Source organism: Colias philodice, chromosome 8, assembly GCF_061535455.1.
Source record: "Colias philodice isolate Cphi_HAF_F1 chromosome 8, ilColPhil1 Martin Lab GWU primary, whole genome shotgun sequence".
Lineage (NCBI taxonomy): Eukaryota > Metazoa > Arthropoda > Insecta > Lepidoptera > Pieridae > Colias > Colias philodice.
Window position 1 is genome coordinate 8,031,201 of NC_143093.1, and position 144,179 is coordinate 8,175,379.

Genomic DNA, 144,179 nt, shown 5'->3' on the forward strand with positions numbered 1-144,179 from the left:
GGTTTATAATAACGAGTACACGCGCACCAAACGTTCGTCCGACCGTGTGAAACAGGTATTATCTCGCTTGCGTACTGATCACTTAAATAATGAGGAACGTTTAAATTTAGAGTCATTATGTTCAGAATATGCGGATGTATTTTATATAGAAGGCGAAAACTTAACATTTACGAATAAAATTAAGCATTCTATTAGAACTAAGGATGAAATACCGGTTTATACGAAAAGTTATCGCTATCCATTTATTCATAGGCAGGAAGTACAGAATCAGATAAGTAAAATGTTAGAACAGGGTATTATTAGACCATCAGATTCAGCATGGAGCTCTCCTATTTGGGTGGTACCTAAAAAGGCAGATGCATCCGGCAAAGTTAAATGGCGTTTAGTTGTTGATTTTAGAAAGTTAAATGAGAAAACTTTGGATGAAAAATATCCGATTCCTAATATTACAGATGTCTTACGTAAATTGGGTAACTGTCAATACTTCACAACGTTAGATTTAGCAAGTGGGTTTTATCAAGTGGAAATGAACCCGGCTGACATTCCAAAAACTGCTTTTAGTGTAGAACATGGTCATTTTGAATTCTTAAGAATGCCCATGGGTCTAAAGAACAGTCCGTCTACTTTTCAAAGAGTTATGGATAATGTACTGAGAGAATTGCAAAATTCTATTTGTGTAGTCTACCTGGATGAAATAATAGTGTTTAGCACTTCTTTACAGGAGCATATCGTTAATCTTGGGAAAGTGTTTCAGAGATTGCGCGAATCCAACTTTAAAATACAGATGGATAAATCGGAATTTCTTAAACTCGAAACCGCGTATCTAGGTCACATTATTAGCAAAGATGGGATAAAGCCTAACCCAGATAAGATATCTGCCATCCAAAAGTATCCTCTTCCGAAAACTCCAACCGACATTAAACGATTTCTAGGTCTATTAGGTTATTATAGGAAATTCATACCAGATTTCGCTAGAATCACGAAACCCATGACACAATGCTTAAAAAAGGGTTCAAAGATAACATTTTCTAAAGATTATATAGAATGTTTCAATAGGTGTAAAACATTATTAATGAATGATCCAATTCTTCAGTATCCTGATTTCAATAAAGAATTTATTCTTACGACTGACGCGTCGAATTTAGCTATCGGTGCTGTACTCTCTCAAGGCCCCGTTGGTTCCGATAAACCAATTGCGTACGCTTCACGTACACTTAATAGTAGCGAAATTAATTATAGCACGATTGAGAAGGAGCTATTAGCAATTGTCTGGGCAACGAAGTATTTCCGCCCTTACCTTTTTGGCCGTAAGTTTAAAATTATAACTGATCATAGACCCCTTCAATGGGTCATGAATTTAAAGGAACCTAATTCCCGTCTCACACGTTGGAGGCTCAAACTTAGCGAATACGATTACACCGTAATTTATAAGCAGGGAAAACAAAATTGTAACGCCGATGCTTTATCGCGAATTCAAATTAATAATGAGGAAACAGATTCTTTAGCGGTTAATCCAACAGAGACAACACCTTCATTAATAAAAAGAAGTTCAGATACAATTACTGGTCATTCCAATTCAATTAAGATTACTGCACATTCGAAATCAGATACTCTTAAAGCAAATTCCGACACCGTCACAGTTCATACTGACGCGGAGAACCCAATTCTAGATATCCCTATAACAGATGTACCGGCTGATTTACCTATTCATATCTATACTAAGAAGAAATATGGCGCTGTTGCTAAATTTAGGTTTAAGAGGGTACCTAAATTGTTACAGAATCCTTCCTCTGATCCTGTGCCTGATTCAAGCGGAGGATCCCACCCTGAGTAGCTTGGATGATGGACCCGGTATACTACCATTTAATATTGGAACTGCAAGAATTGTCACTCATTATCATTCATTTTTGCAAATTATTAATTTAAAAGATATTCGCGATAGTATAACCATAGTAAAGGATCAATTAAATTCATTAACACCTAATTTGCACGATAGATTATTTTCGCTATATAATTCACATATCGAACACTTGCATTATAAGATTATTAAATTATCAAATCAGTTAGAAACTTTTGAACCCAATCGCAAAAAGAGAGGTCTCATAGATGGTTTAGGTTCAGTAATAAAAAGTATTTCTGGTAACCTAGACTATACGGATGCAATTAAATATGATACCGCAATTAAATTATTGCAAAATAATGAAAATAGATTGGTCACAGAAATGAATAATCATATAAGCCTCAGTAAAGATTGGATAAACCAACAATCTGATATTTTAAACAACTTAATTAAAAATCAGGAAAAAATTGAAATAGCTATAAATGATTTAAAGGCCAATAATTTAAACATTACTATATACATCGATTTAATTCAACGCGTAGCAATTTTATCAGATAACATTGATGATATATCTGAGGAATTACATAGATTAGAAAATTTATTAGGTTTTATTCGTGCGAAAAGTACGCATCATCTTATGTTCAATTCAAATTCACTAAAAGAAATGTTAAATAAGTTAAACAAATTTTATGGCAAAGATCAAATCCCTCAAGTTAATTATAGAGAATATTTTGATTTAGTTAAACTAGGCTATTATTATAGTAATAGAAATATAGTTATAGTTTTTATGTTCCCGGTTGTCCTTCCTGCTACCTTTGAATTATTTAAATTATCCATAGTTCCTAATAAAGATAGTAAAGTCCTAATTCCACCCTATCCTTTTGTGGCAATTCACGACGAGGATTTTATGTACATGGAGGCAGAATGCCCGAAGTCTGGCCTAGGGTATCTATGTGAGGACAAGCTGAACCATCATCGATCCAAAAATGACTGCGTGTATCACCTTATTACCACGCAATGAGTCGTCGCATCTTGTCTCTTCACGCCTGTGGAGCTCGGAGCACCCGCACTAGAAAAATTAGACGACGCCCACTACGTCATCAGTTTCCCCAAGCCATCAAAAATTCACCTATCATGCTCGCAAGATCAATATGACGTCATTAAAGGAAGCTACTTAGCCACAATACCCAAAAACTGCATTCTTCAAACGGAGGCTTTCAAGATAGTCAATAGAGAAGACCATATCAAAGGACAGATAATGAAAATTGCAAACCTGCCAGATTCCAGCCAATATAATACAGATGAAGAAGTTCTGAAGTTGAATTCGATAAATTTGGATAAATTACACGCTAGTAACAGAGCTATATCAGTGGAAATGCCTATCAGTACTAACAACGGATACGAGATTCTCTATATGCAGCCTTCCATCATACCGATATATGTTATATTAATAACGAGTGCAGTTGCCCTAGTGACATGGTACGTCGTACGGAGAGTGCGTACATCAAAACCTAAAACTACGAGTGTTCATGGTAATCAAAGAGAAGAAATAGAACATCAATCGGCGGAGTGTGAAATTTCAGCGATATTAACGAGCCTTGCCCGCCAATAATCGCTGAACTTCAGGAGGGAGGTGTTATGTACTGTGTATACACGCCTTAACTATTAGAGGATGCATGGGGCCACCCAAGAAGGACTTGCACCTGTTAGCAATTGCGACATCGCGCACACCTGCGATTCCAGAGAGTGTTGCGGCAATCATCGCCACCGCGACGCTGTAGCTGCTCCGCCGTGGACGACGAGCACTCTTGGTTCCAACATTGAACCGGGAGGGACGTAGTTTAAGTTAGGAATAATTTATAATGTAATTTTTTTACAATAAATTATGAATAAGTAAATTTCGGTTTTTTTTGCGCCTTCGCGGGTCGGTCGATATAATTAGTGCATTTAAAAGAAAAATAAAAGCAGATAAAAACAAAAACAAAACAAAGAAAAAAAAATATTAATAACAGTGAAGATTAGCAGCTTTGCAAATAATGATCCTTTACCAATTTTTTAAAAGACTCCAGCGTTTGTGCTTTCCGAATACTAGTGGGTAAAGCATTCCAAAGTTGAACAGCTTTTACACTGAAAGAGGCGTTGTAAAATTTGGAAGAGTGAATTGGAATAGTTAGCATTAGGTTCTCATTAGATCGCAGGTTCAAACTCCTAGCAGATAAAAATTCAAAGTTATTTTTTAAGTAGCAAGGGATACGGGGATCAAATAGTATCGAGTACAGGAGCGAAAGGACATGGGCATTACGGCGATGGCGGATGGGTAACCATTTTAACTGCGACCGAAACGCTGTAACATGGTCATACTTCCTCAACCCAAAGACAAAACGTACAGCAAGGTTCTGCAAGCGCTCCATTTTATCGAGTTGCTCTTGGGTGAGGTTAGAAAAACACACGTCAGCATAATCCAGTATGGGCAGCATTAAGGACTGAGCCAGCATAATCTTGGTGGGAATAGGCAAAAAGTTGCGCAACCTTCTCAGACTAGATGCAGTCCAAAATATTTTTTTGCTGATATTTTTTAGGTGGACAGTCCATGACAGAGTCTCATCTATATGTAAACCTAAGTTCTTAACAGATTTCATGTAAGGCACAACAGTGCCATCAATATGGATAGGTGGTAAGGTAGTCCAGTTGATTCTGGCCACCAGACTCTGACTACCAATAATGATGGCTTGTGATTTTAATGGATTAAGCTTGAGACCATAACGTCCACTCCAATCAGATACCTTACTAAGATTATCATTGATATCATTAATTGCAATATTAATATCAATTAAAGGCGACTGTGTATATATTTGAAGGTCATCTGCGTAAAGATGATACAGGGAAGTTAGATGGGGAGTTAAAAAGTTAATAAATATAGCAAACAAAATTGGAGAGAGCACGCCTCCTTGTGGGACGCCAGCGGATATATTGCGCCATGTCGAAAAAGAATTGTCAACAAGAACACGTTGCTGACGATCAGCCAAGTAGCTCTGAAACCATCCAAGAACATCGGGAGATAAGTTTATTGACCGAAGCATGCCTAATAGTAAGTCAAAATCCACAGTATTGAAGGCATTACTAAAGTCTAAGAGCACAAGAACTGTGAGCAACTTGTGGTCCATACCCCAGCGTATATCGTCTGTTATTTTAAGAAGGGCAGTAGTCGTACTATGACCGGGGCGGAAACCAGACTGAAAAGGATTTAAGAGGGAATTTTTATTTAGGAAGGAACTTAGCTGTTGTTGGATGAGGCGCTCTAGGATTTTGGACAGAAAGGGTAGGATAGAAATAGGCCGATAGTCCGATAAGGATTTAGGAGTATTAATTTTAGGAATAGGGATAACATTAGCCTTCTTCCACATTTGAGGAAAAACACTAGATGAGATAGAGGAGTTAAAGATATGAGTTATGACAGGAGTGACGATGTCAAGGATAGGAACGATCATATTACGACTAATGCCATCCACACCAACAGAGTTTGAGGTAATGGACAATATTGCTTTCTCAACTTCACTATTAGATAAAGAACGAAAATGAAATGATGGGAAATTAGAAGAGGTTAAAGAAGATAAATAGTTTAAGGTTTTACATTTAATATTTTTATCCAAAGAGGAGGCTGGGGTAAAGTGCTGATTTAATGAGTCTAATGAAATGTCCTTAGATAAGTGACAGCTACTATCCTTACCCACCCCCAATGTTTTCAGAAACTTCCAGAGCCTGGCAGGATCACCATTTTCGACAGAGGTGTGTATGTGACGTCTCTGTGCATCTCTACAAGCTGTATTACATTTATTACGGATAATTTTATATTTATCTCGATTGCTATCTGATGGATTGATCTTATAACGAGCTTTGGACGTATTCTTTTTATGGAGAAGAGCTTTTAATTCGTCAGTGAGCCAGGGAGCAGGAAGGTGTTTAATTTTAACAGGTCTTATAGGAGCGTGAACGTCATACAGATTGACTATACAATTATTAAATATTGCAATTTTATCTTCAACAGATTCAGCCTTCAATAATATATCCCAGTCGATTTTTGAAGCATCATTTCGGAGACACTCTATGTCCATTCCACCAAAACTACGCTGCATCAGAATTTTGTGCTTTAATTTAGGAAGACGGAGTCGAAAGGATAGGTAAAGAAGGTCATGGTTCGAAAAAGCATCCGCAGCACATTGGCCATGCTTAAAAACATAAGTAGGGGAAGAGGTAAGGATGAGGTCAAGTAAGGAAGGTATACAATTTGGGATGGTATGCGTAGCATTAAGAGGGAGAAGGTGGAGGTTGCACGCATCAACCAAAGTTTGTAGTCTTTTGGACCGAGAATCGTTTTTGAGCATGCAAGTATTGAAATCCCCCATACAGATTATGTGCTTGTAAATAGAAGATACATTTTCTAGGATAGTTTCTAAAGACGAGAAATAATTTACATTGAGAGAAGGACTGTAGAATACTCCGAGTAGTAGTTTGGTTGAGTTGATGCATATTTCTATAATGAGGTGCTCAGCGGCATCCGCAGGCGGGGGTTGGGCCGAGACGCTAACAATAGAGAAGGGAATACAGTTAGAAAGATATATGGCGACACCTCCCCCACCACGGCCCACTCTATCATTGCGGATTAAATTATAACCAGGTAAGGAATATGAGGATGATGATAGGCAGGGTTTTAGCCACGATTCCGAAACAAGAATTGCACTAATAACTTTTGAGTCAAAAGATGAAAGGAGGTCAGGGTAATGTGCTGGGATACTTTGAGCATTAATATGCACAATATTTAAGTTTTTAAGACAATCATGGAAATTAGAATACAAGATTTTTTCAAGGGAGGGAAAGGAAGTGCTACAAAAACTATTTTCATTGCTACTACTGCTAGAAGATGCCGAATAAAAGATATCACTATTTGCACTGCAGTTAGACATACAAAAGTAACTATTTACAGTTACTTAAAAATACAAAATAAGCTATAAAAGTAATACCAATAATACCAGCAATATAATATAAAAAACAAGTACAGCAAATTAAGACTAAACAATAAATAAATTTTACATTTACATTACATACAAGCCACCAAAAAAAAAAAAAAAAATAATAAGTTTTAAAACAATAAAAACAATAATAATAATGCCTAAATTATCAAGAACATTGAGTTTTAATTACCATAATAACAGAATTTAGGAATAATAAACCCAAATGCCAGGGAGCTAGGTCGAATAATGTACGTCAAATGTCAAAGGGACATAAATGACAGCAGTCGACAGCTGTCTATCTAGTAGTTTATTAAAATTGTTTACATTTACAAGTTACATTATGAAAGTTGTGTCAATACTTTGAATCTTTAAAATACACACAATGCATAACATTTACAAAACGACGGTACTCACATTAGGCATTGACTTTTATTATATTAATTGTGGGTGATTACTAAGTATGTTAACCAATAACCACAGAATGATTAATATGAGTATTTTTATAACTATATACAAACATACATTAGGCACCAGAAGCAGCAAAAAAAAAAAAAAAGAATGAAAGTGTTTGATTTAAAAACCAGTGAACTTTTATATACAAATAGGTAGCAGAAAGCATGAGTTAATAACACACAGAACACAAAACACAGACGGAGAACATAAAGTTTATAAAAAGAGAAATACATACAAACATTTACCGCCTATGGTTTCTTAGTGTATCGTTTGGGCCTGACATTACTCTGCATAGCATGGGCTTCTTTGACACCACCACCTGCTTGTGTCATCTCAGACTCCAACCCCGAAGCACTTTGAGAGATAGCATTCAGATCAGCCATACAGGTTACTTGCCGCTTCACACCTTTGGAATCCAACACAATCACAAGGCCATCTCTGGTCCAACATTTGTTAATGCCAAACTGTTTATGAGCAGCAAGGAATGCTTCATGCCGCTGCTTGGTGAGGAACTCTGAGATTGTAATTCCAGTAGATTTTAAAACAGTTTTACCATACCATAGTTTATTTTTAATAGATAAATCACTTAACTTTACAAGAATAGGCCTTGGTTTGTCCAAACCAGTGCGCCCAATGCGATGGCATCTGTTTATGTTCATTGTGCTGAAGTCAGGAATTTTGAGATTTGAACGAACAAACCGCACCAGTAACTCAGATGTATCCTCTTGATTGTCTTCAGGCAACCCATGTATTAAGAGTATTTTCTTTCTACTTCTGGTTTCCTGATGATCATATAATTTGAAGAGGAGGTTGACTTGAGCGTGAAGTTGCTTTAAGGTAGACAGAACAAAACTCCGAAATTCGGAAAATTCTGATTCCAAGCTGGAGTTTGTGTTGCAAGCTGGTGCTGTTTTGTTTCCCTTCAAGGTATTTTCAAATTCAGCCATCCTTGAAGTGAACATAGTTGTCATACTGTCCAATGACTGTTGAATTGAATCCATAGTGGTGATTTATATTGAAAACGCTGATATTTCAGGGAGTGAATGTTGTAGATATATTGCTGGTATGAACTTAACACTAGTTAATCATTTGAATCAAACTTTACTTCTTTAAAATAAATTTAAATAGATTAAAATTTTAGAGAGCGTAATTTTTACGTGTTGACGTGTACACATCTACCCGCGAATACAACTGGGTCTTCTAGAGTTAAAGTACTTATTGAGATAGAATCAGTTTTCCTTATCATGTTTCCAAGAATAAGCAACTTAACCTAATCACGTAGCGGGAGTTCCTTTTGGAATTCTACTAATTCGTTCATAAATCTTGTAAGAACATTTCTCAAACCACCATAAGAATACGTAAAACCTCCCAATACTTTAGTGGAAACAATGTTAATTTTTCCAACAAAATGCACTCGCTCACTTTCATTCCTTAAACCACTGACGTCTTTATTGTACACACGTTGTTACCGTGAAACTAACCAGACTCGTTTTTCATAATTTATACGCTAGTTAGCCGCAGCTATAGTTACTGTATACCTATTTTCTTAGTGTATTTCTGTTAGCTTTTTGTTTGAACTAAAATCGCAAAGTACACAATTGTTATGTCTGGCTTGTTTAGTCATCACTGATATTGTACATTAGTGTAATTACAATATCGTCGTCGACGACGACGATATTGTACATTAGTGTAATTAATACAGTTATTAATTTTATTTAAATAAATAATATTACTACGTTTTACTGACTTCATTCTTTACGAGGATCAGTGCCTCACATATTCTTTTTATATTCTTAGTAGCAATAATCATCTATATGGGTATAGTATACAAAATATACACAAAATGCCTTATAAAAGTCAGATTTGCGGAAATTCATCACGTGATCTGATAACTAATTCAGTTGGGCAATTCAATGGTTTGCATACGATTAATGTCTGACGGCCTGATGCGACAGCCTTTTGATGTTCTTCGTGACTGATTACCATGTCAAAGGTTGATTTGAAATGTACTGACTCTGTTATGTTTGTGTTTCAGAAATGGATGAATTTTACCTTTTTGCAGCTTTTCAATGCCTCTACTTTGTGTTTAAATTGTCGAAAATATTTTATGTTTTAGAGTTTCGGAATAAAGAGTAAAGAGTATGTGCATGTTTGAGTTTGAATATAGTATTAATTTTCACAACTAAATCGTTAAATCATTGTTAAGTTTCATTATTATTGCGTTGAATATAAAATAAAAAGCGATCATCATCAGGTTTAGTAATTAAAGTATTAATTAAGATGTATGTAAAAAAAATATTAAACTATCTTTGATTACCTAACCTTACCTACAATCATACCTACTTGAGAAAAACGGAGCTTTTCTTTATATATTTTCAAAGTAGCACATTTATTCACCACCACCAATCTAACAAACTAAACTTCACCAAATTTTCCGGATTAAAAAACAGTTTCAAATCTTATAAACAACAACATAAACAATAGGCATCATATATTAAAAAGGATATGGATTAGTGATGAGTTTGAGGCACCAACTCCGTGGCCGCGTATCTTGCGTCAAATAGCGGAGAGCCACGGGGGTGAAGCCCGGGAAAGGCAAGTCCTGACCCACCGTGCTCTCTGTACTCAAGCCCCCCTCCGAGTCCGAGTCTCCCCCCTCCGATTCCGAACACCCCCCACTCGAGTCTGACCCCCCTCGATACCCGTAGTAAGGCATCTTCACTCATTCACTTAACTTATAAGCTCATTGTATCACTTTGTTAACACACTACACTACTATTTCACCATATTTGCTGGTTCAACTGTACACATAGGTGTCCGTTAGTATCGGTGGTGCGCGCTTTGAATGCTCCGTGCCGAGGTCGTAAACTTGCTCCATGCTTGCTTTTGTATTTATCTGGAACAAACAGAAACCTTCATTAGTTTTATTTGACTTTAGTATTATTTCGCAGAAATCAATGTTGATATGTAAGATTAGATGAAATGGGTCAGTTTCATTAATTGTTTCATTAATCAATCTCGTTATTCATATTAATATTATAATCTGAGTGAATACGGTACCTACTTACACAAAACATAATAAATAATAAGAAGGATAGGTAACGAAACACATAAAAGATACACATATATTATGTTACTAGCTGTTGCCCGCGACTTCGTCCGCTATTCGGTCGTTTTTCGTCATTCGTCGTTTAAAAAAAATACGTGACACTTTATTTTTGAATGTTCTTAATTGTCTCTTATAAAATTTAACTACATTAAAATTGAATACTCTGATAAGAAAATCTTAAAATCATCGAAAATCATAGACATCGAATATCTGAGGAAAACATGAATGAATGTGATTTAAATTCTACATTTCTTAGTAATTAAAATAATAATCTAAATTAAATGTAGATTAACAGTTTGAGCGCACCATTATAGAATATGTACCTAAGTAATAAATTACGTTAGTTTACATAGTAACTTTACTAAAAACACGATGACTTTCTTTCGCGCTCGGTACCACAAACTAAACATGTTTGTGGTACGTGGCCCGCGTCACTTTACCCCCCACGAGTTCCCCTCCGTTGCTATGCGAAAATACATTCGTCGCCCTACTGTAGGAAAAATTGTAATACTGCGGCCTGGGCGTTATAACACGCTCAGGGAATTCCTGAGTGCTGATAGAATTCCGTCTATCGGCATTTATACCAATTTTATATTAATATCACCATCTTGAGGAAAAGCTTCTAATGTCGATTTAAAACGCATATATACGGATTAACCTGATGAATTAACATGTTCTAAAATTGTGAAATGAGTTCAGTTTTAAATTCGAGAAATATTGATTTCTTGTATTCGATTATTCGTCGTAGTCGAATACAAAATATATTTAAAGAAACTTAGGTTGGCCTTCAGGCAAAAGGGATCCTATCAAATGATAAACTTGACCTTGTATCTTAAAAGTAAGAATGAAAGGAGCATCTAATAATTGTTGAGCACCAAAGGATCATTTAAAACGCAATACTATAAGAGCTAATATTGTCTAAGAACTGTTTAGATTGCACATGTTCCTCTAAAACTTAAAAGTAGTGATTTCAAAGGTTCCGGCGTATCTTCAAACGAAAGCCTACTCCTTACTCCACTTTAAAGCATTACAAAAAGAACATACTACGTTAATATCGCCTATACAGAAGATGATCTGTAATCAATTGTGAGGTTATAAGCAAACCCACTTTTATATTATTTTGTCGGACCACACCACCGAATTTGTAGATTGATCTTCTATGTTTACCTCTAAGTCATTAAGACTATGTCGAAATCTGTCTGCAATAAGACGGGTCTCTCGCTATTCGTCCGTTTAAAGAGACCAATAGTTTCAATTCTTAATCTTTCATTAAACAAACTTATTAATCGTTCTTGTCTCAAATAATGGTAATATTCGCGTCCCTACTCTAGTCATTGCTTATGTTCATCTTCGAGAGATCGAATAATATTATGGTGCACCCTATTATTTGTCAAACGGTCTTCATATTGAGTAAAAGTTTCAGAATTCTCGAGATAAAATATGACGATCGTGATCAGCTGTGAGACGTAATTCCCTCTCAGTGAGGGTTTCGGTCTCACGGGATAGTACAATATGCCATTTGCGATCAGCTGTGAGACGTTATATATACCCTCAGTGAAGGATTCGGTCTCACAGGATAGTACATGCCGTTCGCGGTCAGCTGTGAGCCGCAATTCTCGTTGTGAAGCGGTTTCAGGTTCGGCATAACACATGTTGTTTTCGGTCTTCGGTCTATCTCTAACGATCCTTGAGAACTCTTATTTCTCATTTTCTTAACTTTGCTCGAATTTCGATATATAAAGATTTTTTAGGTGGCACTGATGCGGGTGAATAAAAATTAAAACGGACTAAGAGTGTTATAATCTCAATCATCATCATCAATACATATAATAAAATTGTGGAAAAGTGATGTCACTTCCCGAACTCCGATTGACCGTAATTTATTTTTCCTTACATTTTTATCATAATATCCTTTTCTAATGGGTTTCATCCTACTGCGATTTTTTTTTGTTTCAAAAATTATCTACCCTGGTGTATAGGTAAATTTTCCACATAAAATGTCCTTTAAATTATGTCGTATTATATTTTTAACCCCCGACGCAAAAAGACTGGTGTTATGTGTTTGACCGCTATGTATTTCTGTGTGTGTGTGTGTGTCTGTCTATGGCACCGTAGCTGGCTAACAGGTAAACCGAATTAGATGCGGTTTTTTTTGTTAGGCAGAATATTTTCCGACGCTGGTTCTTAGATAAAGTGTATCAAAATTGGTTCATCCACTTATTATACCTACATAGGGGTAAAAGTGGGAATGAAAAAAATGAAAGTTATAATTTATTTTTAAAGATCGTCGGGAAGTTTATGAAATTATTTATTCCTTTTTCTATACACTTTTCTTCGTCTAAACGGTTTAGTAACGTGCTCTCTCTCTCTTCAGCCTTTAGTTACGTGCGTGAGACAGGAAAGATCTAATTTGGATTTGTTTCTGGATTTCATAAAAACTGAGTATCGATTAAGCTGATCAGTGGCTACTGGCTACACCATAGATTATTAAAAACATCCGTTTAAGAAAGGAAGGAAATAGAATTTGCTCCATAATTTAAAAGAAATTTTACGTAGAATTAGTTAGGCATTTCTTTTTTGATTTTCGATATTATATACTAATCATAATTTTTAATTACAATATGTAGTAACTATTTGGTATAGGTTAGGCATTTCATTTCTTGATTTTCTTTAATAAGTTGGTACGTAAGTTTTTTAGCTCAGTTTAGTAAGAAATTTTAATAACAATTCTTTTAATTATTTATGGTAGTACAACAGTACAGTATGGTTGTACGTATTTACTCAATAATTGTATGTTAAATAGTAATTCAGCATGGGCGTAGCCACGGTGGGGCTAGGTGGGGCGCTTACCCTGGCTTTGATCTGGTAGGTACTAATTGTGAAGGGGAGTGGGCGTGGGCGTGGGATTGGGACTGAACGTGGCATATGGCGTGGGAGTGCGAGTGGGCGCGGGAGTGGGAGCATGAAAATAAAAATGATTTTTTATTGTTGCCCCACCCTGAGCCCATGGTCATAGGTCCCATAGTCACTATTCCACGCGAACGAAGTCGCGGGGACAGCTAGTAGACAAATATAATCAGAAAGCTAAGCTCAACCATAAAAGATAGACATTTATGATGTCGGGAGATATTTTTAATATAATATGGAGAACATTTCTTTCATACTTGATTTCTGTGTAGCTTTAACCATTAAGATACACGCATTAAGAACGCACACGCGACGAAAGCTTAAAAATGGAATTGCTGCTCTGCTCACGAATATGAAAAATAATTGTACCAAGTTTCGTTTAAATCCGTCGAGTAGTTTTTGTTTCTATAACGGTTATACAGACAGACAGACGGACAAATATTTTTGACGTCGATGTCGATCTCTAATCACCTCGTGATAGTTATTTAGGAAATATATTTCATGTGCAGAATTGACCTCTACAGATTTAATATAAGTAGGTATACATATATTTAGATTCCAATTTCCATGTAACGTTAAATTCGACTATATAATAACTAACAGACAACGCAGGTTACTCTCGTTTCCGTAAGTTGAGGCGGCTACATATTCGGTCCTAATATGACTTTTTGTGAACGAAACGACAGCGCGGTTTAATTCGATGGCAACACCATCAGAAAAAAGGAAATATTTTTAACTTTGAAAAAATATTATGATTTACACTATTCATACTATTTTAACATTAACACAAAATATAAGACTATGAGTGTGTAAAAATAAATCCAGCTAGTTTCACATCACACTTATGTTTATAATTAGGTATACGACATGAAAATATATTAATTACCAAGCAATAATCATACAGATAAATACTGAACAAAAGTATTAACAGTCAAAGCATATTTTTACTAACAACATGTAAATGATGAAGGAATAATAATTATCAACGAACTAACCTTTTTATATTAGAGTTCCGCCTCGTGATCGAATTATTAAAACACGAAGATTTTTAAAAATGTAACCAATGAACACAATCAATATTAGATTAACTGTAATGGTGTCTAGTTTGACTTAAAATAATATACATCTACCCTCACTTTTAAAAATGTAGTATATTCACACGAATTATATAAGCGCACCTTATAGGGAAGGGAAGATTTATTATGGGTTAAAGAGTTAAATAAATAAATAACATAATTATATTTAAATTATTAATTTTTAACATTGTGTTCAGTAGTGTTAGCATGTAAATTGATTTGATTTTTACGAAATCTCATAGATGGCGCTGAATCAAATTTGTCTTTATAGTACTAAGATTCATTAAACAGTTTCTCTGCCCAAATTACGTAAATGACGTAGTTTTTATAGTGTAAAGCTAGATAATAGCATGGCTTACTCAAAAACAACATTTAAACATGAGTCTTTAGATTGTACGCTGTCGTAGTTCACGGAATACGTAAGAAAAGTAAAGGTTCACAGCTCCTCCCCCGGAGGTGATAGCATGATAATATGTTTAAAAAAACCTCACACGACCTGTTTGTAATATTCATGCAAAATTTGAAGTCAATCTATGCAGTACTTTTCGAGATTAGCTCGGACAAACATACAGACAAACAGACAAACAGACAAACAGACAAAAATTCTAAAAACTATATTTTTGGCTTCTATATCGATTATAGATCATGGATTATGTATTCTTTTAAAAAAATATTCAATGTACAGTTTTGACTTTCCTACGATTTTATTATATGTATAGATAGATAGATATAAACTTGTGAAAAATGAAAATACTACCACATTATTATAAGAAAAATTCAATCTTGTAAAGTATTATATTTCTTTTCCTATAAATCAAATATTTCGAGGAAGCGTTCACTTAATATAGTAGAGATGTGAACAGCCAAGCATGACGGGTACTTATACAATATTAATATGACATTTTCCCGTAAGCCCAAGAGAGCGCTTATGTCGTACATCTTAACAAAATTATGAAATATGCAGCGGTAATAGTGATTTCTCTGACCCTTTGAATAATTTAATTTAAGTCGGGAAGCACGTGAATCACAAGAATTATAAAATTAATATGTGAATGTGCTTTATATCTATCGATTTTTTTGTATTTTTGGTAAATATCAGACAGACTTTCGATCTGAGTCTCGCCTGAAGATATTTAGCTTGGAGAAGCATTATTAAATTTATTTGGGCGTTAAAGAAACATTATGTTTTCGATGAAGACCAGTTTGTATAGAATTCTATTCGAGATAGGTATCATATAAATTCCATATATAGACAGTTTAATAACATCCAATATTTTTTCTAAAACGTGTGTGCGCAAGCATAAATTTTGATATTTATGAGTCGTACTCTCGCATTCAGAACATAAATCAATAGATATGCGAAAACTTTGATGAAATAAATTCGTTATGTCAATTTATGAAGCTTTCCAGTTTTTACGAGTGATTTTCGACGATTTTTAAATGTAAAAAGTAAAGGATGGTTTTTTTGGCTTTGTCAAATACAAAAATATTTTACACGATTATAATTATTGTTATGCAAACAAAATATATTCAACTAAAATATAGGTAATTTTCAAATATAGGTAAGTACTTAGAACGACGTGACCCGAAAGTTTTAAAACAATTAAATATGAAATTGGGGCTTATACCTACTTGAAAAAGCTCGAAATGAAAGGTTTAAAAATTCTTTATGGCATGGCGGCTGCACAGTTCATTTTACGAGAGAAAATTGTATGCAATATTTATAGAGTGATTTTGAAGTAAAATTAAATAAAGCAAAATATTGATTAAACATAATATGAGTAGAGGAAATAATCAGGAATTGTCTTTGCATAATATTTTTCGTAATTAGTACAATTTTTTATACCTAATTTTATAATTCATCAATCGTAAAACCTGTCTTAATCATTCCTTACCAACCAGATTTAAGGGGTGCAACATATAGTTACATAAATAGAACGAAAACACGCAACTACACGAGAATTTGCTATTTTCCGCGGCACCATGTCCTCAGGCTTCAAAGCACACAATTGCTTCACAAAATAGAGATTGCTTTACGCAACGATACTCCGTTTATCCTTTTATCTATCCGTCGACGATAATGTTTGTCATTCAAACTTCAAAGCTCCCTTCAAATATAAGATTTTCGTCTTATACAGGGCTTATGTATCAATTATTCAAATTAAAGTTCCAAGGAAATCTCTCTTTCTATGGGATTTATTTATACTTAGCGAAACCGAACGGAGGGTAAAAGGCAGATAATGGTAAGAAAACATTTGAAGAAGGTAACAAGGTTGATTTACGGCTTAGAACAAATGGAGAAGGTCCTAAGCTTGCTCGGTCGCGACGACGTTATACAGAATTTAATGGTATAAAAGAAGAAGCGAATTTTATATACTTCACTGTTTAGATTTTCATGCTTATCAAATCAGGACGAGATTGCTACGGCTTTTCAAAAAATTTCGTTAAATATTTTGGAGAAAGAAGCTTCGAAGACGTAAATTTAAAATATCTTGATGACGATGTCATCTATATGTTAGTCAAAGACATAAAAAACTTACTTCATTAAAATTAGAAACCTATTTCACGTGTACGTCTAACATCATTATATTTAAATCATAATCCCGCTTCACACATAAAGTACAGCAACGTAAATTTAGCTTTGCAAGTCAATATTCGAGACTGAACATAACACAAACTAAACCGCTCCATCTTCATTAAAACGATGTCGAGAGCTTAATAACCAACGTTTATATCTATTTAATACGCGTTTAAAATGCGGTCGCGTCTGTATAACCCCGTACCATTTCATTGGGCAATTACGTAAATATCGTTTTTATTTGATTACGACTGACCAGTTGATGCTTCAATTCGTATATTGATGGAATGCGGTTAAGGTAATGATCGATCTGTTAGCAATGAAACAGATGTATGTGTCATGCTTCGTTTTAAATGCAATTTTTGTTATAGCTGAACGCTAGATAGCCTACAAATTTAATTCTTCAAAGTATGGAATATGGTATAACTGCTAATTTGAAATATAACTTGCTCAAGCTCAAACAGTAAATCACCTTTTTCATGTTCCTCTTAATATTAACACGTAACGCAAACATATAGTGAAGCAACAATATTCGCATCTATAGCATACTCCCAATTTGTTGTGAAAATGAAAAGCAAAATTTCCAACATTACAGGTACATTTTTCATTTATGCATCGTTTGGATGGCTTGACCTGACACATATATGGAATAGCCGTCATATTTCCTCGGCATTCGATTACATCGGAGATACATAAAACGTCATGAAGATTCGAAATGCAATAAAATGAAGCCGTAACTGTGGAGCTGTTTTTATGCATCTAATACTGAGAACATCATTACTGAATAAATTATTTATTAGACATGTGTTGGAAGTGTAGTTTTCATTTAATAAATAGAAATCGGAATCTAAATCGAATTTAGTTATCGAAAGATTTGCATTCCAATAAAATGAAGTCGTAAATCTATGCTGGTTTATTTTTATTAGCAAGAGCATAATTAATTAACTGAATAAGTTATTATACTCATACTCTTTGTGGAAATGAATGAATAGTTATAAATCTTAATTCAATGTACGTATAGTTCAGTTCTTGGTATATTGTTGGAGTTAGCTAATAGATTTGATCGATCTGAAAACCACAAAAGCCTTTGTCTGGCCAAGAGATGACCATGTTAGTGCCAGTCAATAAAGGAAATTGGATCTATAAATCTAGAAACACCTATCTCAAACCTATAAGAGACGTATACTACTATTTAATTTGTATTATAGATACTAGAAATTCTAGAGGGAAAATTTCCTGAAAAATACAAAGGGCCTTTGTATAACGTTGAGCGGTTTTCAAAGTTTACCTTGCTTGTAATTGTGTGTGTAAAAAAGGTTGTGAAGCGGGTTTAAAAATTTCTCAACTATATTAGAAAACTTTTGGTCAGCTTAGAAGTTAGGGCTTGTGATAAAACTGTGATGTGATTGAACGTACCCAAAAATTTTGTCACAAATTATAAAATTTATGAAATCGTTTCATGCAAAATTCATGAGCATTTTAGCATATGAAGGTAATTAAGAGTTTTTTTGCACAATTCTAATTGTAGAGTATCAATATAATATATGGTTATTATTTCTATCATTTGGTCTAATATGCATTGAGTTACGTGATAATAATATGCTTCAGTTTAAGTTTTGATCAGAGTTCTTCAGTACTTCTTAAAAAACAACACTATATCACAAGTCACATCACACACAATATCCTAGATTATAAAATTAATAGTAAAATGAAATGGCCTGTTATTTTAATTTCACCAGTAAACAACTATACAGCAAACGAAGCCAAAGTACACCAATCAAAGTGCTTGAGCGCATCGATCGATACATTTTTGATGAGACTGAAGCTTTGTTGATAGTCCCGTAGTTCCCCTGCATTCCACCGAACCGTGTTCTTATGTAATGGTTTTCAACATAATATTCAATGTTATGTTCGGAATTTTTACAAAGTGCTATCTGTTGTAAAAATTCCTTGACCGAAATGGCTGGAAAATTTAATTCAATATGTGGGTTGAATAAAACATCGCCGCGTTCGTATGGCTTGATGTTGGCGTGCTTTTAGACATAATTGAATAATATTATAACTAACTACTACTAAATCTGTGTATTGGACTGACTCTTCGGTAATGTAGTTTTTTTTTAATAATTGATTGTCAAGATTTTAACCGTGCTTGATGATAGCAGTATACATATATTACTTGCCTTTCACTTACTTGTCTTAAAATTACACGGATCAGCGAGAAAATACGAAAAGCGTCGTGTTCCCTCCTCTAAAAGGTAAAACACAATATTATCGTATTTACATTATGAAAAATTCTAAATGAACAACACAATATCATGTGGTGAGAATTTCTGATAGTATAGGTACCTAATATTTGAATTTATTTGTATATTTCAATAGATATCTACTTTTGCTATGCCGCATATAAAATATTTAACAATTCACTTCATTCGGAAACACTAAAAGCTTGGATATTTTAACACTTAGAATAAAATAAATAAATAAAACAAAGCTTTTAAAGGTTACTGCAAAACACGACAAATTTATATATAAAAGCGTATCCCCATTAAAAATCCATCCGAATTGAACCTGACATAGATTTCAATGCAACTATACCCAGAAGTAATAAAGTACGTTTTTTATGAAAGCACTCGAACATTTTAATGTTTCGAACGTAAACAATGTTCGTCTTCGGTGTTTACTCAGCGAACGAATGTATGACATAACTCCTTTAAGCATGCATAAAGATTTCTTGTATATCACTTTTATGTTGTCTGTACATGGTCGTGAAATATAGAGCCATTATATCGTGTACTTGGAGATAAACGGCGTAAAGCCATATTTATTACAATGTTATCTTTTTCCGCACTCTTTTACACCAATTTTTGAAGGGGTGCCATCAATTTTTCTATTGATATTCCATTTTCCCTCGATCCTTGTGTTATTTAACAGATTTTGCAAGGAAACGCATTTAGTATCAATATATGCAGAGTAAACGACATCAAATGGCGATAAAAATATTTTACACTAGTAAATTAGCCCTCATTATTATAAGCATTAAACCAAATATTTGTTATAGCATAATCAGTGTTAAATACCCTCCTTTATCATGTACTATAAACCAAATTTATATATTACTAGCTGTTGCCCGCAGCTTCGCCTGCGTGGAAAAGAAAAATTTTCATGGTAATAATTTTCATCCCCTATTTTATCCCCTTAGGGGTAGAATTGATCAAAATCCTTTCTTAGGGGACGCCTACAGCTACGTTATGACATCTACCTGCATGCCAAATTTCAGCCCGATACGTCCAGTGGTTTGGGCTGTGCGTTGATAGATCACTATATCAGTCATCTTTGAGTTTTATATATATATAGATTTCTATTCATACATTAATCGTACATAGAAATTGCTCCATATTCAATAAGTCTTCCTAAAATAATTCAACACAATTTCCCTAGAATAGCGTAGTTAGAACAGCTGCATCTGATTATTCAACTTCAGATCAAGTTTAAGCTGTATCAGATGTTCGAAGTATCGATTTCCTAAACTCACTTTACACAACCCTTCCCTGCGAGTAATTCAATTAACATCAATAACGTAATTATAAACTTTACGACAAGTTTACTAAGTTAACACGTATGGTACATACAGGTGACTATTATTTAACTATTACTTCAACGTTTAGTAGACAATGCTATTTAATTTCAATAATTGTAGTGTAACAAGTGAAGTGATTAAACTATTGATGAGAGATTAAACGATTGTTTCTTATATTCTCATATTTTTGGTGTTTATTCTTACAATCGATTCAGATTAGAATATCCGGGATAAATGGAGGTCGGAAGATTGTACTACTCCTGGAGTATAAGAAAAGAAGTGAAACAAAAAGTAGAATCACAGCAAGAGTCTTAATATAGTATCTAAATATTATGTGAAAATATAAACAGTAATGAGCGACATTCCTGTAGGATTTATTTAATAGGTAATACCAGGGTAATACTTATTATTAATCGTCAATGACATTAAAGATAAACGTTTAGGTTACAGAATTTTGTAATTAATTGTAAGAGAGATAGTGAAAGCGGATTCATTAGGGAAATAGTTTGCCCGTCTCTAATATTTCAAATATGCTTCCATTTGAATGCCGATCTTTTGTGTGGGTGTTGACTGTAGATTGTATGAGCGACCGAGATTTGAGTCGAAATATTTCTGACATAAAAAACTGTAAGTGATTGCGTAATTTATATCTGTGTATCCGAGTTGTTCTACGAGTAGACTGTATGTCAATCCATTGACAGCTTTCTCAGTTCATTCCGTCCAATTTATTTCACATACAATATGTCAAATAAAGGTCTGCCTACCCTTTGTATCAGATAATAGTCGTATCCAGTTCCTATCGCACACAAAACAAGTTGAGAGCAATAGGCACTTCATTCGTCCCGACAAATCGATTGCGCCGCAAATATTAACTCCATAGAACGTGATAGAACCAAACCTTTTGTTGTTTCCAGGGATGACACATTTCGAAGTTACTGATATACATACATAACGTCATTTTAAGGTGACATTATCACGTCATAAGGTTAAATTGGCTTATAAATTTAACACTTTCAAGATCCATTTGTGTTGCTCGAGTAATGACGGTTTAAAATATGTTATAAAACGTTCAAATGTTACAAAGTAAGACTTGTTAAATGTTTTATGCTTTTGTTACGAACGATGTGTTGAATATTGCGTTACTCAAAAAGATGATAGTATGAACTTGAAGCTTTCAAAATGTGTTTCGAAATGTAGTCTTTATTGCTTTTGCTTTGTCTTGGCTCGCCACTAAGCATTTTAAAATCAATATCGTGTCATGTTTGAGCGTTCTAAATAGCATATAGAATTTAATGTAAAAAAATGTGCAAAACTAGGGACTCTACCAAATTGAACTTATAATTTTTCCAGAAGAAGACGACAATACGGACTTAGGTAGATACTACCTTGAAAATTTTATGTAAACATACAATTGTTAAAAAAAATCAATGTTTTGCGTGATGAAATTAGCAGTATGTACACAGGCAGCATCTCATTAAACGAAGTGCTTTTGGCAAACGCCGTAAAGGTATGCCAATTAACATTACTGAGGCAATGCTCCACGCGAGTTTATGGAAGGGAACACGTTCAGCGGAATTAGAGTCATAAAGCCGTGGTATGACTGAATGGCGCTCAAATGGTTTCTATATGTTTTCAAGTGAATTGGGCATATTAGTTTTAAATGCTCCGTTGTTAGTTGCGTGTCGGTATTTAGTTCTCATTTGCGATTCTAAGAAGTTTTAAAACGAATATGAATAATGATAGTGATGAAATTTGGCACGGTGAATTATCGTCGTGTTAATGGAAAATTTGTGTATAATTTATGATTTTACTCTAGTTAAATGCCAATATGTAGGAGATGATGTGTAAAACATGAATACCTATGATGTGAATGTAACATTTTCGAGATTTATTAATTGCAGAGTGACAGAGATGTTTTGATGTATCCAAACCCACAAAATGTTAAGAAACATCCGACAAATTTGTTTACGAGATAATACAGTCATCACATTTGCGGATAAGATAAAAGATCAAAGAATCGCAAAGTTATTTATCATGCAAGGAGTCATGTAAATAGACTGGAGCGTGTAATATTAATCATTTGTTTGTCAAACTAACAACTCTATTCGTATCGAGTCGCTCGGTTACATGTCGAAGTAATAAATCAAATGCAAAATGCGCTAACAAACTTTGCAACTATAAGTATATTTCATTCCATTGTTAGTTTGCTATCAAACTTATTGTATAATGCTATTAAACATTATGAAAGGATATGGCGGAAATCATGCGAAAATGGTATTTATTTAGGTGTAGAAAAGGACTAAAATAACAAAAGGAATTAGTACGTCATTAGATACGTAGTATATTATTATTAGTCTGTGTTATTACTAACTGCGTTCCTGTAGCGGCTTATATTAGGTAGGTACCTAGTGTATTGATCGTTTTCATACGAAAAATGAATTGTCGGAAAACTTGCGAGATTGTGTGAATATTTGATTGCAAGATCTCATTACAAAATAATATACATAATACAACCTATACTTAAACCGTAGTAAGTATATTATTTCTAGTCACATTTAATTATAAGTATATAAATTATAAATAAACTAGCGACCCGCCCCGGCTTCGCACGGGTGCAATGCTGATACTAAATACACTACAGAAAAAAAACATAGCGGCCCGCTCCGGCTTCGCACGGGTATAAAACGCTACGTACGCGGCGTACGTAGCGTAGCGTTTGCGGCGACGCCGCAAACGCTACGTTCCGCAATTTTTAAATCTGTAATATCTTCGAAAATATTCACTTAAATCATACGGTGTAAAGGGCCATATAGATCTATATTAAATGAAAAATGTATTCGAGGTATTTAATTGGTTAAGGATTAATGCTGTATTGGTTAAAATCGCATCGAAAATTAGCCATTATTTGTCGTAAAAAGTAAATGACAAAAAAAGTTATTGTGGGTTATCCATAAGAGATAGACATATACCATCGCGGACTTTTCTGTAGACCTTTTCAATGTGTATAATACTTAGTACATTATTTTGATAAAACTCGTAGGGTTCAGCCTGCGTTTGCAATGTAAGCGGAAAAAATGTAATTTTTTACGACATCACATTAGAAACCTCAAAAATAACAGTACTTCTCCACTATTTAATGGATGTTATTATACATATAAACCTTCCTCTTGAATCACTCTATCTATTAAAAAAAACCGCATCAAAATCCGTTGCGTAGTTTCACAGATTTAAGCGTACAAAGGGACATAGGGACATAAGGACATAGGGACAGGGAAAGCGACTTTGTTTTATACTATGTAGTGATATTAAAGGACAATATTACACAAATCGACCTAGTCCCACAGTAATCTCAATTAAGGCTTTTGTTGTGGGTACTATAGTCTGTCCACTATAAGAATTGCTTTTTGACAGCTCGACGGGTGATATAGGTAAACCAGAATCTGATGGCAATTAGGGAAATCAAAATTTTGAGTGTGCAACCCTAGGGAAAATGGACTGAACGATCTTGATACTGCGTATTTTTTATTTTGTCCTCAATATCATTAGTTATATTACACAAGTGGATAATACTGTATTTAATAATGAGATATCCACGTAATATTATGTAGGTACTTATTACATGTATAATATACATATTACTTTTCTAAAGGTAATACATAATATTATGTATTACACACCTATATTTGAATATAATATATAATTATGGCATGTGAAAATATGGATGTAATGATAATGCAGATCAAAACTTATTTACTATATTTAACGATTGTTTATAATTTTTTATAAAATAAAACAATAATAAAATAAAATCATGTTTATTTTCGTAAGATTTAACACATTATAAAATTGACTTGTACACCTTGGACTTGACAAATAGCCGAATTGGAAACTCCAGTTATAAGTTTTCATCAAATTATATTTTAATCAACAAACAATATTATATACCTATTTATAACATTTTTAATTTAAAGTATCAAAACGGGTAAGTCCAACTTAGCAATAAAATCTTTCACGCGCTTTAAAATTGAAAATTGTGATGAGTTTGACCCTTCTTCATCGAATATTTTTCTATACACATTGTAAACAACACCTCTTGCTTGTGATCGCAGCGGTTTTATCGACATTTAGAAGATTTTGAAGACAAAATCCTAAAAATTTATCATCAAAACAAATAATTTGACAACCAATTTGATAGTTGTCAAATTAAGTTGCCACATGAAAATCTTTAATTTTTTAAATATAAATATGCCATCAGATTCTGGTAGACCTATACCAGAAGTGATCATGTGATGTTCAAAAGATTATCGATTGTGATACCATTTCAATTATAAATTAAAAATATTATCATAAATCGAATCAGGTACGTAAATAATAATTACAACGTAAACGTACTAATAAGATATGTAATAATAAGACCACATATCTATGCATTGTATGTTAAAACTAAACTAAACTAATATTTTATTATTTATTGGTTTCTATCTTACAATTTGGTTGTCTTAACGTTTAAATTATATAACATAATAGAAGAGTTATTCTGCATCGGATATATTTTACAGAGTATTTCTATCGATTATTATAACCTATCGACCCATCATTGAATAATTCTGTGTAGACATCACTAAGTGGGCGGGACCTGTCCATGAAGAACGATAATTATTTGTATGACATTTTAACATAGACAATACAATCCTTCATAGGCGTGAAGCTGTCAAAAAGCAAATAATATAATGGACAGAGTATAGACGATGATAAATAAAAAATAATAATAAAATCTTTATTTACCAAAAAAAAAAAAATTTAAACATTTCATCATTACAGGAGACCCAAACTAGGCTGTTGCCTGTATCTTGGGTATCAAAACGGTGTACAGGTTTCTAGATATGTCGAGTTATAGGTACCTTAACTATAATAAAATTTAAAATATAAAAGATAAGTAAATTTAGCGATATGTGTCTAAGTGGATTACTATGTGTGTGTGTGTGTGTAAATGTATTATGTATGCGAGTGAGTAAGTTTGGGTGTGAGAGTATTTGTGATTCTGTGTGGATACGTGTGAGTGATGTGATTCTGTGCGGATACGTGAGTGTTATGTAAGCGGGTGAGTAAGTTTGTGTGAGAAAGTATTTGTGATTCTGGGCGGATACGTGAGTGAGATCAATAAGTTAATTGTACATTTTAGACCAGATCTTCGGTGTCGCTGTACGTCAGTTCATGGAGCCAGGTTTTAATTATTTTCTTACATTTATGCGTGGTGTAATTCTTCAGTGATTTTGCCTTACAGACATTGTTGTAGGTGTGAATGAGTGAATATGATGGGCTTCGTCTGGCTATTTTTGAATTGTATGCAGGGAGTGGGATTCGGAAAGTTCTTTTTCTTGTTAGTTCTTTGTAATCGGGGCGCGAAGCTACAGATTTATGGGTTAGGCAGACTGCTGATAATATGTATAATTGACGAACACGTAGTACATTAAACTCCCGATATAGTTCGTTAGTAGGGAATCTATAAGGTTTTTTTAACGTCACTTTGATCAGTGCACGTTGCGCTCTCTCCAACTGCAGAATGTGAGATTTGGCGGCACATCCCCAGACCGAGATGCTGTAGTTTAATACAGATTGACACAGAGATGTGTATACTTGTCTTAAAATATTAAGAGGGGTACAGTTACGAAGTTTCTTCATTATGAAGATGAGTTTTCTAGTTTTTAATGATACCTCTGCTATATGTTGTTTATAGTTTAAATTACTGTCTAAAGTCACTCCTAAATACTTGATAGAGGTAGTGGCCTCAATATGATTACAATTGCATGTTGGATAGATGATTTTGTCGCTAGTGCAAGAGTGAATTTTGATAGACTGATTTGGCGAAAGTTTGGTGTGTGCAGATTTTTTAAAGCACAAGTATTTAGTTTTTTGGAGATTTAGAGTGAGTAGGTTTTTATTGAGAGCTTCTAAAATAGTTAATAATCCAGATTCTGCGATCTTGTGTGTGTTTTCCCAATCTGTACCATGAAAGATAATGGCAGTGTCGTCAGCGTAAGCTATTAAGTGGGAGTTTTTTATTGACAGTAATATAATTTAATATTTTATAAATACATATATAGATAACACCCAGACCCAAAAACAAATAATCAAGTTCATCACACAAATATTTGCCCTGACCGGGGATCGAACCCGGGACCGTCAGCTCAGTAGGCAGTTACTTTACCTCTGCGCCAACCGCGTCGTTAAGAATATCAAGAAATCATCATAATGATAATAAATCGAAACTAAAGTTAAATACCTACCTACGTCATCTTGTTTTATTTTCTAAATAATCCTATCAGATTACCTTTATATGAAGTATGAACCAAAAAGTTTTGAGATTTAAACCGTAGAAAAGGTTTTGAATGATCCTTTGCGTTTTTTTTCTTTATGCGCCTAAAATTAAATATTTCGACATCGATTCCCATTAGAATGAAGTATTTTCCCGTTATAAAAAGTAGCCTATGTTCATCAGGTAGGTATAATTTTTGCTTCGAATGGTGAAATAATTTTTCAAATCAATCCAGTAGTTTCGGATCCTATCCAATACAAACAAACAAACAATCAAATCATTTCTGTTTTGTAGATAAATACGAAAGTTACTCCGTCATAGTAGGACAAAATAGAAAATAGTGGGACCACGAGAAAATAGGTATTCCCGCACGCGTCTGAACCGATTTTGACGGAAATTTCGATATACATACACGGTACATACCTACGTTGAAAAAGGACATCTCAATTTTGTTGCATAAATATTAGTTGGATTCAAGGTGTAGGAACAGGGATTGAATAAGGCACACGGTTGAAGCCGTAGAATGAAAGTTGGTAATTTATAAGATTAATTTATTGTAAAATAAACTACTTCATTTTACTTAAACATATTCAATTTATCATTCATTGACTTATCATAAACTTTTGAGTCTAGTTAGGTACTAGTACCTATTATGTGAAAATTTTGAAAAAAATGTTTTCTTTAGGAAATTATTAGCATTAATTACCTTGTCTTGTCATTAATTTATTTACCTACTTGGTAATAATCGGTCGAACACTTGTTTAAAGTTTATTTTCCTTGTCTTTTCCAGGTAATCTAAATTATTTAATTTTTGCAGTAGGTAATTAATTCATTTCGGCTTGAACAGACAAGGCCATTAGGTGAAGCGAGATTGCCAAATATGGGTGATCTGTAGATTGCCGTCCTGCTGTCGAGCGTTCGCGGTACGGACGCCGCGCTGTTGCCGCACCGTGCATTTTGTATGAAAACAAATGACCGGCCGTGCGCACTGCGCCGTACGACAAACGCACAGCTTCGGCACTGTAGCGACTAGCGGTCCGATACGAAACGCATAAATTGAAAGTGTTTTATATTACATTTCTAAATTCTAAATATTAGAATTTAGAAATGTAATATAAAACGCAACTCTGTGGCAATCATCATCTGTGTTTATATTCTGACAGATATTATTAACTTTAAATATATTCGCTAAACTTTTTTTAAAATAAAGTTTATCTAAAACATTTAAAAGAAGATAATAAAAAAAAGAACGTGTGTGCCGAAAAAACGAGTCAGATTCATAGATACCAAAATCGCCGCCTTGCCTCTGAATATATTATCTTTAAATTAAGATATTACTTTGTTCTCACGTTTAATTGCTTTGAGTTAAAATGGTACCGTAAAATGGTAAAATAGCGTTTTTTGTTAAAAATCGGTAATAGCACCCTTAAATAAATGAAAATTTGATTTGATTGAATATAAGTTGATTTAAGAAATGTTAATTAGTAAGATAATATGAACATATTATTATTATTTTACGGTAAGACTGTTACCCGATTGTCTCAATAAGTGCTATAATAAAAAAAATAACAACGTGTTTTATTACAGAAATCATTTACTTTATATACATTTCCTAATACGATATTGGAATTATATATAATTCCAAGGAAGATTATACATTTACTAGGATATGTATGCATTAAATAGTTTATTAAACAATATTTTATACATTTCCTAAGTGGCATCGGCATTGTACACATTTCCTATTAGTTTGAGACCCATTCGTTAAAAAGTCTTCAAATAACGTTTGTTTTATTATCTCGAAACTGCAATTAATAAAAAAATGAAAATAATTTTTTTTTAATAATTAATAAAAAATATCCTGTCCAGGATTTTTCCAGTCAAACCATTTTTAATACACTTAATTTATTATAAAATTGGTCTCATTCTATTATCACGCCGTTGCATTTCGACTTATATTCGGATCTTAGACCACTAGGATTTGTATACAATTCCTTGATTTCATACATTTCCGGTAACATATACATAATTTAATTTTATTTATTTACATTTAGTATATACATAATTACATACTGATATTATATCTACCTATACATAATATGTATATCATGTTTTAACTGATGTATTTATTTATTAGTATTTATCATATTACTTAATAGAAATATATCTTTCACATAATATACTCATTTTAAATTATCATTATATACAATTCTAGACTGAAACTCCAATAGTCACTTGGGGTCACTGAAAATCAGTGGTGGTGAGGTATTAATCACCTTGCCATCATATACTGAGTTGGCTCCATTTGTCAGGTCACTCACTGCCACATTACAGTTCTTAGGAATAAGATTATTTTTATTTAATTATTTTTCTTTTTATTTCTTTTTGTTTTTCCTTCGTTTATAAATGTATCTCGTGTTGTGATCTTGACAATAAATGTGTTTTATTTATTTATTTATTTAATGTCCCTTACTGCATGCTTTTCATGCAGTTGTCCGCACCATATGTATTGTGGTCTTTGTCCATACACACTTTCTCCAAAGCCCTGCTTTGGTCTTGTTTGATGTATAAGCTCCTGTATATTAGTAAAAGTTAATCAAATATTTAATTCTTATTTCTTGAAATTTGGTATAGCATTCTTTGTGTGATACAAATCAAAACCAACAGTCAGGTTAGGTAGACTACAATTTACAAAACTGGCAGGGTTGCCATGCAATGGTTGGTGGTTAATGAAACACTTGACTCGACTGTAAGCTTGTATTGAACTGCTTAAACTGTAGAACAACAGGACTATATATTCTAGACGCACACATACAATAGATTACACACTACACTGTAAACTGTAGAATTAATATTAAAGACATAGTTCACTATATATTTTGTAGTCTTTGATTATTTATACAACAGACTAGAAATAAATACTATGTATGCGATTATACCTATTCTAGCCATCCATTTTAGTGTTCCTTAAAATTAAGTACATCTTAGTCAAAGGACAACTTATTGTGTGTTTGCCCGTAATGCACTCATAATAATTTTAAGTTGAATGTTTGTCATTCTTTATGTACCAAACACAGTCACGGCCACGGCGCTCATTCCATTTTACTGGTATTAAAACAGATGAAATCCTTCATGATCCCATATCCTTCTTAGTAGCAAATGTAGAAATCCCTTTCTTGTGTCTACAATGTTTTTGTGGAGAATCGTATTTACATTTGGGATGGATTAATTCTTCTCCTCTCTTGAACAAATTTGTTATTGCGAACGTAAGCAATAAGTCTGTAATAAAACAATCTTATATTGGGTTACAACTCCATAAACCAATCATTAAAAATCATGTTTGTAAAAATTTATGTTCAGAGAAAATATCAGTTTACCATATAAAGCTTATTTTCTGCCGTTTTTCTGCCTGTAGATTCTACATAACCTCACAGTCCATCAATCATATTTAGCACTTATTTTTCAACAATTAAAAACGAAAACAAACAAAGCTTCTCGTTTTGGTTTTGACAGAATCTCGTAAATAAACTGAACTAAATACCAGTCATAATAATGTAGGTACCTACTCTGTGAGTCCGCTTTGTCTAATTAAAATCCGAGTAGGTACTAGGTACAAAATATTATGTTGACAGTTGACAGTTGACACTTGACGCCAAAGACTTGAAAATAAAAGGTACGTGTACATATATTTACATTAGTGCCATCTAGTGGCTCTGGAAGGAAAAGAACATCAAGTCTGTGTTTAACGTGCCATCTAGTGTGTTAAAAGCAAAAGACTAAGAGATATAATCGAACATGTAGTACGTTATTTCCCCACTGGCGCTTTAATTGCGTAAATTCATAGTGCAACTTTTTTTGTATGGAGTGCACCGTCTGTTGTATACGTAGTATATTATTATTAGTCTGTGTCATTAGTAAAAGTAGTTTTGCGATATAAATTCTATTGCATGTTAGAGATACGTATTAATAACTGCATTTTATTGGTCCTTAAGTTTCTTACATAAAAAGCTGTAGAGTGGAAGGAACAAGAACTTTTACTCTCTAAGTCTTATTAAAATACAATAGCGTACCTACTATCACAGATTTCTAAATAGTTACTATAGTACCCTTATTTTACGTTCAAACGTTCTTTGAAAATATTTGTATACATTTCAATCTAAAGCTTAAAAAATGGAGCTTTTTCTAAAAACTAAGCTTACATTATTGATGAAAATTTACATTTAACATACAATATATTTATTAATAAATATTTTTTTGACCTTGCCGTTTTCCTATGGACCTATAGCTATCTTTGAAGATTTTTTTTATCTTCTAGTTTACAGAGATATGGTATTCGTTGAACTCAATTAGAGTGAAATTTTTTTTTTTTTTTTTTTTTTTTTTTATATGAAAGAAGGCAAACGAGCATGTGGGTCGCCTGATGGTAAGCAATTCCACAGCCCATAGGCATCTACAGACGTGTCCGAGGATGTGTTGCCGACTTTTAATGAGCAAGTTGGTAACATTTCAATTGAAGTTGGTACTGGCTTCTATTTTCTTATGTAGTTCACGTTCGTTTTTTATAGGTTTCAGTGTAATTTCCCTTTAGAAAAAGTTTCAATACCAAACATGAAAGAAAATTCACAAGGATTTATTTTGTATACCTAGTTAATTTGATAAAACTTTAATATATGAATAGATTTTTTTATTAAATGGAAAAACGTCAATCTTCTTAAGAGATTATTTTTTAAGTTTTTATTAGATCGTTACTTTCATCTTATGTGAAAAAATTATTATGATGTACAGCATCTTATCTTTAATTTCCTTGGGGAAATAATGAAACCTGAGCTTTGGGAAATAATGTTCAATTTATACCATAATTAATATTTCCCGTATTAGATTTTATAGGTTTTCTTTAATCGTATTTTAGTATTTTTATATAAAGCACATTAAAAGATGGTCCATTGACTTTCCATATTGTTATAAAAAATAACTACTCATGTACCTATACAAAAAAATATATGAAAAATTCTAAATCTTTTTATAACATAGTCGATTATGCTAGCACAAAGAATAAATAAACAACGAAAATTTCCCTTTGTTAGTGGGTTTGGAGAATATTCGACGGTAATTAGGTCACGTTTGCAGCAGAAAGGTTGCAAGAGCTTGTAGCGTCATAGAACTTAAAATAGTGGCATATTTAACTCTTCCATTATATTGTGTACTTTTGGTACGCGTCAACTTCACTGAACGCGACTATATTTTAACTTTAGAAAGTAAATACTTTTTTAAGTTTTTAGCTTCTCTTTTCAATATTATAGTGAAAATAGTTAACATTTTGTGGATTGATTTGTTTTCATGACTATTAGGCTATAATATTAAAAGGTCGATCGTAAAAAAATTAATTTGTGATGGTCAGAGGTCATATATAGTAGTATCTGGGTGTTCTTATACAAATTTCTAAAATTATATTGAATGAAAAGTCTAAAAATAAAAGCTGTCACATATCGTTTTATCAAAAAGTTATATAAAAAGTACTTTTTATTTCCAAGTAAAGAATAGAGAAGATACTCTCAGGGATACTTAGGTATACTCGCACTCCTGAGGGAATAATTTTATAACCCATCATCACACCTAGAACGTGATCGGATTCCCACATCCTGTTCAAAATTCATTTAAACCTAGTTCCTATATTACAGACTTTATACACAATGGTCTAATCTGGGCATACTCCTCATTGCTCGATGCTCGTCAATCAGTGAGAGCATTCCCGTTAAAGGTCGACCGTAACACATTGCTTCAAGATATTTCAATACCTGTGTATAGGTACTGAAACTGTGTATCGGTTGTTGAACTATATTCGCTTATACTGTATTTTATATATTGAAGAGCAGATGTAGTTCATGTCGTAGTCTATTTGAATGAGTTGAGAGTTTAGGTAATGTTTAATTAACATTATTATGTTTAAACAACATACTATGATTCTGAAATGCTTTAAATACGTACACTAATTGGTTTATTGACCTAATTTAATAGTTAATCGCAGCATTAAAATCGAATGAAAAATGGAAATGAGCTCATAAGTTCAGCTAACTAGTCGAAACTTATGAGCTCAAGTTGCTGAATCACATCACGTGAGCTCTATGTAAAGAAATAAAATGGCTAGAATGCTGTTTCCTTTCTGCATCATATGCTTTGCATTGCCGATCCGATCCGAATCGTCCGAAAATAGGGATATTTTGATAGATGCAATCCATTATGTTTATACTATCTTTGTATTAGAAAATATCGTAACATTTTTAAGCGTTTAGCAGTTAAAAAAGATTTATATAACATTATGTAGGTATAAATTTTATCGCAGGGGCCAGGTTGATAGCAGCTATAGTACTTGAAAACTCGAAACTTTAAGGCGTCGTTTATTAAAAAGGTTCTGCGAGAACATTTCCTTTCACCGAGTTTTGCCGAAGGTGTGTTATCTATTAAAACCAAAGCTTCTTTATCAAAATGTATTGTACTGCCTTCATCATAAATACAAATTATTTCAGATTTATTTTGAAAGTTAGTTTTATAGCATTAATATTTGATAGTATGTTTAATTTCAATTCAATATAAAAATGCTGAGATTTTTCTCCTACCAAGAATTCTAAAACAAATTTTAAGGGATAAAAACGAATGTATCCTCGTTGTTTAGTGTAGGAAAATGCCACATAGTCCAACCCTTACATTTATAAAGAAGTTTAACGGGTACTAAAGATGGGACGGCCCAATAAGGAGGGTCCAATGGGCCTATCGTTGAAATGGGATATTGTGTTTACTCTTTACTTCCTAGTTCCTCATTTGGTGCTTTTTATGCATAGTATGTTAGAGCAGTTTGCTGATGTAACATCTTACATTGTGGTATAAATTGAACATGTATTTTTTGTAGGAATTAATTTTTGAAAGTCTAGATGTTTACATACATATAACAAATGTATTAGCGCACGATCACCAAATTTTAGTTGGGATATAAAATCCACGCATCGTAGTACTTCCTACTAACCAATTTATGCCTTTCATTCTAAAATAATCGAAATGTTTCGATTATTCAGTCCATAGAAACAGAGCTCAAGTTACAAAAATAGTTGACAAATCAACGCCCAAACGCGTTTTGAATGGGCGCTCACGTGCCAACCATCAAAGCGCATACTGCATACTATGAAGACAAATACAACAATAGGTTATAGATATTTCTGTACGTCTACGATCCAGACGCCGTTCGATGACTCCTGTTAAAGTATTGATTAATTGAATATGTTAATGGCTCAGGCGGCGCCTAAACGATACGGTTTTGGACAAAAAATTCCAGTTTCGTGTAAAGGCTTTTTAATTATCGACGATTTTCTTATCTGTCTATCACAATAATTCGATACGTATTTTTATACAAATAAAACTTTAAAACGTACTAGAATAGGTTTTTGTTTTTTTTTAACATTAGTTTATAGGCTTATAGTAGATAGGTGACTTTTTAAATGCGATAAGATATGTACTGTAAATGTCCATAGTAAAGCTTTCTCGTGCATTTCCTGAAAACGTATGGATTTTAAAGTGATTAAGCTTTCTCATGAATTTTAATACCTAAATACTTCTTTAAATAATTCCATCTCTATATTTTTTATCCACACAATTATCCGACGAATTACGTGACAATTTTTCGATATGATAAAAACAGTATTTATATTTCACAACTTTTATCTCCATATGTTAATGGAGATAATAATATTATATTTTAATTTATAAGTAAAATATTCAATAATTGTAAAGTTGTTTTGGTTATAATTATAGTATTATATTATCTGTGGTTATACCATTGCATGTGTATATATGTGTGTATACACGTGCCCATCACTACCATAGCGCCACTAATGAAACTCGACATTTGCTTTTTTTAAAGGAACTTGGCAAATGTCCCACTCATCACTTCATCCGTATTCCTTTGGATAAATAATTGTTTATTTCAGGTTTAATCACCTAGGGTGATTTATAATCTATGAGTTTTTTAACACGAGCTTTTGTAATAATCTTTTGGACAGATTTTAATACTTACTTTAGACGTGATATAAGGTGGATATTAATGTTAGTAGAAATATTTTTTTAATAGAATAAAATATAATACATTGTAGAAATTTAGGTATTCAAATAATTGACTTCAGATGTAATGTCGACGGTTATACCTTATTGTACTAAGTAGCTCTAATTTTCTTAGTATTCATTCCTATACTCATAATTATCACATTACAAAACACAATCTATCTAAAAATATGAAACATGATACAATGCTTCAGTGAATCATTTTAATTGCCAATTACATTTCATTTCGTGTTAAAGTCAACATATTTAAACAATGACAAGATAAAAAGTAAAACAACTAAAACCCAACTACGACAAAAACGACGCTGAAAAAGTATTATAAAACAAAAGTTAAATTGATGAACTAATAAAGAAGCTATGAACGAAAAGATGTGAATTATATGCAATCAGCCCATGAATACAGGTAAAGTCACAAGCAAATGCTAGTAATATATATATATTCAAAATGTGCAAGTAAAAAGCTTTCAAATGATACCAAACACGGCATATTTATCTTAACTTTATTTTTTTACTCTGTATGTTTTGTCCGCTAGAGGGCGCCACATTAGATTTTGTGAAACCCCATATAGCCTATAACCAGCGGACAATTAAGACGCTTCTAATGATATGTCATTTGTCGAATTCTGATAAGTAGTTTAGAAGTTACGAGGGAACAGATGAACATACATACATACATACATACATACATACATACATACATACATACATACATACATACATACATACATACATACATACATACACCACTCGGCAGAGGTGTACTGCTACGTGGCGCGTCCCCAGGTTGCGGATAGGGGAATGCCCGAGGCTCGCATTATGCGACACAGGGTAGGGGTGAAATAAAATAGCCCCCGCGGACAAAACACAACCCGATGTCAGTGGTCTAGCGTGCCCAGGACTGGAAGGCGACAGGGTATTGTCGTCGCTAGCGCTCCCCCCTGAGGGTACCAGGTCCCACCTCAGGCGTAATTAAGTGGCCTTACTCCGGCAACCGGGGCTCTGCCGGAGCGGACTGTTTATTCCCTAGGTTCTCGTGGGAACAAGATGGAGTCAATTTCAAAAAAAAATAAAAATATAACGATGGAAGAGGAGGAATTAAAGAAGGCATTAGAGCGACATGAACAAACAATCGTTGCTCTAGCAGAATTTATAAAAGGGAAAATGAATGTCCACGGTGAAATCCGTAAATATGTAGCCACACTAGGTAGCTCTTTCAAGAGGGTGGTTGAAAAATTGGAAGTGCAACAACCGCCAACTTCTGTCATAGAAGTTCAAACCTCGCCATCGCTCTTCAGAACATATTCTGAAACAACAGCGAAGGATACCGAAGTGGAAGAGATCAGCAAAGCGACAACTCCCCAAAGTAGGAGAGTGCGCAAAGCGAAGAGAAAGGAGCGAACTTCACCAGAGGAGACGACTAGACAACAGAAGAAAATTAGAAGAAAGGAGACATCTCTGTTACTTGTGGACCAAAAACCGGAATCCGAAACAGAATGGACAGAGGTAAAGAAGAAAAAGTGTAAAATGAAAAAACCAATGAAGCGAGAAAGACCTAATGCGCTCATTATTCGCCCAAAGGAGAAGGAACAATATGCCGATATCTTGAAACGAGTAAAGCGGGATCCATCAGCGAACCAAATGAGTGAGTGCGTCGATAAGATCCGCAGGACCACCTCTGGGGATATGCTCCTTATCTTGAGCAGAAAGGACACAGATAAAGCTCCACAACTGAAAAAGGCCATTTCTGAGCTCCTCGGACAAGACGCGACAGTTATAAGCAAAGTCCCGGAAGAAGATGTGGAAATCAGAGATCTCGAGGAGTCAACAACGAAACAGGAGATCTTGGAAGCACTACTAAAAGTTGTGGGTCAAGCCGATGTCAATAATATCACACTCGATAACATTAAAAACATGCGTAAAGCTTACGGAGGCACTATTACGGCATCGGTAAGACTACATTCAAGGGTGGCCAAACAAATACTAGAAAATGGCAAAATAAAAATAGGATGGGTTAACTGTCGGATCAGAAGCACCAAAAAACCTATTAAGTGCTACCGGTGCTGGAATTATGGACACCTCGCACACAATTGCAACAGCAAGGTAGACAAATCGAAGAGCTGCATAAAGTGTGGAGAGATTGGTCACAAAATTGCCGAGTGCACCAGGGATGCCAAATGCGCACTGTGCCTAGAGCACGGGTCAACAGAGAACATTGCGCATATTGCCGGTTCAAGCAAATGTCCCGTCCTCAGGAAAGCACTTCAGACGGTTAGAAAGGCGGAGCCATGCTTAAGATAATACAAATCAATCTTAACCACTGTGAGGCTGCACACGACCTTCTTATGCAGACAACACGTGAGCTTAAACTGGACGTGGTAATCATCTCCGAGCCTTATAAGCACATGAGTAGTGGGTCCTGGCTCACTGACAAAGATGGAAAAGTTGCCTTATGGTCCTGTGGTAAGAGCCCCGTAGAAAGTATCAACAATAAGATCACTACTGGCTTTGTGAAGGCAAGGATCGGAGGAATATACTTTTACAGTTGTTACGCCGCACCCAGCCTATCAATAGAAGAATTTAACGATCTCCTAGACAACCTTGTAGATGACGTGCAAAATAACTTCCCAGTGGCGATAGCGGGTGATTTTAACGCCTGGGCAATTGACTGGGGCAGCAAAAGCACAAATGCTAGGGGAAAGGCGTTAATCGAGGCAATGTCTGCAATAGATGTGGTCCTACTGAACAAAGGCAACGAACCTACATTTAGTAGAGGCGAAGCAAGCTCGATTGTTGATGTCACATTTGTTAGTAGCGTTCTTGCAAAGGAAAATACCTCTTGGCATGTCTCTGAGGTTTATACTGCGAGCGATCATCGAGCATTATATTGGGAGGTATCGAGCGGGCAACTAAAATCCAGACCAGTGAGGCAAAAATCAAATATAAATGGCTGGAAGGTCAGTATTTTCGACCCCGAACTCTTCCATGTTACCATGGACGATCGACCAACTCAAGCACGCTATGCGTCAGACAAAGCTCGGGAGATTATCAGGAGGATAACAACTGCTTGTGATGCAACCATGCCTCGAAGACGAACAGGGAACCATCTGCCACCGGTTTACTGGTGGAATGAAAACATTGCCGAGCTAAGGAGAAAATGCATCCGTGCGCGACGACTCTCCCAGAGATGCAGAAAAACACCTCACTTTGAGCAACTCTACAAGAACTATAAGGAAGCTCGCTTAGTGTTAAACAAAGCAATCAAAGAGAGCAAAAGAAACTCTTGGACAAAAATGTTGGAAGAGGTAGAAAGTGATCCCTGGGGTAGACCGTACAAAGTGGTCATGAAACAACTAAAATATAACCGGACTACACCACCTGCAAATCCAACCTTCTTGAGGAAAATAGTCACCGTGCTATTCCCTCAGCAAGCTAAGCTAAAACATAAAATAGTCCATAATAAGAACGCTGTAATACCCCCTGTCACACACAAGGAACTGATGGACGCCTGTAACAGAATTGGAAACACCAAAGCTCCCGGATTAGATGGAATTCCTAACGTAGCCCTGAAACAGGCAGTTAAATCTGTACCGGGTATCTTTTTGGAAACCTTTGACGCCTGTCTCAAAGAAGGAATCTTTCCCACAATCTGGAAAAGGCAAAGATTAGTACTGCTCCCTAAAGGTAATAAGCCCCTCGATGAACCGTCATCCTACCGTCCTCTTTGTATGATTGACACGGCTGGAAAAATATTTGAGAGAATAATACATAACAGAATTGAAGAAGTAGTCGAACCCCTACTGTCGAACTTCCAATATGGCTTCCGGAAGGGTAGATCCACCCTAGATGCTATCGGACTTGTGATTGACACCGCTAAACAAGCTATTTCCGGGACTAGATGGAGGGGAGGTTCCAAGAAGTACTGCCTTGTTGCTACCTTAGACATAAAGAATGCTTTCAACTCAGCAAGATGGGATGTGATAATGGCAGCGCTTTCAAACCTGAAAGTTCCAGATTATCTTCAGGATATAGTAGCCAGCTATTTTAATGACAGGGTCCTCATATATGACACTGAAGGTGGACCTAAGGAATACAGAGTTACCGGAGGAGTACCGCAAGGTTCAGTACTGGGCCCCCTTCTATGGAATATTATGTACGATGGACTGCTCAAATGTAAGGTACCAAGTGAAACACAACTCGTTGCGTTCGCCGATGATCTGGCAGTGGTGGTAGTAGCCAAATACTTGGAGGAAGTAAATTGGGTTTTTGATAGGACCTTTCAAGTAATTCAAGAGTGGATGAACTCTGCTGGATTGGAGCTAGCAAAACACAAAACCGAGGCCGTACTTATTACCAGTAGGAAACTGACAGAAACAATGTCACTCAAAGTCGGCAACCATGAGGTTACAACGCAGCCATACGTGCGCTACCTTGGGATAATGCTTGATTCACGGCTAAGCTTCAAACATCATGCCGAACACATAGCAACCAAGGCAGCGGTGGTAGCAACAACGTTAGCCCGACTCATGCCCAATATTGGAGGTCCCAAACAACATAGAAGAAGACTATTATCATCTGTGTCAACGTCGGTACTCCTGTACGGTGCTCCACTCTGGTCCGACGTGCTGAAAAAACAACAACCAAAACGACAGGTCGCGTCGACGTACAGGGTCAGCGCATTACGTATTGCTAGCGCATTCCGCACCGTGTCCGTGGAGGCATCATGCGTGATCTCAGGGTTACTTCCAATTGAAGTCCTAACAGAAGAACGGAAGAACCTGTACAACCGAAAGAAAACCGACACTACACTCACAATGGCCGAGTTGAAAACGGATGAAAGACGAAGGAGTATCGAAAGGTGGCAACATATATGGGATACCTCAACTAAAGGAAGATGGACCCATCGCCTCATTCCACAAATTAAACCATGGGTCAACCGTAAACATGGCGAAGTTAATTACTACCTGACCCAGATGCTTTCTGGGCACGGTTGTTACCGAGAATACCTGCACCGGTTCAAACACGAAGACTCTCCAGACTGCACAACATGCAGCGGACAGAACGAAAACGCTGAGCATGTATTCTTCGCATGTCCAGATTACCAGGAAGCTCGGCAGACCTGGAAAAACATCATTGGAGCAGACGTTCGTCCTGAAACGCTAGTAGCAGCGATGCTCTCATCTAAGCAAACATGGGAAGCAACAAGCAACTTCGCAACAGAGGTATTAAAAGACCTAAGAAGCAAGGAGCGGATGCGAAAAGCTGTGGCGTAATACCTAAATAAGAGGAAGAGCAGCAATGCTATACGTCCCCCCGTGAAGTAAAGCCTAACGGCCATCCCACGGGGATACGGACTGGAGAAAGAGGGTTGTTTTAGTCGGTATGGACCATGAGACCATGATCGAGACCGACATACCAGGTCACAGATCTAGACCTGAGATACTCAACGGTATTTTTTCCCTCTATAATAAAAAAAAAAAAAAAAAAAAAAAAAAAAAAAAAAAAAAAAAAAAAAAAAACATACATACATACATACATACATACATACATACATAGCCTGTCAAAATCATAACCCTCCTTTTGCTTTGCCGTAGTCGGGTAAAAACACAAGATGTTCCTTTGTTTATACAACGTAATGATGTATCATAATTTACGAAATAAATATTTAAGTTAAACATCAAACAAATGTGAAGCTTTACCAAAATATTACTCAACGGATAAGAAGAGTGTGTCGCAAGAATTATAATACCCACTTCATCAAAACTCATACATATGTAAGGAGCCATATGACAAAACATTATGTGAGATTACGTTTCGTCCTGACGTTTACATGTTAGCTAAATGGAGGGTAATGAGTAATTGTACATCTGTTGATATTTTCCTTGACATATCATATAATGGATTCGATAAAAACATAAATATAAATGTAAATAAATAGATATTTCGATAATTTAAAAGAGGAATGTAAGGCTCCCCTATTTAACGAAACGTCATTAAAATTCTTGTCTAGCTCTTAGTCTCTATCGCTTAAAAATTCTAATGATATGTACTTCTAAATATATATTTGAAATTAAATACGATTAAGAAATGTTAACTTTATTATAACAAGGTATCGACTTGAAAGCTTTGTAAACGTTGTTGAAAAGACCATATTTTCTAACCCCCTCCTTGTAAAACTTTTCAACTTTTTTGTTATTGTTTGCCAGCACTTTAAAAAGATTGATGCTTAAAGTGAATCGATTGTCTACGTACTTCATTAATTGACATATTTAATGGAGTACGTAGATAATCACATAAGGCTTTGGGATAAAACTTACCACAATTAATTATATCCATTAATTTTTGTAGCAATAATAATAAAGATTCACTTTATGCATCAATCTTTTTAAAGTGCTGGCAAACAATAACAAAAACGTTGAAAAGTTCTCACAAACGAGGTTACAACTTACAGTAGATAATATATTCAACATCTCTCATTTAAAAATATTATAAGCGCATGGCATATACAGGTTTTAACCTGATTAAAAATATAATGGAAGTGTATTGTTTTAATACATTTTATGCCACAATATGTCCATGTTTAAAATATCTATACATCACATATCTATACACTTTAGAGACTGAACATTTTTGACGATTATATACTGCGGTTTATATATGGATTAATTTTAGAATTATAGAATACCTTATAGCGAACGAAAATACCAGACTGACATGTAACAATACGTCTCAAATTTAAAGTTGGCACGCTGGTTATTTTTCTGGATGTTGGCAGTATTGGTTAGTAGTAATTTCTTGTGTTATCAGCTTGTTTTCAACGTATTTGGACGTGGCTGTTTTAAAACGGTAAAATTGTATTTTCTATCTTAAACATAATCTGAAGCTAAGTATTATATAAATATTCGGATTTTTAAATAGGCAGTTCAATATCTTTTTAATAAAACCTAGTACAGTGCTAGTTAATCAACTTAGTATAAATATTGGTTTTCCAACTAACATTCAACAGCATTAGCGTATTCATAATCAACATTTTGGTTGGTACAGTATCGGTTTGCGAATCCCATTCGTGACGTTAGATAGTGACAAATACAATTTAATTATTGGATTTAATCCGCGCAATATAATTGCACTGTTTCCTCTCTAATATTGACTCGGTATTGTCAATAGCAATCGTGACGAGTTGATTGTTTGATGTTAAGTGATATATTATTAATTAAATACCGTGAATTGTATTGCGGAATGTGATTTGCTACGTAATACCTATATGGGTCGTCAAATTTCGATTCTATGTTTATAATAATTTAGTTGAAATGACGGTCAATTATAAAATTAAATTCGATTATGCGTAAAAACAACTTAATAAATATTCGATGGATTTTTTTTTTTTCATCTTTTATTTACTTACATCGGGAGTAAGATACTTCTATAAGACAGTAACAATCATATCGGTGTACCTCTGGGTACACCTAAATATCAAATATAAAAACACAACCCAAAAAAATAATTACGCTTTAAAAAACAACAATCTTATTAAATAACAAAGGTTTATTCTATCCATCGTTTATTTATAAAGTCATCTTTAAATTTAGCTGTCGACGAAAAAGCAGTTTCATTAAATAATAAACTGGTAAATTCAAAGGATAGCAACCCCAGAGGGTCGCTGCCGGTCATTAAGATCAACGAAACTCCTTTGAGGGAAGGAAATTTCCGAAGCAATATGGATATCGCCGATTTTTAACTTGAGATTAGAATAAACGAGAAAATAACGAGTTCTACGGGATTGTTTGGAAAATATTCTATCAAGGTCGGGTCTTGCGATTATATAATATATCGAGGTTTATCTAAATACCTAGTTTCTGGATTTTAGGAACGAAACTTTAAATTACTTTCAATGTAAAAAAATAAAAAATAGAGTGTTATTATGAGAAAAAAAATTGTGTGATGAAATCATTTTATTCCGAAACAATAGATCATTTTCATAACCATAAAATTATAAAACGATTTTATATGTAGGTATAACTACCTATATAACTATGATATAACTACTAACTAACGAACTATGATATACATATAACTATGATATTGTGAATTACGAAAGAAAATTATCTTTATATATAATCCTGACAGATATTGGTACTTACGAGATTCCTCACGCGAAACATAACAATAAATAATTCTCAGCCACAAAAAGCTCTAGGTATCTTATAAAAGAATAAACATTCGATTGACACATCAGAATATTATATTCCATACATTCAAGCTCACACGAGGCAATATAAAGGGATAAACCGATAGGAAAAATACATTAAAGATTCATCTTTAGTTGAGTGGTTTTGGAACAAAAATATTTTTCGTGACCAAAACTATTTCGGTTTTGAATATTTAAATTGCCATTTTTGATATCACTGTTAGGCGAGTGTGGATATATTTTATTAATGAAGTATAAATCTGCCCCCCTATGCAAGTGGCTTTCTGTTAGCGTAGCGTTCAATAGAATAGACTAGACTAGAATAGAATAGAGATTGACGTAAGCTGTATATAAACGTTATCTACAGCTTACGTCAATCTCATACATTCGTAGTCTATTCTATTGAACGCTACGCTAACAGAAAGCCACTTGCATAGGGGGGCTGAGCCGTTTTATTCATGTGTAACATACCTAACGACGTACTTTTGGGAAAGATATCGAAACAATATCATTTAAAATATGCTTAGTCATCAATCATACATTAAAGTCGTATTTTTCTATGATTTTCTATGTTGTAAAAGGTCAATTATTGTTCTTTTAGATAAATCTCTACCCCGACTACAGCCTAAAGAATATTTAACTTAAACAATTTCGTTAATCAAGTATTCAGAGAAACCATTCGATTTCATTTAAGTTTAAATGAAATCCACAGTATTCAGTAGATGACATCACCTGAATTTCAATCGGAATGTTACAGATTGATAGGCCAAGGTTTATAAGCATCAGGTAATATAAAGCTTTTCATAGCTTTTATAGCGGCATCAGCTGCTGAAGTTACTTTACGAGATGCTAGTCTGACCTAGACGTGGGTTGTACACAGAATTTTGTTCACTCGGTTCCATTTTTCAGGGCTACAAAACCCACATGTATTCATAAACATGCGGCAATTTCGTGGAATATTCTAGAAGTACGAACATTTGTTTGGAGATCCTCTCGGAATGAGATGTTAAGTCCTTAAATTTAGCACTACGAACAGTCTCATTACGTTTAATATGTGGGTATATTGCACGTGGTTAAGTAAAGAAAATATGTTAGGCTAACGTTATGTACTCGTACTTTGCTGTTTAAATTATTTTTATTTACTTTTCTACGTAGTAAACAAAAATTTAAATGTAACTTTACGTTAAATATTAAAGTTTGTGAATAGTGACAGATATAAAATTTAAACAGTGCTATTCCATTTTCCGCAAGCAGAACCGACACAGGTGAAAATTTAAATTTTATGACATGGCAATTTCTAGACTACGTGGTTCGCTTGAGCATGAATACTTCACGGTGTAAAATTATATGGTCCGAATTAATTGCATTTCACGTAGTCCATGCATGCGATTTTCGCAATTGAAAACATTTCGTTGCAAAGCAATGTAGCGACAGTTTTACGTTACATAATTAACAAATATGAAAAGCAAATGACTATATCATGTTATAGTAAAATATGAACATGTTGTTTCTGAAACACATATGTAATAAGTATAATAATATGTTTGGCAGGTATATTTTTAATTACGTTTTAGTACAAAAAATTAACGAACAAAAAACGCATTGTTGATATTACATGACAAATAAAATCGGAAAAGTAACAAAATCTAGAATATTGATTTAAAGTTAAAATTCTACGTTACGTACGTACGTACCTATTTAGTGATCTGTGCTATCGGTTTCAGATGGACTTTATTCGTACCTACATATTAATTTTATACGTATACACTTGAAGCAATAAAATTAAGCTGTTCTTTAATATCTTTCTATACCGACACGATGTTATTGTTTTTAAAAGCTTTTCTAGATAAAAGCGGAAAAACAATTTTAATTTCATATAAAATTCAACGCAATTTGCCTCGCGCCATTTTCTTTGCACAGATATTAAGGAAACAAAACGTCAAGTCTAATATTATTAAGCTGTTTCATAGTAAAAATTTGTTATAAAAATGTTTTAGGTAATGCAATTTAAATCTTTTATAAGAATAGATTTGAGAGAAAGCTATTAAACATTCGGTTTACAAACTTCTCCGCAGATCATAATTTCGCGCCAATTCCTTCCCACAGATTATACCGACCATAGAACGTAGAGCATTATAAAGCCACAACACACAAGACGGTCAAGTTTGGGCCTCGTTGTTTTATCGGATACAGCTCGAGCGTTTTGTCCGCAATTGTTTACTTTATGTTCTATTTTCGCTGTCCATCATCTGGCCATTGTTAGCGCGTGTTTACGGCGAGTGCTCGGGTATCGAGAATGCTTGCGGTCTTACGTGTCTTTTGTAAGTGTTCATATGAAACTGGCATGTTCGTTTTTTGAGGTATGATATACTGAGATTGCGTGTTATTGTAGAAATTAGAAAAAAAATTTACACAAGATTTTGCGCTTCTATAAAAGTCTGTATTGGACGGTAATACTTATACAATCTATATCTACTAATGATTACATTATTAAATAAATACTAACAAAAAACATTCGATTATTCATTCAATAGAATAAATGTAATCGTATCTAGTAATTTCATGCGTTACAATATTATGAATGAATTATAAATAGGATGTGACTAAAACAAACACAAGAGTATTCTTGGAATTTCAAAACAAAATAAATACTTACCTTTTGTATCATATATTCGTGAACCGAATCAAGTACTACGATGGAAATAGAATATTCGTATAGCACTGTTTTAAAATTCTTCGCAATATATTCAGTAGAACTAGCAAATCATTTTACATGTTGAAAGATTTATAGAAACTGTTAGATGTCTAAATTATTAAGGACTTTGATAGGTACCTGGCATCATAACTTTGTTTAATAAATAAAATTATACGATAGTCGTACGTGAAGATGAAAGAAAAATCTAGGTGACAATTTTTAAACATTTTCTATCTTAATTTAAAAAACAAAAAGGGATATTTATAAGGAAACTCAAAAGTAGATTATTGGATAAGCGTTTAGTAAATGAATTAAGTGTTGAAATATCTTGAACTAAATCTAGTATTTATGACCTTATTAATAGAAATTCAAACGGTAAGCTAAATCTTTATTAGAAAAATTATATCCCAACTATTAAAGTCGTTTCCAAATTTAGAATAAAATAAATAAATGTCTAAGGGTATTTAGTGGATAAAAAAAAATGTATACTTTATAGTTTTTACGAAATATATTCGCAAAATAGCGTGTTCTATCTGACTAAGTATACCTATTCAATATGTATGCAGAGTTTCAAAGCTTAAAGAAAACAGTATTCATTCGAGTTTTACACTAGTTTTAATACTTCAGAACGGACTCCATAATCCGGTCTATTCATAAGCTTTCCTATTAGCCATACAAACGTTTACTTGCGGAAAATGTTCTTAAGTTATTTGCAGAGTAACAAAAACCTGTTAGTTCTCTACAGCACTTCTAGGAAGTTGAGGGATAAATCCCTTTGTCTCGCTTAGTTAGTTCCTGAAGAGGTCTATACTCTTAAATGCTTATACCAGTGTGACAAAGACGTGTAACAGATAAGTGAACATGTTTGTGGTAGATATTGAGTAGGTATTTAAAATACTACTGCTTTAAATATTTTCTAGGAGCTCACGTTGAATACACGCGTCTGTTCTCTTTTCCGTCATGGGTAATTATGATGATGATAAATGTTCAAGACCGAAATATAATTATTGTTCATTGCCACGGGATGGAATCCAGAGCTTTATTTCATCTATAGCCGCTTTACCAAAAACTAAGTCAAATCAAAAGTTTTAATCTATTCTAGATAGCAGTAATAGAATGTGTTCATTAGAGCCTACACTTACTTAAAATGTTTATTCAATGTATAAACAAACTAGCCTAGCATTGTTTCGTTAACCAACAGAATTTACTGTTTTTGTTCCCATCACAAAATAAATAATAAAACTTCATAAAAGGAAAAAGAGTTCGTCGTAACACAAATGTCAGCGCATATTTCAAATAGATCCCACTATCCTACGGATGTTTTGTATCATCACAACCGAAATCATTGTTTGTTTTGCGTTTTGATTCTTTCGTTATATCTGCTGGCTTTGATAGATCATTCTGATTGTTTGTTTGAAAGGCAGCTGAACTAAAATGTATTTACTCTGGGACCAAGTCGGGGAACTATTGACACTAATAGTGAAGCTGGGTTCATAGATATTTATTGGAATATTTTAACACTGAATTACACGAATAGAATATCAACACGTATTGGGAGTGATATATTCAGTATAAATAATTAAATAAAACTAGTGATGAAAATATTAGCCAAATAATTTTTTTATTGCTAAATTACTGAACTAGATACGTGAGGAAAGAGAATGATGACGATTATGAGACGATATGAGACGATGGGTAATTTTGAAGATATCCTTTATTACAAATAACATTAACCCTTAGTCTCAGGGATCTAGCGCACTATACACGCTCCGTCGAGTTTATTTCTATTTGGCGTCTGAACTACAAAAATACGAGCTCTAGCAAATGGTTGCAGCATCTTGATAGTGTTTATAAATAACTTATAACAAAGAGAATAGCAATAAATTTGGCGCTTTCAAGGGCTTTATCCGAACTTGGCGATTAAATTTTCAAGTTTCAGAAAATTTGGCAATGTGCCTGCGCAGCGTCTTGACTCTTGACTAATGGAATGATCGAACTGGAGCAGTTATTTGCAATTGTTTCGTATAAATACGTTTCTTATGTCATGGTAATATCAATGCATTAAAAGGTACCTATAATTCTAATTGATAAGGGTGGAACTTTGTTACAATTGAATGTCATTTCTTCCTCAAGATTGGCAAAGAGAGATAATTTGAAATATGTTATGTATTATTATGCTAATCACAAATTCTCGTTGAAATGTTTTCTTTCAGTGCAAAAAATAAATAATCTGTCATTATATTTAATTAATTAATATAAAAAGAAAAGATAATATACTTGAGTTACCGTTAGAATAAAATAAGAAAATAAGAGCTTTTTCGGTTCGAAGAAAAAGTTTAGACTCCCAAGAACGATTAACAGTGGCTGGTACGTTTTTGCTGTGACATAAACATGAAACACGTGAACACGAAATAATGAAAACCTAAGTTTTGTAAAAATACATGATTACTGCGAAACATTTGGATCGGATTAATTATATGTTGTATTTAACTTAATATTTATAAATGATAAGAATAGGTAGAAAAGTCAGGATAAAGTATTTCTATAATTATTATCCTGTGTTTGTATTATCAATTTGGTAAATAATATATTATGTGCGCAATTATCCTGGATAATAGAATTAGAAATTGAATGACAAACGCGGTCTATTTTAGTAAATTTATGACAACAATATTTAATAGCTTTACAGACCGTTAATTATCCACATGGTTAGCATAGACATGGTCTATTTTTAAAGTCTATTTCTATGAAAGTTAATCGAGCATTGCTCTGTCAATTTAATACTATGAAAGCTGTCTATTGAGATGAAAGTCTGCAGTTTGAAATTATGCCCAGATACCAACATGCATCTACTACAAGATATAAAATGTGAAATGTAAGTTTATAATATATGAACTTCTGGAGATTGTCAATCTTATTGGTTATGTTTTAAAATATTGTTATACCTAAATAATATCCTATTACAATTTTATATGACTAAGTACTATGGATATAATATAGATGCATCTTGGCCTCGTAAAATCAACATAAGACGAAAACTACCTTAGCATGCAAACGTGTAGCGCGATAGAATTTTCAATATTGTTCAAATATTGAAACTCCCCGATCCACAAAATCACTTCGGCACCATTGTAATGCCTACACTTGTAGAATAGAAATGTGTTATGTAAAATAAATGGTAGCAATGCAAGTTATTACTAGAACAAGTAGGTATGAGGAAATGGAAATTTGAAGCAACAATTTTGAAATTCGATTATTGATGCACGGAAGACGAACGAAGTTTGAGAATCGATAGGCCATTATTGAAATTGTGTAAGTTAACATGTAATTTATTTGTTCGTTTCGTTCGTTTTTCTAGCAAAATAATGAGAGAATAAGATTCAGGTAAAAGGTATAATGTAAGGTTTCCTTAGAACACGTTATTTCTATTACGAGTAGGTACATATTAGTTCATAGAAAGGGGACGAAAGACTCAATTTAGTAATCTGAAATAACAATTCATATTATAAAATCGACTTAGGTATCATAAGAATTTAACATATCTGTTTAAATTTAATTTATTATAGGTAATGCCAAACTTTGAATGTTCTAAAAATAATATCACTTCATTGAAGTGAATTCCAAAGGCAGATTTTTACAAAATAAAACTACGCAGATAAGGATCATAAAAAATGAATACCACGCTTGCTGTACGCGTTAAGAATATTCTTCGAAGGCGTGAAAACTTTTAATGGTGACACTCGTGAACGCCCAACTGATTCGGCTTCATTTCAGCAGATTTCAATTATACTTTTTTTACAGCGCAGTTTCACTTCAAATTTGCGGATGTACGAACAATGTTCAAGTGCCCTCGACGGCAAAGCCGACCTGATTTTCACATTTAGTATTTACCTATTTCAAAGCAACACAATGACTCGGGAAGGCATCCTCATAAAAGATGCTCGGTTAAGGACTGTGGCCTTATTCCTCAACTGGAACATGCTACATTTATTTAAAAGTGTTATTCTCCCGCGTTGTCTGTCGTATTGTGGCATGGAAAATGCGCTCACAAACGTTTTATGGAATTTTAAAAATGTTAATTCCGTCCCTGAATATATTTCAAGGGATACGGCTCTTCTACGCATTAACACGTGTGATATTTTTTAGGGTTGAAATTGAATATGGGATTAAAGTATTATCTCGTATACTTAACTGTGCTAACAATTACATTTGTTAAATTATAAAATACAAAATTGGATAGATTCATTTTCCAAAGATATTCGAATGCGAATTCAGTTCTAATAAATTAAATAACCATTGAAATTCTTGGCATTTGGATCCTTTATTAATCAGACGTATAATTTAGTTACAATATTAAATTCTGTTACAGAATTAGAAATCCGAGTTACCTATCTGGATACTGGATAGTTAGAAACGGGAACGCCGAGATAATCTATTTATCGTTTCAGGAAGGTGAAATGGCGCGAAGCTCCATTTCTAACTCCGCTTGTTTATAGAAAAAATATACAAGAAATTAACTGATACATTGTAGTCTCTATTTGTAATTTGCTATTTATACAATTTCTGTATGATACACATTTCAAAGCTGAAGTAAATTGCGATTTTGTGATCGCGTGATTGCTGTGAGCTACGATAATCACGTGAACATTGATTTTATAACCATTTAGAGCAATTTATGTCAATAATCGATAAAGTAGTCGGTTTTATTATGCACGATACGACACAAAAAATAAATGCTGGTATAAACTAGTACAATATTCTTTGTAATTTTAACGCGAGCTTATGGGAGATGGAATTTGAAAGAAACCTTATTGTAAATTGGTTGCATAAACCTTAATTTGAACGTTAACTAATGTAAAAATATCGGAAAATATTATTAGGTATATATTTTAACAGTCACATTTTTTGTTACTGAAATAGAGTAAAAGTCCATTTACGCCCACATTTAATTAAAAATGTTGTAGGTAACACAATATTGTTGGTGTTTGCAAACAACTATTGAAAACAAGCGATGAATATGTTCATAAAAAAGTATGAGATTCGACGTCAACATTTACTTAACATATTACTGTATATACAAAGTACACTTGTTGAAGCGAACAAAAGCTTAGTTCTTAAGTCCAAAAACAAAGTTAGGCAACAACAAAATTGTTAAAATTGGATTCAGGGCTTATGTGTTTCAATACAACTTTTAAGTTGAGGCTAAAAGTAAATTTGAATACGACATTGTAATATGTGTTGAGTTTAATTATGTTCGAACTTCGGTTAATTATATTTTTTCAGTGTGATAACTAAATCGTTTGATGGGTCAGTAGTAGTGGCTGGACGTGTCATTAACTGCGTCCCTTATCGGAATTTAAAACTACTATCTTCTAAGAAATATTGATGAAATTATGAATCATCTAAAATAATAATTAATAAAAAATGGTTTTGTGAATCAAAATTCAAATCGAATATCCAGAAATGTTTGATCTAACCATAAAAAGGATAAGAGCTTTGCGCTTTAAAATTGCATCTAAACTAAACCACTTCTTTAAACGACTATACCTTGAATTCATCTTCAGTATTTATTTTCAGCAACACGTGTTTGTTGCACTTAAAAGGAATTAGGATAAGAAAAGCACGGAAATTCTTGATATCGTATATTGCTTACTCATACCTTATTGACTAATATAGAAGCAGGATGATTTGGCCTGAACGATTCAATAGGTACATGCGTAGAATAAGACTACCTAATAAATCCCAGAACCATCCCAGAATTTGCTATAGCGTGGCTGGAATATAAATTGTAGGAATAATATGGTCACAAAGGCTTCTGAGTGCCTAATAACCTCTATGGCACATCAGAGGCTGGACGATCTATAAATTTCAGACTCACTTTTCTCTTCAGCTATATTTGCTTTTTGTTACGTTGTGTAATAAATCATTACAGATTAGATATTATTACTATTTTTTTTTATTAAATATACTCATGATTTTCATTGTTATTGAAGTTTTCAGTAACGGCAAGTATAGTAAGTTTGAGCGTTACAGTTAAAACATAGTTAAACCTTATGTTTGTTCTGTTTACTGATCACCTAATATCCTGTAAACATAATTTGTCTATTACATGCATCCCCCGTAGATGATATTATCAAAAACATAATATTTATTAATACTTATAAAAATATTTGAAATATATCTTTTATCAATTATTATCACTAAAGATTCTTCAAATAAAAGCACAAATATAGACAAGACATAACCCAGCGTCTGTCAATTTTGCACCAATATGTACAAAATCTAATCAATACCTCTACAAGGTGTTAGAAAAATACGTTTATTATAAACTGTTTCAACTCCCTAAGCTTCCCGCTGTGGCTCCAACCTTGATAATTAAAATAAACCAATAGCAGTGTATCGACAGGAAATTTATAGACATAAACTCATATTTCAAACGAAGTACTAAATTAATACACGTTTCGCGTTATAGGATATGCTCGCATGTGTATGTTTCGAATCCAGTATGTATTCATAGATCTTGTGACCTTGACAGCTGAGCCGAAGGTCGAATACCATCGGTCAATAATATTTTAATACTGGTTAATAAAACGCTTTAGTGCAGATGAACTTGTTTTCTTACCGCTTGTTCAAACGGAAAGCTCGCTGCACGATATTTTATAATGAACGGTCGTGTTCCAATATTTATTATGCATACGAGACGTTGTCTTTGGTAATAAACATGCGTTAGACGATATTACTATCTGCAGTAGTTGTTTAGAAGTGAATAATAAAACGACATGGTACACGAATGAAACTGGGCAATTTCTCTTACTTAGGCGAATGAAAAGAAAACCGATTCGAAGACTGGAGGAAAATTGGATTATAATGCTATTCAGAAGATGACGTTGGTTGTTTCAGGTTACAAAGGTTTCAAAATTCTTTCGGCGTTAGATAGCCCATTTATTGAGGAAGGTTATAGGCTATGGTGATGGAGCGGAGCAATGCGGGTGAAACCGCGGGGCAATGCTAGTAAAGTATAAATGTTGTTTATATTGTGCTAGCTAAATGATCTCCGCATCCAAAAAAATACCTAGCTTTAACCTATACTAAAATATAGTTTATTATTATTAGCTTATTTGTCCTCTTCTAATAAAAAAATAAATCACACGATCATAAAGTTATTATCATTTTATGATGTGTTTACTTAGATTTCTACATAAACTATGAATCTCAAGAAAAACAAAACAATAAAGTACGAATAATATTAACGAAATAATATTTCTACGTCTCTATGTCTACATTAAAATGGGTATAAATTATAACATTTAAAATTAAAACCAAGGCAAAACTTTATACTAGTGAACTTATTCATAACACAATATGTGGAACATAATATTATAATGTTCAGATTATCTTTGATTGGATATTTGAAACTTCGGAACGTTCTCATGATCATTGTTGAACTTGGCGAAAGTTAATTGAAAATGTTACGATATTCCAATTATCCAGTCTCGGTGTTGCCACAGGTTCAATTAAAAATTTCATACAAGAATATGTGCCAGCTTGTTTTCAATTAAGAGCGCATATTCTATTTAACGCAAGTCAAAAACTCCGCGATCTATTACGATAGATCGCGGCTTGCGCTATCCTTTTACTATGAACAGCATAGGTCCGCAGGAGAGCGCCGAGCAACATGTCCTCTCTCTGGAAAGGCTCGCTGCCGACTGATTTTGATCGGGTCGCGCGCAGTGTTTTATAGTACTTTAAAAAAAATTGTAGAAAAATAATAGAGGTACCTTAGTTGATTTTTTAAATTTTATCTTATAAGTAAGACATTCTTTTATTGCAATATGTATAAATTATATTCAATAAAGTCAAATATCTTGGTGAAAATAATAATTTTGTCGACTATAATTTCTAAAAAAATTCACATTGTTCGGATTTTAATTTCGTAAGTTAGGAGTCCAAAATAAAAAAATCTTTTAACTAACTATTTTAATAAGGATTTTTGCAGTTAGTTAAAAATAATTGTGTGTTAGATCTGTCAGCAATTTCAGATATTTTTAGCTTCGAAATTGACACTAAAAGTGAAATCAAGTAATCATCGGATCAGTTATCTTGATGGTATTCAGAAATACTGTATTAATTGAAAAAAACTCTTAACTAACTACATAGACAATAAAATTTCCTAAAATTATTAGTAATTCATATGTTTGTAAGATAAGTGGTTGATGGACAATCTGGTTTGAAAAATCACATATTTGAGCCAAACAGCGCACGGACCGCGTACACAGGCCACAGCCTTAAGCAAGCTAAAACATTTCTCACACAACAGAAATATAGTCATTTAAATGATAATAAAGATGATTGGTGATTTGTGTACATTAGACAATTTCGTAAAAGGCGTAATTTTTATCCGTGGTAAAAAAATTACGCCTTTTACGAAAAGTAGCAGTTAGTTACGAATTTTAGTAAATAACAATTAGTCAGAAACAATGAACTGATGAAACAGAGGTACAAAAAGTAAAAATCAGTTGGTCTGAAAACACAAACTACGCTCAAATACAATACAAACTTTAGCGAGCTAAAGATCATTAACTTGTCAGGTTTCAGTGTGGAGAACGAGTAGAAAACATAAATTAATAGTTGTCTAGTTGTCTAGATAAATGCTTTGTATTTTCTGCACATCTGAGACAACTATTTGTATCAACGCTTGGCTTATCCAGAGTTCTAAAGCCGGCGGGACTACATTGTAGGCACCTCTTTTCAGTGACAACCAGCGTTTAGGTAACATTTACGTGTATTCTCATTAGGGATTTAAATGTTATTGTTGTTTCTTGTTTGTTATAGTGGATGAATTGTTGCGAGGCTCTGTCTTCCTAACAACTTTGTAAGTTGTTGAATAAATTAAGTGTCCATTTTGGAACAGAATTTTTGAATTTTTTAGTTGGGTATCTTTAAAATATAAATTAATATTCACATTATAATTACATATTAGCATTACATAAACGATAATGTGTTTTGTTTACACACATATTATAACTATATATTAATATTTAATTTGTTAAGTATATGATAACGAGTGTATGAGTGTATTCATTTATTACTATGTTGAAGTTCATCAATAATGAATATAGCCAAGATGGCGAAATTTTTGGGGCGGAATAATCTTACGAAGCATAACATTTCAAATGGACAAAAGCTTTCTTTGATGTCACAAACAGAAAATGGTGTATAACTAGAAATTTTAAGTCATTGAGGAATCGAGAACAAATTCCGATCCAATGATATTATTCTATTTCACGGAGGCTCCTTTGGCTTTCAACAAATTTATCTTTGACTATTCAATAAACGCTGTAAAGACACTTGAATGGTTCAAATTTCTCATAAAATCTCATTACAACAATATTCTATTTAGGAAAGCCGACGACAATATTGCCTACCGACAATTACTTTGGACCTGATTTTCGACTCTAGGAGTTTACTTTTCAATAGCGATTTAATTAAAATCGTTGGCTGAATTAAAAATCTAAGTGTACCTATTTGAAGAATAGGAAAGTAGAATACAGTATTAATTCTGTTTTTTTACAAAAGTATATTTTTTATAATTTCACTTCATCCTTTGTCAATGTAATCATTTTTCATACTAAAATAATAATACATACATACTAGACTTAATTATTACCTGCCTGAGTCTATGTGACGGTATTTTTTTAGAAATCTTAAAAATTAATAGGACTCTCGAGATAGAAAATAAATTCATATTTTTTCAATAGATCACAAAAATTACAGGACATCTTTTAATATTTGTCCTAGAAAACTGGATTTTAAAGTTGGATTGCGATCAATCGATGCATGCATGTCATGTTCAAACGGTGTTTGCTAGTCTTGGCTAGCTAAATCGACGCAATGGTAATAAACATGTTAAATTATTGTTAGATTTCATTGATTGTATGATGACAATTTCAAATTTTATCGTAAAATCCTCTTTTTTTGTGAGGAATTCTTGAGGATTCTTACCGACTAAAACCCCACTTTATTCCGTTTTAATGGTTCGAATTCTTCTGCGACCATCTTAAAAACCCCTGCAAATTCGTGCACCTTCGTATGGGAAAACGGAGAAATACGGCTATCTTTGTATTAAAATAAAATAAGAGACATATAAAAGGAATTGACAAAACAGTTTGGTTGGACGGAACTGAAAGGAGACTTCATGCTCGTACGTGATTTTTAGTGAAAGGATTTATTCAGCAAATATAGGGTTTGAGCTTTATGCTATTGGAAGTTAGTATTGCAAATAATCAGCCATCAATTTAAATATCACTTTCAACGACAACTTTCATGTAAACTTGTAATTATATTATTACGCATACATCAATAAAAATGCCACGTGTACCTAGTCTGTGTGCTCTATGTTGTTATAGAGTCGATTAGGTACTGTATTATAAAGACATTATAATAATATAAAATTTTCCCTGAAACTCATGAATTTTTAGTTCATAATTTAAATATATGAAATCAATAATCTTCTAGTAGTTGAACTCAAAAGTATGAACCACGTGTAAAATGCGCAAGTATAGTCGCGCCGCTGTCAAGTTAAGTTTACTCGGTTCGCTAAATCTCAGCAAACACTTCAGTATTATAGCTTATAACAGGTCTATTTAAACAAGTGTACCAGTCGGCTGAACACACAAACATTATTATGTACGCTACGTGTGTTTGGCGTCTTATTTAGTGGTGATTTATACCTATCTTCAATCAGCACAACAACGGTAAGCGTACTAGCGTCATACATAAGTAGGTAATTCTCGTATTAGAATCTATTGTGTTAGGGAATTTATAAATCATATAACTATGTTAAGCTATCGTGATATGTACCTACTATCAGAAAAGAAGTATGTTTATATGAATAGCGCTTATTATATATCATTTTGGTAGACCTCAATTATTAGAAAAAGCACGCATGAATTTATTTCTTGCATGAAATATATTATTTAGACATAGCTTTATTTTGATGTAAAACAGAAAGGGAGCCTTTAAAGGAAGTTCTTCCTAAAAGGGTTCCGTTATCAAATATATTATTTAAGATACATTTCATAAATTATTCACGAAATACGAACCACTTGAAAATCACGATTCCATTTACAATAGAAATACCTCCGGCAGTTATTAAGAAATATTTTTAATTATCAAACAAAGCCGGTGCCAAATTAGTATCGTGTTTCATTTCTCCATCCATCGTTTCTTTTCATTCCCGAGGGTAAAAATTTATACAATACATTTACTTTGCTTGCTTTTAAAATCATTTTTTATACTAATTTGAATAATAAATCAAGCGGTGGAAATTGAAAATGTCGTAACATTTTCGTACAATTGAATTAGATATAATATATATTAGTAATATTTGGAAATAAATATTTCCAAAATGTTTCTATGGGCAATGATTGATACGGTAGCAAAACAATATATTTTTTCAGTTAAAAGAAGCTCTATAAAGAGCTAAGCGAGATATTCTTTCCTTAAAAACATTTTCTTATGAATTTTAAATAATTACAATGTTATGTAACCACGAAAAAATAATTACAAAGATATAGGTAAGTACCCACTGAATATATTTACAAAAAATGATCAACCCTTTCCGAGTAAAACCCGCATCGTTGTCCAAAGTACAAACAGAGATTTTCTGGCGCTGTTAAATCGTAGCATTTAATTTTGTTTACTGAACCATTAAATGTTATTCGTTAATAAAATTTCATTTATTATGATAATTTGCGATAACTTTGTTTTTCCGCTGAGAGCAATCTACAAAGAAGTTGACAAATTCACCTCTTTTTATGAGAAGAGCTATAAAAAATTATTATAAAATGTGTACATGTATTATGCCTAATACCTTTTTATACAGTGGTCTGATTAGATAACAGTAGATATTACAGGATATGGTGCCCCATAGACCCAAAATAAGATGTGTCCATAGAGTTTGACACAATTCAGTTCCGAACTATAATTAAAAGCTACGAACAAGAAATATCACAATGAATCTCTGAAATAAGCTCTGAAACTTCAATTTCAAACATAAAAGTTTCAATAAAGCTGTTGAAAGTCCATATTTTACACTTATTTGTATAAAGTATCCTAGAAAATCGGAAAACGCTTCCGCATGTTTCTGTCAGGTCATTTTTCAAGATTGAATCAACAGAGCCATCCTAAAGCAAATCTTGAAGAAGGAACACTAAGAAATTTTGATCGATGATGCAATAGCCAACTTTGTTGTATGGAGATAGTCTGCGTTTGAAAGAATTCATATATCAAGTTTTTATAATCTCCGTATGAAGTCGGTAAACGGTAAAATTCAGCATGTTGGTTTTGGTTTAAGACAAATTTTCGTTATAGATATTATTGTTTTTAACAAAATATATACTTACTGTCATATACTTACTATCGTTAAAACCGTAATTAAACTTTTGCATGAAGTGAAATTCTTTCGTCAATTCCTTAATTTACTTGAATAAGAAATATAAGTTAGTAACATGCTGCATACACAAAAATAATACGTATTATCTTTACCGTCGTACATTTATTTCATTTATACCCTTGCATACAGTTAAGCAAAAAATTGTTATTTTTAATTAAGCCTTGGAAGTTAGGAATAACAACTACGATTCAATTGTCAATGCATGGCAACATTCCAAAATTGCTTACATAATGCCAGGATTACTGTCTCCGGACCACTGGGTTGCCATATATGACGTGAATCAATGAAAATAACTTGAAAATAAAAATCTTTTCATTTCACGTAAGTACCTACATTTAGATATTAAAAAGTTGGTTCATTACCACGCTCATTGTAAAGCTTTGAAAGCGTCGAGTTAAATAATACAATGAACAAATTGCTTTTAAAATCCCTTATAAAGGCTTTACCTTCGGAATATTTAATTTTAGATATTCTTGTGTATTCAGTGTACTTGATTCCGAGAACGATTTATAATTTGTGATACTATTAATTTGTATATTGTGAATGGTGTTGGAATTCTGTTACAATTTATAATTATTAATTTGTAATAAAATGAAAACGTTGTCCATCTTTACACCAAAATTATTTATTAGAGAACAAGCTTAAAATCTCACAGTATAATGGCATTTATTACCGTTCTTCAATATACAACCAATTTCGTTGGATAAAGATTAAAAATCCAATTATTATCTATATTTGGAACTTGTGTAAAATCAAAGTAAATTTTAACGTAAAACGATTCCGATATGGTAAAAATTGGTAGAGTAAGAAGCATTTGTCTATTATTATATATGTTTTGATCGATTTCCTTTTATGAACTAAATACTTTATAGGAGTTAACGACCATTATTACATATGGAATAAAGGTATATTTTTATGTATTGATGAAAGCATACCTGTGACAGTATGTTATACAAAAAAATGCTTTTTATCAAGGTGTAAATATAAGTCGTAACAGCTGAACAATGTGCCACTTCAAAACCTTTATTCACGTCAAAAACCAATTGCTTATTGACGTCGTTTGGTGACGTTAATTGGTGGCTTTGGGTCGATTTAATTGGAGTATTTTCTGTTTCAACTTCTAAGATTTAGCTTTATAAAATAAGAATCTACTAAAAAAGAAGGGACTACAAAGCAGTTCCATTAGACATTATATTTCATAATATTTATTCGTAAAAAACGTCTAGATAATCATAGCTGTTGGAAAATTTGTTATTTTAATATTATATTTAGTAGGTACAGTATTGCATTTAATAAAATATTACCAAGTATCAAACTATAACCCGTGGCTCTCTCGTTGATGCGGCTTGAGGGAACACAGTGGGGTTTTGGTCGGTAGGAATCCGACATAACCCACGGCCCCTTCCCTGGAGGCCGTGGGTATCTATGCAAGATTTCCCCACTAAAAAAAAAAAGGTATCAAACTGTAGAAAAGCAAAAAACAACAAGAAGCATTTAATGTAATGATTTTTGGGAGACATTACTTAGTTAAAGATGAGTTTATTGTGATCGTAACTTTATAGTTAAAGAGTTAATTGTTCCAACTATCATGGAATGCTAAATGAGATAACAATCAAGTAATAAATCTCATAGCTTAGTAGAGTTGTTCTAGATTAAAATTACTTCACGTTTAACTACGGTTAAGGAATAAAACTTGTTACATAATTTTAATATCACTTAGCTTGTACATGTATGCTAATATTACATCAATGAGGGTATTTTTGTATTGCTGTTTAATCCTATTGTACCGAAAGTGAATATAAATCTAGGTTCAATGCTGAAAATGTAATGACAAGCACCTTTTCGTAAAACAGATACAAGATAAATTCGGGAATAAAATCATACATATGCTATTACTGTATTCACCTGATATCCATCAGAATATTCGACGAATAAACGTACTTCTCCATATATCTCTAGGGAATAAGACTCCTTTGTTTGTGTAATTCAACTTCCAATTTCCCGCTATCTACAGCTTTTATATTGCTTCAAAATCTTTTCCCGATCCAATACAAGATCAAATACGAAGCCAAAGCATGAAGATTAGTCCACGCGTGCGATTGAGCAGAAATGTAGCTTCTAGATTTTATCTAAGCCCTGCTTCACTGAAGTGAAAATCCGAATGAAATGCTTTAACAAGTAATATGGGAGCGGTGATAGACTAAAAGTAATAGTGAAAACGTATTTTTTGGTAGTAGCTATTCCAAAATATGTGTTTAGGTATTTTTTAAAACAATTTATTCAATATCATCTGCTTTGGGTTCATAATAGTATTCATTGGTATACAATATCTCGGATAAATCATAATATCTGAATACCATTTATAGACATTCACAAGTAAATTCATTCAATATTAAGTGCTTAGACAAGAAATATAAAAAACTTTATAATATTTCAGTTTCTTTTCAAGAAAAGCCAGCTAAAGAAGATTAAGAAATCCCAAATTAGAGATTGGTTACATAAAATCAAGATACCTATTACAGCGGTGTTGTTTGCCTCCGTGAGCCGATTTCGCAACGTTCGTATTCTAAGAAAATAGTCTATAAAAGTAATGTAAAGCTGATCTATGATATTAATCTTACAAAATGATTGTTAGATTCGGGTTAGAAACTTGGTAAAGTTATCAGAATCTTGTTTACTTAAAACTAAAAAATCTTGTATACTTAAATCTTAAAAAAGTTAAAAAATATAATCATCAAAATAATTAAATTGAATGACTCAATGCCAAGAGCATTATTAATATAATATATAAGTACTCCATATAATTTATTTTTATATTGATGAAGATTAATAACGCATTTTAGTCAATAGAGACCTTACACATAATAGTCAAAACAAGTTTGAAAGCGAAACAATTCTATACATATTCCAGTAATGTAATTTATGAATACATAAGAACCTATTATAATGTAGGAAGTTTTTGCAAAATTAAACAAAATATTTTCGTATTCAAGAGAATGTTTTTCGGTGACATCTTCCTGTCAGGGCGGCCGCCTAGCAATTCAACTACATTTTTACAAATGGGAGCCATTTCTTTGCATGCGAAGTGAAATGGCCCTAAGTTTGACACAGTGAAATGTTTATAACGCCTTCCTTTGTTTACATCGCGTAAATATGTATTATAAAAAGCTGAGCCTATGTAAACGTTAATATACGAAATTGTTGTAATGGTGTTTGTAAAATAAAATAAAACTAGGAAACCGGTCGTAGTTTTTTGTAATATAAATCTAAATGAAGTGGAACTAGTGAATTATGGGTTTCTTTACTATAAAATGCATTTCCATCAAGGAGTAACAATACCTACTAAGTATAAACATGGACCAATATAATCTCAAGTATATTGGTCCATGGTATAAATTAAAAAATAATATATGTAACAAATGATATTTACACAATCGTTATTATAAATCATCAGCCATGCTGTTTTAAATGGTCTCTTAACATTGCCAATAAAACCGCCCCAGTTTGCGAACCGAAAAACAGTTCGTAAAATTTCACGCATGACTTTTGAACTTCATCAATATTGATTGAAACAGTACTCGAATTAAATCGTAAACAAACACGAGGCAGAATGTCATAACAATGTTAACGTTAAGCCTTTATTTATACAAACTGTTTTGATTTCATAATTCACAGCGAACATCTGCTAACTGTGCATTCATTTAGCGAAGAAAGATTCACAACTCAAGCAGTTAAGTAGGCCAGTGTTGTTATCGCGGTTTTATCACGTCCCGATTATAAGTTGACAATGCTTTTGTGTTGCATTACACGCTTGAATTTCATATAGATAAAAGATTAAATGTGCTTTGCAAATAGATGCGTTTATACCATATTTTGCGGTTCATTTTTAAACTAGCATTGTACATTATATGCTTATGATTTACATATTTAAAGGAATTCGTATAAGTATAAAAAGGAGGACAAATTTCACCTGCCTTAATGTGTTTTAAGTAGCAGCTAATAATTACTTCGTACGGGGAAAATTATAAAAGGTGCACGAATATCTGAATATCTGACCATAAATTTTATAAGTGATGTAGATATCTAAGTGTATAGTGACGTTAGAATTTATAAGTGTCACCCGAAGGTGTCACCTACGAAGCGTCGCACGCAAACCTCTTCACATAAAATATGATTCGTCGGGAATTCAGTTCACGCATGAACCATTAAGGCTTTTACATGCGCTAATAACCTTGACCATACTTGACGGATCTCAAACCTCTCCCGCTGCACCTTCTTTTTTCCTCGCATTTTGTATTTAAAAAGATACTAATCAGTGAAACAAAATATCCTCGTCAGGGACTGTTGTGCAACTGATAATTTATTAAACATAAAATTTTCAGAGCTCTAAGTCAGCAGGTTACGAAGTTTATAGAGTATTTGCGGAAAAATCGATGACCACGGCACATTTTTTTTCTAGAAATCTATTAACTTTGGAAAAAAGTCCTCGCGAGCAATTAAAGATCAAAGACCATCCTATTTTATATATTTTTTTCGGTATTGTGCTTTATGTTGTACCAGACTTTATAGAAGTTGAACATAGTCGAAATTGCCGGGTAACGCCTTAAAATATTAAGCCAATACAGACTTCTAAATTCAACAATATTTCGTTGAATGAAACATTCTACAGCAGAAATTTTCAATATAAAATATAATATGTATAGCAATACACTTACCACAACTAAATATAACTGAGCGTGAAGTCTTGCAGAAAAATAAACACTCCACTAAATATCCACGATCCTGTTAGTTTCGTTTCGTTGGAACACGACACAAATCTGTAACAAAAATATTGGTATAAAACGGTTTCTTTCTTTATAAATATTCTAATATACGTAGACTATAAAATAATTGTATAAAATAATTGTATTTTAGCTGAAATTCAAACTTTACTTATTCGGACTTCTCTTAGAGGCACTGTTGAATCGTCATAACATATTATTATATTGATATTTACATTTACCACTGATATAATGATATTTTTGTGATTTGTGGTGAGTTTTACTAAATGTGTGAAATACCTTTTATTATTATTAACTTTTCCCTTATTTACAGTGATAATGACGGTTGAGACGAAGAAAGAAAAATACCTCGGTCTGGCAGGACACAGAAGAGGTGATCACCTAGGTTCCCTTAAGAAAATCGATCAGTGAAACAGATATATGCATAATGAAGATGCACCTCACTTGGGAACTCAGGATTTTATTTTATTTACAAATTACAGTGGCATTAAAAAGCGATGTGTACTGCTTTAAATCACTGATTAGGACCCCATAGAGCTCGCTCTATCAAGAAATAGAAGACACATCACGATATAAATAATGAAAATCTATAATGAAATGGATACAAAATCGTATTCCATACACAACATAGGACGCCAAATTTATAAATATTACGGTTTCAGTGATATTACTTTAAGGGCGCTTGTGCACTACAAGGAATTTTACTGTCCGGCATTCCGATTTTTTACGGTCCGGTGTGGCATGAAAAAACCGATGAATTGCTTGTGCACCTGTCCGTCTTTACTCGGATCAGTGCGGTACAGTTCAAGGAAGTTTGGCGGTATAATGCTATCATAAATGATTGTTTTTGCATTTTACAAGAAACGAGTAAAAATATAGAAGGTGAAATATTATATTATTTCGTTATAATAAAAAGTAAAGTTCCGTAAGAGATTTAAAATGCGTGTTTCACTTATTTATTTTAATCGGTGACGAGGAGCTAAAGCTATTCCCACTTGAACTTTAACTTACCAACACTTACTTAGATAATAATTATAGGTCAATGCTTGGTCAATGTATATAAAATAACAATACCGACTTCTCAAATCTCATTGCCAACTAAAAGAAAGTAAAACAAGAGCTTGCTTTCAATTGGCATATGCAGTAAAATCCAAGCAAGTGGGCATTCGAAAACAATTATACCTACAGCGACTCGTAGACACAAAAAACCATCCGGAATAGGGAAAAGTAAAATGTCGGACAGTAAAATTACGTATAGTGCACAAGCTAGTATATAGATTAATGGCGTGCTATACCGGACCGTAAAAAATCGGAATGCCGGACCGTAAAATTCCTTGTAGTGGACAAACGCCCTAACCCCATTTTAGCTTCACGTAACCAATGTCAATATGTTATATTTTATATTGACCTGTACGATCGTTGAGTGAGCATTTTTTATGTTATGTTTGTTTTATGTTTATTGATTTCATATATAAAATTTGATAGGTAGCTACATTAATTTAATGAAATTATTAGTAACTTTGATTGTCAATTGAAATACTAATGTCATAATATGAAAGATACTTGAAGCAGAAAAGAATCTTTCTCTCTAGCCGTCCGCGTCGATATAAATCTATAGGTAAGTACATACTATTATTGACCACATAATATAATATCTATTTAAGACAAGCTTTAAATAAATCAATACAAAATGAATTATTGAGATAATCTTTTTTTTGTCATACTCAAGAATATTCGCTTCAAATAAAATGATAAACTTACGTTAATCCGAATCCGGCTTAATAATATTTAATCCAAAAACTAATGCAACCTAAGCTTCGCAACCACAATAATTGACAACGTAATGTTATCTCAAAAACCTAAATCCCATGTCGGGTAAAATTCTCTTTGAGGTCGTAATTGTTCGCGCCATAATGAGAAAATCAATTATTCACGAAAAACCACCGCACTGTAATTTTCTTGACACAAACTTAATCCAAATAGAAATCAGAAACACGCAAGCTACAAATTTGGGTTCTCAAATACACTGTTGAGTGCTTTATGTTTTCACACGTATTTAATAAGTACCTTTGTGTAAGCTGTCAATTAACCTTTAATTAATTGATTAAAATAGTAAAATAATGACAACTATGATCCTAAGTGTAAATATTGTGTGTAATTTGGTGATAAGAATCGTTTTTCCGGATAACGAATCATTATTATAAGAGCGGGGTATACTTTAGCCATATAATAATCAACACATTTATTCTACACTGTGGTACCTACTTCAACTTTTTGTCCAGATTCTCTGTACACATAACATACTTAAACATAAGTAACTCTTTTCGTTAATGATTTAAAAACATTCTGTTTCAATTTAAAATGCAGCTCATTAGCGCTTGCCTGAATACATCAAACATTCATCCTCACAAACTCGTTTATAATTTCAGTAGGAAAGACGTTTTATTTCCTATTCAATACGTCGATTCATTAAACACATTTGTAATAAACATAGCTCAATAGTGAAGTACGCTTTAAACATTATGCTTTAAATGAATCCATTTGGGATGTATTATTTTCAATAATCATAATTTTGAAATTATAGTTCTGTGTGTAATGTGTATAAATAATCATATGAATGGCGAGTCTAACGAACAATAAATTTTAGCTTCTTTTTGAACTTTTTTAATACAAACTCGAACACATGTTTATTGTTATAATTTATCAATCTGCCGATTAATCAAGGAATGCTTTGGATTAGACAGTTGTGTATTTGTAGTACGCCCTTACTTTGTTTATTTTATGAATGATAGATCAGTACATTTGTATCTCGACTTTGTTTACCTCTATGTATACCTAACGAAAACTCAGAATATTTATGTAGTACTAAGAGTTACAATCTGAATAAGTTTACTTATAACTAAAGTAATAATCTTTAGGGTTAGATACCTACAAATAAAACTAAGATTACAATTTAACATTAAAAAAAATCGATCAGTCTGCTTTTTAACGAATAACATTTTCATTTTCTAACAAAAATTAGCTAACTAAAAGCATAAATGAAAACAATATGTAACCTAGATTCTAATAACTGAACCATAACCATAAGGGAAATCTTGTAAGCGATCCATTATTGCTAACATAAAATACCAACAAGACATGTTAAATTACAAATTACGATATTGGCATTTAGTACCACAATACATTATTAATTATAACCTTTTTCTGTATAATGGCTAAGTTTAATACGTAATGGACATAGAGCTTTCATAACTCTATGGAGAACTTTTCGTTTAAATCCATACTAATATTATAAATGCGAAAGTAACTCTGTCTGTCTGTCTGTCTGTTACTCAATCACGCCTAAACTACTGAACCAATTTGCATGAAATTTGGTATGGAGATATTTTGATACCCGAGAAAGGACATAGGCTACCTTTTATTGCGAAATATGTACCACGGGCGAAGCCGGGGCGGACCACTTGTATTTAATAATTTAGTGATGGGTAAGTAGTACTTTTCGAAGTATAAAAGTAAAAAAGTGAAATTATGAAATGCCTTGTTAAGTAAAGGTCAATTTTTATTTGTAGGTATATTTTTCTTTTTGCATCATATCTACATATTGCACGTACGTAGAAATTTGAACATCTGTTAGCCGATTTAAAGATTTTAATTGACAGGAATTAAAATTACCAATACAAATCAATAGAAAATTCTCACGTATTCTATATTTAGCTTCAATATCATTACAATACCTTAGTATTACAAACAGTATCATTTATACGTTCGATCCGTACTCAAATGATTCCAAATCAAGGCCTCACGACTTATGTAGTGACGTACACAAGCTTTTAGTTATCAAGCATTATACCACTCGTATTTAGTTTATCCGAACATGTTATATATGTGTTCGTAGATTTATCATTGCATTTTCAGAGAGCTTGCTTCGTTGGATTATGAACGTAGCACGTAATCATTTCAATTCGCAGATAGAATCAATATTAAGAGAACGTCCAATTCGATTAGGTTGTTTGGCCTTTAAATTGAAGGGGCAGTGGACAATGAAAGCTGTGTAAATTCAATAATGTCTTCATCTTACCATCATACCTGCGTACGACTGTTAATACGATCAATGATTGGTTATTACGTATGTTTTACATAGGTAAATCTCAAATTTCAAACAATTAGTGAGAGGTTCTAATTAATTCGCCACTAACCGATTATAATTGGTAGAGATTTCGAAGAATAATTTGAGACTTTTATAAATCGAATAAATTAAAATTTACAAAGATAAGCATTCAATGGGCATGTATTAAATGAATTTAAGTTGGGACGAAACCAGGCTAAAACAACAAATAAGAATACGACTCTGGGTTTCTGCAAATGAAATGAGGCTTCCCGAAATGCAAACGAGTAAAGTAATTTATAAGTTGTGTCTGTCTGTTTATGAATAAAATGTTTCTCTTTCTTTCTTCTAATAAAGATGATTACAAGTATTCAACATCGCTAGATATTAATTTTTAATGCAAATTTAATAAAAGTTATGAAGAAACTAACTGAACTTGATGTTGAATCTATCTAGAATATATAATGCTATATTTTCTTTTAGTATTAAAAAAAATCCAATATTGTTTTGCGCGATTACTTATTTATATACTTACTAGCTTTCCGCCCGCGGCTTCGCCCGCATTTTCAAAGAAAAACCTGTTCCCGTAGGATTTCCGGGATAAAACCTATCCTATGTCCTTTCTCGGGTATCAAAATATCTCTATACCAAATTTCATGCAAATTGGTTCAGTAGTTAAGGCGTGATTGAGTAACAGACAGACAGACAGAGTTACTTTCGCATTTATAATATTAGTATGGATTTAATGATTTAAAATATTTGAGTAAATATAATTATTCTCACAGGAATAGTTCACTTTAGATTACATTTAAAAGCGTTTCACTATGTTGCCTTGTAAGACGGGGTCCGTACGGGCTAGTCAATTACTCAAGCAAAAGCGAAATTATAATGCGACCTAAACCCATTAGGGTAATTTAATCTAATGCTTCTAGATGGAAATAATTATTATATTATGTATTTTGGTAGGATTATATTATTGAGAAAAGTCGTGCTGTTGAAGATAGTGTTAGACGTCGAAGCATTTTAATGTCGAATAGAGATTGAATTTTAAATGTATTGTTGTTTAGTTAAGGGGATATGAACGAAATTAAAAAGTATGAAATTGTCTCCTTTAATAAACTTGTATCATAATTTATACCAAATAATGTAAGATACACTGATCATAAATCAAAGGTTTTTCTAAGTTTCCCAAGAAAGTGTAAATACAGTTAGGGGAGATTTCCGAATCATTACCCCAGACGCGATACGGCATCACACGATGACGGATATAAGGAACGACTCACGACACGATAAGGGTGCTTTTCTACCAAAGATGTGCTAAGCTACGTTGTTGTGGATGCATTTGATATCCACCAATTATATTCATTGATTCTTATAGCTGAAACTAAGTTACGTCTTTTATATGGAAGGATGCGTGCTATGGATTGGTACTATGCATGTGTACTATGGATGTGTGCTATGGATTCATGTTGTGGATGGTCACGAGTGATGTAGCTATGTGTAGAGTAGAGCCTACTATCGATACATCGCATAGCTCGAGCTGCGTCATCTTCGTATAACATCTTCATATCACATCTTTCTTTCTATTTGCACTGCTAGATAGCTTAGCATCAGTGGAAACGTTCACATAGTTTCGCAGCGTAGCTATATATACGTATATTATATTTTCGCAGCATAGCTGCATAGCATTCTGGTGGAAGAGTACCCTAAAGTCACGATAAATTCACGTCTCACGATATTCCCGTGATAAAATAATAGCGAGATAAAAGCGTTATAAATAACCATGCAATTTCACACAACGATTGACCGTTAACACATTGCAATAAAATACTTCTAAATCAATTATCGGCGAACTAAAAGAAATGTTTTAAATAAATGTGAAGATATTTTTATTTTATCGCTTTAAACTATTGAACATATTTCAGAAAGGCAAAGATCACGTAAGAAAATGATTAATAGAGAAAATTGTATTTGTTAAAAATGTGTTCAATATTTAAGGTGATGAATTAATTTTTCTAACATTTACGGCCCTTTTCAAACCTTCGTAATTTTTATATTATTAAAGTTGTCGTGATGAAAATTCTTGACAAGAAAGTTCAATAGTAACACAATACGTCTACCGTTTTAGAAACATGATTCCATGATATTTTCTCGATAGAAAAAAAATACAAAGTTCTCATTGTTATTTTTTTATAATCTCTGGCATCTTCAAAATAACAAACGTAAAGTTACGACTTTTTGGATATTAACTATAAAATATACAACTTATACGTCTACCGATTTAGAATTTTGAAATATGCGATGGTTTTGAAATAAACAAGAAATACTTGAAATTAGCGAGCGACCAGCCAATATAGCGAGAGCCGCCCTGTACCTTCCTACCCCGATCGCTGCACGAGTCATTCCCGCTACGGCCGTCACACGGGGAACTTGTGTCGCTCGCGCAATCGTAAAAAAGGGTGACAACACGATAAGACAAAATGAGACAAATGGGGACAATAAAGAAAATAAGAAGAAGAAACATAAAGGTTGGAGAAAAAAGAATGCTTACAATTGGAACAAATTAATGAAGAAGTTGGTTTTATTTTAAATTTGATGATAATTGTATTATAGACGATGTTTGATATGTACCCCTGTTTTAAGTACATAACGAATGTGTAAGATTTTTTTCATTTATAGCATAGATAATCTTTTCAGAAATCCGGAATCCAGAAGGAAAATAAACCCACTGATTGTTCACAATGTGAACCCACTCCTTCGTAAGTACCTTTATTCAGTCAAAAATGTATGTTATCAACGTTCTACTGGTTTTATCGCATGATTCCATTTTTAGCAAAAAGCAACAAAGTGCAAAGAAATAAAAAATCATGGTGAACTTAGTGGAAGTATGGCGGACGTGATATGGAACAGGAGCTCATTGGAGTAGTATTATATTTAAAAAAAATACGAAAAAATTTCAAGAATTACATTTCTTAGTAGGTGGTAGATAAGTATGTTGTATAAAGAATTTGATGTTGATATTTATTTCATTTATACTTACTACACCTGTGCGGGAAATTGCTTAGTACTAAAACAGGTTTATATTCATATTTACATAGTAATGTGAGTTTTAATTTCAAACACAATTGGGCCCGGAAGATGGCGCTGCAGTCACTCCTCCTAATCACATGAACCGATTTGGATGAATATTTGTGTGCACATTTCATTGTTGTGGGATGATTGGTTGATTCGTTTTCACATTAGCTAATATTATGTATTTTTGTTGTAAACTTAATTTAATGTTTATAATACATTATTATTGGTATAAATAAGCCAGTGTTCGTCTCACATTGCTGTACCTGCCTACCTACCCTACCAGGGCCTAACTTTGTTCCGGCTATTTTATTTTGATTATTTGTAATGAATAATTACAATAATTATAATAGAGTGCAAAAAATAAATACATGCGTCAATATATTTTTTGTTTTTTTTAAAACAATTTTTCTATTTAAAAAAATATCATTCCGACCGCGGCTTTGCCCGCTTGGAATTAGGTTATATCGTGAATCCTGTTTTATCCCACAGAAGTGTTCAGTTCGGATAAAAAGTATCCTATGTGTAAATACAGGCAATTAGCTATATTTTATCAAAATTGGTAATGTAGTCTTGACGTGATTAAGTAACAACTAACAAAAAAATATACAAATTAACATCCAAAGTTTCGCATCAGTTTTACTGTATTAGTGATATCTTCCACTCTTGACTTTGACTGAGAAGAATTAGGGTTTATAACTTCTTTCAGAAATAGTACCTTTCATTTCTGGGCATGATGTAATATCTACGTCAGCATCAAATTCTATCTAAATCAATTCAGTAGTCCGCGTTATTGATTACCATTTCATTTTTTCAGAGTAACAATATTTTTTGTTATTTTAAAGATTATTTATAACCTGTATTATTTTGTAATAAAGTAAACATTACGAAATAATAATAACTATTAATAATGTCTAAGTAGTTGTTGGAAAGAAGATTATTTGTTTATAAGCAAGAAAATAAAACCAATAAATCAACAATTGAATAAATGTATAACAATATTATAACTGTATGACGACTCCATACATGTTTGTCCCGAGTCGGCCAGCGGCAGCGCGGCGAGTTTGCAAGAATGACTTCGCGCACACCCGCGTTCGCGATAGCGAGCTATTAGACTCCGCCCGCCAAGCAGTGGATTTTTTTTTGTGTATCGTCTTAAATGTCACCTACATTAAAATACAAGGCGCTATTTTAGGACTTGTTAAGGTGTGAATGAAGAAGTACAAATACTTTATAAAATGTACTTTACCTTCTTTCCACTTCATAGCCAGACAAAAGTAAATACATGTAACATTATTGGAGCCAATGCAACAAGTTACATAGCTCTTGTGACTCCACAAAGGGAATTGCAAATGCAACGACACTGCTATTTGAATTCGTTACGTGTTTTATATTTTTCATCAAATACACAGCTTGTTTTCATTGTACTTTAAGTTTTGGCTAGTAGTATCTCAATTGAAAGGCAAAAATATGCAAATACTTTTCTCATAATTGATTTTTAACAGGATTTTTAACAGAATAGGTACAGTGATAATTCAGTTTTATAGCACATATCTAAATATGTAGAGTTTTATTTATTTACCAAACAAGAGAAATAACTCTAACAAAAGTTTAACATCCGTAAATCCTTTAAACCCGAAACATCTTAAACACAAACCAACTTTCCCATTAAAAGCATGAGAAGGGAAATCAAAGCATGAAAGGGATACATTACCGCGGGAATTAGAAACAACACCAGCAGTTGTTAGTTTGCAATTATTTGTGCTTCACAAGATATTTACACCGTAATTATACCAGAGGTTACTAACTTGCTCATTAACGAACCTATTCGTTAATATAAATTCATTTACTTAATTAATACGCTTCGTGTTATAAGTAATTAAATATATTTTAATTTATAATTGTCAGTTTTCAATGTTCTTTTTGAGAAAAGCTTTGGCTGTAATAATTACTATTCGTTGGCACTATCCACTTTTCTTAACAACAATTTTTCATAAGAAAATACCGCCCAGATTGAATCAAAAGAAAGCTCTGCCGGAGGAATGGGAAGTGCACAATTATTGTTCTTAATCTTGGCAAAAAATTAATCTAAGAAACAGTGCAGTTTAGTATTTTTATTTGTATAACCTTTGTGGAAAATGAAATTACAGAGTACCTACGTTGAGAGTAATTAGACCTGTTCTTGCCCACAATATACCTACTTACAAATTAGTGTTACTGGGACAACAGTTTGCGTCTGTGGTTTGCGTAGTTTCTTTTAATAACTAAGGTTTGTTACATATACAAACATATTAGAGATAATACTAACTGGGCACTCTATACTAAATTGAAGACATTAGGGAAAAAAGACTCAATTAAACGCGAATATATTGTAATTAATTCAATTCGATCTTTGGAAAGCATACTATGAATATAACTTATACGATTTTATCTTATCTCACTTCGGTCTAACAGGTAAGTAAAAGCCCTTAAGCCAAAAAAAGCCCTTAAGAGTTAAGACGTCATAATGATGACAATGTAATAAATGTGTATTCATACTAACGCAACGTAATGATAAGCACAAAGGGAATAACAGCTGAAATAAGAAAAAAGACATCGGATGTAGTATTCACTTATAATACCACAAGAGCTTCAAAATTATCGGGTATTTTCCGATAGGTTCGTTGTAAACAAATGAAGGAGTCAAGTTTTTAGTCAAGGTTAAAAAATCAAGAGCGCGAAGCGCGAGTGATTTTTCCTGAAAAACTTGACGACTTTATTTGTTTGCAGGGAACCTTGAGAGAAATGCCAGATAATTTTGAAGCTCGTGTGGTATTCGGGGGATTATTTTTCCGTCCCAAATGTCGGCCAATAATTTCACAATTGAATTCAACCTGTCAGTTTGACGTCAACTACCAGAGAAAATTTTCAAAAAATTATCAGTATAATACCATGTAGGTTGTACCACGTGACGTCGAATGGTGCAATTCTATTGGTCGATATTTGGGTCGGAAAAATAATCACAGTATTTAATAATTAATTAATTGCTACGAGCTTTTTCCTCAATGCGGTGTAAGTCTTAAGTAATCGTAAGTAATACTTGTATACGTAGTATATTATTATTAGTCTGTGGTAATACTGTAATTAACAGAGGACTATATGTATAAATTTATATAAAAAAGAAAACTCGAAAACGATGTTTTAGAGCAGGCTCCAAGGAGATGTTCGTTTGCAAAAATAGCGGACCTAAATCTGACTTCTGATATATATTGTATAGGTCCCAGACATCCTATAGACAGATGTTGCCAACCAGTTTTGTGGTCCCCCTGCCCGCACCCCGGTAATTAAATATGGCATACAAAGAAAAAAATAAAAATTTCCAAAACATGCCGTGTGGGGTATCAAATGAAAGAGCTTATTGAGTAGATCACGAATATATAGCATACTATATACATTTCTTACACTTTCTCTAAGATTTTTTAGAAAATTTACGAAAATGGTCCATTTTTGAGTTAACTTTAAACCACTATAGATTGAAAACTCATGAATATATTTTTTAAATTATTATTTTAAATAATTAGCAATAGTCCATTGTTTATGATTCAATAGTTCATAATATAATATAAGTGAGCTATGTGGTGGATTTGATGAAAATAACTATATACTATATGAACTTGAAAATATACTCGCCATCTTTGAATGCTCCCCCCACTCCCCCATGCAACTATTTCACTGTACGAAATATTGAATCGTAAACAATGGACTATTGTTAATTATTTAAAATAATAATTTAAAAAATATATTCATGAGTTTTCAATCTATAGTGGTTTAAAGTTAACTCAAAAATGGACCATTTTCGTAAATTCTCTAAAAAATCTTAGAGAAAGTGTAAGAAATGTATATAGTATGCTATATATTCGTGATCTACTCAATAAGCTCTTTCATTTGATACCCCACACGGCATGTTTTGGAAATTTTTATTTTTTTCTTTGTATGCCATATTTAATTACCGGGGTGCGGGCAGGGGGACCACAAAACTGGTTGGCAACATCTGTCTATAGGATGTCTGGGATCTATACAATATATATCAGAAGTCAGATTTAGGTCCGCGATTTTTGCAAACGAAACTCCACTGAGAGTCCGGTCTATTTATAACGTTGAACGTATAAAGAATTCAATTGAATATCGATACATGTAATTTTGGAAAAAATCCCTTCCTCTTGAAAACCCTTTTTAAAACTTTGTAACATTTGTCTGAATATCATGCAAAACTATTGGATTTTGTTAAAGCCCTCAGTTATTTCGGTTTTAGAAATAGAATATTTTTTAACTTTGATGAATAGGTACAAACCAACCAAATTGGTTTCCATGACGTACCTATGCATTGAAATTGAACAGACATGTTAAGCTTACGTTATTTTTTCCCTTTGTGACATCGTGAAGGGCTATTCGTTAGGAAATGAATGTAGTACATAGTAGGGTAGTAAAAACAGTGCAATTTTCATCATACGTTCCCTTGTTAGCTCGTTATAATTTTGCATGACTTCATATTCAATTTACTCTGTTTATTTCCAAATAATAAACATTTGTGCAATGCGTTTAGTGTTATCTATTAATAAGGAAATGTATGTTCTGGACACAATCCAAAGAGGTACTACACTTGATTTATGTGTCCATTTATCCTAAAGAAAAAGGGGAAAGGATTTGTATTTAACCAAAATAACTTAATATTTAAATAGTTTTCTCTGCAAACTTCACGCATACTGTTTTTGATTTGATAAATCATAGTTAAATGTATTTAAACGGAAGAACAGAACTCTATTGGTTAATTAATAATTTTATTCTTTAAGTGTTCATTTATATGCTTAATTTATATCGTAATATATATCGTATCACTTCTTTACAACAAAAGGAAAAACTTAGAGCGGGGGCACACGATGCGTTGCGGCGGCGGTGCGGCGCCGGAGCGGTGTCGCTGCGTCGTCTTACATAGAAATATCTGTGGCATGTCACACGATGCGCTCCGGCGCCGCACCGGACTTGTAACCACCAAGACGAGGCGGGGAGGGGTGAATGCGGTGCGACGTCGGAACAGCACCGCTCAGTTGTTTTGCATCACAAGGAAGGACACGCTGTGCAACGCTGCTACGACGCCGCTGCGACAGAACAACGTTACGGCGCCGCACCACTCGTGTGCCCACTGACACGGTGAAATCTTTGCGGTGCGGCGCCGCAACGCATCGTGTGCCCGCGCCCTTATTCTTATAGAGAATTTTCATAAAATATCGTTTGTTTTCAAAAAATGTCGAAATTCAAACACATTTCACAGCATGTTTCCTGTGGTCTGGTTTACCACATTAAAATATATCCACCAAAAACCAATTTTCAGTTAAACCACCAGAATAAACAGGCAAATGTACCTATGTCGATTTAAATTAAATTGCCTAAAATAATAAATTGTATCTAAAGAATCCGTTCATTTTTATGACGTTAAACCTCCGTGGAGTGATGGATGGAGTCAACCCTCGATCTGCGGACCAACTGTATTAATTAAGGATCGTAACCACGACACAAATTGATACAACATTCGTTATATGATTGTTTTCTTATTTTTGTTAGTGTTGCTATTTTCGTGTTCGAATGTTTGGGAAGTTTTTTGTACGCTAAAAGGTTGGTTGCAGTTAAAATTGAGGCAATTTTCTGTACTTTGGTACTACTTATGTGTACGGTGTGGGTGTTCTATTATACATTTTCAAGTAGGTACATAATTCGTTAAAAAAGTAACGTTAAAATAGAAAAATTCAGACATTATGTCTTTGTACAATATCTTCTTAGAATTCCATACAATTCGAGAACTGATAATATAATGAATAACAAGAGGAAAAATGCAACAATGGCACATTTTCCCCAAAAATAGGGAAGTAGGTCATTAGATGTTTACCGTTGTTTTGCGGTTTATAAAGGCGTTGTTTGAATTTTTATCATTTAACTAAAAATATTATCATTTTTAACTGAACGCATTAGGCTCAAGAATTTTTGTTTAAACAGGGAGTCTAATTTGATGAAACTAAAGACTAATAATAAATTTCGAATCATTTCGAATTTAAGTATGGTTAATGGTCCGATTTCATTATATTTGCATACTAAAGACATGTTTCAGACTTCAGTCCTACATACCTTATCCACCCCAAAATGAATTCACAAAGCGACAAAATCAATAATGATCTACGAAAGGAAGCGTAAACGAGTGCTCTAGGCCATTTTTCTAAGCGTGACTGCGTCGAGAGGCGAAATTGGAAAAATATATTCACTTATACCAAACCCTCGGGTGCGGGATGGCTCTATAGATCAGCCTGATGGTTCCTGAATACCGTGTCGACGACAAATGACGCAGAAATCGGCGAACCCATCTCGGAGGGTTTGTATTTTATTATGGTTTGCCTTCGATTCGGAAGTGAACGATAGGGGTTGATATTTCGGGAGTTTATGTTGTGCCTTGCTGACAATATGGGTGATATGCCCGTTGGTTTATTGTGTACAGATTTGTGTAGTTTTATTATATTTCTATAGTATTTGTAACACTTCGTTTTATGATGGTTTTTATCATCACGTGGGTGTAGTAGGGCCGTAAACGTAAACTACGCAAATTGCGTTTTTCGTATTAAAACTTTGCTATATTTTTTTCTCTTTCCAACCTGGAACAGAATAATATACTCACATAATTATGTTTTTAAAAATGGTGACAATGAAACTACAGTAAGAACACAGAATTTGCCTCTATAAGTTGACTTCAAATTTAAATCTAGAGTAGGTAAATAAAATAGGAACTGGTTTAACTAACAAGTTGTTAAAGTCCACTGTTCCCACATTAATGAGTACTTTTCTTCGCAAACATGTCTGTAATAGTCTCCGATAAGAAGTTTCAGCGGTTGACGTAATTCACAATTATTGGATGTTTCATACCACTTTTATATTATGTATTATGGTCGCCATTCCTATTACTGTTACGTGAAACTATTTGCTATTATTCGTTCGATAAGTATGTTGGTTATATTGAACTTTAATCATCATGCAGTCTATACTTCTGCAGCCTGCAGGGATATCATAGGGCTCCTATGATGCTGATCATCCACTACGCTAGTCGAATAAGGTTTTCCTTCCCATATTTAAGCATTTAATTAACCTTGATTTGAAATGCTTAATTAACGTAACAATAACTTAAATTCCCCTATGACGGAACTTTTTTTCTCTAAAAATAAGGAAGTCATTAAAAAATTTCGATAAAATGTTATATTAAACACGCTATTCTTTAATTAAGATAACTATTAACTTCACTTTATAACACTTATTAGAAGGCGCGATAAATATTAAAAAAATAATTGGGTTGTGCATGAAATAGAGCGTGGTGAATGCGTATAAAAATACGGATAATTAGGATTACCTTTTTCATCTTGATAAGTATAAGGAAATGAAAAAATAAAGCATTATCAAAATATTAAACATTCTTGCATGCAAGAATTGTTACGTAGAAAATCGGCTACATATAATTATATTATTCAAAGCATTTCATAATAATATAATAAATAATATAATCTATCGAAACAATTGGAAATTTTCATTCATTAAATAATTTTGGCTGTTTGATTTTTGATTAGTCCTTTTTGATGTACTTAATTTAAACTATTAATGATCGTGGATAATGTTATAATGTTAAGCATATACAATATGTAAGCTACTTTTATTGTCAAAAATTCACCAAAATATTGTCTTTTTTTTTAATTTCTTTACTAGAAATAAAAAAAAAAAACTTATAATATGATTCAACAAATATTATAAATTACCAAATAACTAGAAATCAACACTCAATTCTAATTCTGTATTAATTGCTTTCAAAACATTTCTATTCAACCAAATAGAAAATCGGTAAAAGCTAGTTTAAAAATCTAATATATATACCTACAAGCATGGACGTATAAAAAAAGACGGACGCCGTATTACGAACAAACAACGTGAAGCCACCATAGTAAGCTAGCGATCGTGTAAAGACAATAAACACGCACACACTCTCACCATAGTAAGCTAGTCGGCCGCCATTACGTCGTGAACTACCGACTGATTAACTGCGTCACTGTTTCACAAAAAATATTTAAAATGCCGTCTTGCGTGGTTAAATAGTATCGCAACAGTACAATTTTAAATAACAAAAAACAAGGGATTACATTCCACAGGGAAGCAAGTTATTTCTTTTAAGTTTTAATGACAAAATTAGTACGGCAAAATTTATAGAAAAAAATACAGCTGCCATTGTCATCAGGACAGCTGTTGCCATGGCAACATGGCACACACACATGGATGTTTCGCTGCCATTACTAGGCTTCACTCAATGTTTAGGCGATATACCGTCCGTCTTTTTTTATACGTCCATGCCTACAAGTTACATTGATATCGATGCGTCTATTTTCCCTTTATCAAAGGCCTAAATTTAATTGCGTTTTATATATTTACCCATCAAAGGAATGATTTTTCAATGTTTGGTTAAAATTATATAGTTAAAATATATCGTAACAACCATTTCAAAAAGAGTTTATTACCCGTTTCTGACAATATGGTATAGTATGCAAAATAATGTAAAATATCACCTATGAAATATTATTGGGCAATGAATCAAGTATAGAAAAATCTCTTAAAGCTTCGGAGATTTGACCACAGTACTCCAGAGTCTGTGGTTGTTCATGGGCGGCGCCAATCATCTCAGCTTTCTGTGCGATGACGCGCAAGCTCGTTTGCCGGCCTATACATAAAAAAAGAAGATTTGACGAAGCATATTCTTATCAATAAATAAGTAAGGTGAGGGCGTGTCCCAACGGTCTAAAGTCCAAATCGAAGCAAGCTTGGATGCATAATTTGTACAGCCTATAGCTTATTTATTATTAAATGGCTAAAAGATTAGCTCGGCTACATAATACTCGAGTATGTTGGAAAGCCATTACTGTATTTTGCTAGTTATTATCAATAGATACGTTATGTATTGCAACTAATGTGAAATTTAATACTCATTGCAGTAGAGTTGGTCATAACATGCTATATTATTAATTATCGTTTTGTTTTATTCACTGAATACAATTTTCGAAGGTTACAAAAAAGTTTATCAGGCTTTTACTGAAGATATAGCTATAATTAATTATTATTCCGATCAAAACTATCGAAGTTTATTGTTCTAGTAATATATTATCTGTGCTTCTAGTGAAAATACTGTTTGGTTAGGAAATGAAAAAAGCAAAACTAATATTAACTGATTGTAGAAAGACAGGAGAAAATGAAATGTCTAAGTTTCGTTCAGGGCTTTCTTAAATAAGTACATGTAGAGACTAGAGTAGAAGCAATTTCATTGTCTCAAAAAATACATAAATAAAACATTATTAATATAGATGTTAGATCATTTCGAAAAATATGTGCATGTACATTGTACATCATGTTAATTGCCTATTTTCCCTTTCAACATGATAATATAATATTATGGCGTCACATATTAATAACAGTCCCCATTAAGAGTGCTATCTCAATATTTTTCATGCTTTTACACCAATGACGTACCACATTATATAGCCTAATATTATTCAAAAGGGTTTTTACGTTATATCCATTATAATAATTAAACCAAACACTGAAGCGTAATTTCATTATTAAGCGTTCTTTGTAACAAATATAAAAAAACTGAGTAACTAAAATATAAGATAAAGTCAATTAAAATTTGGAATTAAGAGCCAATTAAAATGTTATAAGTCAGAAAACAACCATTACTTTTCGATTACGTGAATTGTTGATATTTTTAATGTTTAAGTAATTAATTATTATTGATCCAATGGCTGGCAGATTGTTATATTATTTTTACTGAAACAATGACAACAATATAGTACCTACCATGTACACGTAACTACGTACATTAATTCAGTGTTAAATATACATATAGATACATTTTTTGTTTAGATAATTAATCTTATGTAGAGCAGTTTCATAGAGTTTTGTAATACTAAAACTATTGTTTATTTATTCATACTAAATTTTGAACTCGTCGATCATATTGTAGTAAGTTCTTTATTCCTGTAAATATTAATTTTCAAATAAAACTTGTTTAATATGTTTAAAGGATTTTTCAAGAGATAGAGGGTAGGTAGTATAGTATATATACTATATCGTCGTTGGCTCATTTAATCTGTAATAGCATAGCAACATGCAGTTACATTTCAATTTCATATTATACTATATAAACATTAAACATCGTATATGTACTATATAGGGATATGAAATATATCTCTTATATATAAAATTCTCGTGTCACAATGTTAGTCTGCATACTCCTCCGAAACGGGTGGACCGATTCTCATGAAATTTTCTGTGCATATCGGGTAAGTCTGAGAATCGGCCAACATCTATTTTTCATATGTACCACGGGCGAAGCCGGGGCGGACCGCTAGTAGGGATATATTTTTTACTCTGAAACTTGTTTATTTGCCCCTATTTACCCCCATTTACTTGATTGATTGATTTGAAATAACTTCAAGAAAAAAGACTTATAAACGGTAGGTCATTCACAGCTTCTCAATCACCATTCCTTTATTTCTACGATGACAGTAACACTAATTTCATAGACAAATAGATAACAGAGAGTTTTGACCTATTGCTATATCTAATCTATATAATCTTCAAATAGTTTTGATACTGAGCCAAGTCGGATTTGTCTCTGTACTTCCTTTGTTGAAGTTACAATACTCTGCCTGAATAAGTTTATACAGACGTTAGCGAAACGGAAAATTAATGGTTAAATTAATATTGATGACTAGTTTTGATTGAGTTAACTATTCATTGGAATATAATATAGCTGGCGCATTGACTTTGTTTTAGAGTCAAATGTGGAATACTATGTGACTAAAAAATAGGACCTTTTGTTCAAGTGAAACCTGTTTAGGTTGAGAGTTAAATTTTATGTGTCTAAGTCCTATAAGTCGCGTCAAAGAAGTTTCATTTCTGACACATGTGCTCGGCACATTAAACTATATCATTATTTAACATACACTTCATATTGAGGGGTACGAAATCATCTACACATTTGTAATATTCAACATATTATGTATAGGCCATATTAAATCGGACATTTGTGCTCAATTTATTTGACACGTTTTAATTTTTTATTAAAACGTGTCAAATATACCCACTTTATTAATTCTTTCTTCTCATTAAGGACGAAATACTTTCTACCTCATCATTAAGGATTCAAAAGTAAAAGGAAGATCTCTTTCACCGTTTACAAAGCTCGCTAGTAAATTATTTAAAATCAGGGCGCGAAAAAATGTTTGTTTACGAATCTAGATGACTTGGCCTCTCTTTGTTTGTGAACAATGGTCACTCAACAATAAAGTATTCAGGATCCTTTTATGCATGAAATTAATAGGCGACTTTAAGTATTCTTTGGCGTCATGGTAATTTATTGCATTTTATATTTTCTCGAATATCGCTTTCCTCGATGCGTTGTAAACGTTTATTATCGCTTAAGGGTAGATATCTTTTCTGTTTTAGTTGTTGTTCTCACAACTATTTGGGAGTCTTTTAGATTATGTAAAAACGCGATTAAATACATTGGTCGCACACCCTTCAAAAGTTTCTCTATGTGACTTTCAATAATAATTGAGTTATTTAATTTGAAGAAATTTCGAATTGTATTCATGATCCCGAAATAGCGTCGGTTTTCAGTAGGTATATATGAAAAATTTTCAACAGTTTTGTATATAATTATTCAAATTAAAAAATATAACATTTCTGTGTATATTTTATGCGGCACAATAAATAAACAAATTTAATTTGTTGAATTTTATCAAGAGCTTGCCTGCAAAATTTTCACAACGGAATTTACGGTGGAATTCATTTTATTAAAATAACGTTCAAAAACTATTCATTATACAAAGTATAACGTTACAATGCTCATTTCATACAATTCGACTTGTATAAATTGTAAGGAAAACGTCTCGTTGGACAAAACCTACAATGCTATAGAATTCCGAGATTAAGTTAAGATTCAATACATATTATTCTAAGTCCCATTTCACCCTTGACCTAATTCTGGCGCCAAACAATAGTGAACACACATTTCTATAAGTTTGAAGGGTAAGTATCATGCATGCATGTAGCCTTGTACTTTTTATTGCTCAATTGGTCAATAAAATGGACGATCAGTTCAAAGGGTGCACAACGTAAGGAAAGCGTGCATACATTTTTATGATCCTTCAATTAGCTTGTTTGATGTTGGCGCAATAAAGTGGTTTCTAAGAATGTTTGACAATAACTGTACATTTTAATATGCTTGTCTTAAATATATAGTCTTCGCTTCCTAACGAAACATAATATGGCTATAACAAAAGAAACTCTAATCAGGTTCAATAAGTATAAAAAAAGATCAAATAAATTTGCTTGGCAATGAAAAATACTTGACTTATTTGAACATGATACGTACGTTATATCTTCAAACAAAGAATTTTAATTACGCTGTTGCAGTTGATATGCATAAGATCAGAGACAAGTTGTGGTTTTAAGGAATTAATAAAATTCTCTAAATCATTAAAAGTTTGCTGTTGCTTTACTATGTAAATATAAATTTATCAAAGATAAATTCTATTACATTCAATTCAAAGCTGAATCTCAAATGAGAGCGATAAAACGCAGTTTAATATCCACATATTGAGGCTTCTTTCCAAACATCTACGACTAAGAGATGCATTTAGGGCAAGGTTGTTATAATTCAATAGTCAAGATGTCATTTCACTACTTCATATAAAATAATATCTACATGCAGCACTCTCAAAATCAACACATATTACGGTGTAAAATTATATCAAACGAACATAGAGCTAGAGCTAGAGCAAGAGCATTATTTTGTAATCTTTAAGCGTAAACGAATAAGAATCTTTTTGAACGCACTAAGAACAACGAAATAATGCTCTACGCCTATTTACGCTATATGAATTTTATATATATTGGGGTTAGAATGAGCATTTGCTTATTTGATGTAAATGCACCGTTAGAGAAACAAAAATAATATGTGTGTGTGTGTGTGTGTCAAACTAGAATCGTAACTATGATCGTAACATAAACATTTGCAGAATTAAATTAACCATGACATTGTGTGCTGACCTCGAGTATTTTCATCTCTATAAAAATATAAAAGAATGCTTTATGCTCCAGCCTTATATGGCCGAATGCTTCTTCCCCATTTGAGAGTATGATGTTCAAAATCCGTAGTTTGGCGCAACCTCAATACAATTGATCATAAAAGACTGTAGAAATATGAATTGCAAATAAATTGCAACATTGAAAACGTTTTGCTTTACGGCTTTATGACCGCGTTTCCGCGTTGCAAATAAGATTTTAATTGACTCTCTTTTACTCTTAAAAAGCAAACGTCTCTACGTTTGCTCTATTTACTTGTACATAATTTGTTGGAAATCAATTACGAACAACATTATTTTTGTGCAATGTTTAAATGTTGTAGTTCTCATAGAATTAATATTGCAAGCTTCTTCTTATATAAAATAAAGTGAGAGTTAGATAAAACTTGTGTTGTTATCGTTTATATTTATTGCTAGTTTTGCTCCCGGCCGTCGATACACGAGCTTTTATGATAACGTCTTATGAAGACATCGTTATTAATATTATAGAGATAGTAAAACTGTGATTATTACCCTACTAGATTATTTTTATCAATAACACAATAATATTATATTATCTGTAATAATGCTATCTAATAAACAATTTATATTTCTGAAGTTTTTGATAACTTGGAATTTCGAAACATCTATACTCTATACCTACCTACTAATATTATAAAGAGGAAAAGTTTGTAATTATGTAATAATGTATGTATTGTTTTCACGCATAAACCACGATTTAAGCTTTACGAGCTTTTTATACATATAGAAATACCTAGCCGGGGCGGACCCTAGCGGTCCGCCCCGGCTTTGCCCGTGGTTTTTCTATATGTATAAAAAGCTCGTATGTATAAAAAGCTGGTATTTCTATATGTATAAAAAGCTCGTAAAGCTTAAATCTTTATATCTACAGATTAGTACATATTTCTTCTGTACCTTGGTTGTTAATTAACATATTCGTCCTGAACCGATTTTAATGAATTTTTTAGAATAATAGATTTTTTTATTTTTGATTTACAATTCCAATACGAGAGTAAACGCGGGAAAAAGCTAGTTATAATTTTATTAATGGACCAAAAATATAAAATGTCGCAATTTCTAATAATTAAAAAATTTTTCTTCTTCGATACTATACAAAAATTACACCAAGTAATAACCACAACGAAATCTTCAATTTCCAAATGAAAATTTTAATACATAAAATTCATCTTAATTTTTTTCACGTATGTTATTTACTTAGTGCTCTTAGATTTATGATATAGAGAGAGTTGTAATCTATTGTGTGGAAGCTTTTACAAATTGAGAAGGCGTTTAAGCGCTAGGCTTTTCGATCTTTCATTATAACGAATCAAAATAATTTCGTCAGCTTTAATCAACCATTATTAATTAACAGTTTGAAGCAGAAAGCCTCAACAGGTAGGCATTAAAACCAAATGTTACGTTTTTGTTAATAGGTCTGAGAGCAACAAGTAACTCAACGAGCTTTGTTCGCTCTATATTTATTGAAAATAAAACCGATATTCGACGGAGTTTCAACAGCAAGCGACAGTAAATTACCATCCTACATAATCTTAATTATAAACACCGGTTAACAGTTTACATCGAAAATAGCGAAGTAATTCAAGAGAACAAACAAACTGTACTTAAAAAAATATATACTTAATTAATTTTAATTTATTATAAATTGTTTGCATACCTCACGCAAATCCTTAAAAGCTCGGTGCACAAAACAAACACAGTATGGTAACACAAATATATTTGTTCACTAGTTCGTTAGGCGCGGGGACGGAGCGCGCGCACGACCTTCTCCTGGAAGAGCTGCGTTTGCACTGTTCCCTTGGCCCGCCCGCCCCTCATCAGATCCCATACCTGTAGCAGGTATCCAGAAGCTATTGATGGACAAATCGAATCGAGCCCCGTACGATTAACTCGCGGTATTGTCATCGAGTGGGTAATCTCCTTATTATATTTTATTGGACGACGACGCTCGGTGGGCGGAAAGTCAAAATGATGTGGACTCTTCAATTATAGAGCCTTCAAAATGTTTTTAGTTGGAAATTTTTATAAATGTTTTCGTATCAAACAAAAAAATGCAATTTAATATTGTTAACATTTTGTGATAACAAAACTACACAGGAAGATTTTTTCATTTCTCTAGTTGAGGTTTCACATTTAGACAGTAGTCAGACATTTTTCACTGTGAAACCACTCGATTATCACAAATATTAAAAACCCAGATCCTTTCTCAATATCTACATTGTGCTAGATATAAAGACTAATAAATCTGGCGAAAAATACTTAAAAGATTCGACATTAAAATCACGCTTTGTACTGAATGATCTGCAGTGGAAAAAACGAGAAAATTTCTACAGAATACAAATGTAGAGCAGGCCGATATTAAATTCCGACAATGGCTGTCGAAAGCATATAAATCGGTTTAAATTCAGTTTTAATAAACCCTCGTTCGATAACTTTTCGTTTTCAAAATAGCGGCTGTTGCGATTGGAATACGTTCGTGTGTGAAACGTTTTTCTTTATAATTGATTCTGACTTTAATTAGCTATCAATTTTCTTGTAAATACAACTGATTCATACTGTAAGGAAAACGTTCACTAGGCTAGCAAATTTTAAAGCGTGTATTAAGTGTTAGTAATTGCAAGACGATGAGTAGACTATTTAATATTAGTACTTCTATAAAGGTACTTAATATATAATATCATAATCAATATGCAATATTTCATTTTCTTTTGAAAGAAAACTAGCTCTACTAACAAAAGTATGCGTATGAAATATCACTTTAATACATTTAAACAATATTTATTTATACTTATTACTAGTATGTGATACTTTCAGAATAAACAGATTTGACATTTAACAAAATCAATATTGTGTGTGGACCATTGTGTGGACGTTTTTAAATCTGTGAATATCATTATTTTAAACTTTATTATTTAAACTTTTGAATAATTACTTTACAAATTCGTAATATCACTTTTGATTGAATTAAATTCCCTTAAACTTATAATCTCTTAAAGTTCGTAGCGTAAAATATAACTTTAGTTCAAAACCCTTAATTTTCTTAGAATGTAATAGGTTTATTTTAAATCATTATTATATTAATTTTATACAAGCATAAATAAGTAGATAAATGTAAACGTAAATTAATGGTTATTCATATTTTTTAAGCCATCATCCAATAGCTTGTACGTTATGACAAAGGAATTCAACCAATATTAAAAAATGTACTGATTGCTTTGTCTTATGTCTCGATAATAATATGAATATTTTATTGTTGAAATAAGTATAAAATTGTACAGTATTAATTAGTTATTATTTTTATTATTTATTAAAATATTTGATATATCATTAAACAAATACAATTTTATAATAGATTGTAGCAATTTAATATTTATATATGTAAAAGTAACGTTAATTAAATAATGTCATCCCTTAAAATCAAAGTTAACCTCGCTAAACAAATACCACATCATTTCGTTACACATTCAATTTAAACTTCCTCTGACCTACATTAAGCAAAAAACACTGAACAAGTTGAACGCATTAATATCTAATTATCTCCCTCGCAATGTGCCAGCCGGGTATAATTAGAGAACATTTTTGTCTGTACGACTAACATCACCAAAATCGAGTTTTTTAATATCTCTCCCAAACTGTTTCATTTGCTGCGGCCAGATGCCGCCGTCAGGTGAAATATTATCCGCAATTTGGGACCTCGGATTCCGAGAGATTTTCTTTTCACAATCTCCGATTTCTATGAGGAGCAATTCAGAACATGTTTAAGTGAATGACACAATTTTACCCGCCTCTAGCTGGAGATTAAAGGCCTTTACGGGCTCTAATGATGTGACTGTTTTTATTATGTTGGGTCAACTGTTTGATCTCTGTCAATAGCTCGTGTAGCTTTGTGAAATATTTTTGAGACCCTTAAAATAAATACCAATTATAAACCTCGTTGAAAAAAGTAACAAAGCGTAAACAAAGTCTATTTTAAAGTCTGTCTTAGAGACCATTACAATATTTCAGTACCAATTTAGGTGTTTAAGTTGTAGAGAAATATTTTTTTTTGTAATGGATAAAGACAAATTCTATTAAGAATGGAATTGGGAATGGAAATTCCTACACATTTTATTCAAGTAATACAAAATATTATAAATAGCATAATCTTCTGCGGGTAACGTAGTAGGTATGCGATTTAAATTTACTGTGCGAACCTTAGTATGTATTCTTCCTTCTATTTCCCTCTTTCTTCTATAGTAATAGTAATAGTTCTATAGTATATATTAGTAAAGAAGGATAATATTATAACAGCCTAGTTATAAACGGTCCTTTAGCTTTCCTGCCGAATAAAATGTCGACTAAACCCCCAAATATCGAAGTGTCAAATCATGAATATTCTTTCATGTTCTCAAAAATTTTAGCCTTGGAATAAAGGGATAAAATCGTCGGTTTTGCATAAAATTACGTTTACAAAGGTGAGCTCGCGACATTGTAGTCTAGTGACAGTCCTCTGAGCACTCACTCAGCGGCCTCCGGCTGAGATACGACACGTAACGAATAAATTAGTTCGGTATCGAAATCTGTCACGTTATTATAATGTCGGTATAAGATGAAATAGGGTAAGGTTATTCGAATTAGTATTAAAATTTAATACATTATTGTATTGGTTCATTTATGAAATCAATAAATAGGTTATCTATACTAATATTATAAAGCTGAACAGTTTGTTTGTTTGTTTGAACGCGCTAATCTCAGGAACTACTGGTCCGATTTAAAAAAAAATTTTCGGTTTTAGATAGCCTATTTATCGAGGAAGGCTATAAGCTATATATCATCACGCTAATCCCAACAGGAGCGGAGCAACGTGGGTAAAACCGCGGGGCACAGCTAGTAATTCCTTACTACTTTTAAGGATATAAAGAGAAATGCATAAGTGTATAGGTTGTATTTTTTGTAGCTACAAAAATAATTCTAAAATTTGGAATACAGTCTGATCTTTTTTCGAGTTCAGACAAGTACAAAACCGTAGTCGATAAATCTATTTCGGTGGTTCAAATCTGAATTGGTGCAGTATGTAGGTAAAGCCTAAGGGACCTTGCCCCCCTATGCAAGTGGCTTTCTGTTAGCGTAGCGTTCAATAGAATAGACTACGAATGTATGAGATTGACGTAAGCTGTAGATACGTATCTCTACTGCTTACGTCAATCTCATACATTCGTAGTCTATTCTATTGAACGCTACGCTAACAGAAAGCCACTTGCATAGGGGGGTTGGAGTGCACTGCTAAATCGTTAAAGCTTTCTGGCTACACCGTAACAAAGCTATCAATTATTTTATATTTAATAATGTAACCCAATATTATAATGCAGAAGATTTTGTTTAAATAAAAATATATTATAATTACTTTTTTGGATATAACGCCATGTAAATTCACCTTTAATAACATTTCTCGAAATCGATTTAATTTTACGCTTACTCCGTACTGGATTGTATATTACACGATTTGTCTTAATTGCTATATAGGTACAATTTCAGGGAATTCGAGGCACGAACGTGTGGATCTGAAAAGAGAAGGTAATAGGCCATTAATTCACATTATGTATTTATTATAGAACCGCCAGGGTAAGACCATTTTATCACTCTCAGGGGAGAGAATTAAATCAGCATCTATTAAAGTAGGCACTAACGGGAATAAAAATATATTACGACCTTACATTTATGCGGTATGACAAAATATCAAAATTGAAAGCTTTTTCTCGGAAGCGTGTGGATTTAAGTGATTTTTTCAGTAAGAATCGACCTGTTAGTTTCAATTTGGTCTTTTTATCGGTAGTCATTTCAATGCTGAGTCTTTTTAATGGTTTGAAACTATTCCATTACTCACTCTTTCATTATGTACTCTCATTACACAAGCAACGCGTTGTGTACGTGAAACTCAATAAATGACTTTTAAGTGGTTTCAATATCTGAAGCTAAGTTCTGAAATGTCACAAGTTGATTCAATCACAGCCTACAATTAATCCTAACCAACAAGTATGGTTTCAGTCATGATTACAAACTAATTTGCCGTCAAACAGTTCTATTTGCTTTGATATGTGTGAAATTGAATGCTTCATCAAATGAGGTTTTACGGTTCATAATAATAATTAAGTATACAGACTTATAATAATATTACATTCGAACAAAAGAAGTTCTAATTTAAAACATTGATGTCTCCATGGCAACCTGGTATGAAATGTGGGAATACGAGGTAACTTCAAAGAGAGAAAAACAAATGTTACATAAAATTGAAGTCCAAGGTAGTTGTTAAATTTAATTATAACTTGACGATAAAAATCTCAATAAAAGATCGCTATAGAAGGTGTACAAAAAACACATTATCATACCACCGAAGCGAAAACAAAACGTGAATGTTAAATTTAAGAGTCGTTAAAACCATTTTTTTAATTTATTTTACTCTTTTCAACCGCTAACAAATGGCCTATTAGGTACCTACCCGAAATGCTTTAATATTAAATTAGACTCTCTAGATATTTAGAATGAATCTCTCTATATAAAGTGACTTAACGTCCCTAGACACAATGAATTGAGTACAGGCTAAGAAAGACGTATAGTGATGTATAAAAAATAGCTTCAAAGCATTTGCCTGGTTGCTCCACTGAATACGAACAGAAAGCCTTTATGGAAAAATATGCACGTAAAAGTGGAAAATTTTAAGCATTTTATTCGTTGGAGGACAAATTCTTTTAATATTAGCAGAGATAAAAGAACGACAATTATTCAAGTTTTATCAAGTTTTAAATTGATGCAATAAAGAATGATTAGTGCCGAACGAATTTATGGACCATGATGGAGTGATTGTCACTGAAAATTTGTAGATTTTTCATAACTGACAACTTCGAATGTCTTTTGTTCTCTTTTTGTTAATATAATCCCACCAAAAACATTTTCATGTAAAATGTTGCCAAGACGAGCCCATATGAATCGCACTGTCAAAAAGTTATCAGATCTCATGTAGAGCCAAGCTTCTAACACTACACGCCCTAACTCTACAAGGCCTAACTTCACAAACTCTACACCTTAGTCAAAATATGTGGCTTGGCCATTTCGCTACATTCACATCGGCGTAAGGTGAAAAATTAATTCACTGTTCATTACTTTTGTGTTATACAATTATTGAAGAACTATTATAGTTCTTGTAGTAACGAACGGCCAAGCCACATATTTTGATACCCGAGAAAGGACATAGGCTACTTTTTATCCCGGGAAAATGACGCAATCCCGGAAATCCCACGGGAACGGGAACTATGCGGGTTTTTCTTTAACTGCGCGGGTGAAGCCGCGGGCGGAAACCTAGTATTTTATAATTTATTTTTTAATAAATAATAAGATTATTTTTTTAGAATGGGAGATTATTTCTTTTAATTCAGTAAATATTGTATTTTCGATATTAATTGATTAAATATCTTTAGTATTTATAATATTTGTTTCTTTAATTTCTTCTTCTGTTATTTATTATAGAAAAAGATATATAAGATCAGAATTAAATTTAAATCGTTTTATTTATTTAGTATTAATATTTGTTTTTTCAATAATATTATTAATTATTAGCCCTAATATTATTAGAATTTTTTTTAGGTTGAGATGGTTTAGGATTAGTTTCATATTGTTTAGTAATTTATTATCAAAATTTAAAATAATATTAACAGTTTTATCAAATCGAATTGGGGATGTAATACTACTAATAGTAATTGCTTGAATAATAAATTATGGAAGTTGAAATTATATTTTTTATTTAGAATTTATAAAAAAAGATTTATCTATACAAATTATTAGTAGTTTAATTATTTTAGGTGCTGTAACTAAAAGAGCACAAATTCCTTTTAGTTCATGATTGCCTGCTGCTTTAGCAGCTCCTACTCCTGTTTCTGCTTTAGTACATTCTTCTACTTTAGTTACAGCTGGGGTTTATTTATTAATTCGTTTTAGGAACTTATTAGAAGGTACTATTTTTTCTAAAATATTAATATTAGTTTCTGGTTTAACCATATTTATAGCAGGAGTTTCAGCTAACTATGAATTTGATTTAAAAAAAAAATTGAATTATCAACATTAAGACAATTGGGTTTAATAATAAGAATTTTAAGAATAGGATATTATGATTTAGCATTTTTTCATTTATTAACTCATGCGATATTTAAAGCTTTATTATTTATATGTGCAGGAATAATTATTCATATCATCATCATCAGCCCATATACGTTCCCACAACTGGGACACGGGCCTCCTATGAGGGTACAGGCCATAATCATATATTAAATGATAATCAAGATATTCGTTATATGGGTGGTTTAAGAATTTATATTCCTATGACTTCTATATGTATAAATATTTCTAATTTAGCTTTATGTGGAATTCCTTTTTTAGCTGGATTTTATTCAAAAGATTTAATTTTAGAAATAGTTAGAATGAGAAATATGAATATTTTAATTTTTTTTTATATTATTTTTCTACTGGTTTAACTATATTTTATACAATTCGGTTATTAATATATTTAATAATTAATGAATTTAATTTGATAAGAGTATATCAATTATATGATGAAGATTATATTATATTAAATAGAATAATAATATTATTATTAATAAGAGTAATTTCTGGAAGATTTTTAAGATGAATACTTTTTAATTGCCCTTAAATAATTTATTTACCTCCTCCAAGCCGACTGGTCATCGTGGGGGAAAAAGACCGCGACCCTCTAAAGATAAAAAATATCAGTAAAAATAAATATAACGATATATACATAGCAACTTTAAACTGCCGATCACTAGGGACCACCGAGAAATTGAAAGAATTAGAACTAGCATTGGATGAAATAAAATGGGACATTATTGGTATTAGTGAAGTAAGAAGATTTGGAGAAAAAATAGAAGACCATGGAAATTACATACTACACCACATTGGGGAGACGCCCGGATTATATGGAGTCGGATTTATAGTTAAAAAGAGTTTTGCCAAAAACATTAAAGAACTAAGGGGTATTTCAGAACGAATAGCAATTCTCAACATTCTATTACCCGTAGATGGTGAGGATGAACAAGAATGGACTATAATCCAGGCGTATTCGCCTATTGAATCAAATAAGAAAGAAGATATAGTAAAAATAGAAAAATTTTACGAAGACCTACAATTAACTACTTCATATGCATCAAAAAACATGATAATTATGGGTGACTTTAATGGACAGATTGGTAAACAAAAATGTGGAGAAGAATATAACATAGGATGTCATGCATTTGGCAATAGAAGTAAAAACGGCTCACGACTAGTTTCATTTGCCATTGAAAATAAGCTAAGCATCCTAAACAGTTTTTACAAAAAGAAACCATCAAAGAAATGGACATGGATCTCTCCCAATGGCCGATATAAAAACGAGATCGACTATATTATGTCTAACAATATAAAAGTTTTTGAAGATTTGTCTATTTTAAACAACTTCAATTTTAACTCAGACCATAGAATTGTTAGAGCAAAACTATCAGGAAAACGTGCTAAAAGAGCACGAAAATATCACTACAGCGTGAAAGGCATTGAATGCACCGGTAGCAAAGATTTACTTCTGAAAAACCTTGAAATATCCCTGCAAAATGGTGGTAAAGAAAGAATGTCGACTCAAGAAAAATACATCAGATTGATCAAACAACTAAAAACAGAAACTATGAAAGTAAACATAACTAGTAAGAAAGTGATATCATTTAAAACTAAGGAATTATTACAAGAACGGAAAGAACTGATACAACAAGGAAGAACTTACAAAAACAATGGCCATAAGATAGCAGAATTAAGTAAAAAGATTAGTGAACAACTTAGAAAAGAACGGAAAATGAAAAGGTCAACAACATTGAGAACATACATAGAAAAAACAGGAGGAATAAAGAAGGCGCTGCAAGAAATGAATCACAAAAAGGACTGGATTCCAAATATGAAAAATAAAAACAATGCAAAGACCACTAAAAGACTAGAAATACTAGGTATCGCTACGGAATATTATCAAAATTTATACAAAAGCAATATAAAGGAACAAGGAATAAAGGTATATAACTCAGAAAACCAAGAGGAGATTAAACCAATTCTGAAGGAAGAAACAATAAAATCTATCGAAACACAAAAAGTAGATAAGGCACCTGGATCAGACTTAATCACAAATGAAATACTAAAAACTACATTACCAGTGTTAGCACCAATACTTACAGATTTATTCAATGAAATCCTCGAAACGGAAATCATTCCGGAGGACTGGACCAAATCGACAATCATACTGTTACATAAGAAGGGAGACAAAGGTGATATAAAAAACTACAGACCGATCAGCTTAATGTCAAATATTTATAAAATATTTTCTAAAATAATATTAAACAGAATTACCAATACACTAGATGAAAACCAACCTAAGGAACAAGCTGGTTTCCGAAGTAAATTCTCAACCTTAGATCACATACATACTCTACGACAAGTTTTACAGAAATATAGAGAATATAACAAAACATATTACATTGGATTCGTTGATTTTAACAAAGCGTTCGATACCTTGGAACATGAATTTATATGGGACGCTCTAAAGAAACAAGGGATACAAGCAAAATACATAAGAATAATTAAAAACGTATACACAGCGAGCACAGCACAAATTAAACTTGAATCTACTGGCAACGAATTTCCTATTCAAAGAGGTGTACGCCAAGGAGATCCTATATCACCGAAGTTATTTTCAGCAGTGCTGGAGATGATTTTCAGAAATCTTGACTGGACCGAAAATGGCCTCAATATAAATGGAGAAAATCTCAACCACCTGCGCTTCGCGGACGATCTAGTTTTATTATCAGAAGATGCAGGAACTCTGGGTGTAATGATGCAGCAACTATCGGATGAAAGTGCTAAGGCAGGACTGACAATGAACTTAACTAAGACAAAAATTATGACGAATTCTCAACGAACAGTAACAAACGAACTAATAACAGTAAACAATGAACAAATAGAATTTGTAAATGAATATATATATTTGGGCCAACTTATATCGACAGTGGATTGCATGAATAAAGAAATAGAACGAAGAATTAATAATACTTGGAAACGGTTTTGGTCTCTACGGGAAGTAATGAAGAATAAAGATATACCTATGAAAGGAAAAAAGAAAGTGTACGAAATATGCATTATGCCATGCTTACTATACGGGTGCCAGACATGGGCGTTAACAGATTTACAGGAAAATAAATTAAAAGTCTGCCAAAATTCAATGGAACGGAGTATTCTGGGTATAAAACTAAAAGATAGAGTGAAATTAGAAGAAATTAAAAATAAAACTAAATTTAAACATGCACTCACAACTTACAGACAGCTAAAATGGCGTTGGACAGGACATATGTTTAGAGAAAGTAGAGAGAAATGGACTAAGTTAGTAACGGAATGGTATCCAAGAGATAACAAAAGGAATAGAGGTAGACAAAGCAAAAGATGGGAAGATGAATTTAAGAAAATAGCCGGTCCTGTATGGACCCGCTTAGCAAAAGATAGAAATATATGGAAATCTTTAGAGGAGGCCTTTGTCGACAGACAAGCTGTTCCGTATAAACATCCTGTTGCCGATAATATAAATAAAAATTAGAATAAGTAGAATTAACTTAGTTTTTAAGAAATTGGCATGTAATAATTTTAAGAAAAGTAACAGCAATAAAGGCTATTTTATATTATTTATTTTATTTTAATTTATTTACCTTTAAATTTAAAATTAATAGTAATTTATGTGGTTTTATTAGGAAGTTTTTTTGGTTATTTTATAAGATTAATAAATTTATTTTCTATGAATAAATTTATTATAACTTATAAATTAAGTAATTATTTAAGAATAATACGATTTTTACCAGATTTATCTACTTATGGCTTAAATTATAAGTTTTTAAATTTAGGTCAAATTTTAATAAAAACTGTTGATTTAGGTAGAAGAGAATTATATAGAGGACAAGGAATATTTATAATTTTAAAAAATAATTCAATTATTAAAAATATTTGATTTGATTTTTTTTTGTGTTTGTGTTTGTGTATGTTCACATTCACATTCACATTCACATTCACATTCACATTCACATTCACATTCACATTCACATTCACATTCACATTCACATTCACATTCACATTCACATTACAACGAACAACGAACAACGAATAACGAACAACGAACAACGAACAACGAACAATTTTTTTTTTTTTTTTTTTTTTTTTTTTATTAGTTTCCAAACAGCTTATACAACATTATAACAAACAAATTATTCAAGTACAATTAATAACGTTCTATGTATAAGCCTATTCTATGGATACACAAATGTTTAGAGTGTGAAAGATGTAAAAACAATTAAAAATACTGTTACCACAACAATAAAAAAAAAATACAATAAAAGATATACTTAGGCTAACAAGATTCGACATAAATCCGTATGCTTCAGGTGCTACGCAGAGCAGTAAGTACTAGGCGACGAAAACTGGCTAGACTATTTGAAAAAATGTCAATAGTGTTATCTTTATTAACTATTTCGTTATATAGTCGGCATAACCTATATACTGGGTTATTATAAGAAATATATAAGCGAGTGGCGGGTATATAGAAGGGTTTAGCGTTCCGAGTGACACGAGCGTTACAATATAAAGAGAATTTACAAAGCATATCAGTGTGAATTAGGTTATTGATAATTTTATACATATAAGTTAAATCAATGAATTTACGTCGCATTTCAAGTGAATCCAAATTGAAATATTTAAGTCGAATGTCATAGGTGGGCAAGGATCTTCTAAGGTGTTCACGATTGCATAGAGAACGTAAAAATCGTTTTTGTACCGATTCGAGCTTGTCGATATGCGTTTTGTAGAATGGAGACCACACTGAGGAGCCATATTCAAGGGTGCTACGGACCAGAGATTTATAAAGAATTAGGGCACTATTTTTATTTTTAAAAGATCTGGACATTCGTAATATAAAGCCTAAATTTTGATTGGCTTTTTTGACAGTAGATTCGACATGATCGATAAATGATAAACTTTTATCGAATGTCACCCCTAGATCACGTATGAATTCTTTACGACCTAAGATAATATTTGAAATTTGATACGAAAAGTTAATACTGTTTACTTTATTAGTAAATGTGACAACATGACACTTTGAGGTATTTAATTTCATTAAATTTCTCTTACACCAGGCATGAAGAGCAATTAAGTCTTCTTGAAGCAACTGACAGTCAGCAATATTATCGACTTTTCTATATAGTTTCAGATCATCCGCATAAAGTAGACATTTACTACCTATATTAAATCGTAAAGGTGCATCATTTATAAAAACCGCGAACAAAAGAGGGCCAAGATGGGAACCTTGGGGAACACCGGAAGGAACAGAATAGGGTTCAGATAGGTAGCCGTTGAGAGCAACTATTTGAGTGCGGTTTTTAATGTACGAGATGATCCAACGCAATAAGTTCCCATGTATGCCACAAATCATCAGCTTTTTAATCAGGAGCTCATGGTTGACTTTATCGAACGCCTTCTGAAAGTCGGTGTAAATGACATCCACTTGTCCTTTGTTGTCCAAAGTTTCTAGGAGATAGTCAGCATATTCAGTTAAATTAGATGTTGTTGATTTACGCGCGACAAATCCATGTTGTTCAGAAATAAGTAAAGGTTTAACAAAATTGTAAATTTGATTGTAAATAACACGTTCAAATATTTTAGCAAAGCAATTTAGTATGCAGATAGGTCTGTAATTACAACAGTCCGATCTATCGCCGGATTTGAATATTGGAATTACGTGAGCGATCTTCCAAAAGTCAGGAAAGATGCCTGTAGATAGAGATCTATTAAAAATTATATAAAGTGGTAAGGTGAGCTCGTTATAGCAAGATTTAACAAAGTGAGATGGAATACCGTCCGGTCCAGGACCCTTGTTCGGATCCAATTGTTTAAGAAGTTTTTTAACATCATGCGCTTCAATTACTACTTTGTTAAGACAATTAGACCAATTGTTGTGGACGGGATCCTCAACAATGGCATTATTTTCATATACAGAATGGAAATATTTAGCAAAAGTTTGACAGATATCACTACCCTTAGTAGCAACAATGTTATTATATTTAACTAGTTGGGGAAAACTTGAACATTTATTTTTACTCTTTACGTAATTCCAGAATAATTTAATGTTACCTTTATGTAGACACGATTCAACATCTTTTAAATAATTGTTATAACACTCCTTCATCATCTTTTTAGACCTTTTACGCAAAAGAGAGAAAGTGTCATAATCACGTGGGTTTTTATACATTTTAAATTTATGATGAAATTTCTCTTTTTCCCGTAGGCATTTGATTAGAGAGTTACTAAACCAAATAGGTATTGATGAATTTCTTTGTTGCTTATAAGGTGTATTATTTTTAATGATGAGATTTAGAGTGTCATAAAACTGTGTCAGATTTTCATTTATATCCGCGGAGGAAAGGAGAACCTTCCAATCAATATTCCTAAGTTCATCTTTACATTTATTTATATCACATTTTCTAAAATTTAAGATTTTATTATTCTTACATGGTTCGAGGGACGGGACGTGAATGTCATTCACACACACTTCAAAAGGTGGATGATGAACGTCCATTTTACTAAGTGCGATTGAGGGTTCAAGTGATACCGGAATCAAACGGGCAAAAAATAGATCCAGAGTGCGATTATTGTCATTTTTGATAAAATTGTACTGGTTAAGGTTGCCATAAGTCATCAAGTCTAAAATTAAGTTGACTTTAACGTCATTAAACAAAGGTCTAGGAGTAGCAGTTTTCGTCGCGTTACAATTAATCCAATCTAAGTTAGGAGTATTGAAATCCCCCAGTAAAATAAAAGAATCATCGGATCCTGACAAAATCTCAGTAGTATTATTATAGAAAGCTTTCAGTTTATCAATGGAAAGATCCGGTGGTAAGTACACTAGACATATTTTTATAATTTTGCTAATGTGTTTATTTTTAAAGTTAATTAAGCTTAGCCAAATACATTCCACATTAGTTTCCCATTCGAAAACTCTATTAACTATGTAATCTTTTTTTACTGCAATTAAAACACCTCCACCAGAAATTTTATGACTAGTGCACTTATCCCGATCTCTCCTGAAAATTCTATAGCGATTATCCAATATTTCACTATCTTTAATTGAAGGATCGAGATTAGTTTCTGTTAAACAGATAATATCGTAATTGCAGTTTAATACATTTAAAAAGAAATCCTGAAGCTTACTTCTAATTCTGTTTACATTCTGGTAAAAAATTAGCATAATGCAGCGGATAAAAAAATAATAATAATAAAAATTAAATGTAGATGCAGATAATTATGTAAAGACTAAGGCAGATTTTTAATCTTATCTAGACTATTAATGATTACAGCTGGAGAATGTTCGTTTTTTCTCATATAGACCTTCCCAAACTTAACCCACACGAACTTGTAATCAAGTGTCTTAGAAGCTTGTCTAGCCTCCATGAAAATATGTCTCATTTCTGGTGTGAGATTTTCAGCTACATAAACTTGTTTAACTTCACTTACAACACCGAGGTCAAGCGAGTTCAATACATTCCTGGAGTTAGATTTGTTGTAGCGATGCACTGCTGATAATATCATATCGCGATGCCTAGGAGTCATCAATGTAACCAAAATAGTGCGCGGGCGGTCGGTACTTTTCACCCGTTTGGCCATACGATAGCAAGAAATAACAGCATCGATGGGAAGCGAGACAGATATTTTATCCAACAAGTTAGACACAATTGAATTTAAGTTCTCATCTTTTTTTTCAGGTACGCCATGTAATTCAAAATTATGTCTTCTGGATATTTGTTCCAATTGGTTAACCTTATTTTGAAGAGTTTTCAAATTATTGTCAATAGTAGAAGTACTGACTTTTAATTCAGTTGTAGTTAATGTCTGTGACGAGGAATCAGCTTGCATATCGTCGAACTTCTTCGAGAGAAATTCTAGTGAGCTTTCATGTTCAACTAGTTTGTTTTTAATGTCCACAATTGAGTTCTTCGTACACTTCAGAGCGGCCTCATTACGATTGCTTATATCTTTTAATTTACTGGAGCATTCCATTACAGAGTCTAGATCGGTGCGAAGTGACTGAAAGCACTTTTTCATTTCGATTATTTCAGATTGTAAACAATCAAGAGCCCCACTGAAAGTGTCTATCTTCTCTTCTTGTTTGTCTAATCTCAATTGCATATCACTACGGAATGATTTGAGCTCCGACAAGATGGTAGAAAAATTCGCGGAGTCACCAATGGAGGAAGCAGCCACAGGGGACGTCACTGCACGAGGAGAAGGCCTAATAGGTGTGTTTGTGTTGTCACCACCCCTTCGAGAAGCAGCAACACAAGCGGGACATATCCAATTAGTACGGGCCACTTGTGAAGAATTGGTTGATAGAACGCATTCCGTATGATAAAGTGCACTACATTTAGTGCATTTGATTCTCTTATGCGTCACTAATACGTTCAAATTACATGCCAAACATTCTCCAGCCATAATTAATCAATGATCGTGTAGACACAGCATTAGCAGAAAATATTCATATAATTTTTTTATCTATGGCAACTTTTGTGTGAATTGGCAGTTGACACTTGACAGTGAATTATGACAGTTGCAGATGTTATTGTTATTTTGTTGTTGAAAAACTAGGTTGTTCAAAGTTTCTTCTTCTGTTTTTACCCTCTTCTTGAAAATGTTATATAGTGAAACTATGATAATTTTCAGGTTTATAATGTGTGAGCAGTGTTATAAGTTTTACTCACTCAAAAGTCCGAAACGTGGGATCAAAATGAGTCACAAATTACACTCGGTAAATCACTGTGAGACTTGTTTACACGCAACGAACAATTAACAACGAACAACGAACAACGAACAACGAACAACGAACAACGAACAACGAACAACGAACAACGAACAACGAACAACGAACAACGAACAACGAACAACGAACAACGAACAACAAACAACGAACAACGAACAACGAACAACGAACAACGAACAACGAACAACGAACAACGAACAACGAACAACGAACAACGAACAACGAACAACGAACAACGAACAACGAACAACGAACAACGAACAACGAACAACGAACAACGAACAACGAACAACGAACAACGAACAACGAACAACGAACAACGAACAACGAACAACGAACAACGAACAACGAACAACGAACAACGAACAACGAACAACGAACAACGAACAACGAACAACGAACAACGAACAACGAACAACGAACAACGAACAACGAACAACGAACAACGAACAACGAACAACGAACAACGAACAACGAACAACGAACAACGAACAACGAACAACGAACAACGAACAACGAACAACGAACAACGAACAACGAACAACGAACAACGAACAACGAACAACGAACAACGAACAACGAACAACGAACAACGAATAACGAACAACGAACAACGAACAACGAACAACGAACAACGAACAACGAACAACGAACAACGAACAACGAACAACGAACAACGAACAACGAACAACGAACAACGAACAACGAACAACGAACAACGAACAACGAACAACGACCAACGAACAGCGAACAACGAACAACGAACAACGACCAACGAACAACGAACAACGAATAATGTGAATGTGAATGTGAATGTGAATGTGAATGTGAATGTGAATGTGAATGTGAATGTGAATGTGAATGTGAATGTGAATGTAAACATACACAAACACAAACACAAACACGAACACGAAACGAACAACGAACAGCGAACAGCGAACTCGAATTTTAATTCGGACACAAACACAAACACAAACACGAACAACGAACATCAAACAACGAACAATGAACAACGAACAACGAACAACGAACAACGAACAACGAACAACGAACAACGAACAACGAACAACGAACAACGAACAACGAACAACGAACAACGAACAACGAACAACGAACAACGAACAACGAACAACGAACAACGAACAACGAACAACGAACAACGAACAACGAACAACGAACAACGAACAACGAACAACGAACAACGAACAACGAACAACGAACAACGAACAACGAACAACGAACAACGAACAACGAACAACGAACAACGAACAACGAACAACGAACAACGAACAACGAACAACGAACAACGAACAACGAACAACGAACAACGAACAACGAACAACGAACAACGAACAACGAACAACGAACAACGAACAACGACCAACGAACAACGAACAACGAACAACGAACAACGAACAACGAACAACGAACAACGAACAACGAACAACGAACAACGAATAATGTGAATGTGAATGTGAATGTGAATGTGAATGTGAATGTGAATGTGAATGTGAATGTGAATGTGAATGTGAATGTGAATGTGAATGTGAATGTGAATGTGAATGTGAATGTGAATGTGAATGTGAATGTGAATGTGAATGTGAATGTGAATGTGAATGTGAATGTAAACATACACAAACACAAACACAAACACGAACACGAAACGAACAACGAACAGCGAACAGCGAACTCGAATTTTTATTCGGACACAAACACAAACACAAACACGAACAACGAACATCAAACAACGAACAACGAACAACGAACAACGAACAACGAACAACGAACAACGAACAACGAACAACGAACAACGAACAACGAACAACGAACAACGAACAACGAACAACGAACAACGAACAACGAACAACGAACAACGAACAACGAACAACGAACAACGAACAACGAACAACGAACAACGAACAACGAACAACGAACAACGAACAACGAACAACGAACAACGAACAACGAACAACGAACAACGAACAACGAACAACGAACAACGAACAACGAACAACGAACAACGAACAACGAACAACGAACAACGAACAACGAACAACGAACAACGAACAACGAACAACGAACAACGAACAACGAACAACGAACAACGAACAACGAACAACGAACAACGAACAACGAACAACGAACAACGAACAACGAACAACGAACAACGAACAACGAACAACGAACAACGAACAACGAACAACGAACAACGAATAATGTGAATGTGAATGTGAATGTGAATGTGAATGTGAATGTGAATGTGAATGTGAATGTGAATGTGAATGTGAATGTGAATGTGAATGTGAATGTGAATGTGAATGTGAATGTGAATGTGAATGTGAATGTGAATGTGAATGTGAATGTAAACATACACAAACACAAACACAAACACGAACACGAAACGAACAACGAACAGCGAACAGCGAACTCGAATTTTTATTCGGACACAAACACAAACACAAACACGAACAACGAACATCAAACAACGAACAACGAACAACGAACAACGAACAACGAACAACGAACAACGAACAACGAACAACGAACAACGAACAACGAACAACGAACAACGAACAACGAACAACGAACAACGAACAACGAACAACGAACAACGAACAACGAACAACGAACAACGAACAACGAACAACGAACAACGAACAACGAACAACGAACAACTAACAACTAACAACAACGAACAACGAACAACGAACAACGAACAACGAACAACGAACAACGAACAACGAACAACGAACAACGAACAACGAACAACGAACAACGAACAACGAACAACGAACAACGAACAACGAACAACGAACAACGAACAACGAACAACGAACAACGAACAACGAACAACGAACAACGAACAACGAACAACGAACAACGAACAACGAACAACGAACAACGAACAACGAACAACGAACAACGAACAACGAACAACGACCAATGAACAACGACCAACGACCAACGAACAACGAACAACGAACAACGAACAACGAACAACGAACAACGAACAACGAACAACGAACAACGAACAACGAACAACGAACAACGAACAACGAACAACGAACAACGAACAACGAACAACGAACAACGAACAACGAACAACGAACAACGAACAACGAACAACGAACAACGAACAACGAACAACGAACAACGAACAACGAACAACGAACAACGAACAACGAACAACGAACAACGAACAACGAACAACGAACAACGACCAACGAACAGCGAACAACGAACAACGAACAACGACCAACGAACAACGAACAACGAACAACGAACAACGAACAACGAACAACGAATAATGTGAATGTGAATGTGAATGTGAATGTGAATGTGAATGTGAATGTGAATGTGAATGTGAATGTGAATGTGAATGTGAATGTAAACATACACAAACACAAACACAAACACGAACACGAAACGAACAACGAACAGCGAACAGCGAACTCGAATTTTAATTCGGACACAAACACAAACACAAACACGAACAACGAACATCAAACAACGAACAATGAACAACGAACAACGAACAACGAACAACGAACAACGAACAACGAACAACGAACAACGAACAACGAACAACGAACAACGAACAACGAACAACGAACAACGAACAACGAACAACGAACAACGAACAACGAACAACGAACAACGAACAACGAACAACGAACAACGAACAACGAACAACGAACAACGAACAACGAACAACGAACAACGAACAACGAACAACGAACAACGAACAACGAACAACGAACAACGAACAACGAACAACGAACAACGAACAACGAACAACGAACAACGAACAACGAACAACGAACAACGAACAACGAACAACGAACAACGAACAACGAACAACGAACAACGAACAACGAACAACGAACAACGAACAACGAACAACGAACAACGAACAACGACCAATGAACAACGACCAACGACCAACGAACAACGAACAACGAACAACGAACAACGAACAACGAACAACGAACAACGAACAACGAACAACGAACAACGAACAACGAACAACGAACAACGAACAACGAACAACGAACAACGAACAACGAACAACGAACAACGAACAACGAACAACGAACAACGAACAACGAACAACGAACAACGAACAACGAACAACGAACAACGAACAACGAACAACGAACAACGAACAACGAACAACGAACAACGACCAACGAACAGCGAACAACGAACAACGAACAACGAACAACGAACAACGAACAACGAACAACGAATAATGTGAATGTGAATGTGAATGTGAATGTGAATGTGAATGTGAATGTGAATGTGAATGTGAATGTGAATGTGAATGTGAATGTGAATGTGAATGTGAATGTGAATGTAAACATACACAAACACAAACACAAACACGAACACGAAACGAACAACGAACAGCGAACAGCGAACTCGAATTTTAATTCGGACACAAACACAAACACAAACACGAACAACGAACATCAAACAACGAACAATGAACAACGAACAACGAACAACGAACAACGAACAACGAACAACGAACAACGAACAACGAACAACGAACAACGAACAACGAACAACGAACAACGAACAACGAACAACGAACAACGAACAACGAACAACGAACAACGAACAACGAACAACGAACAACGAACAACGAACAACGAACAACGAACAACGAACAACGAACAACGAACAACGAACAACGAACAACGAACAACGAACAACGAACAACGAACAACGAACAACGAACAACGAACAACGAACAACGAACAACGAACAACGAACAACGAACAACGAACAACGAACAACGAACAACGAACAACGAACAACTAACAACGAACAACGAACAACGAACAACGAACTCGAATTTTAATTCGGACACAAACACAAACACGAACACGAAACGAACAACGAACAGCGAACAGCGAACTTGTTCGTTGTTCGTTGTTCGTTGTTCGTTGTTCGTTGTTCGTTGTTCGTTGTTGTTAGTTGTTCGTTGTTCGTTGTTCGTTGTTCGTTGTTCGTTGTTCGTTGTTCGTTGTTCGTTGTTCGTTGTTCGTTGTTCGTTGTTCGTTGTTCGTTGTTCGTTGTTCGTTGTTCGTTGTTCGTTGTTCGTTGTTCGTTGTTCGTTGTTCGTTGTTCGTTGTTCGTTGTTCGTTGTTCGTTGTTCGTTGTTCGTTGTTCGTTGTTCGTTGTTCGTTGTTCGTTGTTCGTTGTTCGTTGTTCTTGTTCGTTGTTTGATGTTCGTTGTTCGTGTTTGTGTTTGTGTTTGTGTTTGTGTCCGAATTAAAATTCGAGTTCGCTGTTTGCTGTTTGCTGTTCGTTGTTCGTTTTCGTGTTCGTGTTTGTGTTTGTGTCCGAATTCAAATTCGAGTTCGCTGTTCGCTGTTCGCTGTTCGCTGTTCGTTGTTCGTTTTCGTGTTCGTGTTTGTGTTTGTGTTTGTGTATGTTCACATTCACATTCACATTCACATTCACATTCACATTCACATTATTCGTTGTTCGTTGTTCGTTGTTCGTTGTTCGTTGTTCGTTGTTCGTTGTTCGTTGTTCGTTGTTCGTTGTTCGTTGTTCGTTGTTCGTTGTTCGTTGTTCGTTGTTCGTTGTTCGTTGTTCGTTGTTCGTTGTTCGTTGTTCGTTGTTCGTTGTTCGTTGTTTGATGTTCGTTGTTCGTGTTTGTGTTTGTGTTTGTGTCCGAATTAAAATTCGAGTTCGCTGTTCGCTGTTCGCTGTTCGTTGTTCGTTTTCGTGTTCGTGTTTGTGTTTGTGTTTGTGTTTGTGTCCGAATTAAAATTCGAGTTCGCTGTTCGCTGTTCGCTGTTCGTTGTTCGTTTTCGTGTTTGTGTTTGTGTTTGTGTATGTTCACATTCACATTCACATTCACATTCACATTCACATTCACATTCACATTCACATTCACATTCACATTCACATTCACATTCACATTCACATTCACATTCACATTCACATTCACATTCACATTCACATTCACATTCACATTCACATTCACATTCACATTCACATTATTCGTTGTTCGTTGTTCGTTGTTCGTTGTTCGTTGTTCGTTGTTCGTTGTTCGTTGTTCGTTGTTCGTTGTTCGTTGTTCGTTGTTCGTTGTTCGTTGTTCGTTGTTCGTTGTTCGTTGTTCGTTGTTCGTTGTTCGTTGTTCGTTGTTCGTTGTTCGTTGTTCGTTGTTCGTTGTTCGTTGTTCGTTGTTCGTTGTTCGTTGTTCGTTGTTCGTTGTTCGTTGTTCGTTGTTCGTTGTTCGTTGTTCGTTGTTCGTTGTTCGTTGTTCGTTGTTCGTTGTTCGTTGTTCGTTGTTCGTTGTTCGTTGTTCGTTGTTCGTTGTTCGTTGTTCGTTGTTCGTTGTTCGTTGTTCGTTGTTCGTTGTTCGTTGTTCGTTGTTCGTTGTTCGTTGTTCGTTGTTCGTTGTTCGTTGTTCGTTGTTCGTTGTTCGTTGTTCGTTGTTCGTTGTTCGTTGTTCGTTGTTCGTTGTTCGTTGTTCGTTGTTCGTTGTTCGTTGTTCGTTGTTCGTTGTTCGTTGTTCGTTGTTCGTTGTTCGTTGTTCGTTGTTCGTTGTTCGTTGTTCGTTGTTCGTTGTTCGTTGTTCGTTGTTCGTTGTTCGTTGTTCGTTGTTCGTTGTTCGTTGTTCGTTGTTCGTTGTTCGTTGTTCGTTGTTCGTTGTTCGTTGTTCGTTGTTCGTTGTTCGTTGTTCGTTGTTCGTTGTTCGTTGTTCGTTGTTCGTTGTTCGTTGTTCGTTGTTCGTTGTTCGTTGTTCGTTGTTCGTTGTTCGTTGTTCGTTGTTCGTTGTTCGTTGTTCGTTGTTCGTTGTTCGTTGTTCGTTGTTCGTTGTTCGTTGTTCGTTGTTCGTTGGTCGTTGGTCGTTGGTCGTTGGTCGTTGGTCGTTGGTCGTTGGTCGTTGTTCGTTGTTCGTTGTTCGTTGTTCGTTGTTCGTTGTTCGTTGTTCGTTGTTCGTTGTTCGTTGTTCGTTGTTCGTTGTTCGTTGTTCGTTGTTCGTTGTTCGTTGTTCGTTGTTCGTTGTTCGTTGTTCGTTGTTCGTTGTTCGTTGTTCGTTGTTCGTTGTTCGTTGTTCGTTGTTCGTTGTTCGTTGTTCGTTGTTCGTTGTTCGTTGTTCGTTGTTCGTTGTTCGTTGTTCGTTGTTCGTTGTTCGTTGTTCGTTGTTCGTTGTTCGTTGTTCGTTGTTCGTTGTTCGTTGTTCGTTGTTCGTTGTTCGTTGTTCGTTGTTCGTTGTTCGTTGTTTGATGTTCGTTGTTCGTGTTTGTGTTTGTGTTTGTGTTCGAATTAAAATTCGAGTTCGTTGTTCGTTGTTCGTTGTTCGTTTTTAGTTGTTCGTTGTTCGTTGTTAGTTGTTCGTTGTTCGTTGTTGGTTGTTCGTTGTTGGTTGTTCGTTGTTGGTTGTTCGTGGTTGGTTCTTATTTATTTATTTATTTATTTATTTCTTTGTAATCATACAGCATTACAATAAGTAACAATTTTTAACATATTAGTACAGAACTAAGAGCCAATTAAGATTACTACTTAGTTAAGTTAATTTTTTAAATGACATATTATCAGAAAGGAGTGTATTACATGTTTTGGTGAATTATATAATATCTTAAGAAAGGTTAATGAATAATTAAACAGTTAAATCTGAAATCTCCCTTTGTGTGCGTGTGTGTATGTGTGTGTGAGTGTTAGTGTGATGTAAATGTGTGGTTGTCTGGACTTGCATGTTATTACTCAAGCCGAATTGTATGTGAATTTTGTTAATTTCTTTTATAAATCTTTGCTTTGATAAAAGGAAAACATCTAGTTCTCTATAGTCTTTATTGTATATATGAGAAATTCTACACATAATTCGATTCTTTGCGTAATTACTACTAGAATTAGGAGTGTAAAATAATGCTGTGTGACGAGTTCTAAACTGAGGGGTGTTGAAATACACCAGTTCTAGGAGTTCCGAAGAATCAATTCTTCCATTGCATAAAGCATGAAGAAATAATAAGTCATTTTTAATACGTCTTAGTTGTAATGGTTCTAATTTAAAATATAAGCAAACATCCGTATATGTGTTGAAGCAGTGTTTAGCTTTAAAACACAAAAACCTTAAAAACCTTTTTTGGATAGATTCTATTCTATTTACGTGTTTAGCGTAATATGGAGACCAAATATTTGAGGCATAATCGAGTATACTCCTGACAAATGTAGAATACAAAACTTTGATACAACTAATATTTTTGAAACTTTTACAAGTGCGTTTGATAAACCCAAGTTGTTTAAGCGCCTTATTCACGACTACGTCCATATGCTGTGTCATACTTAATTTTTGATCGATAATTACACCAAGATCTTTCACCCAGTTGACTTCTTTTATTGGATCGTCATTTAATGTATATGTGAATGAAATGGGTGCCTTTTTTCTAGTAATTGATATTTTTTGACATTTTTTAATATTGACAGTAATTCTATTTTTTCTATAATAGGCTTCTAAATTAGTAAGGTCGCTTTGAATATTTTTACAATCATTAATAGATTCAACAGCAAGATAGATTTTTTTATCATCCGCATACATTAGATATTTAGAGTGGATAAAACAGGTGAAAATATCAAACAGATAAGCGTTGTACAAAAGAGGTCCAAGTATTGAGCCCTGCGGAACTCCAGATATGATATTTACGAAGTTACTTTTAGCTCCTCCAATCACTACAGCCTGCATTCTTTTACTGATATAAGAACAGATCCATCGATATAGATCACCTCGTATACCGATAGCATATAGTTTTTTAAGAAGTATGATGTGATCTACACGATCGAATGCTTTTTCGAAATCCGTGTAGATCACATCCACTTGATTACCCCCATCCAGTTGTTGCAATGTATAGTTTGTAAGTATAGATAAGTTTGTTACGGTAGAGCGTCCCTTTATAAAGCCGTGCTGTTCTGGTGGAATGAATTTATATATTAAAGGACTTATTCGAAGATGTATAAGTTTTTCAAAAACTTTACTGAGTGAGTTTAATATAGAAATCGGCCTATAATTGATAATATGGTTTTTAGGACCCGATTTGTATATAGGGACAATAAGAGCTTCCTTCCATTTCGAAGGAAACTCACCAAAATGGTTTACTGACAACGAAAATATAATGGACAAGGGTAACGCTAAAGTTTCAGAGCACTGTTTTAAAAAAATTGGTGGTATTTCATCGCTACCTGCGCCCTTTTTCCCTTTAAGTGACTTTAAAACACGTTTAACCTCAGAAATTTTGAAAGAAATATTAGAGATAAGTTCATTATTCGGACACGAAACTGGAAGGTTGAATTCTTCATATGACTTAGCAGGTTCATCAAAAATGCTATGAAAGTGTTTGTTGAATTCAGTGCATATGTCTGTTTCGGTACAAAAAATTTTATTTTTATAAATCATACTTTTAGGATATCCTTTTGAGCCCGTCTTTATAGATTTTATGTACGACCAAAAACAAGTCGGATCTTTCTGAATATACGATTGCATTCGATCAAGGTAGAGTGAAAAACATTTTTCCTGTAGAATCTTTTGCCTCGAACGAAGTAGACTAAATTCATCGTAGTCAAGGGGATTTTTGTATTTTTTCCATCTTTTGTGAAGTTTTAATTTATCTTTTATTATATGTATTAATGCTTTGTTGTACCACCGGGGAAAGTTTTTCACAGATTTATATGTTTTTGGAACGTGTGTGACAAAACACTCATTTAGTATCCTGTAAAACACATCAACTATATCATCGATATGATCACCTATTAAAATGGATGGCCAGTTAATTTTTGAGAGAAAATCATTAACGTCTGAATAGTTAGCACGGTAAAAATTGTAACGGACTATCTTTGATTTCTTTATGTATTTGATACTTAGTTCAGAAATATCTATTTCCAAAGCAGGGTGATATATATCTTCAGGTACCAAAGGTCCCGACGCTTTACTGACATCTATTCGGAAATTAGAAAAAATTAAATCGAGTATGTTATTCTTGTCGTTTGTTATAAAGTTGTACTGATCTAGACCGGAAATACTACACATGTCCAAGAAGTCAGAAGCAGCAGTCTGCATTTCAATAGAGCCTTTTTTTAACTGCATAACATTAATTGGGGACCACTTGACATTTGGCAAATTAGAGTCACCAAAGATTAAGAAATTATCGCTAGGAAAATCAATGAGTAATTTAGATACTGATGCAGTAAACATTTGAAGGGTTCGGGCCTGATTTTTATCTGGAGGTATATAAGCTACACAGATATGGAGACCTCGATTATTGTGTTATAGGACAGTTGTTGAAGGTATACTCACCCACAGACATTCGACGGCCTTAGGTCTCCAATCAGTCATAACTTGAGCTTGAAGGATCTTGTTACAGCAAATCATTACACCTCCACCTCGTTTTTTTGTTGAGGTAGTACAGTCTCGGTCATTTCTAATGATATCGTAGCGGTCATCACACAACTCCCTATCAAAAATACCTTCCGCTAACCATGTTTCCGTGATTAAAATGACATCAAAATTGTTCGAAAGAATATTATTATAAAATTCATGTGTTTTAGTTTTAAGTCCTCTTACGTTTTGATAGAAGAAATTAATGTTATTAGCCATTACTATAATTTAAATAGGAACTAAAATAATTAATATCCGACACTAAAAACATGTTATTTAATTCGGCTATTAGTGGTTTTGTTAATTTATGTGTGTTATTTGTATTGAAAAAAGTGTGTGTGTATGAAGATGTATGGGAGATATTAACATATTCTACGGGTATAATTATAAACTTAAAAGTGAACATTTTATCAGCAGCAAGAATAATAGTTGATAAATTAATTAATATATTCGGCTTAATTATACAATTTTTTGTAGATCCCGCTTTGAATTTATACATAATGCTGGAGATTCTTCTGATTTTCTTAAAAAAATGTTACAATTTCTAACCCATACAAATTTATAAGAGTTCTGAACAGCCAGATCCTTAGTTTGTTTCAAGAGGGCCTTGTTCTCAGGAGTCAGGTGTTCAAAGACGAAAAACTTAGTAGTAGGACCTTCCACACCAACATTGTTAGTATTTATACCCTTTTTCTTACGTATACCAGAAAGAATTTTATCTTTGTATAGGCGGTCCTTCAGTTTTACGACTAACGGCTTGGGACGCCCAGGTATATTTTTAAATGGTTGGACTCTGTGAGCAAATTCAATTTGATCGCTGCATAATATTATACCCGCATATTTCGCAATTTCAGTAATTATTTGTTTAGGATCTTCGTTTATTTTTCGGGTAGACCAATTATTTCCAAATTCCATTGCCGCGACCACTGTTGCTGTTTGTTCATGAGATTACGTAACTCATCCATTTGATTATTTTTGTCTAGAACTACAGCTTCTAACTTTTCAAAATTTTGTTGGAGATCTAAATGTTCAGATTGAAGCATATCGTAGGATTCCTTAATTGTTTTAACTTCCGTAGACATTTCCGTAAGTTCATTCTTGATTTTTTTTAATAAGCAATTTTTTATTTCATCCAGAAAATCTTCTTTTATCTTTTTCAGTTTTTCATCCAGCAATTGTTCAAAGTAGCTTAATAATTCGGGTGTCGTTAGGGCTGCATTGGTGGTAGATGGGGGATTGAACTCCGGTGTAGCTCTCGAAATTTGTCCGCTGACATCCGAAGATGGTTGGCTCTGCTGTTGATGAACTGTATTCTTCATACCGCCGCGAACTGGTGTATTACTGATGTCGCCTCCTTTGCGTAAGGCAGCCGTGCAACTAGGGCATTTCCATTGGGTACGCATGGAAGTAGAATTATTCCCAAAATCAACGCATTCGGAGTGAAAAACAAGCGCGCATGTAGTACATTTTATGCGTCTCTGCGTGACACTTATGCTATTTTTACATGCCTCACATAATAGACCCATATTTAGTTTATTATTTTTAATATAAAAATAAAGTAAAATTTGGCCTATAGTTGGGTAATTTCTTGGTGATGGCAACACTGAAGCACGTCAGTACGACAGCGATCTGTTGTCTTTGGAAGGCGGAAATGTCAATAACTTCAGCTGACAGAAACTTCAATTATTTATTTTATCTCTGTTTACCTTCAGTTTGTAAAAAAATGTTGTAAATAGAAAACAAAATGTGCCTTTTTACGCCAAAATTATAGTTCATTAAGTTTATTCTTTTACTTAACTTAGTTTTCACAGTTCACTTTAACACGTTTTTAAAAACCGCACTATGAAACATACACTTATCTATTTTTAATACATTAAAAACTCAGCAGCAAATGTTTATCGTTACTCAGATGACAGATGATTGGTTGTTCGTTGTTCGTTGTTCGTTGTTCGTTGTTCGTTGTTCGTTGTTCGTTGTTCGTTGTTCGTTGTTCGTTGTTCGTTGTTCGTTGTTCGTTGTTCGTTGTTCGTTGTTCGTTGTTCGTTGTTCGTTGTTCGTTGTTCGTTGTTCGTTGTTCGTTGTTCGTTGTTCGTTGTTCGTTGTTCGTTGTTCGTTGTTCGTTGTTCGTTGTTCGTTGTTCGTTGTTCGTTGTTCGTTGTTCGTTGTTCGTTGTTCGTTGTTCGTTGTTCGTTGTTCGTTGTTCGTTGTTCGTTGTTCGTTGTTCGTTGTTCGTTGTTCGTTGTTCGTTGTTCGTTGTTCGTTGTTCGTTGTTCGTTGTTCGTTGTTCGTTGTTCGTTGTTCGTTGTTCGTTGTTCGTTGTTCGTTGTTCGTTGTTCGTTGTTCGTTGTTCGTTGTTCGTTGTTCGTTGTTCGTTGTTCGTTGTTTGATGTTCGTTGTTCGTGTTTGTGTTTGTGTTTGTGTCCGAATTAAAATTCGAGTTCGCTGTTCACTGTTCGTTGTTCGTTTCGTGTTCGTGTTTGTGTTTGTGTTTGTGTCCGAATTAAAATTCGAGTTCGTTGTTCGTTGTTCGTTGTTAGTTGTTCGTTGTTCGTTGTTCGTTGTTCGTTGTTCGTTGTTCGTTGTTCGTCGTTCGTTGTTCGTTGTTCGTTGTTCGTTGTTCGTTGTTCGTTGTTCGTTGTTCGTTGTTCGTTGTTCGTTGTTCGTTGTTCGTTTTTCGTTGGTCGTTGTTCGTTGTTCGTTGTTCGTTGTTCGTTGGTCGTTGTTCGTTGTTCGTTGTTCGTTGTTCGTTGTTCGTTGTTCGTTGTTCGTTGTTCGTTGTTCGTTGTTCGTTGTTCGTTGTTCGTTGTTCGTTGTTCGTTGTTCGTTGTTCGTTGTTCGTTGTTCGTTGTTCGTTGTTCGTTGTTCGTTGTTCGTTGTTCGTTGTTCGTTGTTCGTTGTTCGTTGTTCGTTGTTCGTTGTTCGTTGTTCGTTGTTCGTTGTTCGTTGTTCGTTGTTCGTTGTTCGTTGTTCGTTGTTCGTTGTTCGTTGTTCGTTGTTCGTTGTTCGTTGTTCGTTGTTCGTTGTTCGTTGTTCGTTGTTCGTTGTTCGTTGTTCGTTGTTCGTTGTTCGTTGTTCGTTGTTCGTTGTTCGTTGTTCGTTGTTCGTTGTTCGTTGTTCGTTGTTCGTTGTTCGTTGTTCGTTGTTCGTTGTTCGTTGTTCGTTGTTCGTTGTTCGTTGTTCGTTGTTCGTTGTTCGTTGTTCGTTGTTCGTTGTTCGTTGTTCGTTGTTCGTTGTTCGTTGTTCGTTGTTCGTTGTTCGTTGTTCGTTGTTCGTTGTTCGTTGTTCGTTGTTCGTTGTTCGTTGTTCGTTGTTCGTTGTTCGTTGTTCGTTGTTCGTTGTTCGTTGTTCGTTGTTCGTTGTTCGTTGTTCGTTGTTCGTTGTTCGTTGTTCGTTGTTCGTTGTTCGTTGTTCGTTGTTCGTTGTTCGTTGTTTGATGTTCGTTGTTCGTGTTTGTGTTTATGTTTGTGTCTGAATTAAAATTCGAGTTCGCCCATCCCCTAGTTTAAGGGGTTGGGGGATGTTTGGGGGAGGTTACAAGTTTTATATTTTTTTTGTTGTTTGTGTGCTAATACTATTTCATTTTGTGTGCTAATACTAGCTTACATACAAAATTTCATTTTGTATGTAAGCTCGTATTAGCACACAAAGCTTTCTTGGACATAAGGAAATACCTTAAGAATTTTGATGATCATCAGTGAGTCAGTGACTAAATTAGCGTTTTTTTAGATATAAATAAAATCTGAAGTATAAAAGCTAATGTAATTAAAACTTAATATGTTCAATAAGTCTGCTATTGACAATATATCCCGAAAATTTTGTTGATCTAGCATTATCCAAACCCAAGTTATGAGGGTTCAAAAAAACGTCGAAGCGCTTCGAGAAAAGGTAGGTAGTGCCCGTGCGCTTCGCTTTCGCTTGGCTCGTCTTGGCGGGGGCACTACCGTGCCCCCAGATGTTTGCGAATAATATTTTTTAATTGACTGATTATTAGAAATATTTGCTGTAAAAAGACACTCATAAATAGATTTTGTCTGAATTCTCTATTTTTTATGATATTATTCTATTCTATCCACCTAAAGGTAACCTAGACATCTATTTATCACGTTTCGTGATGTTTAATTAAATAATTTTTAAGCCTTTAATTACTACCGGTACTATAATATCATCATCGGTAGAGCGATAGACCGTCCCCTGTCTACATATATAACAGTTATTTTTTTTATATAATTAATACTTCAATTAATGCTATTAATTTTGAAAATCAGTTGCATAATACTTCAAAATTCTAATAGTTTCGGTTAGTCTGAACTATAAGCGTTAAAGTATAACATTTAATCTCTAGTATTAAGCCGTGGAAAAGACGCTCGAGCAAATGGAATGGATGGAAGTAAACTAAAACTTCTCAGTGAGTCGTACCAAAGCTTCGCTCATTATAGTTATTTAACTCCACTTAAATAAATTAGCGAGATCACTTGGGAAAATTGATTTACTTGGTTATAATTTTGTAGTCGAATGATAGAAGCGACTGGTACTAAGAGTTAGCGGATTATTTACAGACTTTGTAATGAATCTAGGAATACTAATTATCTACTTAAAACTTTGTGAGAATGTACAGCTGGATATCTTAAACTATAATTTTTTTTTTATTTAAATTTTACATATTATGATGCGAAGTTGATAAACTTCGCATCATAATATGTATACCAAAATAATTTATAATTGCATTTTTTTACCATCATAACAAAATACTGCTGTTTTAGAAATTCACGTGAATGAAAAGCGGGCGATGGTAATCGTAGCCACGCGGCAACGTCGCTTGTAATCGTAGCAGTGCGTTGAGTTCACCATTTCATAGCTACGCCGAACACTACAAACTATTATTTAACTTACATCGTAGCTTCACAGTACACAAATCTGCATAGCACTAGTTGGGATTTGGGAACCAATCCGTTTGTATAAAGTTTCATGGGCCCTCTTCACAATGGGCAGCGTTGGGCGAGTAGAGGCAATCACGATAGTGTAGAGGGCCTAAATGTATATGATCGGCCGTCATTGTAAATTCATAATCACTGTAATTGCGGCAAACATCGACGAGCATTTGTTGGGCCACCATTGTGAAGAGGGGCCATAACGATATTCATGATACTAGTGTAAATCTCAGTTGTGAACTACGTAATGTATTATGAGAAATATACGCTGCAGTGAAACATATGAGATGGATTCGATATAAATTGTTGAGACTTAGTCGCGTCTGTGTCCGACAAACATTTATGTATCAGCCGTCTCCTATATGGATTTGTCAACATTCCGCGGTGTCCACACTGGGGAGAGAAACTTTGTATGCGATTAAACTCGAACATTTATTTATTCAATAAAAACTACATAAATTCGTAGTCCTTTTTAATCGTCACATAGATTAATATTTACCTTTTAGTATCGGTCCGAAAAGCAGTACTCTGGTAGTTGCACTTTTATCTGCAGTTAATGAACATAAAATGAAACAATAATTACAATTAATAATGCTTAGTGGGTTGGTCACAAATTGAAGCAAGACTAATTAAAACATACTCATTGCATCATGCACTTTGAATCATACGGATAAGAAGCACTATCATGTCTCATAATATTGTAAGAATCACTGCTACGTCGTAGCGCAAAATGTTATTTTTAAATTTAATAATGCTATTTACAAAAATACATAAATGTTTTGAAAATAGAGCAATAAAATAACTTATTCAGTACTTATTGCTTTATTCTTTACCCACCTTATCCTTTTTTGCAGCAATGAGAACAACTAGTATCTAAGTGGAAAGTATTGATATAACAAAATACGTTTGTATATTTGGCCAGTGTAACTGAGCCATGTTATGTTGCATTTGGTGAAATATTAATGCATCGCTAGTACCAGGGCACATTTGTATCAACATGTATGTTGTGTGTTTGTTGGCCTCCCAGAAGCATTCACTCGGATTAATAAACGGCCGTGTTCAACGCTGCCTCTATTGAACATGATATTTTACGTAATATGCACTCCTAAAAGTCAATTAGTTCGATGACTGCCAATATGATAGAATGAGTATAGAACTTTATTATGTATCACTTAATTACACTAAGATAACTATTGCTCTGATTTATTGCTAGCAAAAGACTTACAATTACTTACATACGAATCAATTCAATGTTAATTAATATCTTCGCCATCCACAAAATCTATGAACATTATGTGCATCTTATCTTTCAATACCTACGATTAAATGCATCATTATGTCTCAGCATCAAAATATGAAATTATTTTACCCCTAAAATATCTTCACTCAAACACACGCTGTTAAAGGAAGTAAAGCATGCGTCGGTCGTTGTTAAATTTTCATTCACTTCATAACGACGTAGAAATGTTGATACGGGCGGGAAATTACATTTCTAGCCTTTGTGTTTTAAGCTTTGTGCCGCGTTTTCTATATAAAATATAATGGACCTTGGTAAAGTTTAAAGGACGTTGGGCGATAGTTGAAGCGTGAATACAGAATACTTTTTAGGTGCTAGAAATATTGTGCTTTAAAATATTTTAAATGCATTTAGTTTAGCAAAGAACAAAGGGAAACTGGTTAGGGAATATTATGACCTGTGCTGATCGATTTTTACATAGCGATTTTTTAACGGGAATTAAGTGCTATGTGCTATTAGTCTATTAGGTCTTGGTGGTTTAAAGTGGCATTTAAAGCAATGATTTAAAGTGGCGATTTTTTAGTTAAATTATAATATAGGATTTCAGTTGCGATAAACTTGATACATTTAATAAGTATAGATATACAACGCATTTCCGTAACAGTTTGTCAGTCATGGTGCTACGAGTATAAATTGAACTATTCGTTTACCGTATTTCGTATTACCTATATTATCTGTTGCATCACATTGCCAAAATTTCAATTCAAGTTGATGAAATGTGATGAAAAACAAATTAATTTACATTTCAAATAGATATTTCAAACGTAAATAATGCGGTACAAATTCGCTGCAATTTTTGAAAAGTTTCTTTCATGCGCTACCCATTCAACCAATCTGGACAAATGAATTAAGCTTAACGAGGATTACATTTTGAAACTGCGATATTTTTAAGCCAATTCATTGCATAAAGCTTCATATTCATTTAATATTTAATCACGAAACATTAATGGGATCGTATTTAAAAGAGTCCGATCTCGGTATTTTATTTACAAATTTTATACAGAGGCTTATCCGAGGCTGTTGGGGACAACTCAGCTGTTGCATACAACGTGAAAGTTTAAAACGGTTTAAAAAGGTAATTGATATTCCAAAAGGGAACGCTTCGACAGGCAATTTTAAAACACAAACACCACTTTGGGATATTGATGAAATTCTAAAATGTTGAACGCTTTAAAGCAGAGTAAATTATAAATGAAATTAAATTGGTTTTTGCGGGAAGCAATTTAAAGCTTTGATAATGAAGGTGGATTTCTTGATGGATTTGTGAGTTTTCTTTATGATTTTTAGATGCTATAAAAGCGTGATATTGGAACAATTCAGAATAAGTCTTTAGAACAGCTATGTTTGTTACTATATCTGAGTATAACCTTATTATGAATACTCAATAAGTCTACTATTTATACCACAAAATATAAATTATATATCACATACTTTAAGTGGTTAAGTAAAATGTTATCTCTCACTTATTTGCGTTAACAAATCAGCAAAACAGCGGTAAATACGATGAAATAATCTTGTGTACACTTCACTAAATTCTCCATTCCACCAAATGTCGGGGAGCCTAATGATTATCCGTCTGTTCGCAGCCTAATAATGTTTGCCGGCGAAATGTCGGCATAATGCTCCTGCCGACATAGGCCGAGAGATAACGAATCGAGGATGACAGGACAATACGTTTCGAAGGTAATTATAGTAATGCAGGTACTTACAAGATAAATCAATATAGATATAGAGCTTAATAAAGGTATTAGTAGTATAATAGTCTCATATCAGGTAGGTCTAATATGGGAAATTATATTCGATCGCTTAATTTTTAGGATAACTAGTAACTACGGTATGATTTTTATTGTAAAGGAATTAAACTTCAAGATAGATTAATTACTGAAAACACAACTCGAAGTAAATAGTAGGTAAGTCGTGGTGAAGTTATAAGAGAATTAATATTAATAATGGCTCTTAAATTTTTATAGAGATAAGACCGCATTACTGTAATTTTGTTATTTTTTATATGTTAACTCTGTTTGTTAATAACTTATATGATTATTATTTAAAAGAGAAGAAGCAACTAGCTCTCGGTCTACTTCAGCATACTTAGACTACATTCGACTGGCAATCGCGTCGTTTCGTAACAAAGTTTCACCTCAGATTTGTAACTGTATTTTGATGTTGTTTATTTTATATTCATGTATTTCATTTCATATTTTGGCATGTATAATATGATTGATAGAAACGATATAGTCGAAATCTTTTCATTTTGCGACTGAATGGCTATGAAATGGGTTTCAAATGTAATGTAGGGCTTTATGCTTTAGTCTATCTGATTTATGAATACTATACCATATAGTAGCGATGTAATTGGATTCTGAATATACGTTAAATGTATTTTTTTTTTACGTTTGGACTTTACGATATTTAATTTAATTATTTCGTTTTATGAAAAAATACTGTACATACGTAAATAATTATCGATTTTAAGTGTGCCTGAATAATAGTAAATAGTAATATTAAATATTTATGACTATATTGATATGAAATGAAATGAAAAACTATTCGTCATTATGATATTGATCGACATTCTTTTGTTTACTTTACAGCGGGCGCTAATGAAACCGGTTCGATTTTATCGGCGAAACTGACCAATATAAAACCAACTTAAGAAAAAAGTAAAGAGTACATAAATTTCATTTATACTAAGTTATAATTTTAATTAATTTTGCTGAAGAGCACTAATGTAATGTAATTGTACAACAATAGATACTTTGAAATAAAACATAGAGAAACATTGATGTCTAATTCATTTTATTAATTTATTTCCCCTTAATTACGGAGAAGATGATTTTATATGGATGTGTAATTATTTTAATTTTTAATTAACACCTCTGAGTACTGTTAATATTAATTACATCAGAAGCTCTCCACCTTTTAATTTCCTTTGTTGCATGTAACTCTCAGATTACTATTACCGACATTTTAATTCTTTCTTAATTAAAGGAAATGCTTTCAAGTACCCATATCTCTGCGTTAATTAAAATTATAATTATTAATTGATTCAATTTTATATCCTACCGTTCATATTACGTATTCACCACTTCGTAGTACTTACGTAGTTAAGGTTAAAGTTCTTTAGTGATTGTGTACAAAACTGAACATCTAAAATCAATGTGAGCACTAGAATTATTTTAATATCATATAATAATTTATGCTGATTAATATTACATAATATATTAATTTATGACGCACCTTTACCGATTTGATATATTCTTCAAAATGACGTTTTTTTATGAAAAACTAGCTTGTCGGATGGAATTATTAACCAACAAAATACTTCGCAATTTGTAGTTGTAGTACATAATATAATTATGTTGGAAAATACACAGAAGGAGTACGAGCGACAACAAATAATTTTCACTAGCGCCTACAGGCCCATACTAGAATACATAAAATATTAAGGTACATTACTTGAAGACCTAATTTCAAAATTACTAAATAATTAATATAATATATCGAACCTAAATATTATATTCAAACACTAAACGTGCAGAGAAATGTTAGAACTGAGTCTGTATATATGTTTGTGGTCGTTTTTGTGTGTATATTGTATAATAATTAATCTACCTTTGCCTTACCTTTTAAAACTAAATTGTTGCGTGGATATGCTAGTATAGTAAACCTACATGCTTAGGCAACTTCTATTAATTTCTGGCCTATTTTTATCACAGCTCTGCAAATAGTGACTTTACACTTGATTTAATTTTCGTAGAATTTGCTAATCGATTCCTATCAAGAGAGATTGTAAACTTTGCAATCTTCCCCTTTTTATATCCAACTAGCGGTCCGCCCCGGCTTCGCCCGTGGTACATATTTACATTTTCTCCACATAAAAACCATCCTCGTACTTCAAGGAATATAATAAAAAAAGAATTATCGAAATCGGTTCGGCCGTTCTCGAGTTATGCGCTTACCAACACATTTTGCGATTCATTTTTATATATAAGATGTAACAAAGTACCATAGAATGTTAGTCTTTCTAAAATATAAATATACTGTCTGGAACTAACTTCTAATATTAAAAGTTATATCAATGATGACTGTCAAAGTTAACTCTACGGATGTTGAATTTGGCAAAACAAAGAAAAATAAATTAAATTATCTACGGTCATTATTTGTGATAAGTTTTATTTTTGTTATTTTTGCAAACGTCGACCCAGCAAATCTAACTTCACTTGTTTGAGTAGCTACATTCTAAACTTTTTCTATTTTAATAAGATAAAATACAGCTTTACTCCAAAAGACATTTTGTTCATAAAACAAATTCGTCAGGAATCAAGAACGTACAAAATAAAGATATTTAAATCGTGTTTGTAATTTACGTATAATTAGTATCAATATAATATAAAATTATCCTCTAAGAATCCATTTAATATGTCACAGTAGTGTATAATCCAAGAAATTGTTTACAAACCGAAATTTCGTAGCACCTTATTTCAAACGAATACATCTTTTTATTAAACAAGTCGATATTGATATACACTATCCTATCTTTTATATTACAGAAATACGCTATGATTAGTTTAAACATTGATTTAAAGTTTACAAGTAATCGATACACACCAAACGATTAATATTTCAGCAACATAATGTGCATAACCGTCATTACGCTTACCACACCAACATCGCTAATTAGGTTAATGCACAGATACCTAATCCGAAAACAGCCCGTTTCGGATAATATTACCTTAATTGTTATATATCTCATATTCTGTTTCGCCGAAGGCAAGTATTACACGGAGTATTAGAATAGGGAATGTTTAATAAGGCTTTATCTCACTGGGAAAGCAATTAATCAATCAAATAACTATATAGGCACAGATTATTAAATATTTACCATGTATATAGGTCTTTGTTTGACAATATATAGAGAGAATTATACATAGGTCGTCTCGAAATTCAATACATTTCGTAATACATTTAGTTTGTTGCTACAAAGGTAATTATATTATCTACTATTCGGAAAGGTCTACGAGTAAATAAAACGCTTCAATGATTTATATTCTACTGTTTACTAACATAGCCTGTATAATATGTTAACATGATATACATACAATATAACTTACTCTGTAATACAATATCTCAAAGGTAACAATTAAAATTTAGCTTTGAATACATTTTCTTATTGTTCAGTAGGTAATAATTATTGTAAAGCTCTATCATCATAACGAAATACAAAATTTTAATAAAATATAACAACAAGAAACGTGATACATTTGACAATATTCATTAAATAAAACAAGTGTAATCCTTACCCGAGCCATGATTCAGGAAGTTAGCGGTGTTGTTACATCTACGTCAGCGAGCACGTACAGCTGTCGACCCCGACTCCCGGAGGCCCGGGTCTCAGACCGGTCGTGTAGGATTTCCTTTACACTATATACTAAGTTCCACATAGTCCATTGAATATTTCTTTATGAAACTTTAGAGGCTAACCAACTTTGATACGTTCAGAGATTAATCTAATTATGAATCTATCAGTTAGTCAATAAATGACTCATGTTAATACATTTAGAGCCGATTTTTCAATGCTTGGATAAAACTTATCCGTCCAATAAAGTATTACAGGATAATATTAAAATGTAACGTAAACTGTCAAATACGGGCAATTAGAATACGTTTTTAAAATGGTAGTTTTATACATTATTCGACGAATAAGTTTTATCCAAGCATTGAAAAATCGGCCCTTATTAGTTTATCTGGATAGATGTACAAATACGATAGACTGTGAATCTCCATTTGTCATAACATCGGTAAAACTGCTTTGCTCCTAATTTTACTATTGTGAAAATTTGTATTTAAAATATTTGGTCGGAGTTGCGTTAACTGCTGAAAGTTTCTGAAGTTTGATAAGTTAATGGCTAATAGCCACTTAAGTAAACAAGGGAAATAAGGAAATAAGAAAGGGGTGAAATATAATTTATAGCGATTTTGGTGGCGCTTGATGACAACGGAAGCGAAGCGGCGTAGCTGCGTGAGCGTGAGCGTTGAAAGCGATGCCAAGGCACTCTTGCGGTACCCACATTGGAAACTAATGTTATAATGTGAATTTATAAAGTAAATTCATACATAAAGTTAGTATCTAATAATCTTTAATAATTGATTAAAATCTGTAAAACATCAATTAATTCTTTTTCAAAGTGAAAAGAATGCTTTCGCTATATCGACACCTACCATAGCTAGCTACGAATTCATTAAAACTTTTCAGTTTTACGTGTACAGTGTGTCTATGGGGACATTACAATCATGTATCTGAACGTCGAAACAATTAATAACACACAATAACTGGCACGTAACCTGCACCAGCGACTAGAACACAATTAACTCAACGTTTGCCTTTATTGATATGGCATGTGACATTCGATAATAGATACCCAGCACGCGACACAATTTTGTCGCTCGCTATCAGCGAAACGATTCGAAATACATTTACGTGGTCAACGATTTGCATCGTTACATATATATTATAGTGTGTACCATGTGTGTCAGTCGTACGTGATTATCGTATGCGATAAATGAATTGCATAGTTTTATGGACATGAAAGCTCTATTGGCTAAGTGAATTAATGCTGTTAAATTTTTAGTGTGCTGCATATTAATAGTAGAAATGGAAGAGTGTTTTGATGTAATTTATTGGTGTAAAATGCCTGTATTTTATATAATTACGACTTCTGTTTTTCCAGCATGTTTTTCTCGAAGTATTGCGTCGCGCCCACAGTCGAATCTGCTAGAAACCGATGGTATACCACGTTTGATTCATTAAGAATGATTTCATAGTAAAATTCAATTTTAATTTTTCTTGTAAAACTTCTACGAATACCGTCGATGAAATGAAAATCATCACGAAAACATTTCTAGTACTTAGCTGCAAGCTGTAGGAACCAAGAGTTGCCAGGCTTGACTAAAGCACAAGTACAAGGCTGTATAGATGACTAATTAGAAATTAAACAATAATTTTGAAGCCATAGTACAACAAAAGTACCAGACTTGTAATGAGCTACTCGAATGAAAGTGAACATAACAAAAAATTGTAATAAGACTCAGGATACGTGCTCCAGCTTTTTCAATGAACGTAAAACGTTCACAAGGGGAAAATTTTTGCACTGAATCCCAAGTTTCGTCACGGACCACTCGTTAGTGGTACACAGTTGTGTGACAGATATAATAGCCAGTGAAATGACTGGGACGTAGTGCACATACTGATAAGATGTCTGGACTACTTTGTTCAATGAGTTCTTTGAATTCGTAAAAGCGTCTTGTTTCTTTCTTTGAGGCAAAATATAGGTATGATTTTGCTTTGATAAAACTAGTGTTTTGACAGATCTAATAGAATAGATAGCAAACTAAAAGCCAACGAGAAAACAGAGATTTTGAAAACAAAAAACTGAAATAATGATTATGGATAAAAATGTAATAAAATAGATTATTTTTCCGACCCAAATATCGACCAATAGAATTGCACCATTCGACGTCACGTGGTACAACCTACATGGTATTATACTGATAATTTTTTGAAAATTTTCTCTGGTCGTTGACGTCAAACTGACAGGTTCAATTCAATAGTGAAATTATTGGCCGACATTTGGGACGGAAAAATAATCTCCCGAATACCACACGAGCTTCAAAATTATCTGGCATTTCCCTCAAGGTTCCCTGCAAACAAATAAAGTCGTCAAGTTTTTCAGGAAAAATCACTCGCGCTTCGCGCTCGTGATTTTTTAACCTTGACTAAAAACTTGACTCCTTCATTTGTTTGCAACGAACCTATCGGAAAATACCCGATAATTTTGAAGCTCTTGTGGTATTATAAGTGATTATTTTTCCGACCCAAATATCGACCAATAGAATTGCACCATTCGACGTCACGTGGTACAACCTACATGGTATTAAACTGATAATTTTTTGAAAATTTTCTCTGGTAGTTGACGTCAAATGTCGTCGACGAATGACGACGTCATTTGGGACGGAAAAATAATCCCCCGAATACCACACGAGCTTCAAAATTATCTGGCATTTCCCTCAAGGTTCCCTTCAAACAAATAAAGTCGTCAAGTTTTCAGTCAAAAACTTGACTCCTTCCTTTGTTTGCAACGAACCTATCGGAAAATACCCGATAATTTTGAAGCTCTTGTGGTATTATAAGTGAATAAATTAGATATTATAAAGATTATGATAAGGATCCAGAACTGCAGAATTATCTGAATTCTAAAAGACATTTCAACCGTAAAATACGGCGACGCGAAAGTGGCTCAAATTCTTATTTAGTAGAGACGAAAGTATGCTGACCTAAATAATATTTGAAACTCTTATTTCTAAAGTAAGAGTATAATAAAATATGTATAAAAAATATTCCGAATTTAGTGGCTTTAACTTTAATTGGACTATACTCAATACTCTATATTGCATAAATAATACATAATATATTGTGTGAATAATATGAATATCTGTTAGAATACACTATGTACGGATAGCTTGTTATTTTCCTTGTTAGTTAAAAAGGTGATGGGTGTCATACGAAATTCGATACCGAACCATCAACCACATAACATCTGGATTTGCACATAAGCTACTTTTTGACCAAGCTTTATTGATTACAAAAGGACTCGATACTTTTGTAATTTGTACATTTATCAAAATATTTCGGTCAAACTTATTACTAACGAAAACAGAAATTTAATACATAGTTTCAACTTATTATAAAGTTATTAATTTCTCTCACGATGCCTGTTGCTCTGATTAAAGTTAGCTAATTATATTTTAATTAGTACTTCTATTTAATCTCTATATAATATCCGAATAATCCTCCGTAAACTTCAACAAAAACTTCGCAGCCCGAACCCAAAAGTCTACGTTTAAAACTTTTAATCCACCAAGACTCGCTGCAACCTAAATTCTTTATTAAACTTGAATTTGAATTGTAATCACGGTTTACGAGGCTACCATCTGCACAGCGGGAAACTGCAGGGAAAACAAATAAATACGACGTCCTAACGCCGTTCGTGGAATCGTAAACAAATATGGACGATACAATACGTGTCGCGTGAGACGGTGCAAGTCTCTTTTTTATTATTTAGACGCCTCTTTTGAAAGCGTGAACCTCTGTGAGCACTTTTAATGTCGTTGCGAATTGCGTACATGAAAACGAAAGTTTGAAGCATATGGAAATGACGTTAAGTACATATAATAATACAGAGTGATTTCTTTCATCAATATTTTCGAAGAATATAATATCTACGTATATCCAATATTTTCGTCCTATTCTGTGACATAATATAATATTATGTATTTAAAAAGGCCTTTACCAAATATTTATTTCATGATACGTATTGATTGAATCGTTTCTAATGTTTTCATAACAGCCCAAAGTTAAACACATCAAACGCAGATATTTTAAACATGTTTAGAGGGCTAACCACAAATACGCAATTAGCAAATTAACAATGTAGTTGAATAGATAGAGCAAAACATTATTTAGAAATTAATAAATTTTGACTAGATTATTACAGGGTGGTTCTAAATTACGTTGACAAATTTGAAAATAATAAATTTCAAAAATGGGACGTGCTGCGTTGCTTTTGTTTTTTAATTATTATTTTCACATGTTTTGGCGCCAACTTAACGTTATTTGTGAAGAGAATAAATTAAAAATTAGTTATTTTTTACTATGTCTGCTCAACGAGGTGCAATAATATCCTTATATGAGGCTGGTAAGCGGCAGTGCGAGATAGTGCGACTTCTCAGTATCAGTCGGCAGTTAGTTTCTTCTGCTATTAAACGCTACGATGAGCTTGGCCATCTTGGTGACCATCTGGGAAGAGGCAGAAAAAGAACTGTGAGGACGCCTAGGCTTCGACATAGCGTCAAACAAAGATTGACCCGCAATTCACAAGCCAAGGAAAGAAAAATGGCTCGAGATTTAGGTGTACGTCATTCAACGTTACAACGAGTTGTTAAAAATGAGCTTAAGTTAACAGCATACAAGCTGTGAAAAGCGCAGCGGTTGGATGATAAAGAAAAAAAAATACGCCTTGAAAGATGTCGCTTACTGAAAGCGCGCTCCGCTGGTGAAGCGTGGAAAAATATTTTTTTCACAGATGAAAAAATTTTTCAGATTGAACAGTCTCTTATCTGTCAAAACGATAGAGTTTACTCTTTTAGTCGCCCTGGAGCCACAGCAATTATCCCCATCGGCAAAGACCGGATTCAGTCATGGTTTGGCGTGGCATTTGCTCAACAGGCATAACTCCTCTCGTTTTCGTGAAAAAAGGTGTGAAAATGAATCAAGAAATATACCGACGCGATATTTTGGAGAGTGTAGTTCTTCCTTGGAGTTAGCAGCACTTTGGTGACCAACCGTTGACTTTTCAACAGGACTCTGCTCCATCTCACAGGGCCTTAAATGTGCAGTAGTGATGTATGGACCATTTCCCAGAGTTCATAAGTTCCAAGGAATGGCCTCCATTTTCACCAGACCTTAATCCAATGGATTTCAGCGTATGTTCAATTCTAGAGGCGAGGACCTGTGCAACATCACACAGAAGTGTAGACGCGCTGAAGGCAACACTTACTCGTGAGTGGGAAAAAATATCTGAAGAGGAGGTACGGAAAATCGTCGAAAACTTCGGAAAACGTTTAAGCCTTTGTATTAAAACTATAGGTGGTTATTTTGAAAATAAATAGATATTTACATTAAAATAATACTGCATTTTTATTATTAAGACGTAGTCACCGATACACTGCGTAAAAGAAAAATAAAATAAATCGTAAAATAAGTTGTCAACGTATTTCAGAACCACCCTGTATTATTGTAAAATTATGTCGAAGAAATGGGGGATTGCTTTTATTTTAGTGTGAAACTTATATTGCTTTTATTTTAGTGAAAATTATAGCCTATTATTTTCGAATAATTTTGTAAATATCCTCCGACGGTTGTGTTTTCTTGGTCATTGAAAATGGCTACTAATGATGAAACATATAGAAAAAAGAACTTAAACACTTATTCTGAGTATAATGTACATACTATCCATTTATAATATTACCTATTAATAACATAAACTGTAAGCATTATTATTTAGTTCAATAGTCCAATATTTCCCTAGTCACGTTTGTATCTAGGATAGATAATACGGCGTTTGAAATCAATATGCAGTAAATTACTGTTCAAAATAGTTTGATTAATTCCAATAATATAATTTATGTAGCCTCTCACATTCCACGGTATATTTAGCTGCGAGGCTATACAGGCGATTCGCAATCAAACAAATAGGATCGTGAGCCAAATAGAAAGTTTCTTCATTCCCAATACTGAGAACAATGATTTATGTTTGTAGCTGGATTATAAGATTTATAAAATACATAGTCTACAACGTAAGTCAAATTGTTTTAAAAATAACGTTAGAGATTTTTGAAGTGAAACTTTTTTAGGCGCGTTGAGAGTAAAATTTCATGGTCATGGCAATACCGTCACGTCATGGAGGAAATATCTTTGAATCTTGCCAAAAAAGTTTCACTTCTGACACATGTGCTCGCAACACACGCTTTTTTATTATTAGATGCGTTGTAAAGTATGAGACAACACAATTTATTTCTTATCTATTCATATAATGTCCCTATAACAATTTAATTTCAAAACGGAAGTCATGTGCGTTGATATACATACAATATACACTTTTATTACTGATTCAAACAATAACAAGGCTATAAATAATACCTACCTACATAATATAATTTATCGCTCGGATTAACACGTAATGATACTGTTTGTCCCAATTCAACCCAATTCAAATTCAAAGGTCCTACGTGAATTAGACCACCATACTCAGCTGCAAATATGTTAATTGCAAAAGTTTTCGTGGAGTTTCGATAGAGATACATTTCTCGAAATTTACTAATTATTTACGCTAATGAATAATGAAAATATTGGAAATTTCCTTGATATTATGTAAATTATACAATATATAAATAGAACATTCTCAAGATTTACTACTAAATCGAAAAGCTTTCGGCGTTTTCAGAAGTAATATCAAGCGATGTAACTTTTCTAATGACAAGCGACAAAGTGTGGATCGCGTGTTTATTAACACATCCCCCTTGAATATCATCTGCGCAGTATGATATGATATAAATTTTAATGTCTTTGGTGAGATGGGAGCGTTTCAATTTGTTTCTTATTTATCTTTCCTAATTTTCGCATAGAAGTTACAAGAGTTCGAGAAGCTTGTTATAAAGTTTGTTATTAAAGGAAAACCTTCATGTTTTCCGTTCTGTACATTAATTCAAAATTTGTTGTACGCACAATGCAGGCTTAAATATGTTTCAATAGATTTCAACTTTTCAAAATAATAAATGTGATCGGTTTTTGTGTGGACGGAATAAAGTTTTAAGCCGATTTGTTCCAACAACGAACAGAATTTTTAAGTTCAATTGAATACCCTTACTATTGTGCCTATGCATTGCAGTCCATGAACTAGAAAAAATACAAGGTACTTACCTACCTACGTTCTTTTTTAATCTTTTCATATTTTTAACACACATCCTAACTATTATTACATTGAGGTTCTGTAGTGTAAGTCATAAAATAATTTTTACAATATTTTTATTCGTATTCCGGAGCAATAAATGAAATGAATGGAAATGGAAATGGAAATGGAAATGGAAATGGAAATGGAAATGGAAATGGAAATGGAAATGGAAATGGAAATGGAAAAGGAAATGGAAATGGAAATGAAAATGAAAATGAAAATGAAAATGAAAATGAAAATGGAAATGGAAATGGAAATGGAAATGGAAATGGAAATGAAAATGAAAATGACCGATGACCGATGGCCGATGCCCGATGACCGATGATCGATGATATTATATCTGTTTTTCAGTACCTAAGTATTCTTCTATAATGTGCACCGACTGTGCTCTGTTTCAAAATTGTAAATTAAAATTCAAAATTCTATAACTAGAAAAATCTTATTAGATAATTAATAAAGAAACTCACGAAAATCTGGGACAAGCAACAATCAGATTCATTTAGAAATCCCTTTTACGAGTAAAACACTTTGTCATTCGGTTTCAACAAATTTCTTGTCCATTTTTTTTTAATAGTAAGTCATGCTTAATGGTTTATGATGTAGTGGCATTTGGAATTATCGTGGGCGTCTATATCGGTATTTTTTTATTAAACTTTTTTTCTTTTAATTTTCTTTTAAAGAACTCTATATTATTAAGATCAAGAAGAAGAAGTCCTTACAATAATCAGTATTGGCAAGATGAGGTCAAAATGTTAGGTAAAACATTAGTAGTATAATGACCAAATTTTTCTATTAAATAAGAATTAAGTAGCTACATACTTAAATAATTTATAATATTTCATAGATTAATAAAGTTTATTTAAAGTGTTTGCTCCATTACTTCCCGATAATGCTAATTCCTCTTAAACTTATAATAATTTTTTTTTACATCTGAAAACTCGCTAAAACTTTAAATTCAAAACGTGGCGTCGTGAATAATTCAAGTTTACGGACAACACTAGTTCTGTATAAAATTCGCTGAGGTTTCCCGGCTGAGCTATTTTTAATCTTTTTGAAGCTCCGTCAAAGAATCCAGACGTTGGTCTCGAGCATTAAAGTTGCAAGATAAAATATGGAACAACATTGTCGTTTGTTTTCAAATAAATATTCTATTTGACACACTCATTCTTTTACTAATAAGTGTTCGTAAGGTTTGTTCTCTATATTTATTACCTAAGTAGTGTCACTGCATGTGTTTGATATCGTTAAAGGACGAGGACTGAAAAAGATATTTATAAATAAACAGGCTGACCTTACTGAGCTTACCTGAGCGCTATCACATGGACCTTCGTCTAAAGAGCCCACAAATGGATTGCATTGCCGCTTCCCATCAGACGAGTAACTTAAACACACCTACATAATTAAATATACATAGCCCATGGGAAAAAAATTAAATGAAAACATTTAATTAAATATTTATGGGACCATTCTAATCTATGAACCGATTTATGACATTTTTTGATGTGTTTAGCGAAAATGAGTGAGATTTTGCGATTATGTACAGGATAGTTTATGAATAAAATAATCGAAATTACAATAATTTCAAGTACATATACAAAATTTAAAACCACTCTATGTGAATTAAATAAATACCTCTCCAGCGGTCAAAGTTGAATTTTTCAATAAAAAGTAATGCACTTTTACGAGAAAAGAAACGGTGTTTTCGATAACGTGAATTTCTTTGCTTGTAAACAAAAATATTTTCGTTTGATAAGACAAGACTAAAGTGCATGAAGTAAAATACCTCCTTATTTGATTACTTTATGTGAACTTATTGAAATCATAAAGTAGACAGATATGGAGAGCAGGATATCTATTTATTTGTTCTTTCGGCTTCCACTAAACGTAATTTTCAAATTATTAACCTAATGGATTTTTTTTAAGTTTAATTAATTGTGCTTCTTCTCATCTAATCTAATATTATATTATTATATTATTATATATTATAAAGGCGAAAGTTTGTAAGGATGTATGGATGTATGGATGTATGGATGTTTGTTACTCTTTCACGTAAAAACTACTGAACCGATTACAATGAAATTTAGCACACATATAAAGGGTAACTTGGATTAACACATAGGATAGTTTTTATCCCGGAAATCCCACGGGAACGGGAACTATGCGGGTTTTCCTTTGCAAACGCGGGCGAAGCCGCGGGCGGAAATCTAGTACATAATAGTTAGTACAAGTTTTTAGCACAAATATAAATTTATAATTTTCAAGCAATACAAATATCCGCCCCGGCTTCGCCTGTGGTACATATTTACGTTCTCTCCTTATGAACCATCCTCGTTCTTCAAGGAATATTATAAAAAAGTAATAACGAAATCGGTCCAGCTGTTCTTGAGTTTTACGCTTAGCAATAAATTTTATATTACTTATAGATTAATAAAATTAAATGCTAAATTTATTGCTATTACTTATAGATTAATTTTAATCAAGTAACAATATTGGTACAAGAAAGAACACTAATATTATGCACCACGCCCGAGTGAAAGTACTTAAAAAGATAAAATCTTAATTAAGATAGTAGGCAGCCACTTTACTGCTCAACCTGTAGGTCCAACCCTTCTATAAAAGGGTTTTAACGATGCTTTGAAGGCGGCTTTGAGAAACCGTTCAAATTGATTCATGTTTATGTGGCCAAGAAAATAAAATATATAACAGTATCGATGAATAAAACGTTGAATGTTAATAAATAACGTAAGTAATTGTAATTATTGGTTTCAATTGGATAAACAAATCTTTTTAATTTTAACAAATAGTGTTTATTTTTTTCTTAAAAATTGTCACTATTTATCGATCGATTCAATACTAAGTATTAAAAGTAATATTTAAATATCAAAATATAACATTTATTTTCACAGATTAAGAAATACTTATTAAAATACGTTGGCAATTTCAGAAAAACTTATAAGAAATATTTAAACAACACTCTGAGGGAGAAATAAGTTTTAATAGCTCTATTCAAAGTATTCTGTATAGAAAATTGTGAAATAAAAATTCTTATATTTTCTTAAAATTTCAGATTATTTTCTCCTTTAAATAAAAACGAAAAAGGTTTGATATAAAATTAAATATCTATATGTTGGGCTTAATTCGTATATGACATTTTAACATTAATAAAGCACTTAGATATCGATTATTTATAACTATATGAATAAACCCACTTAGACTCAAATCTTCTGAATAATAATTTAATAAACCATAAAAATGTATCAAACTACTTTTAACATTCACAATGCTTTGTTAAAATCTCTTGAAACAGTATAATTCGTAAATGCACAAAAGATTTTCAATCAATGTTAATGCGTATCTAAATTACTTTTTCCACAACAGTGTTTTAAATAGAGATTAAATAAAGCCGCACAAAGGAAAGCATTATCGACTCGACCTTTCGTTAACAATAAATTTTATAGAGTACAGAAGGTTATCAAGATTGCGGTGTCATCAGCCGAACCTCCTTCAGTGATTTAAAAATATCTTGGCTACGTTTTAATGCCTCTTTATACACCAGAAGTTCAGAACTCACTCGAATGTTTTTAAATCAGAACGGGAAATTGGGACAAATTATATGGTTTTGACGACTGCATTTTCCTGTGAGATAACAAGAAATTGTTTTTGAATAATATGAGATAGATGATATACGACTTCCCAAAGAAAATTTATTGGATGAAAAAATTAACATTACTTACCTATAGAAATGCAGTTCCATTGCATTATTGTATACAAATTAATAAATGGAGATTCATTTTTTGGGATTTTCTAAACACAATCTATTTCTTGATTATTTCAGGATAAATCAAATATTCATTTTTAAATTATACTTTCATCACATTTGAAATTTCAACCACAAAATTGATATACCTACGCACGGTGCTGATCAATTACCTCCATATTCTGTAGGCTGACTCTACGTCGCGTCGCTCTATCTGGGGGCACGGCAGTGCCCCCGCCAAGTCGAGCAAAAAAAAAGCGGCACGGCCGTACCATCCTTTTCTCGAAGCAATTCGGGCCTTTTTCGACCCCCTATAATTCGGTTGTGGATAAAGCAAGAAACCTGAATCTTCAGTAACTAATCCGGCATTGTATAAACACGGAATATTTAAAATTTCAGTCAATTTGAACCAGTAGTTTAAGAATGACAACTTGTTAAAGTTTCTAAATTTTGTCACTCACTGACTCACCGATCATCAAAAGTCCAAGGCACTTCTAGCAGACTTAGAAGCTTCATATTTGGAATACATATAGAGTTTAGTGTCTTAATCATGGGAAAACTTAAATATTTTGTAATTTCGGTCCAGTTTTCCAAATACACCAACTGCATCAATAACTTTGTAATCCCATATAAATATATGGGATTACAAAGTTATTTATGCAGTTGGTGGTTGGTGGTGGTTATAAATTTAATAGGTGTAGATAGGTACCTACCATATGAGGCAAGGGAGGGGGTATAGGGTGGGTAAGGGTGTGTTTAGCCCATGAAACTGAACAACATTATTACTTGTAAAATGGTCGACGTAATGAAAAACACATGATTGGACATGTCTTGAAGTACGAAAATCTAATAAAACAATATATTATAATTTAAATCTGTTATATATAAATTGTTGGCGCGACTAGCCTCCTTACAGACAGACTGGCCTCTATTGCACGCCTCATAAGCGAAGCGTTGAGGTGGGTACTACTGTCACTTCGCGCAAAACATCTGATTTTTCAAACTTAAAATGTCTTTATGTATCATACATTGCACTTGTAAGATAATACATACACACACATATTAAGAAAAAACACTATTTTTAACATTCATGATATTTTTGATGTCATTTTTGTTATTTAAACTAGTTAAAAAACAGTTTAAAAAAGTTCTGTCTTGGACGTCCGTGTGTCTGTATGTGCGGATCCTTTTTCTTGTTAACACGATAGCGACCGAAATACTTTACTAATCGAGTCTTTTTTTTTCTCTTACGCTTGAGTATGCTCAGGAATAGAACCCTTTCATTTTTCAGGGTCTGATTCGATGTGGTTTAATTGTTATTAAATAAACAAAAATAATAATTAATAAATATTTATTAAAAAAAAATTATGAGGCGTGCACTTTTGGATTTTCCAAATTATTTTACTCTATGACTAACAAGCAAAATATACGCCAAAATGACAGAACAATGAAATGTGAATGCCTTCGAGCGAGCGGCAGCCGCACGCATACGTGCGAGCGCCCTCATGCTGTTCGGATGTGCCTCGAAACCTAACCTATAAGTTTGCGATTTTCATTTATAATTTCGATTGATAAATTACATTTACGACTAAAAAGTAGATGGTATCAAAAAGAAAGGCTCTACAAAAAGAAGTGAGATCCCATCAAAAACATCCTGTAAAAAACCCAAGTCTCGCAGCTCAGTCTTTCTACCGTCAAAAGTTGTGAGATCCATGTAATACCAAGTCGGTTAATCTATTTAGTGTCTACTTGAAGTACCTTCTGTCTTAAGTTATTACATAAGTTATTATCATGCCAATATTAAAAATATTTAACGTTTTAAACAAATAGATCGACTTGGACATCGCATGAAAACAAAATGAATATTACAATATTATATTAGATTCTTTAGTCTCTCGCGCCTCACGCGATTGAAACTCTCGTTCCTGTTGGTCGCTGGCCCGTCGTGCTGTGTAGTGTGATACATACTAATAATCAAATCAAGCGATGTCCAAGTCGATCTATTTGTTTAAAACGTTAAATATTTTTAATATTGGCATGATAATAACTTATGTAATAACTTAAGACAGAAGGTCCTTCAAGTAGACACTAAATAGATTAACCGACTTGGTATTACATGGATCTCACAACTTTTGACGGTAGAAAGACTGAGCTGCGAGACTTGGGTTTTTTACAGGATGTTTTTGATGGGATTTTTAATTTACACGGAAATCTTGGAGCCCTGTTAAAAAACAACCACACATCAAAACGATGTCTGTGTCATTATAATACACTTATTGTACTGTATGTACACTTTACTTTATTCGGAAACTCACATGTAAAATATATGCTACGTTATAATTAAAATTTACATTATATTACAGAATTAAAATAGTATTAAGAATTAGCATTGTTTTATTTCAGTCCTTTTATGATTCTGTGTTGAGGTTTATATACTGTACAAATGATCTGCTCTGACTTTGCCTTCAAAGAAACAATTCAAGGTGGTACAATTTTCTACAATTAAATTATAGAAAAATATTAAATAATGTTTTAATTATTTTAATCAATATTCTGAACGTAAAAATACTCGTCTAATTCTGCATTAATTTATACTGAATGAACGATAATACTTACTTGAAAATTGCGTCTTTGTCCCTATAGGATAAAAGCTTACATTATTTCTGTGAATAGTCTGGGTTCTAAGAAGGATTTGCCTTTACTAGAAGTACTTACCTATATCGATTAGCCATTCATATAAATTTCATATGTTTCCATTATAATGCTAACGAAATATTAATTTAGGTCCAAATAGAAAATCACACTTGTAAATAGAAGATCGAAGCAACCCATACCCGTTTCGCAGTAAATTTTAATTGTTTAAGAAGTTATTAGACCTTTATGAAACCGAGTTGAATATTTCAATTCAATTAAAACTTTCGCGTGATTTATATTTTAACTGAGTTGTTCCATTCATTTATACTCTGGTTACATTATTTGGTTAATTTATTGTTTTCTGAATTGGCTTCCATATACTGTTTATTTGTTTTTTTATTGTTTTCATTTATATGTAGGTACATTATTAGAAAAAAAAATTGAAAGCAATAAGACACAATGCATTATATAAAACAGGCATCTATAATTAAAGGATGGTAGGTAGGTTTTAAAAGGTGTATTGCAAGAAAAAGGGTGACACGCGACACACACGAGGCTCCTTGAATATTTTCTTATAATTCTGAACGAGACCTTCTATCTTCATATAGACCTATTTACGCTTTATTGAAATATTTTTACCTGTATGCTAAAATCAAATGAGCTAAATTATAAATGCAGTACCCATCATCTTAAAAGCCTGACCACATGTTATAGGATTCATAAAAAAAATAATAATTCGTCATCTGCTATGAAGAGATACAATTTTAAGTGAAAAAAGTTAAAAGCCAGTATAAATTTTCATATCGCACACCAGAAAATATTCATATTATGTACATAGTGAATATAAAATTATAGGAAAAGTTTCCAAACCGACGCGGCTTCAGCAAATAAATCCACAAGCGAGTCGGCTCTCAAACGGAATCAACTTTTTCAACACAGCAGTTTTAGTTTCCTACATACTTATGTTTAATCAAAATTTTCGCGATTACAAAGTTGCGCAAAACTCACCTCAAGTTTAATATTCGTTGCGTTTGCAGTACATTTTAACTAATATATTGCGTGGCAATTTTCGGTTTAATTTCGGTATTCACGTAGAAAAAAATACGAATGATAAACATATTTAGTAGAAAAACCATAATCCCGTATCATCGAAAGAGATGGTTGGATTCCCGGTTTAAGGCAAATAAGACTTAAAGAAGATGGTGGTGCATCGGAGAGCATGTAATGCTGTTGGTCCAGTGTCTGATCCCATCGTGACTCCATAGCAAATTAAAATCATCACAAGCGAAAATTATTATTATATGAGTGCTTTTAAAGAGCACGGGAACAATTTTGTTTTAATTTCTCAAAGGATACGTAGGCGTAAAGTTACAAACGTATGTTAAATGTTGGTAATTTCAGTCTCCATAACAACAATATTTTTTGTCATAATGGTACAAATTTGCAACCGAGATACCATAGGGTCATTATCCTAATGATCTTTATTACACATACATACGAATTTCCGGGCACACATTAAAGATTCACGTCATTATAGTCGATAAGACAAGGGTAAAAGGTTCAAAAGGTTGGAATTAAGATTGATTTTACTAGTTGGCTTAGATGTTACTGCTGTCCACTATAGGTTTTTGTTCTATTCCTATAATATAAAAGTAATGTTCACGTACTTTCCTAATAAAATTCCTCATTTTTTTTTTTTTTATCGCTTAAGCAGGCACACGAGCTGGCGGGTCACCTGATGGAAAGTGATGCCCGCCGCCCATAAGCATTCGCGATGTTAGGGCCACCGCGAATGTGTTGCCGGCCTTTGAGGTACATATAAATATATAAAAAAACACGTATAATTAAGCTTTTACCAATATAGGTAGTTTACTTAATAGCCATGCCATTGTTTTTACCATCGTGTTCTTATTACAATACGAGCACTCCGTTATATTCTTAATTCTAAGTTGACATACCTAAAAAGGAAGCCAAAGCGAAGTTATTTTATCCCTCAAATACTTTTAATACATGACAATTTAGCTATCTAAATGACGAACATATCAAGCCGTCACAAGTTGAGAATTGTTGGGTAAATCGAGTTAGATCAAGTAAATTGGCATGGATCCAGCAATTTGGGTGAATATGTCTCTGTGACTACCTTAATTGTAACCCTTACCACTACCAAGGGTTCTCGAAAGAGTGGAATTAAGTGGACGACTATTGAAGAAGACCAGAGCAATGTGGTTTTAACAACACTTGCGTAAATAAATAAATAATAAGATAAAATCATGCATAAAATATTCAGATTTTAATATTCGCAAAAAGCCACAATGCGTAAATACGCATGTGGAAACTAAATTTTTTGTATCAATTGTTTTAAATAATGCGTCAATGTAGAATACAATCGCACACTAAAGAGATAATTAATGACCTCTCTCTAAACTGCAACTGCCACTGCTTGTCTAAGTATAATGAATTAAGTGAAATTCGTTTCATAAAATAATATTTTAAAGTGCACCATTTGATGAAGTGATAATAAAGTGATATAAATTCGAGATGAAAACCAATAGTAGTTTAATAGCACGATCTCGAATGTCAGTCATTTCAATTCCGATACGTGCCTCCTATCCGTGAAATGTATGCAAATACTCATGACACTCATTGATTTATAGATAAGATATAGCTATATAAGCAATTGATAACCTAATAAATGTATATGTTTTGTATATCGCTGATTGAAACAGTATCTATGTGTACTTAGTTAAAAGAGCAACTACGGAGTTTCTTGCTGGGTCTTCTCCGTAGAAACTGCTTTCAGAATCGGTGGTAAATGGTAAAACTATGACGATTCAAAAGTGCTTTTAGAAGAATTCTAATTGAATCAATAAATGTTGGAGTTTATTTTGGAGTAGATACTTTCACGTGGCTTCGGTGATATGGTTAGCGGTAGAGCTTTGAGCCTTGAACTAAAGGGTGTGTAAAAAATTGATAAAAAAAGAAAATGTTTTAGGATGTGTATGTTTAACTCCATTTTCAGTGTTGTATTGTATAAAAAATATTTGTTTCCACTATTTGTCACTGTCGATAGATAGAATAAATAAACGTAATTGGTTGGACGCAATTGGTTTTGTGGTTAAAAAAATATTACAATTCTATCTTGTATTCGTTCTAACCTCAATTCAATAAAATAATAAAGTTCTATAGGTATTATAATATTTGAATGAATCTTGCGTAGTATACAAAACATATAATAAAATGATGGATTCGTGGTAGAGGTACAAGTAGAGTCTTTCTCCAGTTAAATTATATTATGACTGATTATAACAATTTAATTCATTTTTTTTATTCTGTTATTTTTAATTAGATATTTTTTTTACAATGCCATAAAGATTCAATAGAACAGAGCGTTATTTCTCTTAAGATTATTTCTAATTTGAATGGATACAGCCTTAAATCTAATTTAAAAGCCTACCACATTTAAAATCTTGTTGAAAGCACACAAACCTACTTAAATAAGTTAAATGCATCGTGATGAAATAAAAACATCTCATAAATATTATTTACATAAAGAAAATACTGTACTATGCAAATACGTTTGACGTCTGCCAGCAATTATGCCGCATCGAGCGAACTAACGAGAGTTGTGTCAATGTCATAATGTATAAAAACATAATAATCTAGAGTTCCGCTGAAGAAAAGACTACGGAACATTATAAGTTTTTCGTTGCTATATAAAAGGTATTATATTAAGTATATTTATAGGAATACAACTAGCTGTTACAGAGGGCTACGTCCATGTAGAGATCATTTTATGTTTATTGACGAAATGTTTGACGAAATTCGTGATTATAGCCAGAATAATTATTATTATTAATTAATAGATGTTAATAACTAACTGACGATGGGAATGAAATAAAAGATCACAAATCACGTTTTTAATCAGAAAACTTTACTATTTAATGTTAAACGGGCCACGGAACCCTCAACGCAGTAATACGGCCTTTACCAATTTCCTTTATAACCCCAGCAACTGATTTTTTATTCCCTTTTTACATTTTACAAGTGTTTTAATGACAAAATTATACGAACTTAGTATATATTCCAGACTCTCGTCTAGACAAACAATGAATGGCTAAACACTAATTCATAAGTTTTATTAGACCATTATTATTCAGTTTTTAAGTTCAAAAATATAATAAGAAGAGGAATAATCACAAAATAAAGCCAAAACTAAACTTTTACAGAATAGAAAAAAATTCGTTCACGAGGCAGGATTCCAACGAGCGTTTGATTCTTCTGTCTTTCCGGGGCGAAAAGGACTCGTGATCGATTGTTTTCAATTCTTAAATAATTTATATAATAATAATTATACTTAAATTGATAGCTACGGAAGTATAAGAGATAGTAAATGAAACAATTTTACAGACGTATCAATTATCTTTATTTACTACAGTATTTAATGTAATATAGGAATAATATTTATAGGAATATTGTAATATAGGATATTATAAAACTCCTGTCGAAGGTTCATTAAAACTGAACGTTAACAAATGGTGTTATCGTTCAATTTCGTTCGTAGCTGAAAACACAGGCGTTTTTTGTACCTGAAATGTAATACAAAACTCATGTAAAATAGATCCATTGTTTTAATGTAATGAAACGTACGGGAATGTTGCATTAACTAACATTTACATATAAAGCTGTTTTTCAAACTCATACAATATACCTAACTGTTGATTTTTAGGTTATGTAACTATTCAGCCAATATAGCATGTGAAATGTATTTTTAAGATAGTGTTTAACTATCGGTTCATTATCGATATAGCCATGTTAGCATAGATTTTACGTTGTTAGTGCATGATCCAACTAAATCCTATGCAAATTTATTAGCAATGCCACTTTATTAATATTGTAGCTGCAGTTGGCGAATGCCATTAATTAAGGATTATCAGAGAATTCGTATAGAAATAGAATTATCTCTTACTAGCTTTTCTGCGGCTTTGCTTCCCTAGTCAAAGAAAAACCAGCATAGTTCCCGTTGAAGTTTCGCGATGAAACTATCTACTATCCTTTGTCTCAAGTCTCAAGCTATCTCTGTACCAAATTTCATCTAAATCGGTTTAGTGGTTGAGGCGTGAAGAAAAGACAAAACGACAGACAGATACTTTCGCATTAATATAACTTAGGATTCATTTGTATCAAATATTACAGAACATAGTAGTTAACGATTAAGTAAATAATTAATAGCTTGCTTTTGTACAAAAAAAAAATGAAAGTTAATTATATAAATAAATCAATGTTGAAAAATTGTATTTCCTCCAATCTATGTTAATATATTATAAGGCTGAAGTGTTTGTTTGTTTATTTGCTTGCTTGAACACGCTAATCTCAAGGACCACGGATACGATTTCAAAAAATATTTTCCTGTTAGATACCTAGCCCACTTATCGAGGCAGGCTATATTATTTACGAGTATATCATCACGCTAAGACCAATAGGAGCGGAGCATTGCGGGTAAACCACTGGGTAGAGCTAGTCAAATATAAACGCCTCCTTACAATGAATTGCCACTTTAAGGGTTGTCATAACAATTTGCATGAATTCATCTATTAATTCGGATCTTGTCCCATTGTAAATTCCTTAATTTCTCACCGTACGGCAGACATCCACAGGTAATCCTTTTATGTAAATGAGAAGCCTCTGTTACTCCTTTGTGTTATAGACGTGACCTAGAATTTGTCATTTTTGAATTAATTATAATACGAGGTCATTTGTACGAGCTTTTGATGCTTCTACTAACAGTTTTGTTTGGCCGGCTTTTAATTGCAGTGTACATTGTAGTAATGAAAAACAAACGAAAACGACGGTACGACGAATTGTAGTTTTTGTGAGTTTTTGGATGCGATTTATCTATTGATTATATAACTTTGTGCTCGATGACTCATAAATTGGGCGTTATAAATGGTTTACAACTTATTTTTACCTTATGATGTGTTTTTGACATAAAATATGATGAGAATTAATATCTACTTTTAAATTACCTACAAATTCAGTTGTAAGAGGCTGTTGAATAGATCTTGAGGAAATCTTTGGCATGTCAAAACTTGTATTTATATTTCTGACTAGCTGTTGCCCGCGACTTCGTCCGCGATTACGTCGTTTTAGGTCATTCGTCGTTTAAAAAAAATACGTGACACTTTATTTTTGAATGTTCTTAATTGTCTCTTATAAAATTTAACTACATTAAAATTGAACACTCTGAAAATCTTAAAATCGGAGAAAATTGAAAATCTGAGGAAAACATGAAGGAATGTGATTTAAATTCTACATTACTTAGCATTTCAAATAATAATCTAAATTAAATGTAGATTAACAGTTTGAGCGCACCGTTATAGAATATGTACCTAAGTATTAAATTACGTTAGTTTACATAGTAACAAAACAAAAACACGATGACTTTCTTTCGCGCTCGGTACCACAAACTAAGCATGTTAATGGTACGTGGCCCGCGTCACTTGACCCCCCGCGAGTTCCCCTCCTTTGCTATGCGAAAATACATTCGTCGCCCTGCTGTAGGAAAAATTGTAATACTGTGGCCTGGGCGTTATACACGCCCAGGGAGTTCCTGAGTGCCGATAGACGTCCGTCTATCGGCATTTATAACAATCTTATATTAATATCACCATCTTGAGGAAAAGCTTCTAATGTCGATTTAAAACTGCATACATACGAATTAACCTGATGAAACATGTTCTAAAATTGTGAAATGAGTTCAGTTTTAAATTCGAGAAATATTGATAATTCTTGAATTCGACTATTCGTTGTAGTCGAATACAAAATATATTTAAAGAAACTTAGGTTGGCCTTCAGGCAAAAGGGATCCTATCAAATGGTAAACTTGACCTTGTATCTTAAAAGTAAGCATGAAAGGACCTTCTGATAATTGTTGAGCATCAAAGGATCATTTGAAACGCACTACTATAAGAGCGAATATTGTCTAAGAACTGTTTAGATTGCACGTCATGTTCCTCTAAAAGTAGTGATTTCAAAGGTTCCGGTGTATCTTCAAACGAAAGCCGACTCCTTACTCCACTTTAAAGCATTACAAAAATAACATACTACGTTAATATCGCCTATACAGAAGATGATCTGTAATCAATTGTGAGGTTATAAGAAAACCCACTTTTATATTTGTCGGACCCCACCACCGAATTCGTAGATTGATCTTCTATGTTTACCTCTAAGTCATTAAGACTATGCGAAATCTGTCTGCAGTAAGAGGGGCCTCTCGCTATTCGTCCGTTTCCAGAGACCGAATAGTTTCAATTCTTAATCTTTCATTAAACAAACTTAATAATCGTTTTTGTCTCAATTAATTGTAATATTCGCGTCCCTACTCTAGTCATTGCTTATGCTCATGTTCATCTTCAAGAGATCGAATAATATTATGGTGCACCCTATCATTTGTCAAACGGTCTTCATATTGAGTAAAAGTTTCAGATTCTCGAGATAAAATGTGACGGCCGTGATCAGCTGTGAGACGTTATACCCTCTCAGTGAAGGTTTCGGTCTCACGGGATAGTACATGCCGTTCGCGGTCAGCTGTGAGCCGCAATTCTCGTTGTGAAGCGGTTTCAGGTTCTCGGCATAACACGTGTTGTTTTCGGCCTAGAGTATACCTCTAACGATTCTTGAGAACTCTTATTTCTCATTTTCTTAGCTTTGCTCGAATTTCGAGATAAAGATTTTTTAGGTGGCACTGATGCATGAAAATAAAAATTGAGTTAAAACGGACTGAGAGTGTTATAGACAAATATAATCAGAAAGCTTCGAACTCCTAAGCTATCGGAAGTTACACGTGTTATTGTGAGTCAACCATAAAAGATAGACATTTATGATGTCGGGAGATATTTTTTATATAATAAGGAGAACATTTCTTTCATACATGATTTCTGTGTAGCTTTAACCATTAAGGTTGCACACGCGACGAAAGCTTAAAAATGGAGTTACTGCTCTGCTCAGGAATATGAAAAATAATTGTACCAAGTTTCGTTTAAATCCGTCGAGTAGTTTTTGTTTCTATACCGGTTATACGGACAAAAATTTTACTGTTTGCTTCTTTGGCATCAGTGTCGATCCCTAATCACCCCGTGATAGTTATTTAGGAAATATATTTCATGTACAGATTTAATATACCTAAGTATACATAATATATTTAGATTCCAATTTCCATGTAACGTTA

The 144,179-nt window shown here is 33.2% G+C and overlaps 1 protein-coding gene and 3 long non-coding RNA genes across 4 annotated transcripts; 1 reads left to right on the forward strand and 3 right to left on the reverse strand.

The window, feature by feature from the left end:
* Positions 1-7,387: 7,387 nt before the first annotated feature.
* Positions 7,388-8,468, reverse strand: LOC149486684 (uncharacterized). Its single transcript, XM_089698356.1, has one exon. It carries the CDS (start codon positions 8,301-8,303, stop codon positions 7,551-7,553), a length of 753 nt encoding a protein of 250 aa, XP_089554482.1. The 5' UTR covers positions 8,304-8,468; the 3' UTR covers positions 7,388-7,550.
* Positions 8,469-10,019: 1,551 nt separating this feature from the next.
* Positions 10,020-85,260, reverse strand: LOC149486685 (uncharacterized). Its single transcript, XR_016315983.1, has 3 exons — positions 85,135-85,260; positions 63,021-63,122; positions 10,020-10,198 (listed from the first exon to the last, which is right to left on the reverse strand). It is a non-coding gene; the product is annotated as an uncharacterized LOC149486685 (long non-coding RNA).
* LOC149486686 (uncharacterized) lies at positions 29,609-30,419 on the reverse strand. The gene is made up of 2 exons (XR_016315975.1): positions 30,243-30,419; positions 29,609-30,144 (listed from the first exon to the last, which is right to left on the reverse strand). It is a non-coding gene; the product is annotated as an uncharacterized LOC149486686 (long non-coding RNA).
* Positions 69,226-70,267, forward strand: LOC149486687 (uncharacterized). The gene is made up of 3 exons (XR_016315932.1): positions 69,226-69,765; positions 69,889-69,950; positions 70,025-70,267. It is a non-coding gene; the product is annotated as an uncharacterized LOC149486687 (long non-coding RNA).
* Positions 85,261-144,179: the final 58,919 nt, after the last annotated feature.

Bases quoted from the DNA above. Each gene is read 5' to 3' on its own strand.
- LOC149486684 (XM_089698356.1), bottom strand. From the start codon at position 8,303: ATGGATTCAATTCAACAGTCATTGGACAGTATGACAACTATGTTCACT.